Source organism: Acipenser ruthenus, chromosome 1 (assembly GCF_902713425.1).
Source record: "Acipenser ruthenus chromosome 1, fAciRut3.2 maternal haplotype, whole genome shotgun sequence".
NCBI lineage: Eukaryota > Metazoa > Chordata > Actinopteri > Acipenseriformes > Acipenseridae > Acipenser > Acipenser ruthenus.
The window spans coordinates 12,118,251-12,221,413 of NC_081189.1; the positions used below are offsets into that span (position 1 = coordinate 12,118,251).

The window sequence follows — 103,163 nt, forward strand, 5'->3', positions numbered from 1 at the left end:
AGTAAGTAGTTATAGGTAGGAAAAGTAGCTGAATGCAGCAATGTATGAAGAATTTCAGTGCAAATACAAGCTGATGCAAGTACTGGTACAAGTGGGTGCCATACAGTCGATGGTCGAGAGTGTTTACAGATGCTGTTTGAACAGGTGTGTCTTGATGAGGTGCCGGAAGGTGGTCAGGGAACGGGCAGTCCTGATATCGGTGGACGTTGCACCGGCGCTGTTCCGTGTCCGGTTCTTTTGTTTCAGTTTGTTTCTAAGCATCTTTCTGCTTGGATGCATTGTTTCCTGTTTCTGTGTGTAATACTCGCCTGGACCTGGTTGGAAATACTGCTTTTAATCAGGGATGTGTCGAGTTATTTTAATCATCTCTATGCAGTAGATGTCAGTGTTTTCCCACTGTCTATATTGCGGGTTCTATTCCCTGAACTGGCATCAGTGCCACTGGAACGAAGGGGGCTGTGTTTTGTTACCCAGAATGCAGCGAAGCCGTGTTGGAGCAGGCTGTGTTGTTGGGATGTTCAGGATTAAAGATGGCCACCGGCAGAAGGAACAGGGACAGTAGCTACTCCAGCATTTCAGCGTTATTCATCATTGATGGATAAAATGAAAACAGAAAGCCGTCATTAACAAACATACAAACAAACCTTCATTCTCCCTGACCCCGATCCCTGTGGATTAAAAAAAAAAAAACTAATCAAAACAAAACCACCGACTGCCTGGTGAGTTGACAATACGTAAATATTTTCATTGGAATCACGGTAGGAAAGGGGCACTGCCAGCATTCTTTCCCAAAATATGGGAGTTTGTTCCTCATTCCTGCACGAACGGTCTTGTTATTCTGGTTGTGTCAATCAGAGGTTAAAATCCCGTTTTACGAGGAAGTGCCAGTTTGACCATGTTCCTTGCTGCCAGGTCTGTTGTTGTGTTTCTGATTTATTTTGATTTTTTTTAACCGCTGTCTGGGGGGTTTACAGGCCGCTGTTGTCAGTTTAAGAGGGGTCAAACGTAGGTGCTGTTTGAAGGTATTGCAACGATACTTGTCATCGATCATGGCTAGTTCTTTCCCGACGTCGTTTTTTTATGCTCTACATTATTGTCTGCCTGACTGTACACGTACTGTACAGAGGCGCCGGAATTAGAAGTGTGAATATTCAGTCAGCTGCAACGGTCTTTATTTTATCAGGGTGGAAATTGTATGTGTATGAAACAGTATGTATCCAATGAACAATATTGATAAGTCGAATTGTGTTCTTAATGTTTGTGCCGTCGTCTGTTGATGCCGGGGTCTGATCGCCAAGGCGTTTTTGTCTGAGTGAGACAGGCTTTCCACTAGCACTGCACAATGTTAGTTACTAGATGAGTCATTTTGAGTTAATGCCTTCCCATTGTACATTGATGAATGCGTACTAGTAGTATTTTGCTGTTTAGAGCGTTTTCGCGACTGGTGGTATGAGCGATAACACTGATTTTGCAGAACTGCATTTTATAATCTAATGTAATATACATTTAAACAACCAGTAGAACATTGGCCGCTTTTGAAAGATTTATGTAACGCTAATCTGGTGCCTCGAGTTCAGGTATGTAACTGTACTGCAACGCGGATAAAGCAAGCCGGTTTAATACTGTATTGGGCTGTCTGCCCGTGCATGCGAATGTGTCAATTATTACAGGCGAATTGTTCGATCTGTGCATGCAAAATGTATTTTCGATAAAAGGCCTTTACTTGCAAGGCTATTATTATTATTATTATTATTATTATTATTATTATTATTATTATTATTATTAATGATATTATCATTATTATGTATTGTTATGATGCTGCATTATATAATTATTTAAATCAATATGCTGACTCTGACGCGATTGTTGCCCTTGTGGTTTCACTAGGTATACTATACTGCCTCGACTAACTCGACTGTATTTATTGATTTGACTTCTGAATTTCAGTCATCAGGCAAATTCTTAAACTACAGTACAAAATAATAATGAAAAAATACATCAAAAAAACAATTAAAATAATTTAGAATCCAGCTGCAGAGTTTGGGAAAACAAAAATGTAAAAGTTTTAAACAACCACAAACCTGCAGTTAGTAAACCAGCCCTTGATTGCCAGTATTTCTGACTTTCATTTCAAAACCATTCTGTTTCATCTGAACCGCCTGTAAACTACGGAAAGAATGCATGCCTGTTATTTTATTCAGGCTTGACACAATCAACAGTAGCAGCCCTCTTTGTAAAGTGTAATTGTTGACTAAAGGAATGTGTCTGCATTGTAATGCCTGTTAGAAAGAATGGTTAAGCATTTCTAAATGTTGCATTGCAAGCTGCTCACAGCCCACCCATTCGGATATAGTTGTAGCTAGAGATTTAAACAATCTTTTATTGTGGGATTCCACTGTACAGTAATCCGTCACGTATTCGCCCGTCACATAACTGTTTATCCACCATGATCATGATCTTCAGCAACATTATTATTATTGAACAGAGAAGATTAGTTCAGATATTGTAGATCCCACCAAAGTTTTCATACACTGTGTTGTATGTGATCCAATGCACTGCCATTGTTGGTAATGTCACAAGAGCTGTTCAGTGTGTTGATATGTAAATAAATCCTGTTCATCTGCGGGGTGTATCAACTTCAACCTCCGTCTCGATCTCCTGCCTGTCACTCAGCAGCGAATGCACGCACCCACACGACAGGCGACTACTCTGTCACAAACATTAATACCCGGTATCTTTCTAAAGGGATTTAGGGGAGGTCCCTGATAAAAATTGAATCTCAAAACAACTTATAATGGGAATCGATTCCATAATAAAGTAAGCCGCTGTGACAGTACACACTATGCTCTGTTTTGCACATACAGAAAGCAGCTCTTGCAGTACACACTATGCTGTGTTTTGCATATACAGTAAGCAGCTCTCACAGTACACACTATGCTGTGTTTTGCTCACAGTAAGCAGCTCTCACAGTACACACTATGCTCTGTTTTGAGCCCAAATAAAAGTGGATTCAGACTTTATTCCCAAACCACTACTGTCTGTGTGCCATGCAATGCTATAAACTGGAATTAAGGTAAAAATACATTCTTTTAAATAGAGCAGTCCCGTGTGTGCAGTGAGTATGAAGAAGATCTTGAATACTTTGAAATATTTGGCCTCTCATACATGGCCCCTGATCAGTGCTTGCTTTCATGTGTCACAGGCACCCCCATTACAGGCCCATAACTTCAAAAACACTTTGAGTTACATCCATGTATGACGTGGTGAGGTGTCAAGCCTCAACAAAGCAGATAATTGACTTAATAAAACCTGAAACTCGCAAAAATGAAGCCGACCAAAAAGCTATTTTGAAATGATCCTGTTGAAGAGTGTGCTGCTTGTGTGACCAGTTCTCCTGTCCATTAGTCATGTACATTAGTGCAGTCTGTATTTCCTACATTAAAGCCTGCTTCAGTAGAAATATAACAGCAGGTGCTATTCACAAAGTCATGAATAATTAAATTGTATTTTACTGTTTAAGGTTATTTTGCTAAACAGCTACCCACAGTATCTGAAGGAATGACTGATTCTTATACTGTAGTTAACTGTTAATGACATTTCTCATTTATTTAGTACTAATGCAGTACAGTGAGAAAAAACAACATTTTGTTCAACCTGGAAAAGCATTTGTGTTTTTTCTTTGCTTGAAACGGCGCACATCAGGAGTTTTCTGTTGCTGTCATTCAGGAAGTGGAATGAGGAAAGTTGAAGTTGAGAAATAAAGTGTGTGTTTGAGTTAGGATTGTGAAATACGAGTGTTTTAGAGATGTTTCAACCCAGACTGTTAAGTGATTGCACACATGCAGCAGTCTGGGCTCTTCTACAGTACAAACCTGTGCTGCTTGTTTGTGGAAGATCAGGTGTGACTGCTGTATTGCACCTAATACAGTAAGCACTGGGTCATTACTTACAGGAATGGACATAGGACCACAGTAATATTACATAGCAGTTTAATCTATTCCAGGTGTTAATACAAGCTTGATCACTCAGTGTATAACACATAGGACCACAGTAATATTACATAGCAGTTTCATTATTCCAGGTGTTAATACAAGCTTGATCACTCACAGTGTATAACACATAGGACCACAGTAATATTACATAGCAGTTTCATCTATTCCAGGTGTTAATACAAGCTTGATCACTCAGTGTATAACACATAGGACCACAGTAATATTACATAGCAGTTTCATTATTCCAGGTGTTAATACAAGCTTGATCACTCAGTGTATAACACATAGGACCACAGTAATATTACATAGCAGTTTCACCCATTCCAGGTTTTAATACAAGCTTGATCACTCGCAGTGTATAACACTAAAGTGTGTCTTACAGTACTTGTAGTAAACCCAAGATTGGATCAATGGAAGTCTTCTTTCCTTCCCTCTTTAGTGGAGGTAGCTCATGGGAGGAGGTGTTAATGGAAGTCTTCTTTCCATCCTTCTTTAGTGGAGGTAGCTCATGGGAGGGGGTGTTAATGGAAGACTTCTTTCCATCCCTCTGTAGTGGAGGTAGCTCATGGGAGGGGGTGTCAATGGAAGTCTTCTTTCCATCCCTCTTTAGTGGAGGTAGCTCATGAGAGGAGGTGTCAGTGGAAGTCTTCTTTCCATCCCTCTTTAGTGGAGGTAGCTCATGGGAGGAGGTGTCAATGGAAGTCTTCTTTCCATCCCTCTTTAGTGGAGGTAGCTCATGGGAGGAGGTGTCAGTGGAAGTCTTCTTTCCATCCCTCTTTAGTGGAGGTAGCTCATGGGAGGAGGTGTCAATGGAAGTCTTCTTTCCATCCCTCTTTAGTGGAGGTAGCTCATGGGAGGGGGTGTCAATGGAAGTCTTCTTTCCATCCCTCTTTAGTGGAGGTAGCTCATGGGAGGAGGTGTCAATGGAAGTCTTCTTTCCATCCCTCTTTAGTGGAGGTAGCTCATGGGAGGAGGTGTCAATGGAAGTCTTCTTTCCATCCCTCTTTAGTGGAGGTAGCTCATGGGAGGTGGTGTCAATGGAAGTCTTCTTTCCATCCCTCTTTAGTGGAGGTAGCTCATGAGAGGAGGTGTCAATGGAAGTCTTCTTTCCATCCCTCTTTAGTGGAGGTAGCTCATGAGAGGAGGTGTCAGTGGAAGTCTTCTTTCCATCCCTCTTTAGTGGAGGTAGCTCATGGGAGGAGGTGTCAATGGAAGTCTTCTTTCCATCCCTCTTTAGTGGAGGTAGCTCATGGGAGGGGGTGTCAGTGGAAGTCTTCTTTCCATCCCTCTTTAGTGGAGGTAGCTTATGGGAGGGGGTGTCAGTGGAAGTCTTCTTTCCATCCCTCTTTAGTGGAGGTAGCTCATGGGAGGGGGTGTCAATGGAAGTCTTCTTTCCATCCCTCTTTAGTGGAGGTAGCTCATGGGAGGAGGTGTCAGTGGAAGTCTTCTTTCCATCCCTCTTTAGTGGAGGTAGCTCATGGGAGGGGGTGTCAATGGAAGTCTTCTTTCCATCCCTCTTTAGTGGAGGTAGCTCATGGGAGGGGGTGGCTCGACCCTCTCAGAATATCGAGAATCCAGCCTCGTTGTCAGCTCACAGTCTCAATTAAAAACCATTCGTGCTTCTGATCTCCAGATTCATAACCTTTGATACATGACGACATTAAAAAGAAACTTGTTTTCTTAGACATTCTTACTAAAAATGTACTACGCGCACTGTGCACATTACCAATGTAAAGTATTTCCTTAAATAAACATTTCCAAAATGAATTCCAAATAATGACCTATGGAGCTTTTGTTCAAGCTGAAACTTTCTTCTTGTACTGTATGTTCCTAACATTAGGGGTGTGATGAGGTGACAGTAAGATGTGTGACAATGAAATGCAGGCTTCTTTGTGTCTAAACCACAGCTAGGCCGTCCCTTCCAGTATGCACTGCCGTGCAACATTAACATGGATGACATCTCTTAACAGTATTGATGTTAGGAATGGGTTTACTGTACCAGAACAAAAAACAAACATAACTGCTGAAGTTAGTGAAGATTGAACCACTGTCTACTGTGCATACAATACAACCACAGTGCAGACTGAACCCCTGTCTATACAATACAACCACAGTGCAGATTGAACCCGTCTGTACAATACAACCACAGTGCAGATTGAACCCCTGTCTATACAATACATCCACAGTGCAGATTGAACCCATCTATACAATACAACCACAGTGCAGATTGAACCCCTGTCTATAAAATACAACCACAGTGCAGATTGAACCCCTGTCTATAAAATACAACCACAGTGCAGATTGAACCCCTGTCTATACAATACAACCACAGTGCAGATTGAACCCCTGTCTATACAATACAACCATAGTGCAGATTGAACCACTGTCTAAAGAATACAACCACAGGGACTTCAAAAAGCAGAACTCCCTGCAGACTGGAATGTGTTTGGTCAGCCTTTAAAGTTGCTACTCTAGCTTATTATGAAAAGGAAATTCAAATTTTACCAGCATGCCCACAACAGTTACAACACTGAGAAGCAGCACTGCCTGTCTTTATATTGCATCAGGAACTGTTTGGATTCACTTTATTATCCCTTCTGGGGCTGATGTTCTTAGTGACTGGTTCTGTATATACAGTAGTGTGGTACGCTGTCCACACTGTAGTTTACATGGAGCATCCTGGAATCTGTATATAGTATAGTGTGGTACACTGTCAGTACTGGGTCAGTCCATGTCAAATCAATCACTTCAGGAAGGTTTCTGACCTGACCTCTTCCAATTTTGATGCTATTTGGTGCCACAGAGATATAAGATTTCTTCAAGTTTCACGTCTCCTAGGTCAAATGTTTTTTCTGTGAGAGGTCACCATATATTTGACTCAAAATGGCGCCCAGATCAGACCAATGATATGTGATGTCAAGTGTGACGCCCTACAGGTGTGTCAGGGCAGTACAGGGTTACAATGCAAAATCAATATTTAAATACAGTATAGTTTACAGTAGGGGTGCAACAGTTAGAATAGATAAATAGATAAATTTCCCTAGCTTCGATTACATATTGGTGAATCGATGCATCAAATTAGAACTCAGTTTGAAGCTTCCTGTTGCCGATTTGCATTAAAACCTTGAGTGTGTCACAGTGTGCTTCTTTTAGTGCTAGTACAGAAGATTAGCACGTTGCTAGGATACACACTTTAGGAATTCGCGTTGGACAAGCCAGATATGAAGTAGGCCTATTGTATTTATGTTTTCTTGATTTAAAAATTAAGACCATAGTTTGTTTTTTTTTTAAATCTATTAAATCTACCAATTTACATTCTTTTGTCAAAGCATGTTGTGTTTGGATTATATGGCAATGTTATATAAAAGAAGCTGAATTTAGTACGATAGTTAAATTAGTCAGGATTTGTGAGATTAATTCAAATGTTTTGCTTTGCCTTTGGACATAAATTGTTAACAGTAATGAACAACCATAGTTCAGATAGAAATTACTTCTGTTAAAATATAGTATTTTTTATTATTGTTACAATGTCAAAGGGACATCTGATGCGGACGCAAGCATATTCTTTTGAGTTGTTAAAGTTCTTTGTATTCTTTTTTTTATCAGAAGGGTTCTAATTTGAATATAAGTTGTGCCTTTTTGTTTAATTATTATGCACAATGGTGTTTTTAGTTATTTGATCTTCTGTTAAAAAAACCGAATGTTTGTCTTATTTTGAAAAAAACATCACTTCATCGATTATCATTGATAAATGTCTATACAATAATCGAGTAAGAAATGTATTTTTATTTATTTATTTATTTATTTATTTATTTATTTATTTATTACCAGATGCCCTTATCCAGGGCGACTTACAATTATATCACATTATGTTTTACATACAATTACCAATTTATACAATTCGGTTTTTACTGGAGCAATCTACGTAAAGTACCTTGCTCAAAGGTACAGCAACAGTGTCCCCCACCTGGGATTGAACCAATGACCCTCCCGGTCAAGAGTCCAGAGCCCTAACCACTACTCTACAAATTAGGGTGCCGATTGCACCACTAATTTACAGTAAGTGCAAATAATAATACCACTAAAACACAATATGTAGTAGGATGCAACAGTTTAGGATCACAACCAGTTATATCTCCAATGAAATGTTAGTAGTGTGTAGCTCAGGTGAATCCAGTGCAGAGCAGAGGGGCAGATCAAGAGATCTACAAGTGCAGTCTAAACAGGGGGGTCTTGAGGAGGCGGCTGATGGCAGGGAGTCCTGAAGTTCTCTGGTAGCTGGTTCCACCACAGAGGGGCTGGGGAAGACAAGGAGCGGCATGGGAGGATGGAGAGTTGGGGGAAGAAATGACCAGTCAGCCTGTAGAGGAGGAGGGGAGAGGGGGTGTAGGGAGACACGAGGGTTAGGGTGGAGCGGAGACGGTTGTAGGGAGACACGAGGGTTAGAGTTAGGGTGGAGCGGAGAGGGTGTAGGGAGACACGAGGGTTAGAGTGGAGCGGAGAGGGGGTGTAGGGAGACACGAGGGTTAGGGTTAGAGTTAGGGTGGAGCGGAGAGGGTGTAGGGAGACACGAGGGTTAGAGTGGAGCGGAGAGGGGGTGTAGGGAGACACGAGGGTTAGGGTTGGGTGGAGCGGATAGGGTGTAGGGAGACACAAGGGATAGGATGGAATGGAGTGGGGATGTAGGGAGACACGAGGGTTAGGGTGCAAGAAAAGAGTCCCTGCTCAAAAGACTCGACTCGAGTCCCAAGCCAAAAGTCTCCACTCGACTCGAGTCATAGTCTTTATGATAAAATGATCACTTTCGTTTTCAGTAACCGCAGCTCTTCTTCTGATGCGTACAAGCCCTGCCTCTTTGAGTGAGAGGAACACGTTACAACATAGAGACAGAGAGAAGAGCGTCAGCAGCATAGAGACAGAGAGAAGAGCATCAGCAGCATAGAGACAGAGAGAAGAGCGTCAGCAGAATAGAGACAGAGGGAAGAGCGTCAGCAGCATAGAGACTGAGGGAAGAGCGTCAGCAGCATAGAGACAGAGGGAAGAGCGTCAGCAGCATAGAGACTGAGGGAAGAGCGTCAGTAGAATAGAGACAGAGGGAAGAGCGTCAGCAGCATAGAGACTGAGAGAAGAGCGTCAGCAGCATAGAGACAGAGAAGAGCGTCAGCAGCATAGAGACAGAGAGAAGAGAGTCAGCAGCATGGAAGCATAGAGACAGAGAGAAGAGCGTCAGCAGCATAGAGACAGAGAGAAGAGCGTCAGCAGAATAGAGACAGAGGGAAGAGCGTCAGCAGCATAGAGACAGAGAAGAGCGTCAGCAGCATAGAGACAGAGAGAAGAGAGTCAGCAGCATGGAAGCATAGAGACAGAGAGAAGAGCGTCAGCAGCATAGAGACTGAGAGAAGAGCGTCAGCAGCATAGAGACAGAGGGAAGAGCGTCAGCAGCATAGAGACAGAGAAGAGCGTCAGCAGCATAGAGACAGAGAGAAGAGAGTCAGCAGCATGGAAGCATAGAGACAGAGAGAAGAGCGTCAGCAGCATAGAGACAGAGAGAAGAGCGTCAGCAGCATAGAGACAGAGAGAAGAGCGTCAGCAGCATAGAGACAGAGAGAAGAGCATCAGCAGAATAGAGACAGAGAGAAGAGCGTCAGCAGCATGGAGACAGAGGGAAGAGCGTCAGCAGCATAGAGACAGAGAAGAGCATCAGCAGCATAGAGACAGAGGGAAGAGCGTCAGCTGCATAGAGACAGAGGGAAGAGCGTCCGCAGCATAGAGACAGAGAGAAGAGCGTCAGCAGAATAGAGACAGAGAGAAGAGCGTCAGCAGCATGGAGACAGAGGGAAGAGCGTCAGCAGCATAGAGACAGAGAAGAGCATCAGCAGCATAGAGACAGAGGGAAGAGCGTCAGCTGCATAGAGACAGAGGGAAGAGCGTCAGCAGCATGGAGACAGAGGGAAGAGCGTCAGCAGCATGGAGACAGAGGGAAGAGCGTCAGCAGCATAAAGACAGAGGGAAGAGCGTCAGCAGCATAGAGACAGAGGGAAGAGCGTCAGCTGCATAGAGACAGAGGGAAGAGCGTCAGCAGAATAAAGACAGAGGGAAGAGCGTCAGCAGCATGGAGACAGAGGGAAGAGCGTCAGCAGCATAAAGACAGAGGGAAGAGCGTCAGCAGCATAGAGACAGAGGGAAGAACGTCAGCAGCATAAAGACAGAGAAGAGCGTCAGCAGAATAGAGACAGAGGGAAGAGCGTCAGCAGCATAGAGACAGAGGGAAGAGCGTCAGCAGCATAGCGACAGAGGGAAGAGCGTCAGCAGCATAAAGACAGAGAAGAGTGTCAGCAGAATAGAGACAGAGGGAAGAGCGTCAGCAGCATAGAGACAGAGGGAAGAACGTCAGCAGCATAAAGACAGAGAAGAGTGTCAGCAGAATAGAGACAGAGGGAAGAGCGTCAGCAGCATAGAGACAGAGAAGAGCGTCAGCAGCATAGAGACAGAGAAGAGAGTCAGCAGCATGGAAGCATAGAGACAGAGAGAAGAGCGTCAGCAGCATAGAGAGAGAGAAGAGCGTCAGCAGCATAGAGACAGAGGGAAGAGCGTCAGCAGCATAGAGACAGAGAAGAGCGTCAGCAGCATAGAGACAGAGAAGAGAGTCAGCAGCATGGAAGCATAGAGACAGAGAGAAGAGCGTCAGCAGCATAGAGACAGAGAGAAGAGCGTCAGCAGCATAGAGACAGAGAGAAGAGCGTCAGCAGCGTAGAGACAGGGAAGAACGTCAGCAGCATAGAGACAGAGAGAAGAGCGTCAGCAGCATAGTGACAGAGGGAAGAGCATCAGCAGCGTAGAGACAGGGAAGAGCGTCAGCAGCATGGAGACAGAGAGAAGAGCGTCAGCAGCATAGAGACAGAGAGAAGAGCATCAGCAGCATAGAGACAGGGAAGAGCGTCAGCAGCATAGAGACAGAGGGAAGAGCGTCAGCAGCATAGAGACAGAGGGAAGAGCGTCAGCAGCATAGAGACAGAGAAGAGCGTCAGCAGCATAGAGACAGAGGGACGAGCGTCAGCAGCATAGAGACAGAGGGAAGAGCGTCAGCAGCATAGAGACAGAGAGAAGAGCGTCAGCAGCATAGAGACAGAGGGAAGAAAGTCAGCAGCATAGAGACAGAGAAGAGCGTCAGCAGAATAGAGACAGAGGGAAGAGCGTCAGCAGCATAGAGACAGAGAGAAGAGCGTCAGCAGCATAGAGACAGAGAGAAGAGCGTCAGCAGCATAGAGACAGAGAGAAAAGCGTCAGCAGCATAGAGACAGAGAGAAGAGCGTCAGCAGAATAGAGACAGAGAGAAGAGCGTCAGCAGCATAGAGACAGAGAGAAAAGCGTCAGCAGCATAGAGACAGAGAGAAGAGCGTCAGCAGCATAGAGACAGAGAGAAGAGCGTCAGCAGCATAAAGACAGAGGGAAGAGCGTCAGCAGCATAGAGACAGAGAAGAGCGTCAGCAGCGTAGAGACAGAGGGAAGAGCGTCAGCAGCATAGAGACAGAGAAGAGCGTCAGCAGCATAGAGACAGAGAGAAAAGCGTCAGCAGCATAGAGACAGAGGGACGAGCGTCAGCAGCATAGAGACAGAGAAGAGCGTCAGCAGCATAGAGACAGAGAGAAAAGCGTCAGCAGCATAGAGACAGAGAAGAGCGTCAGCAGCATAGAGACAGAGAAGAGCGTCAGCAGCGTAGAGACAGAGGGAAGAGCGTCAGCAGCATAGAGAGTTCAGAAAAAACTATGGAGTAGACCGGGAGACAAATAAGCAGTCTGCATCCTGCCAGCACTGAGAAATGCCAAACTAAAATAAACTGTGTCTAAAATAACTTAAATCATTTGTGGTCTTTTTTATTATTTCTTACCAAGTATCAACAAGAAATTACTTATTTGGTGGGTCAATCAATAGATTTTTATTTACGTAAGCTTAACTTAAATGCGCCCCAGGTGTTTTGATTCTTATAAGCAGATGATTCTTAAAAGCAGACTGATATGATTACTGTGGTGCAGAATCAAACTTAGCATGAGAATAAGAGCTTGTTCCCTGGCTGCAGTGTAATGGGTTGACCACTAGAGGTCACGAGTTCCCGTATGTGTGCACGCCCATGAAAAATCCAAAGCTGCTTTCCTTAACGAATTATGGATAATAGTCACTTGGTTTAGTGCTTGTTAAAGTTAATGACACCTCGTAGAAATGGCTTAGCCGATAGCTTTGTGATGGGGGTATAGAGGAGTAAGGAAGCAGAAGTAACAAAAAGAAACCAAAACTTGAGTAAGAGATCTAGTGTTTGTTCCACACGAAGTACTGTTAGTTAGTGCTCCAGCTGAGAGCTAGGTTTGTTTTGTTTATTTTTTAGCGGTGGTTTCGCCACTGCAGTGTAAGAAAAATAAAACCAACACCGGTTTAAAACTGTAAATCAGCCTGATAATTTACACTGTCCTCGGCCACTCTGTCGCATTACAATTAGCAAAAGCGTGCCATCAGCAGTTTAAATACAGTATACAGATGTCAATGGTGCTCAATCACTGAGGACAATACATCAAAACAAGTCCTCGTGGGTAAGCAGCTTGTTATACGATCACGGTTAGGACTTATGTTTACTCAAGGCTGCAGAATCCTATTTTACTACAGTATACTTGAGAAGTGATCATCTCGTGTGGGTGCCTGCCGTGCACTGTTCAGTGTAATGGCCTTTGAAATAAAATGACATTACAGAACAGTATTTTACTGTAAGGACTACCACTGCAGTTAAACATCTGTGGCTTATTTATTTTCTGTTGCAATGCAAATCTCACAGTTTTTCATTAAACGGAGATGCAAAGCGCTGCAAACCCCTCCTCCTCACCGCGCCACGCTGTCTACATGCATATCACACAATATCACTGTCGTACGCAGTATGTATTCAATGAACGTGTATTCACTTTATTGAAACACATTTTCACTAACAGAGAACACAAAAAACATACCTGCACAATGCAGTGGCACAGTCACGTTTGATTACAAACAATGCAGTGTTTCCTGCATCATTGCACAATCCACGCTGCGTACATGCCTAATCACACGAGATGTGATCAAATTAAAATTCAAAAACAGCTTTTATTGGCTGTGCACGTCATTGCACTTGATCAAGTACTGTATTACTTGTAGTCAGTTTGCCCCGAAATGATTCTTTTAAGTGGATTGCTTGATTTTTACAAGTGGAGTATTTTACATTAGTTGGTATAGGAATGATTTTGTCCCAGTGGTTTTGATAACTATATGCAGTTGATTCTTATATCAGTGATTCTTATAAACAGACTGCACTGTACCTTCCCCCCCCTGGTGTGACTGCTCCCCACCCCCATGTTTGCAGTGCAGATGGTACCACCCTCCCCTGGTGTGACTGACCCCCATGTCTCCATTGCAGATGGTACCTCCCTCCCTTGGTGTGACTGACCCCCCCATGTCTGGAGTGCAGATGGTACCTCCCTCCCTTGGTGTGACTGACTTCCCCATGTCTGCAGTGCAGATGGTACCTCCCTCCCCTGGTGTGACTGACTTCCCCATGTCTGCAGTGCAGATGGTACCTCCCTCCCTTGGTGTGACTGACCCCCATGTCTACAGTGCAGATGGTACCTCCCTCCCTGGCGTGACTGAATCCCCCTGACTGGTGGTGGATGGCTCAGCTGTGCTAGTGCCTCCAGGCCAGTCTGTTAGGTGGTACAATAGCTTCTTTGGGGCCTCTGCCTGCTCTGCCCACAGGATGTCTGCTTAATCCCGGACTGGGGCTGGCTCAGCTGACAGGCCTCTGCACTGCACTGTGCAAGGCAGGGTGGGATCTGTTGTTAATAACACCAGACAAAGCTGGATGTTCCAGGAATCCAGCGCAATGCCTGCAGGGCATGGAGAGAACAGCAGGTATGCAATACTGTGCACGAGTCAGGGCGTTGTTATAATGACTATCGTAGGGTCCTGCTGTGAAGGGACGGGTATGGGAGGTTAAGTGTTGTCTTTACATTCTATCTGCTATCCAGGATGTGAATGAGCTGGAATATACTGGAATCCATTCTTCAATCCGCCTGGGAAATAGTATACAGAGCAGCATGCATGGGTCGAATAAATTAGCAAAAAGTTGGTAAATACTTGAAAATGGCTATTGTTGTCACATCAGTGATCAGCCTTTAGGATTGGATGATGGTGCTGTGATTGCACATATTATTAGACATTGTGTTTCTACTGGAGCTGAAGAAACATGCTTTACAAACCACATACTGTAGTGGCAACATCATGAAGAAATGTACTGTATACGTATGAAGATGTATTGTGACTTCAAAAGGCAAACCGCACTATTAAAAACTTTAAAAAGGGCTGCTTTCAAAGAGCAGCCACGGTAGCTACCTGGACATGGTCATAGTCAGTTGAAAGAGTCAGGTACTGTAGTAATGTCTTCAACTGTCACCTACTGTACTGTAAAGGATGAGCATTCTAATGAAGAATGAAGCTGAAGTGTCATGGAGTTCCATAGATAATGAGCTTCACTGTCAACATATTAACACAGTGGAACGAATTCAGTCATGTGTTTAATATAGGGAGTGATTGTACCTGATCACTTTAACACCATGCTGTATGCAACCTTCAGATTTGTTATTGTTCAAGATAACATCTTCCAATCAGATGTTTCTCCTCTAGTAATGGAGCCTGGCTCTTTAGCAGAGCACACAGTTAGTTGGATACCAGGGTTTGGTACTCTGTCATTACTCTCTATAAAATAACCATGCTTCTGCCCTACTGCAGCTTTCCAGGGGTTTGTTACAATTGCGCTTGCTCTTGGGCATCTTTACAAACAGTAATACTGAACTCCATGTTGCAGTTACGATTTCCTTTTTCACTGCCCAGTCAAGTGAAGTGGCAAGAATGAATTGAAGCTGTGCTCAGTGTTTCAGAGATGATGCTCTTTGTACTGATTCTGTTGTTACAAAGTTCCAAGGCTCAATGCACTTGAAATGATCTTGCTGCACACTTGCACGCTATAATGTCCTTACTTATTACTTCATAAAAAAGTAGCATATTACTCGTTATATTTCTTTCCCCTGTCTTGTCCTGCGAAACACTTGTTGACTATTGTTTACTATTTAACTGTATGTCTGGTAATTCATGTATTAAATGTGTCAAACAGGTTTTTAAAATGTCTGTAGCAAAACAAACAACTGTTAATAATGTACAGGATATACCAAATAGTCAACTGTAATCATTTCAATACATGCGACTGTGCGGAAGTCATAAGGAGTGAGTAAAAAAAAAAGAAACATAAAGGCTTTTTATAAGAGAATAGCGAGTGTTAGTTGGAAAAACTGACATAATGGAAATAGATAAATGGCTTCACATAATACACACATGTATTTTGTAGATGCTTATGCATCAGTTATACTATGTTTATACAATTATTTTTCGTACGCATGCAATTTGAGTCAAACTATTTTAAACTATTTGTTTATAATAGTCCTTGTTGTATCGCATCAAAAGTAGGTTACTGATGAACAAACTGTTACGTACCTGTCAGGACCTCTGTTGTGACTTTATTAAACTCTGTACTCAAGCCAGTTAATCCTGATTGTGCACACGCATGCAGTGAAAGCTGTATGTAGGGTTTCTGTGTATTCAAGGAAAATAACTTTCCGTCTTTAGGGACTTCCGTGAGCCGTGTAGAACAGAGAAAAGGTAAAGAGACAAGCGTGCATATTTTTTGCAGAAAGTAACTAATATTATTAATCCCATTAAAAATGGAATGTTATATTACCTTGTTATTGACGAAAGTAATGTTATAACAGTAACGCATTACCCCATGACTGCTAAGTGTGTGGAACTGCAGGATTGTTTAAGAGTAGGGTCTGCACATGTCATCTCAGTTCTTCTTTTCCATCCCCTCCTCTGTTTCTGTGTTTGCATCATTCGGAGGGTTCTGGGTTCTGTTGCTCCAATGCTGACTCCTATGATTTTTCTCTAAATCCACTGTTACTGAACAGTCTTTTGAGCTGCTTTGAGGTTGTCTGCAGAATCCCATCTTCCTCTTTCAGAATCCTGTGACAATGAGACCTTGCAGTGCTTGGAGCCCAGGTGAGCTTCCTTCCTCCCTTTCAAAGCCTTTTCACTTTGACAATGGAATAGCCTGGACTCGAACCGGCGACCTCCAGACTATAGGGCGCATCCTGCACTCCACGTGGAGCGCCTTTACTGGATGTGCCACTCGGGAGCCCCTAGTTATTAGCACTTTTAATAAACATACCAGACAACATTTAGCTGGTACAGTCCCATATAATCTGCAGTACAGAAGGTACAGTCTGCAGCATGTTTAGCTGGTACAGTCCCATAGAATCTGCAGTACAGAAGGTACAGTCTGCAACATGTTTAGCTGGTACAGTCCCAATGGAATCTGCAGTACAGAAGGTACAGTCTGCAGCATGTTTAGCTGGTACAGTCCCAATGGAATCTGCAGTACAGAAGGTACAGTCTGCAGCATGTTTAGCTGGTACAGTCCCATAGAATCTGCAGTACAGAAGGTACAGTCTGCAGCATGTTTAGCTGGTACAGTCCCATAGAATCTGCAGTACAGAAGGTACATGTTCCATCTGATTTCAGTGACTTTTGTCAGAAATTCTCGCAATGTACTCTTTTTATTTATGTATATGCTCTGACCATACTCTTAAACTAAGGGGAGGCGTTCAGGAGGGCATTAAGATGTTTCAAACTCCTGTAGTGGATTGTTCGTGCACTGGGCTTGCAACGTATCCAGATGACTTTTTAATAAAGAAATTCACACAGTCATTTAATTTGAAGTTTTAACGAATCGGAGCAGTAGTAGTGCTCTTTTCAGTTTATTAAATGCTTATGTTAAAAATTGGATTGATTGGTTGCGCAGACCACCATAAATCCCAAGTAAAAATCAGTCTGGGTGATCCAGAGCTTTACAGGTTTAACAGCATTAGTACTTCAGTACAGTAATACAGATATGGTCATATATTTAGCTCTTAGGCTATAAAATGCTAAAAACGCTCAGCGCTAAATTCTAGAACATTCAATATATATCACTCTCTTAAGACTGAAACATAATTTCTATACCTTATAACAATGCATCAATATAAAAGAGATATTAAATTCAAATATGTGCTTACCTTCCAGTATATGGAAGTGTAGTGTGGGATATATTGAAAAATAAGAACTTTCTTCAAAAGGCAGAGACTACGACCAAACAGCAATCCATTTTTCAGAGATCTTCAGAGCATGGATCACATCAGCTTGTAGTTAGCAAGTTGAGCGATACTTGACTGGGGTTTTACCTTGGTTTTTATAGGATTTTCCCTCCATTGAATACATCAGTCCCAAGTAAATCAAATCACTCGGCTTTGACATTTCTTATCTTTAAGTTAACGATACATTCTAGAAGGATCTGTTCAACTCTTTTTTCAAAACTGATTGAATGTAACTTCTTGCCAAAAAACATTGAAACATGATTTCATCGCTCTTTTTTTTTTCGAACTCCTTTTTCTAAAAAAATAGGTGAACTGGAGTCTTGCTACCAAATACAATACAAGTATATGTGTATATATGAGAGATTTATAGATTTTAAATATGTAACACCAGCTCTATTTGATTATATTAAGCTGGGTCAAAATATATATCCCTCCTAGCTGCATATTATGTTACCATTTCAGTGTGTTTTCAATAGGTCAGTTTAACTTCATATACAAATGTGTATTAACACAGTTTTTGACAAAGACTTTGAATAAGCATACAGCGGTCAGTTCAATTAGTTTCATTTAAATTTAAGCTATAATAAACATGTTAAGTACAACAGCCTTATTTAACTGTTCCATTCTCGGACTATGCCTGACCTCTCTCTCTGTTTCTAAAAGTTGCCTGCTCAAGCAGGATTCAAACACCCTGTTTTCTTGCCAAGACTATTGTTTTGATTAATATGAAACACCATTGTAAGCACTTCTCCAAATTCATCGCATGAAATCAGTTTTCTCCCAATGAAAGTCGCTACTTATTTGATAGGAACTGTGGCTGGACACAACTCCCCTTCGTGGAATGCTCCCTTCTACTACGAGGTTTTCTTATCATAGAAAGACCTTGGATTCAAAACTGTGGACTACAAGTAAATCTCACATTGACTGCCAAAAAGAACCTTCCATATCTAGCACTGCTCTGCTTGCAAGCAGATAAGGGCAAGGCTATTTTTCTGTAGATTTATTGTCTACTAAAATGATTGAATACGGTTTACACTTTGTCTAATATTCCAACCTAACAGTTCCTGTTTTTTATTGCAGTAAAACCTTTATATAAACTAAACATTTATATTCTTTAATTTAATGGATATTGGAGAAACTGAACTAATTCTTAAATTGATTAAATTAAATGCTCGCTCCTGCTTTTACAGTCTATTTGTATTACAGTAGAGCCTTAACAAGCAAAAACACTTTTAGATCAAAATACTTAAAACATATTCTTTCTCTTCAGAGAGTAACATGTATTTCTAATTCAGTTACTTCAGTATAACAGTTGCTAATATTATTTTACTGAATTTAAGTCTGACCCCTTTCTCTGTTCATACAAAATCCAGTCAAAGCAGGTTTTAAGAAAACCTAGCCTTTTGCCAATTTTTTGGTGTTCATTAATATGAGACATGAAGCAAAGAAAGTAAAGTATCGAAATAAGCTACTTTTTCTCATAAAACGAATGCGCTAACAAGGCCTTATGATATGAGCCTGCCGAGTTTGACTCCTTCCAGCAGGTGCTTTCATAGACTGCACACAACAACCATATACAGTATTATTATCATTATTGACAAAGAGTATATTATATTATTTCAATCAATACAGGTTAGTTTAAATCATCCAATAACTCAGCACGTTCCCAACAGGATTTGAACTCTGCGCCAGGCTCAGCTCGGACTGGTTCTGTGAACACCACGAAAGGCCTGTGCACATCTGCTAAAGATATTTTCTAAAACACATTACAGTCATTACAATATTTGTTGCAGTTTCACAAATGTTCAATTTGTTTCCCAAAGATCGGCCTGCTTCCAGTAGCTGTGACAGTCTTGGGTCAGTTTCTGCTCACAGGTGTGGGTGACAGTCTTTAAAAGCCTGATATCTGCAAAAACTTAAATCTTGATAGCTGGGCTCCCATCTCTGCATTCTCGTTCCCATCGTCAGTGGGCAAACACATTTTAACTGAATCTGAGACCATCAAAGAACCGCACACCCTTGCAACCGAGGCCTTCCATGCAAAAGGTTCTGATGACTTATAGCGCAAAAGGGACGTGCCAGAACCGTCTGTGACACTTTACATGTAAACAATTAGTAAGCAGCCCTGATTTCTATTCCTGTTGTTATAAGTCTACAGTAAGTGCTTTATTGATTTCACTATACTTTCCGTGCATTTCTTTGCTTTCTTTAATTATTTATATTATATGCTTTCAAGGGCAATTTTTGGTTTTGTTTTCCTTACTGTCTGTTATCTGACTACTAAGAAATTCCCAGGACACAAAAAACCCCAATAAGAAACGCAGTGCAGACTCTGCAGCTTGTTCATTTGAGGCACATTTTTATGTTGCTTTGGCAGTGATGACATTTGATGATTTTATTTTGAAAAATGTCCCTTTTGCAGTTCCAAAAAGCTGATCAATGCTCTGATCTGAAGTAAAGGAGAGAGTTTGTGTTGCAGTGTGAGCACCACAGTGTATCGAGCTCATGATTACCTGTACTGCTGCAGTAAAGCTGATCAATGCTCTGATCTGAAGTAAAGGAGAGAGTTTGTGTTGCAGTGTGAGCACCACAGTGTATCGAGCTCATGATTACCTGTACTGCTGCAGTAAAGCTGATCAATGCTCTGATCTGAAGTAAAGGAGAGAGTTTGTGTTGCAGTGTGAGCACCACAGTGTATCGAGCTCATGATTACCTGTACTGCTGCAGTAAAGCTGATCAATGCTCTGATTGTGGGAACAGAAAACAAGCCTGACATGGATACACTACCACTGTTACAAGAGAAATGATTTTCATACTGGTTAACACTCCTGAGTAAAAGCAGAGAAATATGATTGGTAGATAAAAAAGAACAGTCCGGTTTATGAATTATGTTTAAAATCTATTTCTTGGATAAAGTGTCTTGAAGGCCCCTCTCTTGGAAGGATAACTTTAGTGTCACCTGACTCTGCATGGAGCCGTCCTGAAAGTGTGCATGTAAAGTGTTCACGGTGTCACTTTATTCTGGTGTTATTATAAAGGATTGTTAGCTACTAAATAGTTTCTATTGTTTTTCATGTAAATATTTCCAGTGCTTGGGAATTTTCTTCCTTAGGGAGCTGCCCTCAGATACTGTAGCATTGCTAAGACATCATGTTGTTGTTTCTGCTGCACAGAGAGCTGTTCTGTACAGTACACTGTATACCCCTGTCCTATAAAGAGAGCATTGTCTTTTATTTTAACCCATTTCATTTCTAAGTGTTCAAATGATGGTTTCATGTTTTCTTTATCTGTGTCAGTTTAATCTTTTTGCCGTCAGTGAAGCTGTGGGGTTTTCACTGGCATTGTCTCTCTGACTTCGTTGCTTAGTATTTCCTAGAGCATCCCATTAGGAATGTTAGTTTTAAAGCAGTAAACCTGATGGGAGTGAACGATTTAAAGCACATTTTTGGGGCTTCTTGTTGATCTGAAAATACACACACAAATAAGTTTTCACTTAACAAACAAATATACTAGTAATCTCAGCTGTCAGTGTTTGTGGAATGACAGTATACCAAATCCAGTGAAATGTTCATATGAAATATGGCACTTCTATACAGTAGTGAAGCAGGGCATTCTGATTACTGTAGACACATAACTACACTGTCATCCAGGGCTTTGCTTTGTTCTGTATTAATATTATCTTATAACACCGAAATGAGGTAGTAAGACCCCATCGGACACCAAGTACTATTGATTCATTCATATACAGTACACTGAAGCGTGGGGTTGAAAGCTCAGGTGGGTTTCTGCATTAATACTGTGCTGTACCTGACAATCAAACACGGGAAGTGAACAGCACAACCATTGGGACTTCTTGCCATGCTACAAAGAGCTGTTTTTAAAAGGTGGGATCTGCTGCCATTTTCTTAAGATGCTGAATAGATTTAAGATTAGTTTATGTTGTTGTTATTGTAGTCAGCAAAGACAGTGGTTGTCCTATTTCAATCCACAACATAAACAAAGCAAGTTCATTGCCAGGTCGTTTTTCTTTTTTTTGCAGAAAGGAGGGTTGATGTCTCTTGAGCTGGTGTTTTTGCAGTTACAGTACAGATAAGGGCTTTGATAATGTTTTGAAAATGAACTAATGTGTGAACAAATATCCCTACATGAAAATTCCATGTTTGTCCCGACACTAGTTTACACTACGCCAAGGTACTAGAAATGAAACTTTTGGGGGAAAAAAATTGAAGCGCCTCATAAAACAGGACATTTCACATTCAATGTTTAGTGGAATGCTTTGCTGCTTAGGATTTCTATTTTCATTGAACATATGAATGCAGATGATTTGACGATACTACACTGTGCAGTTTTGCCTGAGCGCTGCTGTCCTGTTCCTCAGTGCTGGCTCGCTTCTCAAGATGAACATGGTGAAGAGGATCATGGGGCGGCCCCGGGTGGAGGAGTGCAGCCCGCAGGACAACGCGCTGGGCCTCATGCACCTGCGCCGCCTCTTCAGTGAGCTCTGCCACCCGCCGCGCCACATGAGCCAGAAAGAGCAGGAGGAGAAGCTGTACATGATGCTGCCTGTCTTCAACAGGGTGAGAGAGGCAGCCTGCTACCTGTCTTCTGTGCGCGTGCGTTTGTGTGCGTGCGTGCGTGTGTGTGCGCGCGCGTTTGTGTGTCTGCGCTTTACAGCACTGTTTAACAAGCACACTGTACTAACCAGCCTCTGAGGAGAGGGGACTTGAAAAGGACCACTAGAGGCGTGAGTTATGATAGAATAGAGATTTTCTATTTATTAACTCGCTACTAACTGCACAGAGACAAACAGTACTATTGCACACCCCTATGGGACATGTCTAATTGCCATTCTTTGCTAGCCATACCTGATAAATAGTGATGTACATTATTCACAAACAGCAATATTTATAGCGAATGATAGCAAACACACACAGGATATGACAGGTAAGAAAATGTGTAATGGAGATTGAAAGAAGCAGAAAAACTGTTTAATTGTCTCGACCAGAACAGTTGCAATTCTGACAGAATTAGAATTATTTTGTTAGCTACAATTACTTTGTTTTGCTGATGTGAAAAATTGAGCGACTGTTTAGCCATATCTACATGTATTTATAAATTATTTCCTTAAACGTTATTTTTTAAAATTGTATTCAAATAAAATGAATAATCTCAGAGCCCTTCACTGGAGACAGTGAATGAGATTGCATTCTGATGGATATAGTCTATAAATACAGACCCTGCAGTACTTCTGTTTCTAGATTTATTCATGATTCTGGTAAGACTGAACGCTGAAGGTAGGCCAAAAAAAGATCTGTGTTACAGAGTTAAACCCCATGGCTACATAAAAGATCTGTGTTACAGAGTTAAACCCCATGGCTACATGAAAGATCTGTGTTACAGAGTTAAACCCCGTGGCTACATGAAAGATCTGTGTTACAGAGTTAAACCCCATGGCTACATGAAAGATCTGTGTTACAGAGTTAAACCCCATGGCTACATGAAAGATCTGTGTTACAGAGTTAAACCCCGTGGCTACATGAAAGATCTGTGTTACAGAGTTAAACCCCGTGGCTACATGAAAGATCTGTGTTACAGAGTTAAACCCCATGGCTACATGAAAGATCTGTGTTACAGAGTTAAACCCCATGGCTACATGAAAGATCTGTGTTACAGAGTTAAACCCCATGGCTACATGAAAGATCTGTGTTACAGAGTTAAACCCCGTGGCTACATGAAAGATCTGTGTTACAGAGTTAAACCCTGTGGCTACATGAAAGATCTGTGTTACAGAGTTAAACCCCATGGCTACATGAAAGATCTGTGTTACAGAGTTAAACCCCATGGCTACATGAAAGATCTGTGTTACAGAGTTAAACCCCATGGCTACATGAAAGATCTGTGTTACAGTTAAACCCCATGGCTACATTGATGTCATCTGACCTAGGAGGCAGGGCACAGAAAGCGTTGGTTATTTCTACTACTCGTAGTGCCATGCCATGCGTGTCGTTGTCAAGACCACTGTCTCTCCTCAGGCTTCTATTCTTTACTTTGCTCGTTGTTCTACTGCAGCCCACTCTAACATGACGCACACACACGACACACAGAGATACAGATGCAGAGAGACGCACACACATACAACACAGACGCACACAGACCCACATACACACAAAGAGACGCACACACACGACACACACACACGGCACACACACACGACGCACACTCGCTCGTGTTCAGTTTAACTGTTTACATCAGAAAAGGAATCAAAGTTTAATATCCCACTATTGACAAATATTCTTTTTGGATTGCTTAATAGTGAATTCTTAATTTGTATTAACAGAAACAAAACCATTATTTGGTATTATGCATGTACAATAGTTATAGAAATCTTAATAAAGTACTGTAGTCAGTAATGGGTCCAAGTGAAATCTAATGGCATTTGCTTTGCAGGATCATTCTGATGGAAGAACTGAAACTGACTTGTTTTCTCTTTAATGAAGGTGTTTGGCAATGCGCCCTCAAGTACAATGACAGAGAAGTTCTCTGACATCCTCCAGTTTACAACACAAGTATCACGATTAATGGTCACCGAGATCAGAAGGCGGGCATCTAACAAATCAACAGGTACGAGCAGCTGAAACTATATGGGGCGCTGTAGCAATAAGTCCTTGAGGGCTTTGTCTAATGAAACCCGCCCTCGCTGGCTGCGCTGGGCTTGTCTCTGTCCCTCTGCAGAGGCTGCCAGTCGGGCCATCGTTCAGTTTCTGGAGGTGAATCACAGTGAGGAGGCGAGTCGAGGCTGGATGCTGCTCACCACCATCAACCTGCTGGCATCATCGGGACAGGTTTGTGTAGCTAAAAAACACCCGGACACTGGGGGACTGCACCATCCCAGTGCATTACAACATTACAAAATACACTGAACACAGGAGACTCCACCATCCCAGTGCATTACAACATTACAAAATACACTGAACACAGGAGACTCCAATTCAATCCCTGTCCATTACAAAATACACTGAACACAGGAGACTCCAATTCAATCCCTGTCCATTACAAAATACACTGAACACAGGAGACTGCACCATCCCAGTGCATTACAAAATACACTGAACACAGGAGACTGTAATTCCATTATTATTTATTTCTTAGCAGACGCCCTTATCCAGGGCGACTTATAATTGTTACAAGATATCACTTTATTTTTACATACAATTACATTATTTTTTACACATTATTTTTACATACAGTTACCCATTTATACATTTGGGTTTTTACTGAAGCAATAAAGTACCTTGCTCAAGGGTACAGCAGCAGTGCCCCAGCTGGGATTGAACCCACGACCCTCTGGTCAAGAGTCCAGAGCCCTAACCACTACTCCACACTGCTGCCCATCCCAGTCCATTACAAAACACACTGAACACAGGAGACTGCAATTCCATCCCGGTCCATTACAACATTACAAAATACACTGAACACTGGAGACTCAAATTCCACCCCACACACTGTCACTGAATAAAGGATGTATCTGTTCTACCCGAGCTACATATAACCAGATTGTTTTTATTTTATATATAGCTGTAGATTGACTATTTAATACCTAAAAAAAAAAAAAAAAAAACATGTTCAAATTCTGACTTCACAATGATGTGTTTATCTTGAGGGGCCTGCAGACAGGTCTGGAGCAGTAAAAAGATTACAGCTTTCCAAACTGACTTTGTAGGCTGAATTAAGCTGCAATATATTCAACTACATAACAGCATTTTATGTTTTCTGTGCCGTAGTAGTAGTGTGATGAGCCAGTGGCTTGGAGACCAGAATCCAGTTTACTAGTGATGGGACCTGCCTCTGTGCCTGTCCACCAACTCCACATGCACTGGAGACAGGCGTGACAGGCCTATTGTTCCCAGCATTCACAGCACAGATGTGCAGGTCTGGAGAACGCTCTGGAGGGGTCACATGGTCTATACACCAGGTCTCAGAGGGTTGTTCACAATGCTAGGATCTATTACACAACTTTGAAACATTCATTGTTTCATAATATGGAAGGGAAAATGTTGTTGTTTTTGTTGTTGTTTGTGTTTTTTTATTTGATTTTTTTATTCTTTTTTATTATTTTACATTACCTTCAATTAAAGGCTTTCATTGTTATTTTAAAGAAGTGCTGTTTCCGTTTTTTGGTAAGCGACCTGAACAGAAACCGATGAAGGGTGTGGTGCTGTGTTTCTTTCTCAGAAAGCGGTGGATTGCATGACCACAATGTCGGTGCCGTCCACACTGGTGAAGTGCTTGTACCTGTTCTTTGACCTCCCTCACGTGCCGGAGGTACCCGGAGCTGCCCAGACCGAGCTGCCCCTCGCGGAACGCAGGGCTCTGCTGCAGAAAGTCTTTGTGCAGGTCAGCGAGCCACAAGAGCAGTCTGCATGATGCATGATGTCAATGTATTACACACAAGAGCAGTCTGCATGATTGCAGTGTATTACACACAAGAGCAGTCTGCATGATGTCAGTGTATTACACATAAGATCAGTCTTCATGATGTCAATGTATTACACACAAGAGCAGTCTGCATGATTGCAGTGTATTACACACAAGAGCAGTCTGCATGATGTCAATGTATTACACACAAGCAGTCTGCATGATGTCAATGTATTACACACAAGAGCAGTCTGCATGGTGTGAATGTATTACACACAAGAGCAGTCTGAACTCAGTATTTCACAATTCAATAATTCACGGTTAGGGCATGTTGCCAGTAAATTGTACATTCGCTGATTCACTTTTTTAATATTTCACTGTTTTGTTTATTTGTAAGACAGTTGGTGAAAATAGAGGTAGCGCTGCACTGAAATATTGTGAATGAACAGCTGATAACCGAGTAGCCTCTCCACTAGCCTATCAACACCGACTTGTAAAGTATCCCCTTCAGCAATCTGCTGTTGTCGGCATGAATATCATTCTAATGAAAACACGTGTGTCTCCTATAGTATATGCATGTATTGGGAAATGGGACTTGACAGGTTATTTAAAACAATCGACCATGACATCTTCCTTGATTTAAAAGTGTCAGCTCTATTTTTGTACTATTATTTTTGTAAGAGAGACTTTCTATAAAGCCTATTTCAGGATTAAATCCCTTTTTAATAATTAAACTCTTCTTTTTTATTAGATATACATCCTTAGAGAAAGCTTTTGGAGACTCAGTGATATTGGTGTTTAGAGTAAGCCTTTTTATTTTTTTAACTTATTTTGGAGAAAATAAGTTAAATAGGGTTACAATTTTCTTTAATTCTTTATTAGCTTATAATGTTCTTGCCATAGATTCCTTTTCATGGTCTAAAATAAAAAAGTAGTCATTTTGCCCAGCCAGCACCAAGCCCTTTTACCCTAAGTTAGTTTGTTCTTCCTGTTTCAGATCCTGGTGAAGTTGTGCAGTTTCGTGTCCCCAGCAGAAGAGCTTGCACAGAAAGATGACCTGCAGCTGTTATTCAGTGCAATAACATCATGGTGTCCTCCCCACAATCTGCCTTGGAGGAAGAGCGCAGGGGAAGTGCTGATGACAATATCACGGCATGGCCTCAGTGTCAATGTAGTAAAGTACATTCACGGTGCGTGTGCTGCCCCTGGTTACTGTTAGTACTGAATCTGCATGGCCTCAGTGTCAATGTAGTCAAGTACATTCACGGTGCGTGTGCTGCCCCTGGTTACTTAGTACTGAATCTGCATGGCCTCAGTGTCAATGTAGTCAAGTACATTCACGGTGCGTGTGCTGCCCCTGGTTACTGTTAGTACTGAATCTGCATGGCCTCAGTGTCAGTGTAGTCAAGTACATTCACGGTGCGTGTGCTGCCCCTGGTTAGTGTTAGTACTGAAGCTGCGTTCTTGGAGTGGTCTTGTTTATTATTTAATAGTCTGCTTGTTTTGTGAATTAGTCAATCCTTAGAGGTCATAAGTTCAGCTGTGACAGATTTAAAGATCATAGTTTAACTGTCTGAAACACCTATGCGATCAAAGTCGTCTTTCCATCCCAATGTGTCTTTGTCTCTTTGCTTACAACGTTGCATACGTCTGTGCCAGAAGGAGAATGTTATTTCTCACTGTAATGCAGATAGATTCACAAATCAAAAGAGATATTGGCTGACATTTCTGCTTCCATATAGTGATTCTCTGAGCAGGTGAGAGAGGGTTATTCTCTAACATGCCACACGTCCCATAATGCCTTGCAGTTCTTCAGTAATTGCCCTACTGGGAATAGTACTGTACGCATGTTCCAGTTAAATGGAGACTGGTGCATTCAATTACTCCAACACATACAAAGATTCTCCCCAATCTGGCAGGTAGAAATGGAGCTCATGTTACTTCCTCTTTTTAATGACTTGCTGGAATATCAACCACTAATAATACTAGTTTTGACAGCCTTCAGCTCAGCTCAGACCTGCTGTTTGTGAAAGCTATGAGCAGACATTGCTTTGAGCAGCTCCTTACTGTGTCACCGCTGTGAACAGCTACTGTTTTTAATGGGTCTCATTCCACACTTTCAGGGTACAGACTGGCTGGATTAACTCAACAAGATTTACAACCCAGCACACCATTGATGTAGATTCTCAGCATAGAGCCAACACTGAGCAGCTTGTTGCAGTGGATGTGGATGTTTCCCACATTTTGAAAACCATCCATTTTTCTTCTGCTGAAGTTTACCTGCACCCAGCTATGTTTGCATCAATTCACTTTGATGTGACAGATTGATATGTGTCCGAGAGAAAAAGGGCTACGAGCGTGGTGCAAAGAAACCTGTACTAAACAAAACCCTTTCCGTTTATTCTAAAAGATTTTAAAATAGTATTTACTGTAAATATTGTTCAAATAAAGCTTTGTTTGTGTGCTTTTATGATACCAAACAATTACAGATTATTGTTAATACCGTAAAACTGTGCCAAAATAATTGACAGTTCCCTTGTTTTATTAAATATCCTACAGGGCTTCAAACAAATAAGGGACACTCTGAGAAGTGCTTATTGTGTATACAGAGACTGCCTGACACTGATTTCCAGTATGCTTATTGATGCCAGATCAATGTTGAAGTCAGTGGTGATAATACCCCATATTGACGTGTGGAGGGGAGACCCCTTTCCTAGCATAGACTGCACGGTCTGATACCTGTATATTACCGTCACCAGACACCTTACCTGACATCTGGTTGGCATTAAAATGACAAGGAGGTTTGGACAGCATTTCATTACAGGATTTTGGAATGTGTAACGCTTAATTTTTGCAGCAGTCTACATGAAATATGCATTTAAAAAGGGGCTTTCTTCAAGGTATGCTTTGATTTATTCATTTATTTATCTATGTATTTATTTTGCAGAGAAAGAATGTTTGGCCACATGCATTCAGAACATGCAGCAGTCAGAGGACCTTTCATCCCTGGAGATAGTGGAAATGTTTGCTGGGCTGTCCTGCTTTCTGAAAGACTCCAGTGATGTATCACAGACATTGCTGGATGATTTCAGGATGTGTCAGGGATACACTTTCCTTTGTGATCTAATGCTGAGGTAAAAAACTTAATGCAAAAGAGAGAAGAAAAAAAAGTTGGTCTGCGTTGGTTGCGGTTGGATTTGTGTGGGCGTGTGTTTACGCTACAACCTAACTCTCTTCCAATTTCTTATTCTTACTATGATTGGCTGCAAAGACACCGGGGCTAACTAGTGATTGGATAATGTTTTGTTGGGTGGGTTTTTATTGCGAAGTTTCCTAGTAATTGTAATATTACTAGTGTAATAGAAAATATCTCCGAGTCACGGAGTCCGAATGTTCGAGTCCGAGTCACAGGGTCGAGTCCGAGTCACGAAAAATGCGTCCTGAGTGCAAGTTCCAGACTTGTCCTACAAGTCTGCTCCCAACACAGACTCTGAATGTCCATTTCAGTCCAGAGATCATATTTAACAATCAGCTCTTAAATGAGTTCAACAGGCTGAGCTTCAATTAACCAATTTAGGAGTTGATTGGAACAAAGTCCTGGACTGTGCCGGGCCTTGAGGACCAGCTGGGAGCCGTGTTGCTGGGATCCACTGCTGTAAAGCTATGTGTATTGTGTGCTGATTCTCAATTATGTGAATAGGATACTGGACACACACACAACCAGGGCTCAAGAGCTCATTGTAGTAGAACATGGATAACATTAACATTATCATAGGAGACACTCCTTCCAATTGTTTGTCCTTCATGATTCCAGCCCCCAGGGAATCACGAATAAGGCATGTAAGCAGAAAATAGTTTTTCATAAGTAGAGGTTGATTTTTTTAATAACTTTATGGTACTTTGATTTTAGACAAGGATAGCGAATATCACAGCCTTCAAAGTAATTTTTATCCATTTCAAATGTAGACATGAATCACCAATAACAACGTGTTCCTTTTCTGTTTGTAGGCTGGAGCAAGCAAAAGAGGATGATTCCAAAGACGCTCTGAAAGACTTGGTTAATGTGGTCACTTCACTGACATTGTACGGGGTGACTGAGCTCAAACCTGCTGGCATCACCACGGGGGTACCGTTTCTCTTGCCAGGGTTTGCTGTGCCACAGCCAACAGGAAAAGGTTTCTTTTAGTCTCTTTTTTATATTTTAAAACTGAAACACCACATGTTTCAACTAGGCTATGAAATACTGTGTTATATAAAAATAAAATGAAAGGGGTTATTGCTTATTAAATAATTCCATAAATCTTACTTGTTATACACTGACATGCTCTATGTAAGTATCATATGTAAAGTTTTGAAGGAAGCTGATATTAATGAGGTGAAATGACGTAGGAAGTGCAAGTATACCTTGAAAATAGAGCATGCAAACTGAGGTCTTTCTTTAACGGAGTGATACCAGATGTCATGAAATCCTTGATTGCTATAACATACATATCTTCTTATTAAGCAGTATATAAGAGGGGGATGAGTCAAGGTTTATAAGAAGTCTAGTCTGTACTGTACTAAGTTCTATCTTGTTTGATTTAGGCCACACTGTGCGGAACATCCAAGCCTTCTCTGTGCTTCAGAACGCCTTTCTCAAAGCGAAAACCTGTCGCCTCACCAGAATCATCCTGGATGCAATTTCAAACATTTATATGGCAGACAATGCCAATTACTTCATCCTGGAGTCCCAGCACACTTTGTCGCAGTTTGCAGAAAAGATGTTGAAGATGTCGGAGGTGCAGACCAAATATTTTGAGCTGTTGGAGTTTGTGGTTTTCAGTTTGAACTACATCCCCTGTAAAGAGTTGTTCAGTGTGAGCATGCTGCTGAAGTCCAGCTCCTCTTACCAGTGCAGCATGGCAGCGACGCGGACCCTGCTGAAGTTCAGCCGCCACGACCCCCTCTTCAGAGACGTGTTCAGAGAGGTGGGGCTGATGGAGGTTCTGGTGAACCTGCTGCACAAGTACGCTGCGCTGCTGAAGGACCCCACACAGGGGTTGAACGAGCAAGGTGTGTGAGCTAGGAAAGAAAGCATGCTGCATGTACATGGGCTGAATGAGCTAGGAAAGAAAGCATGCTGCATGTACAAACAGGCTGAACGAACAAGGTGTGTGAGCTAGGAAAGAAAGCATGCTGCATGTACATGGGCTGAATGAGCTAGGAAAGAAAGCATGCTAAATGTACAAACAAGCTGAACGAACAAGGTGTGTGAGCTAGGAAAGAAAGCATGCTACATGTACAAACAGGCTGAACGAACAAGGTGTGTGAGCTAGGAATGAAAGCATGCTGCATGTACATGGGCTGAATGAGCTAGGAAAGAAAGCATGCTGCATGTACAAACAGGCTGAACGAACAAGGTGTGTGAGCTAGGAAAGAAAGCATGCTGCATGTACCCGGGCTGAACCAGCAAGGTGTTTGAGCTAGGAAAGAAAGCATGCTGCATGTACAAATGGGCTGAACGAACAAGGTGTGTGAGCTAGGAAAGAAAGCATGCTGCTTGTACACGGGCTGAACTAGCAAGGTGTTTGAGCTAGGAAAGAAACCATGCTGCATGTACAAACGGGCCGAATGAGCTAGGTGTGAGAGCTAGGAAAGAAAGCATGCTGCATGTACCCGGGCTGAACCAGCAAGGTGTTTGAGCTAGGAAAGAAAGTATGCTGCATGTACAAATGGGCTGAACGAACAAGGTGTGTGAGCTAGGAAAGAAAGCATGCTGCTTGTACACGGGCTGAACTAGCAAGGTGTTTGAGCTAGGAAAGAAACCATGCTGCATGTACAAACGAGCCAAATGAGCTAGGTGTGAGAGCTAGGAAAGAAAGCATGCTGCATGTTCAAACGGGCTGTTGTTTGAAATGTGGGAAGGCATGATGGATCCACTCACTCTGTACCCTCTTGTATTGCAGTAGATTCTAATAATAGCTTAATGGAGGACCAAAAGCAGTTGGCATGGCTGGTGATGGAGACCTTAACAGTGCTTCTGCAAGGGTCCAACACAAATGCAGGTAAACGAATGGGTTAACAGTGGGGTCTTGTAAACGAATGGGCTAACAGTGGGGTCTTGTAAACGAATGGGCTAACAGTAGAGTCCTGTAAACGAATGGGCTAACAGTGGGGTCTTGTAAACGAATGGGCTAACAGTGGGGTCTTGTAAACGAATGGGCTAACAGTGGAGTTTTGGTAAGAACATAAGAAAGGTTACAAACGAGAGGAGGCCATCTTGCTTGTTTGGTTGTTGGTAGTTATTGATCCCAGAATCTCATCAAGCAGCTTCTTCAAGGATCCCAGGGTGTCTGCTTCAACAACATTACTGGGGAGTTGGTTCCAGACTCCCACAATCCCCATACTGATTCTCATCTCGAGCTTCTCATTTGCATGTGTTTATAATTCAAGCCATTTAAACTTGATTTGTCCCACTTTTTAAAAACATGTATGACTATTCTGACAGGCTGTGACTGTAGAAGTTAACAAGCTGATGTATTTTTTGTGGATTGGTATTAATAGTGATGGATATCATTTATAGGAAGGAAGTCGAGTGTTATTAGAAGCTACTAGCAGGAACCACACAGTACTAACATCATTTACCCTTTAGTAACTATTAATGACATCGTACTTGTTTTTTTAAAAGGCCTCTTAAAACATTTTCTGTTCTATGAAAAGAGACTGCAAAGGGTCTTCCATAATCTGTCCTTAAAAAATCTAATCCTACTGCTTCTGACGTGCATTTCATACTGTACATGAGGACAGAGGTCTAATCCTACTGCTTCCTCTTCTACTTAATAACAGCAGACAATACTAATAAAAGAAAACAAGTTTCCATTGTAACAGATTGGATTATGAGTTTTTAAAGAACTGGCTCTGGAAAGACAGATGGCACCCTAGAGTGCACAGTGCTGTACACATCTAGTATATAGGGTTCAGTTGAACTGTACACGTCTAGTATATAGGGTTCAGTTGAAACTTTTCATTGAAACTTATATAGGAGTGACATTAATAGATTTATCCAAATATGTTTTTCTCAGACATATTGGGATTAACAAATACATTAAATCACAGGCTTTAACATAGGAAACAGCGTCACGTGTTGAAGTACATTGTGGAGCTGATGAAACAGGCTTTCACATAGGAAACAGCTTCACGTGTTGAAGTACATTGTGGAGCTGAGCAGACCACATTGTAATTCTACTGAGATGATTACTTGAAAACTTGATGGGGAACATTCTTATTGGCCAAAGAGCCTGCTGGAAAATGTTTTTTGAGTTCTCTATAAATTGGATTCCATACATGTCAGATGATTTTTGAAAGTCAGGATTACCACATGCTTTCATTTTCAATCCTGCCTGGGAGGGGGGTTTTAAACCACCCACCCACACATCACAGGAACAGAAAGCCCCGTAGACCTTGATAGAAAACAGCAGAAGTTCCCAGAAATCAGTCAAATAAGGGTAGAAACAAGAGCCTCTTGACAGTGTTCAGCACTCTATGTGTACTTCATGTAAATCCATGTCTGTGAATGAGAAGAGGCTTTTAACCCCTCTGTGAAACTGGTGACCCATATTAACGGCTGAAGAGGCAACAATATATTGAATTTTACACTAAAGTGGAGTTACTTAGTGAGCATGTACTGCATTCCTCCACAGCTTATCTCAATAATCTGAGCCTGGATCCAGTTTTAGCGAGTCCACAGACTTCCCTGCCCCTTTAAATCAGGCCTCCGATTAGGTCCCTCAGGTCTCTATCAATCAAGAACAGGGAGTATTATGGTAGTATTTTGGTTTACTAGAAACACCAGAAAAGCTTCACTGTGATAATTAAACAACATTGTCAATAAGTATGTCAGCCCTCATTAAAGTGCGAGATGAATTCTTGTTTGCTTGTTTTTCAGGTGTTTTCAGGGAGTTTGGCGGTGCCAGGTGTGTCCATAACATTGTGAAGTACCCCCAGTGCAGGGAGCATGCTCTGCTGATTATCCAGCAGCTGCTGCTGTCCCCCAGTGGAGATGATGACATGGGCACTCTGCTAGGGTTAATGCACTCAGCACCACCCACAGAACTGCAGCTCAAAACCCATATACTCAAGGTAGGTACACTGTGAGTCAGCACCACCCACAGAACTGCAGCTCAAAACCTATTCACCGTGAGGGTTCCTTCAACAGAGCTCCAGACAGTATGCTAGCTTGTTTAGTCACTGACTGAGCACCTAATCGTATCTGGTATTGTATTGAAGAAACTCATCCATATTACATGAGAAGTCCCCGCTGGCTCACCTAGTAAAAGCACTGGAGTCCAGGGGGTTCAGATCCTGGCAGGCAGATATGCTGATCTTGGCGGAGGGGCCCACATTGAACACTGCATTGGTCTTGTTGGTTCCTGACTCTTCCCATGGCCACACTGTGCTGCACGTAGGGGTCAGCAGTGACTAGTAAGTTCAGTGTTTTTATTGATTCATCTCATCCACCATGTTTGCCAAGATCCTGGAAATGTCAGAGCCGGAGTCAGGGGAGGTATATGATTGTGTGTTGCGTTTTCTGCAGACGATAGGTGCTCTTGGGATCATCAGCTTGACTACACTGGATTAATCTGTCATATATTGTATTACTGTCGCATCATATTCCAGCTGTGCTGTTGTTTATTTCATGCTGTGTATTGACTGCTTCCTCCCTCAACTCCTCCAAACAAGTGGCATTGTGGTTGGTATTGGCCTTCTCTTGTACACCCAAATAACCACTGGGCTTGTGCAAAGTATTACAGCGATGCCAGAATTCTTGCAAAGATGGCAGACAAGATGAACCAATCAGAACACTGACTCCCTTCTCACTCCCTGCTGTTTGTTTGAAGCAGGTTCCCTCTCCTCAGTAGCTATGATTTCATACATTTCCGCAGCACTAGAGCGTTCACTCTTTCAGAAATATTGGAAATGTTTTTGGTTGCTCTACATGTGTTGCACATTGCTTGAGATCTGCATTGTACTATCTGTGGCTATCAGTGCGCCAATGCTGAAACGACCCTGAGAGTTTCCATAAATTATTCATATTATGCTTCTATCTGGGAAGTGAAAAACTGAAATCGAATCTAAAAGAAGTTTTCCTGGACAGCAGTGTCCGAGTTTCATGGGTAGAGTGCAGTTATTATATTGTTACAATAAAAACAAGTTATTGTTTTTATTGTAACAAACAAGTCTGAAGTTATCTGCTTGATCGCATTGCTGTTGAGAGAGGAGATGGGCACCCCTGTCATCCACACAGCTGAGAGGCCAATGTGCAGCCAAGCAGAATAGAGATTGCACTGCTCCTTTCGACCTGCCTGGCTGTCTGTGTCTAGAGCACGTACTGTAACCTAGCTTTGCTTAATAAAAGAGATGCAAAGAAAGAAGATTGTTCTGTATTTAAACAGTTTTAAAAATAACATGAAGAAAGTTTATTATAAACGCTCAGAATAAAAAAGCACAAGTTATATCTGTATTGTCAATAGTACAATTCCTTGCAGTAGCAATACATCCATACAAATGAAATAGAGTTTTACAGCAGGGATATAGTGGAGAGGCCTGTCCTGTGTGTGTGTGTGTGTGTGTTAGCTAACTGTGTTACTCTTTGGTTAGAGTTCTACATGTGTCCAGAGAAGCTCTTATTCAGTTGTGATTGGTTAGAGTTCTACATGTGTCCAGAGAAGCTCTTATTCAATTGTGTTAAACCTACTGATGACATTCTTTATCACAAGTTAACGAGAGTGTCTGGAATCTGGAGATGCACTCTGTGTAGCAACCTGTATGGCACACTGACAGGCTAATAATTTAGATAGTTGAAAATGCAGCTAATCCTACTTCCACATTTGTCCCTTTCAAAGTGAATTGAACTTGCTAAACAAACATGATTAAATAGGAGGAAGGCAAGGTGTATTATAGCCAGGCTTGTATTTTGTATTATTGCAGCGGCAGGCGACTCCTATAATTGTAATTGAATATCTCATTGTAATAATAGTAATAATAACAGTAATGTATATTGTGTTACCCACAGGCCCTTCTCGCTGTCTTGAGAGAGAGTCACCGCACCAGGACAGTGTTCAGAAAGGTTGGAGGGTTTGTTTATGTCACCTCTCTGCTGGTTGCCATGGAGAGGTCCTTGTGTTCTCCCCCTAGGAACGGCTGGGAGACAGTCAACCAGAAGCAGTTGTTTGAGCTGCTGCACACCGTGTTCTGCACGCTGACTGCTGCCATGCGCTATGAGCCTGCCAACTCCCACTTCTTCAGCACAGAGATCCAGTACGAGAAGCTGGCAGACGCAGTGAGGCTGCTGGGCTGCTTCTCCGACTCTAAGAAAATCTCCCCGGCGACGGTCTTCCCATCAAACTCTCAACCCTTCCAGAGGCTGCTTGAAGAGGAGCTCCTCCCAGGGGACAGTGTGTCTCCCACTCTGAGGCACTGCAGCAAGCTCTTCATCTACCTGTACAAGATGGCCACGGATTCCTTTGACAGGTATGCACCTCGGTCTGGTATTGAAAAAGTGTTTTGGATGGGGTGAAGATAATATCAGAATACAGTGAAACTAAAATACGGTGCTTTTAAAAAGAATCTAGGTTTAAAGTTGGGCAGTTCGGAAGCTGTGAGTGGACGTATTGATCCGATTGCTGGTCTATAGTGTCACGTTGCCAGTTTAGCTCCTACCTGGCAGTAGAAAAAGATTGGCGATAGAATACATGCGCTTTCAACCTCAAGGCCTTGTTGTGCCTGCTCATTACAATTGTATTTCTCTTAGTAGGTGGAATATAATTGGACAGGATTTTTGGATTCCGTTCTAAAAGACACAAATGAAACACAAAGCGGGCAACTTACAAGCCCCAGTTTCAGCTAATTTGCATTTTAATTAAACATATGTGATTTCTGCAAACTGACTGATAAAGACTCAACACTTCCAGGTATTGGCTCAATATTCTGTGATTCTGTAAATCAGTTCGATCGGGGTGTCGCACTAGAATGAGTCTCTCCTGTTAGTTTTGATTGGGGTGTCGCACTAGAATGAGTCTCTCCTGTTAGTTTTGATTGGGGTGTCACACTAGAATGAGTCTCTCCTGTTAGTTTTGATTGGGGTGTCACACTAGAATGAGTCTCCTATGTGCTAGTTTTGATTGGGGTGTCACACTAGAATGAGTCTCCTGCTAGTTTTGATCGGGGTGTCACACTAGAATGAGTCTCTCCTGTTAGTTTTGATTGGGGTGTCACACTAGAATGAGTCTCTCCTGTTAGTTTTGATTGGGGTGTCACACTAGAATGAGTCTCTCCTGTTAGTTTTGATTGGGGTGTCACACTAGAATGAGTCTCTCCTGTTAGTTTTGATTGGGGTGTCACACTAGAATGAGTCTCCTATGTGCTAGTTTTGATTGGGGTGTCACACTAGAATGAGTCTCCTGCTAGTTTTGATTGGGGTGTCACACTAGAATGAGTCTCTCCTGTTAGTTTTGATTGGGGTGTCACACTAGAATGAGTCTCTCCTGCTAGTTTTGATTGGGGTGTCGCACTAGAATGAGTCTCTCCTGTTAGTTTTGATTGGGGTGTCACACTAGAATGAGTCTCTCCTGTTAGTTTTGATTGGGGTGTCACACTAGAATGAGTCTCCTATGTGCTAGTTTTGATTGGGGTGTCACACTAGAATGAGTCTCCTGCTAGTTTTGATCGGGGTGTCACACTAGAATGAGTCTCTCCTGCTAGTTTTGATTGGGGTGTCACACTAGAATGAGTTTCACATGCTAGTTTCTTTGCAAAGCTATCTTCTATCTCAGAGTTGATTTCATGTAGTGATGTCATATTTTCAGGGTTTTAATAAACCGTCATGCTAAATGTGTTGCTCACTATGGAATTGATCTCTGATCTAATATGGAGCCATATTGAGGTTTTGTGACTTGTGTCAAAGAGCCCTGATGTTCATACAGGGGATACTTTGTTTACAAACCATTTGATTTAACAGAGCCCCGATGTTCGTACAGGGGGTGCTTTGTTTACAACCCATTTGATTTAACAGAGCCCTGATGTTCGTACAGGGGGTGCTTTGTTTCTGTTCACAAAAGCTCCCATTTGTAGTTTTACATGTGAATTACGGTAAAATAACCTTGGCAAAATGGATGTCTAGTTGGGTTTACATTTTTGCACCAAATGATTCAGGCATACGGTATAAAATCACTTAAATCCTCTCATCACTAATATGAAGTGTGAAGTAATCAAGCCGCTGGTTGGGAAGGACTTTCTTTTTCTGACAGCCCTTCGCTCTACTTGGAGTCTGCACAGTCCAGTAGACTTGGCATTGCCTCCACTCTGTGTGTCTGTCATGTCTAATGCATGCACTGCTATGATGTTCTGACAGCCCTTCGCTCTACTTGGAGTCTGCACAGTCCAGTAGACATGGCATTGCCTCCACTCTGTGTGTCTGTCATGTCTAATGCATGCACTGCTATGATGTTCTGACAGCCCTTCACTCTGCTTGGAGTCTGCACAGTCCAGTAGACATGGCATTGCCTCCACTCTGTGTGTCTGTCATGTCTAATGCATGCACTGCTATGATGTTCTGACAGCCCTTCACTCTGCTTGGAGTCTGCACAGTCCAGTAGACATGGCATTGCCTCCACTCTGTGTGTCTGTCATGTCTAATGCATGCACTGCTATGACGTTCTGACAGCCATTCGCTCTGCTTGGAGTCTGCACAGTCCAGTAGACATGGCATTGCCTCCACTCTGTGTGTCTGTCATGTCTAATGCATGCACTGCTATGATGTTCTGACAGCCCTTCACTCTACTTGGAGTCTGCACTGTCCAGTAGGCATAAGAACATAAGAAAGTTTACAAACAAGAGGAGGCCATTCAGCCCATCTTGCTCGTTTGGTTGTTAGTAGCTTATTGATCCCAGAATCTCATCAAGCAGCTTCTTGAAGGATCCCAGGGTGTCAGCTTCAACAACATTATTGGGGAGTTGGTTTCAGACTCCCACAATTCTCTCTGTAAAAAAGTGCCTCCTATTTTCTGTTCTGAATGCCCCTTTATCTAATCTCCATTTGTGATCCCAGGTCCTTGTTTTTTTTTTCAGGTCGAAAAAGTCCCCTGGGTCGACATTGTCAATACGTTTTAGAATTTTGAATGCTTGAATCAGATTGCAGCGTAGTCTTCTTTGTTCAAGACTGAATAGATTCAATTATTTTAGCCTGTCTGCATACGACAACCCTTTTAAACCAGGGATAATTCTGGTTGCTCTTCTTTGCACTCTTTCTAGAGCAGCAATATCCTTTTTTGTAGTGAGGTGACCAGAACTGAACACAATATTCTAGGTGAGGTCTTACTAATGCATTGTAAAGTTTTAACATTACTTCCCTTGATTAAAATTCAACAGTTTTCACTATATATCCGAGCATTTTGTTGGCCTTTTTTATAGGTTCCCCACATTGTCTAGATGAAGACATTTTGAGTCAACATAAACTCCTAGATCTTTTTCATAGATTCCTTCTTCAATTTCAGTATCTCCCATATGGTATTTATAATGCACATTTTTATTGCCTGCGTACCGTACCTTACACTTTTCTCTATTCAATGTCATTCGCCCAGTTCTGAATGCTGTCTAGATCATTTTGAATGACCTTTGCTGCTGCAACAGTGTTTGCCTCTCCTTTTTGTGTCGTCTGCAAATTTAACAAGTTTGCTTACTATACCAGAATCTAAGTCATTAATGTCGATTACGAATAGCAGAGGACCTAATACTGATCCCTGTGGTACTCCACTGGTTACCTTGCTTCATTTTGAGGTTTCTCTTCTAATCAGTACTTTCTGTTTTCTACATGTTAACCACTCCCTGTGCATGCATTTCCTTGACTCCCCACTGCGTTCAATTTGAGAATTAATCTTTTATGCGGGACTTTGTCAAAAGCTTTCTGGAAATCTAAATAAACCATGTCATATGCTTTGCAATTATCCATTGTCAATGTTGCATCCTTAAAAAAATCAAGCAGGTTAGTTAGACACGAGATATCTTTCCTAAAACCATGCGGATTGTCTCCCAGGATACTGTTACCATATAGGTAATTTTCCATTTTGGATCTTATTATAGTTTTCATAAGTTTACATATAATAGAAGTCAGGCTTATTGGTCTATAGTTACCTGGTTTGGTTTTGTCTCTCTTTTTGTGGATCAGTATTACGTTTGTTTATTTTAAGCAGTCCTAGTTCCTTTAACACTTCTGCCTCTGTTATGCTAAAGTTATTTAAAACTGGATAGGAACAGGTCGACATGTGGGGCATGTTGTCCATATCCTCCTTTTGTAAAAACTTGTGAAAAGTAATCATTTAGTATATTATATTGTATTGTTATTTCTTTTCTCTTCTTCAATGTTTTTGCCATTTGTATCTCTGACATTTTACTTCCTCTTTGAATGTATATTGAATATATATTTTTTAATTGATCTGTTAAACCATTTTGGCCATTTTGTTTTAGATTTTGATTTGTCCACTTTTGGGATATAATTGTTTTGCGCCTCTAGTACTACATTTTTGAAAAACAACCATCCTTTTTCTGCAGATGTTTTCTCTGTTTTACTCCTGTTAGTCTCAGTTTCATTCCTTCATAGTTTGCCTTTTTAAAATTGTAAACCTTCGTTTTAGTCGTTCCTTTTTGCCTCCACTGTTTGTGTCTGTCATGTGTAATGCATGCACTGCTACGGTGTTCTGTCTCGTGTGTGTATTCTTGCTCTTCTCTGATACTAACGAGCTTCCTGCCTCTTGTTTTCTCTCCTAACCTCTCATGTTGATTGGCTGTGATCTGCTGTCTTGTGTATCTAGTCGTGCTGAGCAGGTGCCTCCTTGCCTGACACACGAGACCTCCCTCCCCTCCCCATGGGGGACCCCAGCTCTGCCCAGGAAAAGGTACTGCCCCGGGCTCACCGCTTTCTTTCTGTTCACGTTGAGCCCGTTTCTTTAAGCCTTTTTACTGTGTCATCTCTTTTTAATCCTTCTGCTTTCTTTACTTTGTGTTATAAAGTAAGACTGCTTTTGTATGAAATGTCTGTTTGAAATGGCTTTGCTGTGCTTTCCAGTGCTTGTCACGGCTTGCATTGCATTGCTGGATGTATTTTTGACACTCAGTGGTAGCCCTGCAATGGAAAAGACATTCCAGTAACAGCACTTGTTGCGCATCATTCTGGATTTTGCTTTAGGAGTTTGCATTGCAGGTGTCACCTTCTATTAGAAGAAAAACAGTCTAGAAAAGGAGTAATTCAGAACGATTATAAAGACATGTTGCTATCTGGTTTAAGTTTGTGAGTTCTTAGTAGTAACGTGGTTTGTTCAATTTAAGACATTAATGAAACTGAATGTATTTCAATGAAGTAAAATGCATTCATATATAGAACTCATGTAGAAACAGCATCCCATCGTTTTGACAGAATGAAATTCCCAAAGTGTTATTTGAAGTGTGGTGTGTGAAGTACAGCCCTGTTTATGCTCCAGTGTTCCTCTGTGCTCCTGCAGACACGGCTATCACTTAGTGTCGGCCCCAGGGCCCGTCCTTCCTCTGAAGCAAGTCACTGAGCTGAAGCTGCACTCTGGAGATGCACCCCTGCACTCCCCCGATGCCGTCGTCATCCACCCTGGAGCGGTGCTGGCCATGCTGGACCTCCTGCCCTCTGTCAGCTGTGACACCCAACCCGAGGTATGAGCCGAGTGCACAAACCCACCTGAGCTTACTGCTTTAGAATTAGAACACAACTGCTAAGAACCCTTTTCTGGAAAGGCTCCTGTCTTCTCAGTCACAGTGACTGGTCTGAATCCTGGTCTCTCTTGATCAGTAAACTTCATTTATCAACCCAGTATTATTGAGAGTTCTTGCTGGAAGTGGATGTGTTCATTATAAAGTGCATGCTGTCTCTATCTCTTGTATATTCTCAGATGTGTTCTTTATAAAGTGCATGATGTCTCTCTCTTGTATGTTTTCAGATGTGTTCTTTATAAAGTGCATGATGTCTCTCTCGTATGTTTTCAGATGTGTTCTTTATAAAGTGCATGATGTCTCTCTCGTATGTTTTCAGATGTGTTCTTTATAAAGTGCATGATGTCTCTCTCGTATGTTTTCAGATGTGTTCTTTATAAAGTGCATGATGTCTCTCTCGTATGTTTTCAGATGTGTTCTTTATAAAGTGCATGATGTCTCTCTCTTGTATGTTTTCAATGTGTTCTTTATAAAGTGCATGATGTCTCTCTCGTATGTTTTCAGATGTGTTCTTTATAAAGTGCGTGATGTCTCTCTCTTGTATATTCTCAGATGTGTTCTTTATAAAGTGCATGATGTCTCTCACCTTGTATGTTTTCAGATGTGTTCTTTATAAAGTGCATGATGTCTCTCTCGTATGTTTTCAGATGTGTTCTTTATAAAGTGCATGATGTCTCTCTCGTATGTTTTCAGATGTGTTCTTTATAAGTGCATGATGTCTCTCTCTTGTATATTCTCAGATGTGTTCATTGTAAAGTGCATGCTGTCTCTGTCTCTTGTATATTCTCAGATGTGTTCTTTATAAAGTGCATGATGTCTCTCTCTTGTATATTCTCAGATGTGTTCTTTATAAAGTGCATGATGTCTCTCTCTTGTATATTCTCAGATGTGTTCTTTATAAAGTGCATGATGCCTCTCTCTTGTATGTTTTCAGATGTGTTCTTTATAAAGTGCATGCTGTCTCTGTCTCTTGTATATTCTCAGATGTGTTCTTTATAAGTGCATGATGTCTCTCTCTTGTATATTCTCAGATGTGTTCATTGTAAAGTGCATGCTGTCTCTGTCTCTTGTATATTCTCAGATGTGTTCTTTATAAAGTGCATGATGTCTCTCTCTTGTATGTTTTCAGATGTGTTCTTTATAAAGTGCATGATGTCTCTCTCTTGTATATTCTCAGATGTGTTCATTGTAAAGTGCATGCTGTCTCTGTCTCTTGTATATTCTCAGCACGCCCTGGACCTCCAGCTGGCAGTGGCTAACATCTTGCAGCTGCTGGTTCACACAGAGAGGAATCAGCAGATGCTGTGTGAGGCAGCCCTTCACTCCAGACTGCTCCAGCGGTGCAGCGCTGCCCTGGCTGACGAGGACCACCCCCTCCACCCCCCGCTGCAGAGGATGTTCGAGAGGCTGGTCTCGCAGGCCTTACAGCCCATGGTCCTGAGGTACTCCTTATCTGCACAGCTTGTAGGTTACAGAGGCTCAGGAACGGCTGAGCCCTACTGAAAGTTAAACAACGTGCTGTGTTAAATATTCATTGATTGTGCGCTCTGTAGAAGCTGCCAGCTTGATCTCTTATAAAATGAGAAGTTCTTTGTAAGATACCACAACTGTTTTTTTGCATTATAGTACCTTTTTTATAAATAATAAAAAAGGCAATAGTGCTGTGAAGGCATCTCCAGAGTAACTTTCACATCATCAGCTTCTCAATGTCAGGCTGGCTTGGCTTGTTAACTGTAACCCGTGCTTAGAAAGAGAAGAAGCTGCACGATCTATTGATCTCTTCAATATGTAACGAACACTATTTGTATGAGATGTGAGTTTAGATGAGACGCTTGGTTTTAAAGAGTTCATTTCATTAATATCAGTGTATTGAGGGTCCTATAGGTGGTGGTTATAAAATCTGCTTTGATGTTTTTGGTGACCTTTATTACTGTTTTAAACAATACAAATGAAATCATCACTACAAATACTGTGGGATTGTCGTTCTGGTATCAATGACCTGTCTGTGTAACGAACAACCCATTTCCACAGAGTACAATGAATCTCAATTGCTTTGTGTTAACACAGTGAGTCTTTGTGTTGTGTTTTAACAAGGGAATTTCTCCGCCTGGGAAATCCGTTGAATTGTGGTGCCTGGGACAAGAAGCTATTGAAACAGTACCGAGTCCACAAGCCCAGTTCTGTATGGTATGAAGCTGAAATGAGAAGTAAGTTGTGTACTCTTGGACTGTTTTGTTATCATGTTGTCTTGTTACAAATCTAGCTCTTACTTCCACGTGAACAAAGTGCAGTGTTAGGCCTGATGTTTGGGTCCAGTGTCTGTTCTGAAGTGTATTTATTAATGACATCCAATTGTAGCTGTTCCTACTGGATACTTTTCTGGAATAGATAAAACTAATTAATCAAACACTGATGTCACATTCTCCGAAGAGCAACATGGAAATGTGTTGAACCCCCTATTAAAAAGATCAGTGGTTCATTTTAAATGTATAAAGATTAATGTCAGTATGGATTTCAATGAATTTCTCTTCCTCCAGACAGTATGACCTTGTCCATGGAGGGCCCGGACAGCGTGTTCGCTGTGAATGAAGATAATAACCACTATAGGATAAGCAGGAGTCTGGTGAGGTCAGCAGAAGGAAGCACAGTGCCTCTGACCAGAGTGAAGTGCCTGGTCTCCATGACAACCCCACATGATATCAGGCTTCACGGCTCAGCAGTCACCCCGGCCTTTGTGGAGTTTGACACGTCTCTGGAAGGGTTTGGGTGAGCTGCTGTTCTCTGCTTCTGCATGTACACGTGTGAGAAAAGGAGATGCATGTTGTAATACAAGAAGCTTCTGAATGCCGTGCAGAACATTCATGATAGAGGCACACATGCATAATATTCATAATAGAGGCACACATGCATAATATTCACAACATTCATGTGGTCCAAAAATAATAAACCTCTTATCGGAATTCCAAGATCCAATAGAAATGGAGCGTAGGTGGGGCTGGCAGAGTTCAAAGGTTATGTTGTCAAATGATTTCAATGCAATGAGGAAGGCGGCTTAGTCCCGGCAGTTAGGATTCTCCAGACTTGTAAAGAAGCTCACTGCCAGGTAAAGATATTCAGAGAAAATGATCACTCAGTATTGGAACAACAGAACCCAGAACCACTCTGAACCATTGAAAACAATGCAAGTTACAGTATTAGAACAGAACCACTCTGAACCATTGAAAACAATGCAAGTTACAGTACTGGAACAGAACCACTCTGAACCATTGAAAACAATGCAAGTTACAGTACTGGAACAGAACCACTCTGAACCATTGAAAACAATGCAAGTTACAGTACTGGAACAGAACCACTCTGAACCATTGAAAACAATGCAAGTTACAATACTGGAACAGAACCACTCTGAACCATTGAAAACAATGCAAGTTACATTTGTAGCTTTACTAAATTCCACCCACATCCCGCAAGGGGTATTTGAGACTTCATTTCTGCACACAGTAAATACTGTACCATTTACATTTTTCATATATTTATAAAATCCTCATTAGTCAATAAAGTATTGCCTCAAACTGCTTGCATATGAATACTGTGAGAGACCAGTAACATGATTGACAGAGGCATGTCTTTTACTAAGACAGCGAGCTCACATCATATGATGACATACTGTATCTCTGCAGCACAGGGCATGTATGGGGCACAGTGTGCATTTATACAGTGCATGTTTTGTGCTGGGTCTCAGGACCTGCCTTCCTGTTTGACAGCCAGTTTCAGTCGTTTATTCATGCGAGCGGAGGAGACTAAAGGAAGTATAGCTCACAGCTCCACTCTGAGAGTTAGGGCTCCACAAGGCATTAGCAGGTTATGAGACTGGAAATGAACGGGCGCTTCTTTTACTTCCTTTCGTACTGTTACAATATTAGAAAGCGCAAGTGTTGCTGTAAACTTGAGTTTGTTCCTTTTAAATGCTCAAACAGACACATAGACATGTGTTATCGTTTTTATTTTTTACAGGGCCTTTACAGTATTTTTAGTTTTTTGTAATCGATACAAATCAAATATTGCCAGTGTGAACGACTGCTATTGATCTTACAGAATTACTTGAAAGCATCACGTACAGTAGTCATTTGTGGTCCATTTGTTGAAGGAAGCGTCAGTTAAACATTTCTTTCTCAATGTTCTGAACAAGCCTCTATTTTGGGATGTCACTGTCTTTGTAAACACCCTGTGATTTGTCTAAAAGAAGGAACGATCAACACACCACCTCCCCTGTTGCCAGCTTGCAGCAGCTCATCCGGAGGACAGCACCCCCTATTGAATTTGGTTTTCTGTTACCGCATCATTGTGTTCTCTAGGGCTTATTCTGTGCCTCCATCAGAACTCAGCACTGCATGTGTGGATACACCACAAGTGACTGCATGCCAGCCCAATATTTAATTTCTTACTTGTGTAATACCCTGCTCTATGTGTTCACTGTTGCTCATCCTTCTTAGTTACTTGTTTAACAGGCCTATCTAGTAGTAGTAGTAGGAGTCGTACTAGTAGTCGTAGTATTAGTAGTTTTTATTGTCTTACTTCAGAAATTCATTTTGGTTAGAAAAAAGCCAATTTTTGCTGGAGTATAATGAGCTGATCAGACAATAATCCAGGATCATTGGGAACACACACAGTGAGCAGAGAACAATCAGAATCATTGGAAACACACACAGTGAGCAGAGAACAATCAGAATCATTGGAAACACACACAATGAGCAGAGAACAATCAGAATCATTGGAAACACACACAGTGAGCAGAGAACAATCAGAATCATTGGAAACACACACAGTGAGTAGAGAACAATCAGAATCATTGGAAACACACACAGTGAGTAGAGAACAATCAGAATCATTGGAAACACACACAGTGAGCAGAGAACAATCAGAATCATTGGAAACACACACAATGAGCAGAGAACAATCAGAATCATTGGAAACACACACAGTGAGCAGAGAACAATCAGAATCATTGGAAACACACACAGTGAGCAGAGAACATTCAGAATCATTGGGAACACACACAGTGAGCAGAGAACAATCAGAATCATTGGAAACACACACAGTGAGCAGAGAACAATCAGAATCATTGGGAACACACACAGTGAGCCAATAAACAAGCAAGAGGAGAAATGTGAAACTCTGCATGACGTTCAGTCTTTTACCTGCAGTTGTTCTGCTTGCCTCTGTATTTCAATTTCTCCTTTTCCCCTCAGCTGCCTCTTCATGCCAAGTTTGGCTCCACATAATGCTCCTTCGAATAATATCCCTGCATCTGGAGTCAGTGATGGGGCTGTTGTCAGTGGAATAGGAAATGGTATGTTTGATTATGCTCTTGATATTCCATGCATAATGATGCACTCATTGGGTAGAATGTGCTTGACGTTTTGAATGCTGATGGCTTTTTGTAATTATTGTTCATTTATTGTACCCTACTAATATTATCAAGTATAATACCGCTGGTGAAATAGATTTGCCAGATTTGCCACACAAATAACTGGTTTTAAATGTTGGTTCTATGGTACTTTTATCATGTTTCTTAAACTCAGTGTCTTCAGATCAGATTGTATTCATTCTAGACACTGTTAAATTGTCACTTCAAATATGTCACATTGTATTTGTCTGAGGTTAATGTTAAGACCGCTGCATGATGTCATCAATAGTTTATGAACTGACACCAGCCTGCATTCTTAGTAATGTGACATGAAAGAGTAAATGGAAGGTTTTCAGCTGACAAAATCCTCTTGAAATGTCTGTAAGTGGAGATTTATATATAGACTGCAGCTTGAGATTTTCTGGCCTACATTTAAAGGTCACATGGTTGAAAATGTACAATTTCATTTTTATGAATATAAAACCAGTAGGGGTGTACTTTTGAATGCATTACCAACAAAACTAAAACTAAAATAGTTTATTGATGTTCTATTTCCTATGTGAAGTTTAAATGAAGGATAACCCTGATTTAAGTGTGTCTTGTGCTACTGGGACATCCTGTCCTTAAATATTTTTTGAAACTTCCTGACTGCTCCAAACAGGGTAAAAAAATAAAAAAAAGAATATATGTTGATATAACATATTTTATTAAAGAAGCAAAAGAATGGTCCCCATGTCGTTGTTTCTTCTTTATTCCTCTGCATTTTGCTCTTCTTGTGTGTAGGTGAAAGGCTGTTCCCACCTCCGTCTGGCCTAACCTACACCTCGTGGTTTTGCATTGAGCGCTTCAGCACTCCTCCTAATCACCACCCTGTGCGGCTCCTCACTGTGGTGCGAAGGGCCTCCTCCTCAGAGCAGCACTACGTGTGCCTGGCCATCGTCCTCTCCGCAAAGGACAGGTCCCTCACCGTGTCCACCAAAGAGGAGCTGCTGCACAATTATGGCAAGTGCTGATGAATTGTAAAGGACTGGAAGGAACAGTATTTCTTTCTTCAATTAATATAAGCACATTAAGCAATTTATATGATTTGTTCTGGTTGTTTTTTCATTCCTCAAATGTTTCCTCAGATTTTCAGAATACTGTGTGACTGCTAGCTGGTTGATAATAGCTTTCAAGTTAGTTGCTACTGGATATTGTGCAATCATTGTGTTACTGTCACACTTGTACTTTGCTTGAACAAAAGTTATTGTATTTCTTGCTCTTATTGTATTACTTGTATTGTAACACTTGAAATGTTTTTGCTTACGATTGTAAGTCTCCCTGGATAAGGGCGTCTGCTAAGAAATAAATAATAATAATAATAATAATAATAATACTGTGTCCCCTAATTCTGTGATAGAGATGCTCGGGTAGCTCCTGTCCTAACACTCTGATAGAGGGGCTCGGGTATCTCCTGTCCTAACACACTGATAGAGGGGCTCGCGTATCTCCTGTCCCCTAACACACTGATAGAGATGCTCGGGTATGTCCTAACACTCTGATAGAGGGCTCAGGTTTGTCTGATATGTTCTTGTTTTGTTTTCTTCTCTTCATAGTTGATGACTTCAGCGAGGAATCCTCTTTCTACGAGATCCTCCCCTGCTGTGCTCGTTTCCGCTGTGGTGACCTCATTAGTGAGGCGCAGTGGCATCACCTAGTGTTGGTGATGAGTAAGGGCATGCTGAAGAACAGCACAGCCACACTCTACATCGATGGGCAGCTGATAAACACTGTCAAGGTATGTCTAAGGAAATGGGGTTAGGGGTTTTGAAGGGTTAATATTTATACTTTCTTTAACCCTTTCAGCACTGGGATCACATATACTGTCAATCCCTCCCCCACCCCCAAGAAATTAGCTAAATAGTGGCACTCGAATAAAAGCTGCCCCTTGCTGGCTTTAAAACCCCATTACAAAAGGGGTGTGCTAAAGCATTTCATATTTATGAGAATGGGTGTACATGAAGGCATTGATGAATTGGAGGAAGTACATCTGAAGAGTAGAGCAATCATTGCAGCTAAAGAGTGTCATCTTCTGTGCACAGGAAACATTTAAAACAAATGAGTTCCCAATTAAAACAAAACGACAGGTTATTGGATTGTATACGTTCCTCTTAGTTGTGACTTTTACATTCCTCTAGAGAAACGCGGATCCAGTCCTGATGAATTTTGAGACATTCTTTAGGTAGTTATTAGCAGTGTCTGAATCGTGTGCTCTTTGGATTATCTATTCATTCAGTCAGTCTGTTCCTGTCCCTCTGTCAGTGTGTCACACTTACATTTTCACATGTACAGGCGATAGATGCAGATCTGCATTAAAAGACAATTGTATTTACAGCCATGGCTGGGAAGTATGTTACTAACATGTGTTTTCAATGCATTCTCTGTGTGTGTGTCCAGCTCCACTATGTCCACAGCAGCCCTGGAGGCTCTGGCTCCACAAATCCCCCGGTGGTCAGCACGGTGTACTGCTATGTCGGCTCTCCCCCTGCCCAGCGCCAGCTCTCCACACTGGTGTGGCGCCTCGGACCCACACACTTCCTGGAGGACGTCCTGCCTGCTTCCAGCGTCTCCACCATTTATGAACTGGGACCAAACTACGCCGGGAGCTTCCAAGCAGTCTACCTCCCAGGTAACTTCAACTTCTCTTTCTTCATTTATTTTAACAAAAATTTTTGTAATGCAAGCCTGCATTAGCCTTGGGTTACACTCCTTCAATACTGCAGACCTCATATTTACTGCAGAGGAATTCTCTTCACATTTGTATAGGGGTTGGAATTCTATTTATTTAAATTACACTGAATACCAAAAACTGTTTGATTGTACAATTTGATAAGTATCTTGACAAACCTAACCTATGTAATTTTTAAAGTTAATCATACAAAGTATTTTCTCTAATGGGGAATTAGTTCATGAATACATTCCTTGTTTTGAAGGGAAAGATTGTTCCCCCATTTGTAATCATTTCATCATGATTGGTGGACTACCGCCATGGGCTGTAGAGGGCGCTGTAGCTCCATTACCTCCCTGTATGTTACAATCACACAATTTCTGTTATTTGTCTATGTAAAAACTCCTATTAGTTTCAGGGAGGTTTTATGGAAAGTAACAGACATGCTCACACTCTCAGAAGCAGAAGTGAAACAGTTCTTGCACTCATTGTTAAACAGAAAGATGAGGAAATACAATAATGAGCATTTAAAACCACCAAACACAGTCCATTGAAAACGGTAACATACACCACACCCAAGCTTCGCTGGTAAAGCCTTCAACAGCATGGCATGAATCTTCACTAACTGCCGCACTCAACAGCATGGCATGAATCTTCACTAACGGCCGCACTCAACAGCATGGCATGAATCTTCACTAACTGCAGCACTCAACAGCATGGCATGAATCTTCACTAACTGCAGCCCTCAACAGCATGGCATGAATCTTCACTAACTGCAGCCCTCAACAGCATGGCATGAATCTTCACTAACGGCCGCACTCAACAGCATGGCATGAATCTTCACTAACTGCAGCACTCAACAGCATGGCATGAATCTTCACTAACTGCAGCACTCAACAGCATGGCATGAATCTTCACTAACTGCAGCCCTCAACAGCATGGCATGAATCTTCACTAACTGCAGCCCTCAACAGCATGGCATGAATCTTCACTAACGGCCGCACTCAACAGCATGGCATGAATCTTCACTAACTGCAGCACTCAACAGCATGGCATGAATCTTCACTAACTGCAGCACTCAACAGCATGGCATGAATCTTCACTAACTGCCGCACTCAACAGCATGGCATGAATCTTCACTAACTGCCGCACTCAACAGCATGGCATGAATCTTCACTAACTGCCGCACTCAACAGCATGGCATGAATCTTCACTAACTGCCGCACTCAACAGCATGGCATGAATCTTCACTAACTGCAGCACTCAACAGCATGGCATGAATCTTCACTAACGGCCGCACTCAACAGCATGGCATGCGTCTTCACTATCTATCTATCTATCTATCTATCTATCTATCTAAAGGCTAGAAGAGATTTTTTTTTTTTATCTGACCCCATATGAGGTCGCCCTGCAAGAAAGGGTTAATTACTCAACATCCAATGAAGGTGTAACTTCACAGCATGGAGTAGAAATCCACATGTGGGGTATATGTGAAACATTGACAATTACACCCATCTTGTTTGCTGTGTGTTTTTTTTTTTACTAAAACTTTGTGAAAGTTTGATTTGCATAAATATTAAAAACTGTTCACAAAGAGTCAATATTGTTTTTAATCAACATGTAATTGCCAGTTGTCACTGATGAAACTATGTAGCAGTTATGATGGTAATGAGGCATGCTTACGTAAGCAGTAGATTGGAACCTTTCCAATTACTGTAGAACAGCACATGTGTAATAATGTGTTCATCCCCCAAAGTAAAGTGCACAGCCACTGCACTGATCCAATGTGGCATGAAGCATCACAGGTTGTGTGTTTGGGCAGAATGCAGCTCGATATGAAAGGGTTCTGCCCCTGTCAGCATGTCCACACACCATGGATTTCAACACCAGTGCTTCACACCTCTCACTGAGGAGCATGGCTGATACTACGAATAGCTAACTGAGTGCTGTATTGTATGAAAGGTGATTTTGAGTTGGAGAGGTGTCCTGGTGATTTGACATTTCATTTTGTTGTACAATTAAGTAATGGGTATTGCTGACTGTCCAGAATATTGCATGATCAATTCTAAATCTCACAATCAGGTAGCTGTCCTTTAAAAGCCAACAGGACTTTATTTTTAGAATCTTGAAACTTGCTATAAATGGCTGTAAAGCATCCAAGCTGGTGGTATTATTATTATTATTATTATTATTATTATTATTATTATTATTATTATTATTATTATTATTATTTGTAAGATCCTCTGCAGAGCTCATCACCTGTATATAATTGAGCTTTTCTCATGTTATAATTATTATTTATTATTATTAATAATAATAATAATAATAATAATTATTATTATTATAATTCATTTCTTAGCAGACGCCCTTATCCAGGGCGACTTACAATTGTTACAAGATATCACATTATACAGATATCACATTATTTTTACATACAATTACCCATTTATACAGTTGGGTTTTTACTGGAGCTTTTGTAGTACAATTAAGTAATGGTAAAGTACCTTGCTCAAGGGTACAACAGCAGTGTCCCCCACTGGGGATTGAACCCACAACCCTCCGGTCAAGAGTCCTGAGCCCTAACCACTACTCCACACTGCTGCCCGTAATAAGTGTAAGATCCTCTGCAGAGCTCATCATCTGTATATAATTGAGCTTGGCTCATGTTTATAATAAGTGTAAGATCCTCTGTAGAGCTCATCACCTGTATACAATTGAACTTGTATATTAATTGACAGTAATGCTTCACTAATTCCACAGCACTTTATTGTATTAATGCTGCATTGTTAGTGTGGAATGTGTGTGAGACCTTGTGACACGTTCCTCTTTGCAGGTAAAGACTCCAAGGCTGAAGCTGCTGCCCCCTGCCCTGTGGCCCTGGTGCCTGAGGAGAAGGTTTCCTTTGGGCTCTCTGCACTCTCTGTGTCTGCGCTCACTGTGGCCAAGATCAGGAAAGTGTACAACAAGCTGGACGGCAAAGCCATCGCTAAGCAGGTGAGCACTCGCTTGCACTGTAAGAGAGTTTTACAGGTAGTTTGTGAACTGGACCAACATAGTATTGTGAATGATTTTGAATCCACATCAATTCAATGTACTGTCTATGCCTGGATTAAACCTGCATCATTGGCGAGGATATAACAATTCCAGGCTTTTCATTCTGCTTACAAATTACCAGCATTGCTGTAATGCGTTTTACATACTGGTATCATTTGGACTGAGACTAGTTTTAATTAGGTGCTTTTAGTATATTTGTGTACATTTTAATATATTTTTAAGTAGACTGCAGTAACAATTCATAAAGCTATCATGTTGTTAAAAGCCTTGTTAATATAATTGAATGTTAAACCGATACAGCAGCAGCAGTTGTTGTTGTTGTTGTTGTTGATCTAATAATTTTCTGATTGACTTCCCCAGCTGACCGTTTCCTCCCATGAAAATGCTACCCCAGTCAAGCTGTTGCACAACTCTGCAGGGCATCTAAATGGACCAGCGCGCACTATTGGGGCTGCCGTCATTGGGTACCTAGGTATGTAGCTGGGCTGCACCGACAGTTCAATGCACAGCCTGTATTAATATAAGAGTGACACACTGGGCTGCACTGACAGCTCAATGCACAGCCTGTATTAATATAAGGGTGACACACTGGGCTGCACCGACAGTTCAATGCACAGCTTGTATTAATATAAGAGTGACACACTGAGCTGCACCGACAGCTCAATGCACAGCCTGTATTAATATAAGGGTGACACACTGGGCTGCACCGACAGTTCAATGCACAGCTTGTATTAATATAAGAGTGACACACTGGGCTGCACCGACAGTTCAATGCACAGCTTGTATTAATATAAGAGTGACATACTGGGCTGCACCGACAGCTCAATGCACAGCTTGTATTAATATAAGAGTGACACACTGGGCTGCACCGACAGTTCAATGCACAGCTTGTATTAATATAAGAGTGACACACTGGGCTGCACCGACAGTTCAATGCACAGCTTGTATTAATATAAGAGTGACACACTGGGCTGCACCGACAGCTCAATGCACAGCTTGTATTAATATAAGAGTGACACACTGGGCTGCACTGACAGCTCAATGCACAGCCTGTATTAATATAAGAGTGACACACTGGGCTGCACTGACAGCTCAATGCACAGCTTGTATTAATATAAGAGTGACACACTGGGCTGCACTGACAGCTCAATGCACAGCTTGTATTAATATAAGGGTGACACACTGGGCTGCACCGACAGTTCAATGCACAGCTTGTATTAATATAAGAGTGACACACTGGGCTGCACTGACAGCTCAATGCACAGCCTGTATTAATATAAGGGTGACACACTGGGCTGCACCGACAGCTCAATGCACAGCCTGTATTAATATAAGAGTGACACACTGGGCTGCACTGACAGCTCAATGCACAGCCTGTATTAATATAAGGGTGACACACTGGGCTGCACCGACAGCTCAATGCACAGCCTGTATTAATATAAGGGTGACACACTGGGCTGCACCGACAGCTCAATGCACAGCCTGTATTAATATAAGAGTGACACACTGGGCTGCACTGACAGCTCAATGCACAGCCTGTATTAATATAAGGGTGACACACTGGGCTGCACCGACAGCTCAATGCACAGCCTGTATTAATATAAGGGTGACACACTGAGCTGCACCGACAGCTCAATGCACAGCCTGTATTAATATAAGAGTGACACACTGAGCTGCACCGACAGCTCAATGCACAGCCTGTATTAATAGTATATATATATATATATATATATATATATATATATACAGTAAGCTGATGCAAAGAGTAGTAGCACAAAACATTTTTTATCTTATTAGGAGTGAGAGAATTTGTTCCTAAACCAGTTGCAACGAACCTGCAGTATATCGGGGGAGCTGCAGCCACCCTTGGCCTGGTTGCCATGGCATCGGATGTTGAGGGACTGTATGCTGCAGTAAAAGCTCTGGTGTGTGTGGTGAAGAGCAACTCTCTGGCCAGCAAGGAGATGGAAAGAATCAAAGGCTATCAGGTACCAGCATGCAGGACCCACATGGAAATATGTGCCACACGGCTTGCAGAGTATACAGATGGAAATGTATATTCAGTAGAAATCATATCTGTAAAAAACATATTTAAGATACAGCTGTGACATTAATGATCAGACAAGTATGGATATTCATCTTTGATCTTCCTAGAACATGGTAATCGTCATTACCAAAATCCCTGGCACAACATTGTCTCAGTTTCACTGTGACTTTGATACGTTTACCCCTTTAGCCCCAAACTGACATAGCAGATCAGGGTAGAATTTAACGTTGGAGTGTACATATGACTGGTGATAAAAGACATCTCCAGTCAGTGTTTAGATTACTTATTATTTATCATTTAGTCATTTAGCAGAGGCTTTTATCCAAAACAACTTACAGAGACCTGGGGGTGAACTGTGCATCACAGCTGCTGCTGCAGAGTCACTTACGCTAGAACCTCGGTTTTACGTCTCATCCGAAGAACGGAGCACAAGGAGGTTAATTGACTTGCTCAGGGTCACACACAGTGAGTTAGTGGCTGAGCTGGGATTGAATCGGGAACCTGTGTTTGATTTTACCAGGAATCTTCCCTGAGCCATCCTGTCCTTCTGCACACTGGGGGATGGACTAAGAGTGGGATTTGTACTGAATAGCTTTTGTTCCTGTTGTTGTTTTAGGTCCTCCTTTAAATGGTGTTTCTTTGTTTATTTGTACGTGCAATTCCAGTTACTTGCAATGCTGCTGAAGAAGAAACGCCCCCTTCTGAACAGCCATATTCTCCATCTCACCTTCTCCCTGGTGGGTACAGTGGACAGCGGCCATGAGACCTCCATCATTCCTAATTCCACTGCCTTCCAAGATCTGCTCTGTGATTTTGAGGTAAGTTCTGTATCCTTCAGTCTGCACAGACAGCGTTCTAACTGCCTCTTACCAGTACCATACAGAACTGCAGTATTTACTGAACCCCACTGCTTGAGATGCATTTAGGCCACAGTCGGGAAAGCCTCCTATTGAGCAGCACCACGTCCTGTAGCACCTGCCATTCCTCGATGTCCTGGCCAGGGCAACCTAGCAAGTGAGATCTGCAGGGATTACAATGCAGGATGCTGGGTCAGCAGAGTGAATCTCGCACTGTCAGTTTCTGTGTGATTTATGATCCAAATAAGCTTCCATTTCCATCTGTGGAAGACTGCGCCGTTGAACTCTTGACTTGTTCATGCTCTACTCAATCAGAGGCAGATGTTTAAAGTGTAGTCTTAGTCTGGGTAGCACGATTGCAGCTGAGAGGAATTATGTGAGCCCTTGCCCCACTCGAGATGAAATGTTTGTTCTTGCTGTACTATGCTGTAGAGTAACCCCCCTATTTGATTGTGAGTGTGATGACAGTGAGTGGGATGCACATCTCTCTGTGTAGTGATGGTGGCTCACTGTATTGCCTGTATAACGATTGCACTCTGCTGCTTGCAGGTCTGGCTTCATGCTCCATATGAACTGCACCTGTCCTTGTTTGAGCACTTCACTGAACTTCTTACAGAATCAAGGTCAGATTCCAGCCTTTATCATTCAGGTTATAGTATTTAAAAGGGCCAACATGTTTAATATATTGTTAAGAGCTATCAGTAAAGCATTGTCTGATATTGTGACACACAGCATGTTTTTGAAGAAAGGATGAATAAAGGACAATCGCATCTGAATTGTGTCTGTTCTGTAGCCTTACAGAGAGCAGATACGTTTGTGTCGTATGAATTCTATTAAGTATGTATACAAATGCCTTGACGTTTTTTAAAAGAAAATACTTTCTTGAGAGCATATTTACCAGGGTCAAAAGGAATGGAAGAAATTATCCAATTTGTTTTGTGTTTGTTGTGTTTGAGTGTGCCTGTGCTTTGAAAGCCTGTGTAATACATGTATTTTACCTTCACAGTGAGGCAGATAAAAATGCCAAGTTACTGAGAGAGTTCCAGCTGATCCCCAAGTTGCTGCTCACGCTAAGAGATACCTCCCTGTCCCAGCCCACCATTGCAGCCATCAGTAATGTGCTCAGTCTTCTGCTCCAGGGCTTCCCAAACAGCAATGATGTACTCAGGTACTCCCAATCACCTCCCATAACGAAAGTGCCACAGGGTACCTAATAACAGTGGTGAGCAACACTCTGTAATAACTCAGATGTTCTAGTACATGTGAATCGGATAACAGGTCAAGTATCCAGTGTTTCAGACACAGCGCAGTACTGTGTTCTAGTATATGTGAATCAGGCAAGGGCATGTGGTAATACATGCTGTACACCTGCTCTTTTCATCCTCTAATCCTAAGGCCTCCTTAGAGTGCACTTTATAGATCAGATATAAAGAATCCATTGGGATCTGCTAGAGATAGCACATGCTGATCCTCAATCATACATGATCCCACAGATTCAGGGGTATGATGAAGGCTTGGATAAACAGCCTCAGTAAGCCATGAGGTCAGTAAGAAACTACTTCGTGTCACAGTAGCCAAAGCCCTGCTTGATCTGTTTTCGTTCTCCATGTTGACAGACATGTTTCATGTCTTTTGTGATGCAGATTTATTTTTGGTGTATTTCCACAGCCTCCTGTGTTTTTGTTTCCCACCACATACCTGCACCAAACTCCTGGGGACTGAAATATCCATTATAGACTTTGACATGGGTTAGAAGTGAATCATTCATGTGATCTGTGAAAGCTTCTTTGCATCATGCTGTGGGTCGAAAGACCCATGGAACAGGTTGCACAATTACAACCATCGAATACAGAGCTTTTATCACAGTCCTTACCTTTAGAAATGCTTCAAAACAATGTGATCATTACTTGCAAATTGAATATGAACTATGTTGCTGCTTCTTTGTGAATCTACAGGTTTGGTCAGTTCATTTCCTCAACACTGCCCACCTTTGCAGTCTGTGAAAAGTTTGTGGTAATGGAGGTCAAAAACGATGAAATGGTAGATGGAGGTAAGCTCTTGAATTACTACAGAACTGCACAGAACTAATCTTAACATATAGATGGAGGTAAACTCTTCAGTATTACTGCAGAACTAATCTTAAAATATAGATGGAGGTAAACTCTTCAGTATTACTGCAGAACTGCACAGAACTAATCTTAACAGATAGATGGAGCTAAACTCTTGAGAATGACTTCAGAACTGGACTGAACAATCATAACACTAACGCTGCAGGCAGAACATGCTTTTCCTATATCACAGATTGTTATTCCTATATGACAGATTGCTCTACTTGCCATGTGAACTGTATTATCTCATTCATTAAAGTTTGTATTCAAATGATCTTCATAACTTATCTAGAAAGCCATCGAGAAGCTTTGGCTAGTGGCATGAGTTTACCGTTTGTATATTCTGAAGCTGTACCTTATTGTTGATGTGATTTCTAAAAGGAAGTTTTATCGCTAACATGAAATATGCTTTATTTCATGAATGTGCTTTTTCTCCTCAGGAAATGAAGATGATTTTGGGGGGCTTCTTTCTGCTAACCTCATCTTGTTAAGGAACTGTCTGCTGGACATCTTACTGAAACTGCTGTTCACCTCGAAGGAGAAGGTCACTGTTAATGCACAGTAAGTGAGACCCGAGGTCTTGGGCTTCACCCATCTTCACCCATCTGCATCCATCAGTATTAAAAATTGAAATCATTTCACACACGCTCACACACTGACACACGCTCACACACTGACACATACACACACGCACACACACGCTCACTCACACACACGCTCACACGCATGCACGCACACACACACACACACACAAAGGTTTTCATTAACAACGTGAATGCTGTGCAGTAGCACATTTTTGGTAGAACCTTAACGTTTTACTGATTTCTTACACTTTCTGACGTTACTGTTAAAATGCACGTGATCTCACTCTGCCTGCCTGAACATTAAGTCTGTTTTTGGTCCATGTTAAAGACTGTATTGTTATAAGATGTGGGACAGAAAAGGGTACCGTAAGCAATATATTCAATGTGAATTAGGTTAATACAAATACACTTGTGTGCACTTGACTTGCTGCCTGTAACCCTGCATACTCTAGTTCCTAGAGCTCCTTGTAACAGACCAGGAACACACATTGCTAGCCTGTCTGTCCTGTGCAGAGCCTGTGAGGACCTGGTGAAGATCCTGGGTTTCGATTGGCTCCTGATGTTCATGGAGGAGCATCTTCACTCCAGCACAGTCACCGCTGCCATGAGGATCCTCGCAGTCCTGCTCAGCAACCAGCCCAATCTCACCCGCTTCAAGGAGGGGCTCACAGGGGGAGGCTGGCTGGACCACACCGACTCTGTGCTTACCAACAAGATCGGCACTGTACTAGGTAGGGATGCACAAACACAATGCAAACTTACTGCTGTGGCTTATTTCTGTTACCCTCTTTAATTGAGTGGGTTGTAACTTAGCATGCAGTGGCGTCTGTAACGGAAGGCCACTTCGTTGCTTAAGAAATTAAGACTGAAAGGTTGATTGATTGATCTGCAGACAAATGTTGGAGGCATGTCTTATGTATCCACATGGCTAACTTACAGAGACCATACTCTTCGAAGCAAAGGGAGCAGTTTCTGCCCTTTTAAACTTCTGTGCCAACTGTGATGTGAGTTACTGTTCACTGAGGATTCAAGGTTTCTGTTATTGCTTTGCTGTACACTGATGAAGGTCTTGACTTCTTACCAGAGTATTTCATTGTACAGTGTATAAAGCAGAACAATACTGAGTTCATTGCTGTATTTTCATCTACCGTGTGTTGCGCTCCTGGTAAAGTGAATGCCTGTGGCGTTTTGCATGTCATTCTTTTTGGCTTGTTTTTCAAACCCAGGTTTCAATGTTGGTAGAAGTGCAGGTGGTAGATCCACAGTGCGGGAGATTAACCGCGATGCTTGTCACTTCCCGGGCTTCCCTGTTCTTCAGACCTTCTTACCCAAACATACCAACGTCCCCGAGCTGTACTTCCTGTTGATGGCACTGTTCCTGCAGCAGCCAGTCGCTGAGCTGCCTGGGAACCTGCAGGTAACTGTCAGGACAGTCCGGTTTATTTAACTCTGCTGCTTTGTTTCTTGTTGTGCATTGCATTGATACACATACACTACTATATTCTCATGATCAATAATCCCTTTCTTCATAAATGATCAATAATCCCTTGATTCATAAGAATGCTTGTTAAAGAATTCTAAATGCTAACAGCTGTCTTTTTTTGACATTTTTCCCCAATCTTAGGATTTCATTCTTGCATGAAGAGCTCAAGGGTTTTTCATAGTAAAGCTGAAATCCAAGGTCATTAATATGTTAAAATAAACCTTACTGCCAAAGATGATGCTATTATGGTAAACAATGGCAATATGCACATGAGTACTGTCTAAAAGAATTAAGATGATTTGATTTGGACAGAATTTCACAACTATTGGTGTCCTGAAGAATTCACATACATTATGCCAAAAATAAAATACAAAATGTAAATGATGAGTTTTAAATGATTTTATTACTAGAAATACTAAGAAAAATAACATAAAACAGAACTACTGGAATCAATACCTGCCTTATCTTTCATCTCTCTCTCCGTGCATCAATACGTGCCTTATCTTTCATCTGTCTCTCAATACCTGCCTTATCTTTCATCTCTCTCTGTGTGCATGCATGTCGATGGTGGTCCTGGATACAGTATGTGCTTTGGGGGTTAATAAAACTTGGTTTGAATCCATTTCTATTCTCTTTTGCTCAGTAAAAAATGATTTTGCTTTCATTGTTCCAAAGCTTTAATCCCAGAGAATCAGGCAGCATCTGTAAATAAGACCCTTAGTGCTGCCTCATTGCAGGGGATATCAGACACTCATATTGGGGCTGAATTATAAAGCATTTCAGCGCCAATAAATGTATTGCTGTCCTATGCATTTACTGACAAGCTAATGCTTCATAAATATGGCCAGTGCTAAGTTACACCAATCAGTTTTCATTAAGTAGCATTTTCTTTGTAGTTTGATCTAGACTCCATCTGGACATTTATTTTTGGAGTTCCTGCTTCCAGTGGACCTGCGGTGGGATCGATTCATAATGTTTGCACTGAGGCTGCCTTCTTACTGCTCGGGATGCTCAGAAGCATGCTCAATCTAGTAAGTGTGCTGCTTGCAGGGGTGTGCCGTGTACAGATGGGAAACACTCTTCTAGTTCAGGAGCATGCTCAGTCTAGTAAGTGTGCTTCTTGCAGGGGTGTGCAGTGTACAGATAGGAAACACTTAAATATATTTGTTAACAAAATATTTTTTTACTATCTGCATATGTATAAATCCACCTAAAACCAAGGCTTGTGATTACTAGACAAGCCCCTTTTTAACAGAGGGAATGTTTATTTAGCATCTCTATCCCTTAGAAGACAGCAGTTTAAATGTTCAGTGCTGGTGTCGCAGTTCTGTTTCCGATCCTGCTTGTGTGTGTTTTGCAGCCATGGCAGTCTGAGGAGGAGGGGTCCTGGCTGCGGGAGTACCCAGTCACTCTCATGCAGTTCTTCCGGTATCTCTATCACAATGTTCCAGATCTAGCTCCAATGTGGATCAGCCCCGAATTCCTCTGTTCGCTGGCAGCCACAGTCTTCCCTTTCAACATCCGGCCCTATTCAGAGATGGTACACAATTTAACTTGAAATGTCTTTAGAAATATTGGTGTATTGTTAAATATGTTATCTGCTCATTATCCAGCCTGTTGGTATTAACCCTCATCTATTAGCTGTCCTGTGTGGGGACTCGCTGTGATGAGGAGAAAAAAACATAATTGGACATTCCAAATTGGGGGAAAATAAATAAATATAAATAATAATTGGTCACACTAAATTATTACAAAAAATAAATACTGATAATACCTTCATTTTGAGAGCACAATAAAACCCCTGGTTGAACTCACAAAGCCAATCAGTTATGCTTCAAATATACATTGACTGGCCAATGAATGAGAGAATGGATTTAATAGGACCCTTGACTCCCAGCACATTGTTTGAGTGGAGACTGGTGTCTATATCCTTCATGACCTACTTGCAACCATAGTTGATCTTTCCATTGGCAGCTTTCTGCAAACGTTGCCATTCTAGGATGTCTTGATGGACACAATAGTGAGTGCAGCTGCTGCATTGAGGGGAAAGATGTGCTATCACTGTCATGCAGCTTCTGAAGGCACTGAAATCTCTAAAGATGTGCTCCCAGTATCATGCAGCTTCTGAAGGCACTGAAATCTCTAAAGATGTGCTCCCAGTATCATGCAGCTTCTGAAGGCAATGGAATCTCTAAAGATGTGCTCTCAGTATCATGCAGCTTCTGAAGGCACTGAAATCTCTAAAGATGTGCTCCCAGTATCATGCAGCTTCTGAAGGCACTGAAATCTTTAAAGATGTGCTCCCAGTATCATGCAGCTTCTGAAGGCACTGAAATCTCTAAAGATGTGCTCCCAGTATCATGCAGCTTCTGAAGGCACTGAAATCTCTAAAGATGTGCTCCCAGTATCATGCAGCTTCTGAAGGCACTGAAATCTCTAAAGATGTGCTCCCAGTATCATGCAGCTTCTGAAGGCACTGAAATCTCTAAAGATGTGCTCCCAGTATCATGCAGCTTCTGAAGGCACTGAAATCTTTAAAGATGTGCTCCCAGTATCATGCAGCTTCTGAAGGCACTGAAATCTCTAAAGATGTGCTCCCAGTATCATGCAGCTTCTGAAGGCACTGAAATCTCTAAAGATGTGCTCCCAGTATCATGCAGCTTCTGAAGGCACTGAAATCTCTAAAAATGTGCTCCCAGTATCATGCAGCTTCTGAAGGCACTGAAATCTCTAAAGATGTGCTCCCAGTATCATGCAGCTTCTGAAGGCACTGAAATCTCTAAAGATGTGCTCCCAGTATCATGCAGCTTCTGAAGGCACTGAAATCTCTAAAAATGTGCTCCCAGTATCATGCAGCTTCTAAAGGCAAACTCGCTGCTTACACATGAGGCTTTCTCAACTCCTGTATAAGTATGTCTAGTGGATTCAGTAATGTGACCACATGTATGATTTTCAGTTTGCACTTGCATGCTCTGCTCTTAGACAGACGGAGTTTCCTAAGGGTTACATCATTTATTGTTGTTGTTGTTTGTCTCTCCTCAGGTCAGTGATCTAGATGATGAAGTTGGCTCTCCTGCAGAAGAGTTTAAAACCTTCACTGCTGACACTGGCATGAACCGCAGCCAGTCTGAATACTGCAATGTGGGGTCAAAGACCTACCTGACCAACCACCCGGCCAAGAAGTACGTGTTTGACTTCATGAGGGTCCTCATCATGGACAACCTCTGCTTGACACCAGCCAGCAAGCAGACTCCCATCATTGACCTTCTGCTGGAGGTGAGGAGCTATATCAGCCTTCTATGGTTTTTTTTCTGGAATCAGAGCCTTTTAAGGTGTCCCGTTTTCTTCTGCAACTCATTGTGGGAATAAACTCCTTTGGAAATGACTGATGAGGTGTTTCAGAGGGCTAGTTGAACTTGAACAATTTATTTAAAAGAAAACAGAATGCTCTTTACTTGACATCTAGAAAGGAACGTGTGTACACTGGGATATGAAGTATACTGTGTGTCACACTTTTATGGGGACCCACTAGTCAAGTTGTTACGAACTCGCGAAGGACATTATTTAGCAAGTTTATCAGAATCCTGGGGTATATTTACAACAGTGGTGGGAATGCATGTTAGGGACACTTTTTATTGTTATTATTTTTGTATTGTTGTTTTTAATAAATGTGTTCTTTTTTGGAAGGCTTCACCAGAAAGGTCAACTAGAACCCAACAGAAAGAGTTTCAGACTTCCATTGTGGACAGTGTGATGGAGCACCTGCTCGCCGCTGAGGTCCTGCTGGGTAAGAATTCACTGATCTCTAGTGTAGTGCACTCAGGATATACTGAAATATATTAATAATTCACTGCGATCTCTGGTGTAGTGCACTCAGGATATACTGCAATATATTAAGAATTCACTGTGATCTCTGGTGTAGTGCACTCACAGGATATACTGCAATATATTAAGAATTCACTGTGCTCTCTGGTGTAGTGCACTCAGGATATACTGCAATATATTAAGAATTCACTGTGATCTCTGGTGTAGTGCACTCAGGATATACTGCAATATATTAAGAATTCACTGTGCTCTCTGGTGTAGTGCACTCAGGATATACTGCAATATATTAAGAATTCACTGTGATCTCTGGTGTAGTGCACTCACAGGATATACTGCAATATATTAAGAATTCACTGTGCTCTCTGGTGTAGTGCACTCAGGATATACTGCAATATATTAAGAATTCACTGTGATCTCTGGTGTAGTGCACTCAGGATATACTGCAATATATTAAGAATTCACTGTGCTCTCTGGTGTAGTGCACTGACAGGATATACTGCAATACATTAATAATTCACTGTGATCTCTGGAGTAGTGCACTCACAGGATGTACTGCAATATAGTAAGAATTCAGTGTGATCTCTGGTGTAGTGCACGGACAGGATATACTACAATATATTAATAATTCACTGTGATCTCTGGAGTAGTGCACTCACAGGATGTACTACAATGTGTTTGTGTTCTATTCTTGTTTAACCATAGCCAGGAAAGTAAACATTGACTCCAGCGGGGGGCTTAGGTCAGCCAGGGTGTCCTCGGCTCACTGCGCACCAGCGACCCCTGTAGTCTGGCCCGGCGCTTGCGGGCTTGCCTGTAAGTTGCCCGAGAGCTGCGTTGTCCTCCGACGCTGTAGCTCTTGGATGGCTGCATCGTGAGTCCGCAGTGTGAAAAAAAGCGGTCGGCTGATGGCACACGCTTCAGAGGACAGCGTGTGTTCGTCTTCGCCCTCCCGTGTCAGCGCAGGGGTGGTAGCGGTGAGCTGAGCCTAAAAATAATTGGCCATTTCCAAAATTGGGAGAAAATAATAAAAATAATTGGCAACAACTAAATTAAAAAAAAAAAAAGAAAAGAAAAAGGAAATTTGTATTTGGAGAAATTCCGAGACCTGATATTTGCCTCTTTTGCTGAAGGAAAAACATGTTTTTATCAGTGTTGTTTTTCTTCTATTGAACTGATAGCTGTGATAAATTAAAATACATTATATAGCTATCACACATATGCAACAGATAGCATTATTCTAAAATATGAATACTCCATTGTCTCTATTGTTTTCTTAAACTTTGCAGAATAAAATGTACTTCTTCTATAATACAGGTGTCACCAAATTAAAGAGAGATGTATCCTGCCTCTAGGAAGCTTAAAATGAAACGCGGATGTGATTTCTTTTTTTTGTAATTGTTGAAGAGAATAATTCCAGCGGTACCTGTATGAGTCGTTCTTGTTAGACTAACCTCTTCACACAGTGGGAGTGATGATTCAGACGAGGATAGTCGCCAGTTCGTTTTACAACAGTCGGTGGATAAACCCACCCCCAATTTCCTGATTGGTTGCAAATATGAATGTTGACTGTTCAGTAATTCTCCAGTTTTACATGGCGCTGTACAGCTGCTTGTTAATGCTGTTGGTCGTTCAACCTTTGCTTTAGTTACATCAAGTGTCATTGTACTGTAATAAGTTAGATATGGTAACACAGCAGCCTGCATGAAAATACAATATTCTGTGTGCTCGGGAAATAAAACGGGATGAGATAGCATCTCAAGAAAGGTTCTAGGGACACTGGGACCAGTCTTCCAAAAGTGGGACTTTAGTCATTAATAAAACCATGAATAATATCTGTGTGTGCTGATTGTACTGCAGTATCTGTGAAGTGTTCTAATTGATCTTTCCCATCCTCTTTCAGGGGAAGATGCCTCTCTGCCCATCACGAGTGGAGGAAGTTACCAGGTCCTGGTGAACAATGTGTTTTATTTCACTCAGCGAGTCGTGGACAAACTGTGGCAGGGCATGTTCAACAGGGAGTCCAAGGTGGTCGTAGACTTCATCATTCAGCTCATTGGACAGGTATGAAGTTTCTTGTAGTGGGTGTGAGGGAATGCATTCAGCTGATTGGACAGCTAGGAAGCTTCTTGCCGACAGCTGTATTTAAGGAATGCTTTTGCGTTCGTGGATGACCCGAATGCAGCCAGCAAAGCTTGTCCTGTTCCTTTGTAATTTATTTTCTTGCAGTAATAGAGTTAATTACTGTTAATAAAGTGCAGTGTCCTACAGTATGCATATTGTATTATATTTTCTTTTTAAGAGAGCATTTAATCTACATATCTGGGATCAATAATTTAAAGTTAATATCAGAAGATTCACAGATAATAGTCTTTACAAAGTTCTGCAGACACCTCTTTACACTCTCCCTGTGACACATTTAACAAAAGGCTCATTTCAGAAAATCTGGCACATCAACTACAAATCTGTCCATTTACAAACCAGACTTTGAGTTTGGAAGCTGGGTTCCCAGTGTCCAATCGTGCTTTGGGGGTGGGGCACATCTTTCAGTAACAGGTCTGACTGTGGAAAGTTATCAGCAACAGCAGTCCCCAGAAATAGTTGGAGAATTTGTGCTGTCCTTGGTTTCTGCATCAGTCCTTGGGCAAACCAAATATGTACCAGCCTTTGGCTAACATGTTGGATGGAGCTTAGACAACATGTATGATATAAAATCACTACAAGAAACAATAAAGAATTGGGACAAATCTCTTTAACAAATACAAATGTAACTTGTTCTTCTGAAATATATGCTTCAAAGGTTTTGAAGAGATTGAAAAAAGTCTTGGTTTTAAGAGTTGTTTAGTGACTTCAGGACAACTTTTTCTCTTCTAAAGTCTAAGAGAAGATCTCAAGGTCTGTCGCTGGACTCCATCTACCACGGCCTGAACAGGACCATCCTCTATCAACTTTCCAGACCCCACAAGACTGTCCCGCAGCAGGTGGCTCTCCTGGACTCGCTCCGGGTCCTCACCGTCAACAGGAACCTCCTTCTGGGCCCCGGGAACCACGATCAGGAGTTCCTGGGCTGCCTGGCGCACTGCTTCATCAGCCTCCATGCAGGGAGGTGAGGATCACTGGGCTGGCTCAGCTGTTTCAGGAGGGTCAGTCTTATACAGTGGAGGAATAGTTAGTTCCTGGGCTGCCTACGCACTGCTTCATCAGCCTCCATGCAGGGAGGTGAGGATCGTTGGGCTGGCTTAGCTTTTTTAGGAGGGTCAGTCTTATACAGTGGAGGAATAGTTATTAGGGAAACCTCATTGGAAATGATAAGAGATATTTTTTGAATATTTAGACACCAGCCATTGAACGGGTAATATAATGGCAGCACAAACAATAGTAGTTGGTGTGTCTGAAGTACACTAAAGGGAATACCAGTGTCAGTAGTTTCTATAACCTACACATGCAAATGTGTGTAGAATTCACTACAATCCCCACAAATGGGGCGGTGCACAATTGGCCAAGCGTCACCCGGGTGGGGAGGGCGTAGGTCGGCCAGGGTGTCTTCTGCTCACTGCGCACCAGCGACCCCTTTGCACTGGCCGGGCGCCTGCGGCCTGCCTGAGGTGGCTGCATGGTGGACTTGCAGAAAGAAGCGGTCGGCTGATGGTACACGCTTCGGAGGACAGCGTGTGTTTGTCTTTGTTGTTCCCGAGTCAGCGCAGGGGTGTTAGCGGTGAGCTGAGCCTAAAATAATTGGCTGTTTCAAATTGGGAGAAAAACGGGGTAAAAATCAATTGGCGACTACTACATTTATATAAAAAAAAAAAAAGAAAAAAGGATGTATTGTGTGGTGCTCCACGGAAATTGCCCAATGAAAAGTGTTCATATTTACTGAACTCGCTCCATGTTTACCTTTACCAGCAGTGTGGATGGATTTGGCTTGGAGGCAGAAGCTAGAATGACAACGTGGCACATCATGATGCCCTCTGACGTTGAACCAGATGTCCTTCACAGTCAAGATGTTAGTGAAGGTAAATATCTTCTCAGTTAAATAATGAATCCAAGTGTAACTTTAATATCTGCATTTGAAAGTACATTGAGTAGTGCAAGTTCATGTATGTTTGTAAAAATATATATTTAATGATAAAAAGAACTACAGTGAGGATTTCACTGTAGCCAGCCTGTATTTTTGTTTATTTAATAAAAGAGGATATCAATATTCTTTTTAAAATCTGACCCAGTCATCAGAAGTGAAGAGGTTTGTATTCTAGTCAGTTGATCGATATGTTCTTCTTATTGGTCATCTTATTCTGATGATCTCAGGAAATGTTGCTTTATGGATTTCAAAGATGTAGTGCTGTTTGTTTAAAGATCCTTCTGAAACGGCTGATGTTTTCTCTTTGCCCCGGTGTTTGTTTGTTCTTCACTAGGACGGCAGCTTCTGCTGAAAGCAGTGAACAGAGTGTGGACAGAGCTCATTCTCAGTAAGAAGCAGGCACTGGAGGATATATTCAAAGTGCCTCTGCCCACAAACGATCGCGGGCACATTGACATTGCCACAGCCCGAGTACACATTGAGGAGGCTGCTGTGAAGAACTGGCAGAACTACCTGGGTGAGGCAACATACCACACTGCCTCCTATAGGGCAACAGAGCTGCTTCAACAGCAGATACATTTACTGTGGCAGGCCTGACTGCTGCCTTTCATTATACATTACAAAATAATACATGTGTCCTTTATGGCCTGTCGGCAGTTGGAGTCGTACAATCCTTGAGAAAGTTTCCCGTAATTGCATTACACAATACAGACATTGGAATGAAGAATTGCTTCCATGATTAGAACTTGGAGCTCGACTCGGCTGTCATTTAGGCAGGTATCTAAACCAGTTTGATTCTGGCAAGGGGATTTGAACCCAACTTTTCAGTCTAACCTATTGTATTGGGATGCTAATGATGTTTCCTTGCTCTTGAAGTGCTTGAGCTATAGTCCCTGCTGAGGGTGCCATGTATTTGACTGTGCTCTTTACCTGCACAGCCCATGAGAAGAAGTGCATTAGCAGAGGCGAGGCTATCGCTCCAGTCGCACAGTCCAAGCTGTCCAGAGTCAGCAGTGGCTTCGGTCTTTCCAAGCTCACTGGATCGAGGCGCAACAGGAAGGAGAGTGCATTAAACAAGAATAACCTCTCTGCTCAGGTATGGGCTGCTGTGCATTATATATTGAACTCCCAACAGCCACACTGCCCCCTGTCTGGCTCTAGGTGCAGTACAGTATGTATACACCATACCACTATAAAACCATGTCGCTTACTCCAAGTATAAAGTGTATTGCGCATATCAGTAATAAAAAGCAGTTTAGTTATCGCCCAGTGGCAAATCATGCCCCTGACAACAGGTATGTAGTAAAGACGTTGGTACATAGGTATGTCACACAACTGAGATGCATCTATCTTGAGATCCACTTGTGATGAAACATTCTTCAGTTCTTAAGTATATGGGAGTGTAGGAATAATGTGGGACTTCATGTATGTATGTTATATTCTTACATTTATTTAAAGAAGCGCTTGGATAAGGGATATATGGAGGATCCTGTCCATTCATGCATAAGTAATTGTGTAACTGGAACAAACCTGCAGATCTGTAGTGAATCTCTTATGTCTAAAATCCCAATGATATTTGACCCCAGGAGACGTTTCAGTGGATGTTCACCCATATTGCTGTTGTGCGGGATTTGGTGGCCATGCAGTATAAAGAATATCAAGAGGTATGTTATGTAATCTACTGTATTACATCTATATCGGCTGCATCAATCCAGTCTACATCTTGAATACTTTCTTAGATTAACCTACACTGTATTACATCTATATCACCTGCATCAATCCAGTCTACAGCTTGAATACTTTCTTAGGCTAACCTACACTGTATGGCAACTGTATATTCCATGCTCCACTGGTTTGTAATGATTCAATATTGTTATTATAATAATACGTGTCCTGCTCTTGCCCCACTCAGCGACAGCAGAATGCTCTGAAGTACGTCTCTGAGGAGTGGGCTCAGATTGAGTATGAACTCCTAAGGGAGAGGGGCCTGTGGGGGCCACCCATCGGGTCCCACCTGGACAAGTTTCTGCTGGAGATGACTGAAGGGCCTTGCCGCATGAGGAAGAAGATGGTTCGCAATGACATGTTTTACGTCCACTACCCCTGCGTACCAGACAACGATCAGGAGACCAGCAATGTGGTAAGCATCAATAGGACTTATTATTATTCCAAACATGGCCCTTACTGTATTGTACTGTAGGGTTACTGTATTGTATGTCCAGTTACTATATTGAAAAGTCCATCCCTGGTGAAATGAGTCAACACTGCAGGGTTGTGCACATCAGATGTATCTCTGTATAAGGGTTCAAGACTCATCTTACTTCAGTCACTGAATAAACTTCTTTCACTCACGTATGCCACCTGTGTTTTCTAATAGCCTGTCCAGTTTGTCACAAGTGATCAGCCTGAAGTGCCTTTGTATGCCGATTGCACTGTGATTCATCAACAGGTAAAAGTGTTGCTTGACCAGACCAGAGGCAGTGATTTATCAAGCTGCATGATGGCTTTAAAACAATACATGGTGCGGCTGGTGATTGATTTTGGTGTGTGTCACACTTTAGAGTTTATATGAATCTAGAGGACCACGTCTCCAGTTGTGTTGTATGGGTTAGAGTTGTTAGAGTTTATATGAATCTAGAGGACCACTTCTCCAGTTGTGTTGTATGGGTTAGGGTTGTTAGCGTTTATATGAATCTAGAGGACCACTTCTCCAGTTTTGCTGTATGGGTTAGGGTTAGAGTTTATATGAATCTAGAGGGCCACGTCTCCAGTTGTGTTGTATGGGTTAGAGTTTATATGAATCTAGAGGACCACGTCTCCAGTTGTGTTGTATGGGTTAGGGTTGTTAGAGTTTATATGAATCTAGAGGACCACTTCTCCAGTTGTGTTGTATGGGTTAGGGTTTATATGAATCTAGAGGACCACGTCTCCAGTTGTGTTGTATGGGTTAGGGTTGTTAGAGTTTATATGAATCTAGAGGACCACTTCTCCAGTTGTGTTGTATGGGTTAGAGTTTATATGAATCTAGAGAACCACTTCTCCAGTTGTGTTGTATGGGTTAGGGTTGTTAGAGTTTATATGAATCTAGAGGACCACATCTCCAGTTTTGTTGTATGGGTTAGAGTTTATATGAATCTAGAGGACCACGTCTCCAGTTGTGTTGTATGGGTTAGAGTTTATATGAATCTAGAGGACCACATCTCCAGTTGTGTTGTATGGGTTAGGGTTGTTAGAGTTTATATGAATCTAGAGGACCACATCTCCAGTTTTGTTGTATGGGTTAGGGTTGTTAGAGTTTATATGAATCTAGAGGACCACTTCTCCAGTTGTGTTGTATGGGTTAGAGTTTATATGAATCTAGAGGACCACTTCACCAGTTTTGTTGTATGGGTTAGAGTTTATATGAATCTAGAGGACCACTTCTCCAGTTGTGTTGTATGGGTTAGGGTTGTTAGAGTTTATATGAATCTAGAGGACCACTTCTCCAGTTGTGTTGTATGGGTTAGAGTTTATATGAATCTAGAGGACCACTTCTCCAGTTTTGTTGTATGGGTTAGAGTTTATATGAATCTAGAGGACCACATCTCCATTTGTGTTGTATGGGTTAGGGTTGTTAGAGTTTATATGAATCTAGAGGACCACATCTCCAGTTTTGTTGTATGGGTTAGGGTTGTTAGAGTTTATATGAATCTAGAGGACCACGTCTCCAGTTTTGTTGTATGGGTTAGAGTTTATATGAATCTAGAGGACCACATCTCCAGTTGTGTTGTATGGGTTAGGGTTGTTAGAGTTTATATGAATCTAGAGGACCACTTCTCCAGTTTTGTTGTATGGGTTAGAGTTTATATGAATCTAGAGGACCACATCTCCAGTTGTGTTGTATGGGTTAGGGTTGTTAGAGTTTATATGAATCTAGAGGACCACATCTCCAGTTGTGTTGTATGGGTTAGGGTTGTTAGAGTTTATATGAATCTAGAGGACCACATCTCCAGTTGTGTTGTATGGGTTAGGGTTGTTAGAGTTTATATGAATCTAGAGGACCACATCTCCAGTTTTGTTGTATGGGTTAGAGTTTATATGAATCTAGAGGACCACGTCTCCAGTTGTGTTGTATGGGTTAGAGTTTATATGAATCTAGAGGACCACTTCTCCAGTTTTGTTGTATGGGTTAGAGTTTATATGAATCTAGAGGACCACATCTCCAGTTGTGTTGTATGGGCTAGGGTTGTTAGAGTTTATATGAATCTAGAGAACCACTTCTCCAGTTGTGTTGTATGGGTTAGAGTTGTTAGAGTTTATATGAATCTAGAGGACCACTTCTCCAGTTGTGTTGTATGGGTTAGGGTTGTTAGAGTTTATATGAATCTAGAGGACCACGTCTCCAGTTGTGTTGTATGGGTTAGGGTTGTTAGAGTTTATATGAATCTAGAGGACCACTTCTCCAGTTGTGTTGTATGGGTTAGAGTTGTTAGAGTTTATATGAATCTAGAGGACCACGTCTCCAGTTGTGTTGTATGGGTTAGGGTTGTTAGAGTTTATATGAATCTAGAGGACCACTTCTCCAGTTGTGTTGTATGGGTTAGGGTTTATATGAATCTAGAGGACCACGTCTCCAGTTGTGTTGTATGGGTTAGGGTTGTTAGAGTTTATATGAATCTAGAGGACCACTTCTCCAGTTTTGTTGTATGGGTTAGAGTTTATATGAATCTAGAGGACCACTTCTCCAGTTTTGTTGTATGGGTTAGAGTTTATATGAATCTAGAGGACCACTTCTCCAGTTGTGTTGTATGGGTTAGGGTTGTTAGAGTTTATATGAATCTAGAGGACCACGTCTCCAGTTGTGTTGTATGGGTTAGGGTTGTTAGAGTTTATATGAATCTAGAGGACCACATCTCCAGTTTTGTTGTATGGGTTAGGGTTGTTAGAGTTTATATGAATCTAGAGGACCACGTCTCCAGTTTTGTTGTATGGGTTAGAGTTTATATGAATCTAGAGGACCACATCTCCAGTTGTGTTGCATGGGTTAGGGTTGTTAGAGTTTATATGAATCTAGAGGACCACTTCTCCAGTTTTGTTGTATGGGTTAGAGTTTATATGAATCTAGAGGACCACATCTCCAGTTGTGTTGTATGGGTTAGGGTTGTTAGAGTTTATATGAATCTAGAGGACCACATCTCCAGTTGTGTTGTATGGGTTAGGGTTGTTAGAGTTTATATGAATCTAGAGGACCACATCTCCAGTTGTGTTGTATGGGTTAGGGTTGTTAGAGTTTATATGAATCTAGAGGACCACATCTCCAGTTTTGTTGTATGGGTTAGAGTTTATATGAATCTAGAGGACCACGTCTCCAGTTGTGTTGTATGGGTTAGAGTTTATATGAATCTAGAGGACCACTTCTCCAGTTTTGTTGTATGGGTTAGAGTTTATATGAATCTAGAGGACCACATCTCCAGTTGTGTTGTATGGGCTAGGGTTGTTAGAGTTTATATGAATCTAGAGAACCACTTCTCCAGTTGTGTTGTATGGGTTAGAGTTGTTAGAGTTTATATGAATCTAGAGGACCACTTCTCCAGTTGTGTTGTATGGGTTAGGGTTGTTAGAGTTTATATGAATCTAGAGGACCACGTCTCCAGTTGTGTTGTATGGGTTAGGGTTGTTAGAGTTTATATGAATCTAGAGGACCACTTCTCCAGTTGTGTTGTATGGGTTAGAGTTGTTAGAGTTTATATGAATCTAGAGGACCACGTCTCCAGTTGTGTTGTATGGGTTAGGGTTGTTAGAGTTTATATGAATCCAGAGGACCACTTCTCCAGTTGTGTTGTATGGGTTAGGGTTTATATGAATCTAGAGGACCACGTCTCCAGTTGTGTTGTATGGGTTAGGGTTGTTAGAGTTTATATGAATCTAGAGGACCACTTCTCCAGTTGTGTTGTATGGGTTAGGGTTTATATGAATCTAGAGGACCACGTCTCCAGTTTTGTTGTATGGGTTAGAGTTTATATGAATCTAGAGGACCACTTCTCCAGTTGTGTTGTATGGGTTAGGGTTGTTAGAGTTTATATGAATCTAGAGGACCACATCTCCAGTTTTGTTGTATGGGTTAGAGTTTATATGAATCTAGAGGACCACATCTCCAGTTGTGTTGCATGGGTTAGGGTTGTTAGAGTTTATATGAATCTAGAGGACCACTTCTCCAGTTTTGTTGTATGGGTTAGAGTTTATATGAATCTAGAGGACCACATCTCCAGTTGTGTTGTATGGGTTAGGGTTGTTAGAGTTTATATGAATCTAGAGGACCACATCTCCAGTTGTGTTGTATGGGTTAGGGTTGTTAGAGTTTATATGAATCTAGAGGACCACATCTCCAGTTTTGTTGTATGGGTTAGAGTTTATATGAATCTAGAGGACCACGTCTCCAGTTGTGTTGTATGGGTTAGAGTTTATATGAATCTAGAGGACCACTTCTCCAGTTTTGTTGTATGGGTTAGAGTTTATATGAATCTAGAGGACCACATCTCCAGTTGTGTTGTATGGGCTAGGGTTGTTAGAGTTTATATGAATCTAGAGAACCACTTCTCCAGTTGTGTTGTATGGGTTAGAGTTGTTAGAGTTTATATGAATCTAGAGGACCACTTCTCCAGTTGTGTTGTATGGGTTAGGGTTGTTAGAGTTTATATGAATCTAGAGGACCACGTCTCCAGTTGTGTTGTATGGGTTAGGGTTGTTAGAGTTTATATGAATCCAGAGGACCACTTCTCCAGTTGTGTTGTATGGGTTAGAGTTGTTAGAGTTTATATGAATCTAGAGGACCACTTCTCCAGTTGTGTTGTATGGGTTAGAGTTGTTAGAGTTTATATGAATCTAGAGGACCACGTCTCCAGTTGTGTTGTATGGGTTAGGGTTGTTAGAGTTTATATGAATCTAGAGGACCACGTCTCCAGTTGTGTTGTATGGGCTAGGGTTGTTAGAGTTTATATGAATCTAGAGAACCACTTCTCCAGTTGTGTTGTATGGGTTAGAGTTGTTAGAGTTTATATGAATCTAGAGGACCACTTCTCCAGTTGTGTTGTATGGGTTAGAGTTGTTAGAGTTTATATGAATCTAGAGGACCACGTCTCCAGTTGTGTTGTATGGGTTAGGGTTGTTAGAGTTTATATGAATCCAGAGGACCACTTCTCCAGTTGTGTTGTATGGGTTAGGGTTTATATGAATCTAGAGGACCACGTCTCCAGTTGTGTTGTATGGGTTAGGGTTGTTAGAGTTTATATGAATCTAGAGGACCACTTCTCCAGTTTTGTTGTATGGGTTAGAGTTTATATGAATCTAGAGGACCACTTCTCCAGTTGTGTTGTATGGGTTAGGGTTGTTAGAGTTTATATGAATCTAGAGGACCACATCTCCAGTTTTGTTGTATGGGTTAGAGTTTATATGAATCTAGAGGACCACGTCTCCAGTTGTGTTGTATGGGTTAGGGTTTATATGAATCTAGAGGACCACGTCTCCAGTTGTGTTGTATGGGTTAGGGTTGTTAGAGTTTATGTGAATCTAGAGGACCACGTCTCCAGTTGTGTTGTATGGGTTAGGGTTGTTAGAGTTTATATGAATCTAGAGGACCACTTCTTCAGTTGTGGTTGATGGGCATATAGTGGATGTAAGTCATGGTAATGAACTTTATCATGATGCTCACATCTTTGAATTTACATTTCAGCCGTGTTGGGGGATCCTGTCACTGATTTAACTTGTTTGTTCATTTATTTGCCTGCCTGGTCGGCGTTCATCATGTATTTCCTCACATGGAGGACAGTCTCTAGTGATTTGTATTTGAAATGACTGGTGCTGCTGCCCCCTGTCTAGGTCTCATAGTCAGGAAGACCAGCCCTTGGGTTCTTGGAGCGCTGCACTGCAGCGATGGGCAGCTCCTTTCTGTGCACTGCAATGGTGTGTTTCTCTCACTAGAAGTTACTTGTTATGTTGGCATGGATACCTGAGGGTAGAGGGTGGAGATGTGTAATGGGCATGGAGCAATAAACAAGATTTCATTAGCCAAGTCAAATAAACTGCCCTGTGGGAGATGTTCAATGAAGCAGCAAAATGACTGTTATAAGAAAGAGTTCTAATGCAAATATATATTATCAGCATAATTGCTTACTAATGACCTGTATGGATTGTGTGCCTCTCAGAAGTATTATCGGCTGTTTGTTGCAATTTGGAAATGCCTGTGTGTAGATAGCTTGCACTGTTTGGCTGTAGCTATAAAAGCTGTACAGTATGTTGTCAAACATTATAGGCTTAATTAACAAATGCCTGTGTGTAGATAGCTTGCACTGTTTGGCTGTAGCTATAAAAGCTGTACAGTATGTTGTCAAACATTATAGGCTTAATTAACAAATGAAAGCAGCTCTTCTGAAGAAAAGAAGCATGTGCTCATATTTATCCCTCAAGTGTGCAGAGAAAGGGGTAGAAAACAATAAGTGCAAACAATGAAAAGAAATCAAGGCCCCTGCTAATTCTGCTTATCTGTGACTAGAAGTAGATCTAACCAATAGAAACCATTGCTTTCCTCAGTAGAACCGGGAATACTGGTCATACAGAAGAGAGCAACTTTGATCAATTCTTACAAAATCCCTTGTGAAGGGGATATAGTGGAGGCGGACCTACGTCCGTACAGGCATTGAACGCATGTCACATGCCACACATTTTCCATCTTTCTGGAGAACTACTTATCCAACTTTCATGAAACTTGGTAGCAACATTATTTAACATAAGTTTCTGAGAATTTCAGGTTGTGAGTAAATCTGGGTTGTCTGTCTGTACATCGCCCACCTGCATGTCACTCTTAAATTTACACATATATCTGGGGAAGCACTTCATGATTAAACATGCCACACTGTTGACACACTTTCTCATCACACTAAAAGCTCTAATTTTCAATGTACAGCCATGGCAGGATGTAGGTTACTGACCTACTTCCTCAGTACAGTATCATGATACGTGTACATTTGTTTTTTTAATGTATTGGTGTTTTAATATGCTAATAATGCACTGTGCAGGGCAAGTCTAGACCAGGTTCTTGCTACTTTGTTTCAGTGGCAGAGCAAAAAGATGCAAAAAACATGTCATCTTCTCATCATGTATCTCCAGAAACCGACCCGCTACCGAAGAGCGGTAAGTTATGACAGTAAAGAGTACTTCATGCGGCTGCTGTCTGGAAACCCTGGCATGTATCAGCACTCCATGGAGCAGACTGCAGTGAGGGAAACCACTCAGCATGAGCACGAGCATGGGGAGGATACCATCGCCAAGGTCAAAGGTAACTGCTGACAGTACAGCTTGTCTAGTCAAAAAGCAGGCGAGTTCCTAACCTGCAGGAGTCTTTATCATCTTCAGAACAGCTTGTCTAGTCAAAGAGCAGGCAGGTTCGTAACCTGCAGGAGTCTTTATCATCTTCAGAACAGCTTGTCTAGTCAAAGAGCAGGCAGGTTCGTAACCTGCAGGAGTCTTTATCATCTTCAGAACAGCTTGTCTAGTCAAAGAGCAGGCAGGTTTCTAACCTGCAGGAGTCTTTGTCTTCAGAACAGCTTGTCTAGTCAAAGAGCAGGTGGGTTCCTAACCTGCAGGAGTCTTTATCATCTTCAGAACAATGGAAAGCAGTGAGACCATAAAAGCATCTCCTTGAAAAAAAGATCACTGAAGATAGACTGCTGTAGTTTTTGTGTTTGATGTGCTTTCCCTCTGTCTCAGGGCTTGTGGTTTGTGGTTCTGTGTTTGTGATGTGCTGCCTCTCTGTCTCAGGGCTTGTGGATTGTGGTTCTGTGTCTGTGATGTGTTGTCCCTCTGTCTCAGGGCTTGCGGATTGTGGTTATGTGTCTGTGATGTGTTGTCTCTCTGTCTCAGGGCTTGTGGATTGTTGTTCTGTGTTTGTGGTGTGCTTTCCCTCTGTCTCAGGGCTTGTGGATTGTGATTCTGTGTTTGATGTGCTTTCCCTCTGTCTCAGGGCTTGTGGTTTGTGGTTATGTGTTGTGATGTGTTGTCTCTCTGTCTCAGGGCTTGTGGATTGTGGTTCTGTGTTTGTGGTGTGCTTTCCCTTTGTCTCAGGGCTGGTGGATTGTGGTTCTGTGTTTGTGGTGTGCTTTCCCTTTGTCTCAGGGCTTGTGGATTGTGGTTCTGTGTTTGTGATGTGCTTTCCCTTTGTCTCAGGGCTTGTGGATTGTGTTTCTGTGTTTGATGTGCTTTCCCTCTGTCTCAGGGCTTGTGAAGCCCCCTCTGAGGCGTTCCCGCTCCACGGCCGAGGGGCCGGACGAGGACAGCCAGGACCAGATGCAGGATCAGCTCCTGGAGGCTGGTGCGATGGACGAGGAGGAGAAGACCAACAACAGCACCCTGCTGCGGCTGCTGGAGGAGGGGGAGAAGGTAATGCACAGCACCAGGGACTCAAACATGTTGGTGTGGTGCAAGGAACAGAACCTGTTTTGAAGTCTAGAATTCCACAGCATGTATCTGAAGCAGCATCAGATCCTTCTCACTGTCATTCATGCTCTCTCTGTATCAGATCCTTCTCACTGTCATTCATGCTCTCTGGATCAGATCCTTCTCACTGTCATTCATGCTCTCTGGATCAGATCCTTCTCACTGTCATTCATGCTCTCTGGATCAGATCCTTCTCACTGTCATTCATGCTCTCTGGATCAGATCCTTCTCACTGTCATTCATGCTCTCTCTGGATCAGATCCTTCTCACTGTCATTCATGCTCTCTGTATCAGATCCTTCTCACTGTCATTCATGCTCTCTCTGTATCAGATCCTTCTCATTGTCATTCATGCTCTCTGGATCAGATCCTTCTCACTGTCATTCATGCTCTCTGGATCAGATCCTTCTCACTGCCATTCATGCTCTCTGTATCAGATCCTTCTCACTGTCATTCATGCTCTCTGGATCAGATCCTTCTCACTGTCATTCATGCTCTCTGGATCAGATCCTTCTCACTGTCATTCATGCTCTCTAGATCAGATCCTTCTCATTGTCATTCATGCTCTCTGTATCAGATCCTTCTCACTGTCATTCATGCTCTCTGTATCAGATCCTTCTCACTGTCATTCATGCTCTCTGTATCAGATCCTTCTCACTGTCATTCATGCACTCTGTATCAGATCCTTCTCACTGTCATTCATGCGCTCTGTATCAGATCCTTCTCACTGTCATTCATTCTCTCTATTTTCCCCAATGGAACCAAACCCCTTTTTTTGTTTGTTTATATAGGCAATGCCAAGTCAGTGTGCTTTCTTATCCTGTGCAATGAAATGTACATAACACCCAACTAAAAAATGTCTGAAATACAGGCTTGTTGTATCCCAGAAATAGACAGTGAGAGAACATTTTCTTGGGAGTCAATACTGTATCACTTTATACACTTGTGTGTTGACCTTGTGGAATAAAATGTCATGAGTTCACATCCCAGTGAAACGGCCTTTGTGTGTGTGTGTGTGTGTGTGTGTGCGTGCGTGCGTGCGTGTGTTTTACAGAGCAATTTGAAATATGCCCGGCAGACAGGAAGAACCATGCATTAAAATTAGAGAACAAAGACGCTAGGAGAGAACCGAAAACCACGGCTTAATGTCATGTATGTGGAATTGTAATATATGTATATTTTTTAAAAAGCAAATCTTTGTGCATTTAGATTCAGCATATGTACAGATGTGCGCGAGTTCAAGGGCTTGACACCAGCGAGGGCCTTCTGTTATTTGGAAAAGAGCATTTCTATGTGATTGATGGCTTCACAATGACAGTCACCAGAGAGATCAGGGACATTGAGACGCTGCCCCCAGAGTAAGTGCATTTTCACTTTCACAGCTTCATACTGAAATGGCTTCAAACAGATTAGTGTCAAACAATCCTTCTGTCAGCTGTACTGCTCCACCGGTGAAACGGAGGAAATGTTGAAGTTGATGTCTTTTATTGAAGAAACATACACAATATACAAGATCAATACACTTCTGCGTATGGGCAGTGTTTGTAGAAATGGACTGAAAATAAAGGCTGCATATATTATAACCATAAAATTATTTCCTGTTGAACAAAAACCTTCCTATTGAATCTAGCTATTTTACATTTAATGCAATACAGAGTTTCTCAATATTTTTTATACATTGCATTATCTTGCTCAGTATTTAAAATGTTGTCAATAAGGCATCAGTTACAAAGTTGCCCTAGATCTCGTTGCGTCATAGTAACTAGAATAACCACTGTGCTGTGTGCTTTTGTCCTTGTTTTTATAAGCATGCATGAAGCTATTATTCCCAGAGGGGCCAGGCAAGGTCAAAGCCAGCTCAAGAGAACCTGCAGTAGTTTTGCTTATGAAGACATCAAAGAAGTGCACAAGCGAAGGTACCTCCTGCAGGTAAGATGAGTGCACAAGTGAAGGAACCTTCTGCAGGTAAGATGAGTGCACCAGCGAAGGTACCTTCTGCAGGTAAGATGAGTGCACCAGCGAAGGTACCTCCTGCAGGTAAGATGAGTGCACAAGCGAAGGTACCTCCTGCAGGTAAGATGAGTGCACCAGCGAAGGTACCTCCTGCAGGTAAGATGAGTGATGCAGTGGAAGGGAACTCCTTGTATCACGTTTCTAGCTCCTGCTTCTGCAATCTGTGTTGATGATCATGCTCCCCTCATACCAGTATATCTATTGTGTTGCATTTAGAGGAAGAGCAGACGTCATGCTGTATATAGTTGAACTGTTAGTTTGGCTTTGTGTTGCATTGTCCATCATGTACTATACTGTTGATACTGAGATTCATTTATTTTCTTTTTTTCAGCCCATTGCAGTCGAAGTATTTTCAGGTGATGGTCGAAATTACCTCTTGGCATTCCAGAAAGGGATTAGAAATAAAGTGTACCAGAGGTAACTGTTCATGTTATGTTTCTGATATGACTTTTTTTCTTTTTTTTCACCCAGCTCTTTGAATAATTCCTGTTTTGTTTCTTTTCTTCCAGGTTTCTGGCTGTTGTACCTTCACTGGCTGACAGTTCAGAGTCGGTTTCTGGTCAGCGCCCGAACACCAGTGTGGAGCAAGGGTACGTATTCCTAGTATGAAAGAGTAACACTGGGAAGCCTTTATGTAATCACTTCCGTTTCTTGCAGACCTTTTTTTCTTTCTTAAAGCTACTGTCATGATCTAGACATCACTGGCAGTCATCCTGTAGTTCAAGGCTGTCGTATTTCCCCCCCCCCCCCCCTTCCCTTCTCTTTCATTACATTTCTCATAAACCCACTGAGTTCAGAAGTATGAACACAGCTGCTGTTCCCATAAGTCCAGTAGTCTAATTCACTCACACAGCCACTGTTCCCATGAGTCCAGTAGTCTAATTCACTCACACAGCTGCTGATTTGTTTTAACGAGTGTAATTAAATATTTTTAAAAGATATTTCAGTGTATCTTCATGCAGACTATCTGAATAGATGCAGACTATCTGAATAGATGAAGACTATCTGAATAGATGCAGACTATCTGAATACATGCTGACCTGCAGACTATCTGAATACATGCAGACCAGATACAGATAGTTACCTGAACCCTGACACTGAAGCGACTCTTATTGCCGTGATGATCCCTGTTTAATAGACAGTTACCTGAACCCTGACACTGAAGCGACTCTTATTGCAGTGATGATCCCTGAACCCTGACACTGAAGCGACTCTTATTGCAGTGATGATCCCTGTTTAATAGATAGTTACCTGAACCCTGACACTGAAGCGACTCTTATTGCAGTGTTGATCTCTGTTTAATAGATAGTTACCTGAACCCTGACACTGAAGCGACTCTTATTGCCGTGATGATCCCTGTTTAATAGACAGTTACCTGAACCCTGACACTGAAGCGACTCTTATTGCAGTGATGATCCCTGTTTAATAGATAGTTACCTGAACCCTGACACTGAAGCGACTCTTATTGCAGTGTTGATCTCTGTTTAATAGATAGTTACCTGAACCCTGACACTGAAGCGACTCTTATTGCCGTGATGATCCCTGTTTAATAGACAGTTACCTGAACCCTGACACTGAAGCGACTCTTATTGCAGTGATGATCCCTGAACCCTGACACTGAAGCGACTCTTATTGCAGTGATGATCCCTGTTTAATAGATAGTTACCTGAACCCTGACACTGAAGCGACTCTTATTGCAGTGATGATCCCTGAACCCTGACACTGAAGCGACTCTTATTGCAGTGATGATCCCTGTTTAATAGATAGTTACCTGAACCCTGACACTGAAGCGACTCTTATTGCAGTGATGATCCCTGAACCCTGACACTGAAGCGACTCTTATTGCAGTGATGATCCCTGTTTAATAGATAGTTACCTGAACCCTGACACTGAAGCGACTCTTATTGCAGTGATAATCCCTGTTTAATAGACAGTTACCTGAACCCTGACACTGAAGCGACTCTTATTGCAGTGATGATCCCTGAACCCTGACATTGAAGCGACTCTTATTGCAGTGATGATCCCTGTTTAATAGACAGTTACCTGAACCCTGACACTGAAGCGACTCTTATTGCAGTGATGATCCCTGTTTAATAGATAGTTACCTGAACCCTGACACTGAAGCGACTCTTATTGCAGTGATAATCCCTGTTTAATAGACAGTTACCTGAACCCTGACACTGAAGCGACTCTTATTGCAGTGATGATCACTGTTTAATAGATAGTTACCTGAACCCTGACACTGAAGCGACTCTTATTGCCGTGATGATCCCTGTTTAATAGACAGTTACCTGAACCCTGACACTGAAGCGACTCTTATTGCAGTGATGATCCCTGTTTAATAGATAGTTACCTGAACCCTGACGCTGAAGTGACTCTTATTGCCAGTAGGGAAATAGCGGTCAGAGCTTACTCGAATGCAGTTTTCTGGATTATGAAGCATTCATAAAGTGCATATTCCTGTCAAGTAAAATGTGAATCATTTCAAAGTATATACTTTGTTATCCTTAGCTCTGGTCTGCTGAGTACATTGGTTGGAGAGAGGTCTGTGACACAGAGATGGGAGGTAAGTTCATGGTTTTACTTCAAGCTCTTGAGATTTTATGTATTTTTTTTATATCACAAATGATGCAGGGACAGACTGGATGAATTCATATCACCAGCACTAGGAGTGACCTTTTCCTTTGTCTCCTACAGAGAGGAGAGATCAGCAATTTCCAGTACCTGATGCATCTGAATACATTGGCTGGCAGGTCCTACAATGACCTCATGCAGTACCCAGTCTTCCCATGGATCCTTGCCGACTATGATTCAGAGGTAATAAAAGAAACAGCTGCATTATTCATTGGGAGATTCAGGACGAGACATTTAAGGGACCATCTGAGTTTAAGCAATGTGTAGTTCTGAGGGATGGGTTGTTGAAAACACAGAAGGTGAATTGTATATTAATGTTGACTCCAGTTTCACCCTTCTTTCTACTGAATTCTGATTGTATATTAATGTTGACTCCAGTTTCACCCTTCTTTCTTCTGAATTCTGATTGTATATTAATGCTGACTCTAGTTTCACCGTTCTTTCTATTGAATTCTGAACCTTGATTGTAGTGGAATGTGATCTTTAGGCCTAGCTGAGCTTTAGAAAATGCCCCTGCTGAAGATGAAGAGTGAAGTTTATGCACGCTAGCTTTAGGCACTGTTTTTAATCCTGCTGTATTTTGCAGCACTGTGTAAAGAACTCTTTTCAAAACATCTTCTAGGAACTTGATCTCACCAGTCCCAATACTTTCCGAAACCTGGCTAAGCCAATGGGAGCACAGACTGATGACAGGCTGGCCCAGTATAAGAAGAGATTCAAGGACTGGGAGGACCCTACTGGTACTGATTGTATTTCATAACCCTTTCCTACATTGCAATGATGTTGAAGTGTTCATTCAAATGAATGTCCAATAAAGCTCACAGATAAAGGGATTCCGAGCATTCCAGTGGTTCTGGCAGCAGATTACATTGTAAGACATATTCTTTATAATGAAAAACAAGGCATTCATTTAATTAGTCTAACTAACTCAAAAATGCACATTTGGAATGGCACTGTGAATATGAATAATATTCCTAAAGCCTGCTATATTTTGTTGTAATAAAATGTAATAAGTATCACAGGATCTAATTTGATTTGTAGAGAACACAAACAATACATTAAAGTCAGAAGAATGCAGTCTTTTAATGTGATGCATTGTGTTTCCATGCTTTTAAGTAGTTGAGGCTGCTTTATTGATGTACTTTACTCATGTAATTCCCAGGTGAAACTCCAGCCTATCATTATGGGACACACTACTCCTCTGCCATGATTGTGGCTTCCTATCTGCTTAGAATGGAGCCTTTCACCCAGATCTTCTTAAGACTGCAGGTCATTGTCTGGAATTGTTGGATCTGTTTTTAATGTCATTGCTAATCTGTGTTTGGGATGAAACGTGAGTGTTGGTAGATATGAGTGTTTATTTCTTAATGATCATTACATTGAAGTCGTGTGCTTTTGTTTTTACTTGTATAGTTAATGAAGGTATTCTACTGTACTGCTCAGTGCTAAAATGCACTTGATTAATGTGGTTATAAAAGCAGGTACAGAGAGTGGAGTTCTTTCTGTTTGAATAAGGAAGCTTTTCTAATTGCCTTCCTGTCGTCTATAAAATGCCCATTTCCCATGACTGGTGTGCAGGAGGGAGGATGTGAAGTTTCTTGTGCTTCACATGCCTGCAGCTCTGCTTTAATACATGCTGTGGATCTAGAATGTTTACCAGACAATGGTGGGTTTTTTATTTATTTTTTTTTAAAGAAGTTCAGTTTCTTAACTTCTCATCACAACTTGGTCAACATTGAATTAAACCCCAGTATCAATTAATTTCTTAGAGGAGTTTTTGGAGCATAATGCTCACCGTTCTTGCAGGTTTTAGGATATGTTTTGGTGTGACACGGTGTCTTGTGTTCGATGTGTGCTGGGGTCATGGTATTCTAAATATACCACTGCTCAAGAGGGGCAGGCTGCTCAAGAGGGGCAGGCTGCTCAAGAGGGGCAGGCTGCTCAAGAGGGGCAGGCTGCTCAAGAGGGGCAGGCTGTACAAGAGGGGCAGGCTGTTCAAGATGGGCAGGTTCAAGAGGGTCAGGCTTTTCAAGAGGGGCAGGTACCCTTGAGTAATTGGTTAGGTAACCTTGCTGTTGACTACGTGTAAAGAATCAAGTCCAAATATTGTGAAAAACAAGTGATTTTTACTACACTATGTATAGTGAAATAACATCAAACAAAAATATCCATTTCTAGTTTGAAAATAACACATAAATACAAAAAGAACCCAAACTCAACAGCCTTGTTGTTGCAGGGTGGGCACTTTGACCTTGCTGACAGAATGTTTCACAGTGTGCGAGAGGCCTGGTATTCTGCAGCAAAACACAACATGGCCGACGTCAAGGAACTCCTCCCTGAATTCTTCTATCTTCCCGAGTTTCTCCTGAACTCCAACAACTTTGATCTAGGTGAGAGCAAAGCTCTACGAGGGTTATGAACAGCTCTTTCTTGTAAAAGAGGTAGCAACATCAACAAGGTACTAAAAAAAACACTGTTCAAAAGTAGGAATTGGACTCTGTGGTGACTGAGGTTCTCTATATCTGTGTTTAATTGTAATAGGTGCTAAACAGAATGGCACCAAGCTGGGGGATGTGATACTGCCCCCATGGGCTAAAGGGGACCCAAGAGAGTTCATCCGCGTTCATCGAGAGGTAATGAAGGGCTGCTCCCAGCACAATTCCTGGGCCGCTGTTTGGGTTAAGACGGTTTTTCAAATACAAATACATTATCAATTTTATTATCTTTAATTGACTGATTTTGAAGCTCCCTGAACAAGTATGGTAAGTGGTTCCGAAGTGTGGCAGTGTATTCGCCTCCTGCAGTATGGGGGGAAACATCAGAAAGGATGAGGGCTCTGCAGCTATGGTTTAGGAGTGGGATTGTAGGCAGCACCTGTCACATGTTAGTACTGGAAAGTGCTTTTTCCTATAGAAATAGTGTCATGTGAAGATGTAACTCACATGTGATGGACACTGTATGGAGTTTGTGTGCAGATGTGTAATGTGTGCTTTCCAATTCCAGGCACTGGAGTGTGACTATGTCAGCGCACACCTACATGAATGGATAGACCTGATCTTCGGTTACAAACAGCAGGGCCCTCCGGCAGTGGAGTCTGTGAATGTCTTTCATCACCTCTTTTACGAGGGCCAGGTGGACATCTACAACATCAATGATCCGCTCAAGGAGACGGCTACCATAGGATTCATTAACAACTTTGGGCAGATACCCAAACAGGTAGCCTTTTTGAGAGCTGCTTGCACCTTTTCTTAATTTCAACACTGAAATTTGTCCCTATCCAGTGCTGTTGATACAGGGCAGTGCCTGGCTCCAGTGCTCTCAATACAGGTTAGTGCCTGGCTCCGGTGCTATTGATACAGGACAGTGCCTGGCTCGATTGCATCTGTGGAGAGCATGTCAGCCTGCTGGTATGTGCTGGTATGTGCTGATATCTGTTTGTCTTGTAGTTTTCTAGAGGGAGAGATTAAAGCTTGTTTCATTTGGTTCCAGTTGTTTAAGAAGCCTCACCCACCCAAGCGAGTTCGGAGCAGGTCCAATGGAGATGTCCCAGGGATGCCAGCCTCTGGGGGCTCTGCTGGGGACAAGATCTTCTTCCATCACTTAGACAACCTGAGGCCTTCACTGGCCCCTGTGAAAGGTGAGGCACCCCTGAAGATATATTATGTATATTTTTCAAGCCACTGTTTGTGTTCAGATGATGTTATCCAAAGCTTTCAACAAAGAATGAGTTATTATTATTATTATTATTATTATTATTATTATTATTACTATTATATCTTGAAGTGTCCAAGAGGTTTTCCCAAAATGAAAGTTGGTATCTGTAGCGTGTTCTTAGTCAGTTCCATAATAAAGTACTTCAGCATACATTTAGTTTAATTTAACATGTAAACTGGTACACTGCCTCAGATAAAGCATTCACTCTAAAGATTGAAAGCCACCACTGGTCAGGTTTGGAAGTGTGTGTCCCGTCTCTTTCTGAAGCGTTTTCGGGTCTCTTGTTCTTGTTCCTAGAACTCAAGGAGCCAGTGGGACAGATCGTGTGCACAGACAAAGGCATCCTGGCTGTGGAACAGAACAAGCTTCTCACTCCCCCAGCCTGGAACAAGACCTTCGCCTGGGGCTACGCTGACCTCAGCTGCAGGCTGGCACATTACGAGTCTGACAAGGTTGGGAGGAGTCAGTCCAGCGCCGTTCTGTTGCCTGTTAAACTGGCTTGGAATAGCTGCTCCACTGCTTTTTAAAGCTGGGTTTGCTGTGGGCTGTGTGGGCATGTGTAGAATTCCTAAGCCTCTGAAGAGGGCCTGTAGACATTGGATTCTTAGCAAGCAGATTGTCACTCAGCTCTCTTTGTTGTGCTTCTGTGTTGAGTGGCTTATACTTGTTTAATAACGTTCCCTTTAATAAAATACTTTCCTTTATTGCCAGAAAACAAGTAAGAGCTGTTTCGAGACGAGAGAACGATGGTGATGCATTGAGCTTGTGTTGCTGTCTCCTTATTGATTTGCTAACAATAGTTGCTGGAATTTAGTGTGAAGATATTTGTAGGATGGTGGGCATTAAATAAAACTTTTTCACATGAAATATTTATCTGCTGTTCTTTAATATACAGCATTTCAAATCTCCTGTGTAGGCATGCTTTTATCTAATTCTATATCCAGGAAGCATTTCTCCTGTGATGCTGAGCTGCAAGAGTTGTATATACTGCCCTCTGCTGGACACCCCTGCCACACAGGTGGAATAGCAGTTAATACAGTCAGCACTCGGATATCCATTACCCAGATACACGTCAGTCATGTTTTACCATCCTTGTATTAAGAATAAAATCCCCAATTTTTATATATATATATATATACAAATTAATGCACTGACCTGTCACACGTGATTTCCTACTCTGTCACTAGTTTTCTGATACGAAGCCCTTCAGTGTTACAATTGACTTGTTTAACAGTCGCAGCCCGCGTTATTCTTCTTTTTTTATGGCATGGAAAATCAGTCTGTCTTTATTGTGCACTGCAGTTACACAGCGCTTCCTCCAAAAACAAAGCAAAGATTTAGTTGTTTTTGTGCATTTTCCTTTGCAAGTGAACTGTGACATTAGGGCCTTATCGAGCACTGTATTCTGCAATTTTGAATACTGACTTTGGATAAGGTTTTAATTCTGGAAACCTGGTGGTTTTCGTTTTTTTTGTTTTTTATCTTTTGCTAAATTGCATTACCTTTCATGTTGTACGCAGTTGTGTGCATGGGTAACATTTTGATTTAATTTTGCTGTTGGGTCGTTAACGGGGAACGTTACATACCGCTACAATACATACCGGATTTAAAAGTATGTACTGTATTGCAGTCCACGTGTTGTCTCTTTTGGCAAGTGATATTTTCAGAATCATATCGTTCTGAATTAAAATACTTCTGTTGAAAATATAGCACTGTACCAACAAAACCAACTACAGTACATCTAAATGGAAGCATGCTTATTTTAAAACAGTTCTTTCAGCTATGTATTTTTGACATTCCATCTTTTTTGTGTTCCCTGAAAGAACTGACAAGTTTTTGTCTTTTACTGCTGTGTTATTCCCAAGTCGTGTGCAAACAAATTTCAATGCAAGAATCAACTTCTTGTTCAGTTCCTCAAACCCAAGTCATATTTTTTTCGTACGAAATGTGTGTGTGTGTGCAGGGCAGGGGGTTGTTTGGGTGGGAGGGGCAGATTACAACGTGCTCACCTACATGCAGGTCAAATCAGATGAAATAATCAGATATCCGTCACACTCATTTAACCGTCTCAAGGTTGGATATGTGAATGCTGACTGTAGTGCACAGAATTATCAGGAATTTGATCTTTCTTGATACATTCATCTCCCTTTATGCAGGCCGATTTACAATTCAGATAAATCACTGAATCACTGAATGACAAAGTAATGTAGTCAATACAGTGCAAGTGCCTGATGAAGTTCTAATGAATCTGTTTCCTCTTGCAGGCTGTTACTGTGTACGAGTGCCTGTCTGAATGGGGTCAGATCCTCTGCGCTATTTGTCCGAACCCAAAGCTGGTCATTACTGGAGGGACAAGCACTGCAATCTGTGTGTGGGAGATGGGAACTTCAAAAGAGAGGGCAAAAACACTCACACTGAAACAGGTGAACTGGCTCAACATTGACTGTCTTCTCTCATTAAATTGGAGCTGTGAGCACTGGTGTGTGAACAAGAGGAAATCTGTATTTACTGCAAAATCTCCTCTGCCAGTGTTCTTGAGCGTTCTAGTCTGAATGTGTCACACTGTATATGCTCAAGTGTCCAGTCTCTGTATCTCAGTTTGCAAGATCAACTTCAGCGTTCCTGCAGTGGGCTGTACTTTACCCCTGAATTTCCAGTAATTCTACCCGCTGAACAGGTACGAATGTTACAGGTGCGAATCGTACAGCCCAGGGCTGAAAAGAAATTGGATATTGTGCAGAGTATTTGTGAGATTTTTCCATCAAATTGGAAACAGATCTGAAATATCTTGTTTTTGTGACTGTAAGAACCTACATTGATTTATAGAGAATTATTTGGTAGTTGGAAGCATAATGCTGTGTCTCAGTGTGTACCCTGGGTTAATGCTGTATCTCAGTGTGTACCCTGGGTTAATGCTGTATCTCAGTGTGTACCCTGGGTTAATGCTGTATCTCAGTGTGTACCCTGGTTAATGCTGTATCTCAGTGTGTACCCTGGGTTAATGCTGTATCTCAGTGTGTACCCTGGGTTAATGCTGTATCTCAGTGTGTACCCTGGTTAATGCTGTATCTCAGTGTGTACCCTGGGTTCATGCTGTCTCAGTGTGTACCCTGGGTTCATGCTGTCTCAGTGTGTACCCTGGGTTACTGCTGTCTCAGTGTGTACCCTGGGTTAATGCTGTATCTCAGTGTGTACCCTGGTTAATGCTGTATCTCAGTGTGTACCCTGGGTTCATGCTGTCTCAGTGTGTACCCTGCATTAGTGCTGTCTCAGTGTGTACCCTGGTTAATGCTGTCTCAGTGTGTACCCTGGGTTAATGCTGTATCTCAGTGTGTACCCTGGGTTCATGCTGTCTCAGTGTGTACCCTGGGTTCATGCTGTCTCAGTGTGTACCCTGGGTTCATGCTGTCTCAGTGTGTACCCTGGGTTCATGCTGTCTCAGTGTGTACCCTGGGTTCATGCTGTCTCAGTGTGTACCCTGGGTTCGTGCTGTCTCAGTGTGTACCCTGCGTTAGTGCTGTCTCAGTGTGTACCCTGGGTTCATGCTGTCTCAGTGTGTAACCTGGGTTCATGCTGTGAGTATGTACCCTGGGTTCATGCTGTCTCAGTGTGTACCCTGGGTTCATGCTGTCTCAGTGTGTACCCTGGGTTCATGCTGTCTCAGTGTGTACCCTGGGTTCATGCTGTCTCAGTGTGTACCCTGGGTTCATGCTGTCTCAGTGTGTACCCTGGGTTCATGCTGTCTCAGTGTGTACCCTGGGTTCATGCTGTCTCAGTGTGTACCCTGGGTTCATGCTGTCTCAGTGTGTACCCTGGGTTCATGCTGTCTCAGTGTGTACCCTGCATTAGTGCTGTCTCAGTGTGTACCCGGGTTAATGCTGTCTCAGTGTGTACCCGGGTTAATGCTGTCTCAGTGTGTACCCTGGGTTAATGCTGTATCTCAGTGTGTACCCTGGGTTCATGCTGTATCTCAGTGTGTACCCTGGGTTCACGCTGTCTCAGTGTGTACCCTGGGTTCATGCTGTCTCAGTGTGTACCCTGGGTTCATGCTGTCTCAGTGTGTACCCTGGGTTCATGCTGTCTCAGTGTGTACCCTGGGTTCATGCTGTGAGTATGTACCCTGGGTTCATGCTGTCTCAGTGTGTACCCTGGGTTCATGCTGTCTCAGTGTGTACCCTGGGTTCATGCTGTCTCAGTGTGTACCCTGGGTTCATGCTGTCTCAGTGTGTACCCTGGGTTCATGCTGTCTCAGTGTGTACCCTGGGTTCATGCTGTCTCAGTGTGTACCCTGGGTTCATGCTGTCTCAGTGTGTACCCTGGGTTCATGCTGTCTCAGTGTGTACCCTGGGTTCATGCTGTCTCAGTGTGTACCCTGGGTTCATGCTGTCTCAGTGTGTACCCTGGGTTCATGCTGTCTCAGTGTGTACCCTGGGTTCATGCTGTCTCAGTGTGTACCCTGGGTTCATGCTGTCTCAGTGTGTACCCTGGGTTCATGCTGTGAGTATGTACCCTGGGTTCATGCTGTCTCAGTGTGTACCCTGGGTTCATGCTGTCTCAGTGTGTTAATGCTGTGAGTGTACCCTGGGTTAATGGTGTAATGTTTTTCATCAGGCACTGTTGGGCCACACAGATGCTGTGACATGTCTTACAGCCTCCTCAGCCTATCACATCATTGTTAGTGGATCTCGGGACCGGACCTGTATCATCTGGGACCTGAATAAGCTGTTGTTCGTCACCCAGTTGCGAGGCCACAGGGCGCCGGTCTCAGCGCTCTGCATCAATGAGCTGACGGTATGTGCTCCACTCTAGTGGCTTCTCATGTATGGAATGCAGCCAGAGTTTATAGTTATTGGACTGTGGGGGAATGAGATGACTGCTGTATCGTTTACCCTCTACCGAGAGAATCAATAAGCCAGGGCAATGCAGTGTTTATAGTTTCCTTCTGAAATAATGAAAAGCAAGCCTGTTGTATGCACAGCAGAATGAAAATTACAAAGAAACCAAATGTTTCATAGAAGTAGAAGATGTCTTTTGCACATTGAATACAAACTGGTGTTATCACTGTTGGTACATCTTGGAAAATAAGGAACCTGCACCAGTACCTGCTTCTTTGTGGCCCATATTCACAAAGCAGTTTGAAATTCAAGCAACTGTTCTACGTCTGTTATTGCCTTCTTTAACAAGAGTTTGAAATAATTTCCCAAATGTGTAAAACTTTGTATTCTTTGAAAAAGCATTATTTAAATAAATAAGGAGTTAAAGCCTGGTGCCTCGGGCCCCGACACTGAAAGCTGTTTATGGAGGTGTTTGGTGTGTGTTGTTCTCTAGGGTGCTTGGTGTGTTTATGGAGGTGTTTGGTGTGTGTTGTTCTCCAGGGCGATATTGTGTTTATGGAGGTGTTTGGTGTGTGTTGTTCTCCAGGGTGATGTTGTGTTTATGGAGGTTTTTGGTGTGTGTTCTCCAGGGTGATATTGTGTTTATGGAGGTGTTTGGTGTGTGATCTCCAGGCTGATAGTGTGTTTATGGAGGTGTTTGGATTGTGTTCTCCAGGGTGATGTTGTGTTTATGGAGGTGTTTGGTGTGTGTTCTCCAGGGTGATATTGTGTTTATGGAGGTGTTTGGTTTGTGTTCTCCAGGGTGATGTTGTGTTTATGGAGGTGTTTGGTTTGTGTTCTCCAGGGTGATGTTGTGTTTATGGAGGTGTTTGGTGTGTGTTCGCGAGGGTGATATTGTGTTCATGGAGGTGTTTGGTTTGTGTTCTCCAGGGTGGTATTGTGTTTATGGAGGTGTTTGGTGTGTGTTGTTCTCCAGGGTGATATTGTGTTTATGGAGGTGTTTGGTGTGTGTTCTCCAGGGTGATGTTGTGTTTATGGAGGTGTTTGGTTTGTGTTCTCTAGGGTGATGTTGTGTTTATGGAGGTGTTTGGTGTGTGTTGTTCTCCAGGGTGATATTGTGTTTATGGAGGTGTTTGGTGTGTGTTCTCCAGGGTGATGTTGTGTTTATGGAGGTGTTTGGTGTGTGTTCTCCAGGGTGATGTTGTGTTTATGGAGGTGTTTGGTTTGTGTTCTCCAGGATGATGTTGTGTTTATGGAGGTGTTTGGTGTGTGTTGTTCTCCAGGGTGATAGTGTGTTTATGGAGGTGTTTGGTTTGTGTTCTCCAGGGTGGTATTGTGTTTATGGAGGTGTTTGGTGTGTGTTGTTCTCCAGGGTGATAGTGTGTTTATGGAGGTGTTTGGTGTGTGTTCTCCAGGGTGATAGTGTGTTTATGGAGGTGTTTGGTGTGTGTTGTTCTCCAGGGTGATATTGTGTTTATGGAGGTCTTTAGTGTGTGTTCGCGAGGGTGATATTGTGTTCATGGAGGTGTTTGGTTTGTGTTCTCCAGGGTGATATTGTGTTTATGGAGGTGTTTGGTGTGTGTTGTTCTCCAGGGTGATGTTGTGTTTATGGAGGTGTTTGGTTTGTGTTCTTCAGGGTGATATTGTGTTCATGGAGGTGTTTGGTGTGTGTTGTTCTCCAGGGTGATGTTGTGTTTATGGAGGTGTTTGGTTTGTGTTCTCCAGGGTGGTATTGTGTTTATGGAGGTGTTTGGTGTGTGTTGTTCTCCAGGGTGATATTGTGTTTATGGAGGTGTTTGGTGTGTGTTCTCCAGGGTGATGTTGTATTTATGGAGGTGTTTGGTTTGTGTTCTCCAGGATGATGTTGTGTTTATGGAGGTGTTTGGTGTGTGTTGTTCTCCAGGGTGATAGTGTGTTTATGGAGGTGTTTGGTGTGTGTTCTCCAGGGTGATGTTGTGTTTATGGAGGTGTTTGGTTTGTGTTCTCCAGGGTGATGTTGTGTTTATGGAGGTGTTTGGTGTGTGTTGTTCTCCAGGGTGATGTTGTGTTTATGGAGGTGTTTTGGTTTGTGTTCTTCAGGGTGATATTGTGTTCATGGAGGTGTTTGGTTTGTGTTCTCCAGGGTGATACTGTGTTTATGGAGGTGTTTGGTGTGCGTTGTTCTCCAGGGTGATGTTGTGTTTATGGAGGTGTTTGGTTTGTGTTCTCCAGGTTGATGTTGTGTTTATGGAGGTGTTTGGTGTGTGTTCGCGAGGGTGATATTGTGTTTATGGAGGTGTTTGGTGTGTGTTCGCGAGGGTGATATTGTGTTTATGGAGGTGCTTGGCTTGTGTTTTTCTCCAGGGTGATATTGTCTCTTGTGCTGGCACCTACATCCATGTGTGGAGCATCAATGGAAGTCCCATTGTGAGCGTTAACACCTTCACAGGAAGAAGCCAGCAGATCCTGTGCTGCTGTGTATCCGAGATGAATGAATGGGACACCCAGAATGTGATATTAACAGGACATTCTGACGGAGTGGTCCGGGTAAGTGCTGCTTCGGATTCTCTTTGTGTTTCATTAGCAACACATCACCTCACAGCACGGCTTCTGAGAGCAGGTCTGTACAGACGCTCACATCAGTCTGTGGGATCTGTTTTGCTTGTTTAGTAGCATTCATTCATTACATGAAAAATAACCCCCCTATTTACAATTGTGAATTTTATCCTATTAGGCTTTTCAATAACTCTCCTCTGTGAGGGCTCTGCTAATTCTGATTAACATCGTTATCTAATTCATTGTGTTCTTTGTGGTGTGGACAGCATTAGTGATGTTCTATTGGGAGGTAGCCCTGAGGAAGGCAGCATGAGAGGCATATTTATTTCGCACTGAGCCCTGATGCACAGTGAAGCTTCTATAATGGGAGCCCCTGTTCTGCAATGCTAATCTGTTGGTTTTTTCTCCAGTTCTGGAGGATGGAGTTTTTGCAGGTTCCAGAGACCCCTGCTCCAGGGCCAGTGGAGGTTCCAGATATACCTGACTGCTGTGCAGATGACAAGATAGGTAACAGCTCACTGCTGCAGGATTATGTACAATTCAGCATCTATTCCCCATATTACTCGCATACAGTATGATAATGTAAACAGTATAATGTAATAATGTATTATTCTTTCCAGTATGTCATGGTGATTATTAAAGCGATACAGAACACAATGCCTTTAGTATGATAAACTAAAAGTTTGTTCCTTTCTTGTGCGTCTGTATTATCTTCTGTAGTTCTGTTTTAACTTGAGACTGTGATGGTGGAGATTGTGTATGTTGCAGTTCTGTCAGTGCAGCATGTTCCACACATGCACGATATTTTACTAGATCTGCTTTCACAAGGTGTTCAGACTCTGAGCAGGTTGAAGAATTCCGTATTTCCCAAAACTATTGTAACAGAGCCAAGACAGCACAAGAAAGTGAAGCATTCATCATAAACAAGCCCTCACTTTAACAGCATTCTGGGGTTCTACTAAACAAGCCATTCATTTAACAGTCTTCTGGGGTTCTGTCTTGTGCAGAGGGAAGGGAAGCGCAGGATGAGGAGAGCAGCGACTCTGATGCTGACGACCAGAGCATTAGTCAGGAGGCCAAACCCCAACCTTGCCAGAGCCAGCCTGGCAGTGTCGTCCAGAGGCCCAAAGGAGCAGGGGGCAAGGCAGCCCCCTCCTGGTCTGCAGACAACGACTCAGACAACTCTCACCGCTGGTCAGACCACCTCAGCTTGGATGAGAAAGATGGCTTTGTCTTTGTGAATTACTCTGAGGGTCAAACCAGGATCCCAGTGCAGGCCCTCCCAGTACAACCCCAGCCCCAGCCCCAGCCCCCTCCCCAGCCCCAGCCCCAGCCCCCTCCCCAGCCCCAGCCCCCTCCCCCTCAACCTCTACAGCACAGGCCTGGACCTTACAACACACTGAGACCAGGTAAATACAGCCTTGCTTACTCCAGCTTCATTGTGTATTTAGTCCCTTTAGTACAGTGTTATAAAGCATGACCGCCTGAAATACTTGCAACCCTCTCTTACAACAGCACTGTAAGCAGTGTCAGTGAAGGGAAAGTTAAAAAAGATAGATTTTCAAGCAGACTGGCTGAAGATTTACCCATGGCTGGAGTTTAATAAAGATAGTGGTCAAATTAGTAGTTTGGTCTGCAGTGTAGTTTTGCTAACCACTGTTACAAGACCAGCACAAACAACGTGGCTTTGAAAAAAAAAAAAATTGAAATAGAAACTTCAGGCAATGGTGAGTGCTCTGCATCACAATGATGATCAAACAGCTGAATGTACATAATGTTAAATGTTTACATTTGAGAGACTGTGGAAGGGTGTGGGTACTCACTGACACGGGAGACAGAAGGTTTAATTGAAACACCTCTCTGGTGCCCAGTTGTATTATTATTTTCTTTTGTTTCTTTTATTATCCACCAGATGGCGCTGGTTCTGCTATACCCAATACCAATGATGGTAAAGGGCTCTCACTTGTTTTATACAGCACGCGCAGGTGCTCAGAAATAATAATGAAAACAAACGGCAAAATAAAACACAGTAATAAACGTTATACTTTGCACGTCAGACAAGTACTTTTTTTCTTCTTCTGTAACAACATTCTGTTGCTAGAAAAACTCCCGCAGATTTCTAGGGATTCACGCATGCTCCTGGAAACTCTAAACTGCAGAAGTCTCGCAAATACAAATGAAAATAAAAAAAATAAAAATGTGTAACTCTAAACTTCAAAGCAAAAATATTTACATATATATATAGAGTACACAAATACACATATCCTTTTAATTCACAAACCCTCAGTCACACACAGTAACACACATATTTAAACTAATGCAACAATACTATTACATTGCCTTTGTCTATAGTAAAGTTTGACCACCAGAATATTTACATAATAAAAATTACAAAAACCTTTAAACTATTTTAGATGCAACACTTTATTAATTTTTTATTAATTATTAATTTTATTAATTTTTTTAAAAAGCTACTTAATCGGGTGGTTGGCAGTGGGATTGTAAAGCTATAGATTGACTTCATTATTTTTAATACAACTTTGAAAATACTCCACAGCAGGGCACTCTTAATAAACTGCTACCTTCCCCGAATGCTGACTCAACTCCACTGACCATCCTCAATCTCACACAATCATGCTGCTGTGAGACCGACGGGGCAACACCACTGAAACGCCCACAAAACAAAATGATTTCTCTTTATCCAATGGCCATATAGGAAACTAAAACTTATTAAACAAGCGTCATCGTCGTTCTTCTGGGTAATGTAGTTTAGAAATCAATCCTTTAACCCATTCTACCCGTTTAGCATAACATGACTTTCGGCTTGTGTATCAGGACAAATATCCACCGAAAGTATACCGTATTATACCTTTATACACAGCTGAGTATCTGAAGATTATTAAGAGAGTAGTGTTTTCACTCTATGATGAAATATACCCTAGTTTGAATGTAAAGAATATGTTTAAAAATGCACTCAAATTAATTTTTAGTTGAATTATTATTTTTGTTTTGCCATGTGTCATGCACAAAAATTAGATGGGCTCAGTTTTAGCCAGTATGTTTGGACTGAACTATGTTTTCTTTATTTGATTTCATGAAGCAAAAATTATTATTAAGCACTAAAGCCCTGGACACACTGCCCGATGTGATCAATAGTGACGTGAGTGTGTTATGCTTTGCGATGGGATTTTACAGGATCGGCCGATCGATTTCGCAGAGTTTAAACATGTTTAATATTTTGCGATGTGATTCCCTCGCATCAGCTAGTGTGTTATACCCATTCGCAAGTCTCAAAGACAACAACCAACGAGTTCACTGTGTTCAGTCATGTGACTGGAGACAGACATGCCTGTATTCTCTCTATTAAAAATAGATGTGCGTGCGCGCAGACACACACACACGCTATTCCATTGGTTTGTATATAATGTGTGTGCCGATCAGGGGCGTAGCCACAGCCCACCCAGTTCGCACACAGGCCCACCCAAATCTGCGCCGATGTGAATGTCAAGTTTAAGAACATTTATAACAAAATAAAAATAAATGTAAACTGTGCGCCCCAAAGGCAGGTGTTCAAGTTTAGGCCAAATAGGCTATTTTTTTTAAATGCTGCAGGCTTTAGCCAATCAAAGCAAAGTACTCATTGTGATGCAATATTTGGGTGGGATCTTGCTCTCACACAACGAATCATGTGCAAGCCGCGTTTGATTGACAGCTTGCAAGGCAGTTGTCATGGATCTGTTTAGTCCCAGACGTTTCCATATTACAACATAATACAAACTGTATTACATAATGTTTCCTCTGCAGGGTACAGATGGGAGCGCCAGCTGGTCTTCAGAAGCAAGCTGACGATGCACACTGCGTTCGATCGCAAAGACAATGCCCATCCAGCCGAGATCACATCTCTTGGAATCTCCAAGTATGTCTTTTTTTTAATTTAACAAGAACTGTCCTTCCCAAGGTTATATACAACTACAGATTGTTTTATTTAGTAGCCAGTAGCATGAAAGAAGCCCTATGAAATGTCCATTGTTGTAGAAGCCCTGTGTCTGTGTTTGAGATGAAATGTCCATTGTTGTAGAAGCCCTGTGTCTTGTTTGAGATGCACTGTCCATTGTTGAGGAAGCCCTGTCTGATATGGTGTTTGTGACTCACAGGGATCACAGCAAGGTCCTGGTGGGGGACGGCCGGGGCAGGGTGTTCTGCTGGTCAGTGAGTGACCAGCCTGGCCGCTCTGCTGCAGACCACTGGGTGAAGGACGAGGGAGGAGACAGCTGCTCCGGCTGCACACTGCGCTTCTCCCTCACTGAGAGGCGCCATCACTGCAGGAACTGTGGGCAGCTCTTCTGTCAGAAGTAAGGGTGCTTTCTGAGGGTGGCTGAAGGAGATATTAATAATAGCGATTTTAGATGGTGGTACATTTTGATGCAAACATAAGGACTATTGATTGAAAGGCTTTGTGAGTACAAGGAAGCATGGAAATGTGCTTTCTCACTGGTGCAGCATGTACTTCTGTAGAAACAAAGCCCAGCATGGAAGCAGTAGCATGTGCTGCATTTGCAGACAGGTGCCTGTAAAGCTTTATGGGAAACCTTAGAGAGAGTTCAAAATGAAAGCAATTGAATAGAAGCACATGGAAAATAAGAGTTGTGCAGGAGAAAATGTGTGTGGAGGACAATTCTATTTAACCTTGAATAAGAGATGTTGACAAAGACTGCTAACAGGTTTGTCTATTTTTAAACATGTTTACTTCTGTTGAGTGTCTTTCAGATAGGTAGTGAACAGGGAACAGTTTCACAAAATAACTCCTGCACTTAACAATCCGCAAGCTAGCTGTATAATATTTTTGTAGCAATGAGGTCAGCTCTTCTAAATGAGTAAAAGCTAAAGGGTTTCTTTTCTCTGAATTCCTCTTCTACCCCTTTCACACTGGCATGCTCTACCCGGGCTGGTCCCAGGGTCATGTGGTCGGCTACGTGATTTCACACTGCTTTTTGAAGAAGCAGGGTTGACCTGGGTGACAGAAGCAAATACACAATGAGCGTAGCAATGCCCCGGAAGCAGCTTGTTACAGAAACGTCCATCCAAGCTTCTCTGGATTGAATCATCGGCCCAAATGTTGATTAGAGCAAATGTAACTGTGCCTCAATCTGGCTCATCGTGTGTCTCAAGCAACAGAAATATGGCTTAACAGAATAAACAGAAATGTTCCTTGTGGATATGAAACCTTTACGGAGGCGAGGCTGTTTGTTACTTTGTCAGCTTCTGAAAGTCCATCATGCATTCTACCCGAGTCAAAGCGTGTCGGCCCACATCCTGAGGTAGGTTGTTGCGGACCCAGGTAAACCAGTGGTTTCACACTATGTGGGATTGTGACTCAGGTAGCCAGAACCCGGGTTGGGATCCCAGTAGGAGCGCCAGTGTGAAAGGGGCTTTGGAATGAAGTGGCTTGTGAAATACAAAAGCCTCTCTTTGTTGTGTGCTGTGCTAACTGAGCTGCTCCACGTCCTCTCGTTCCAGGTGCAGTAGATTCCAATCTGAGATCAAGCGTCTAAAAATCTCCTCCCCAGTCAGAGTGTGTCAGAACTGTTACTACAACCTACAGCACGAGCGGGGGCCAGACGAGGGCTCCAGGATCTAGAGCTGAGAGAGAGAGGAGGGCTCCAGGATCTAGAGCTGAGAGAGAGAGGAGGGCTCCAGGATCTAGAGCTGAGAGAGTGAGGAGGGCTCCAGGAACTAGAGCTGAGAGAGAGAGGAGGGCTCCAGGAACTAGAGCAGAGAGAGAGGAGGGCTCCAGGAACTAGAGCAGAGAGAGCAGGGCTCCAGGAACTAGAGCTGAGAGAAAGGAGGGCTCCAGGAACTAGAGCTGAGAGAGGAGGGCTCCAGAAACTAGAGCTCAGAGAGAGAGGAGGGCTTCAGGAACTAGAGCTCAGAGAGAGAGGAGGGCTTCAGGAACTAGAGCTCAGAGATAGCAGGGCTCCAGGAACTAGAGCTCAGAGAGAGGTGGACCCCAGGAACTAGAGCTAAGAGAGAGCAGGGCTCCAGGAACTAGAGCTAAGAGAGAGCAGGGCTCCAGGAACTAGAGCTCAGAGAGAGGAGGGCTCCAAGAACTAGAGCTCAGGGAGGAGGGCTCCAGGAACTAGAGCTCAGAGAGCAGGGCTCCAGGAACTAGAGCTCAGAGAGAGGAGGGCTCCAGGAACTAGAGCTCAGAGAGAGGAGGGCTCCAGGAACTAGAGCTCAGAGAGCAGGGCTCCAGGAACTAGAGCTCAGAGAGAGGAGAGCTCCAGGAACTAGAGCTGAGAGAGGAGGGCTCCAGGAGCTAGAGCTCAGAGAGAGGAGAGCTCCAGGAACTAGAGCCAACCCCACCCCTCAAGGCACCTGAATGAGAGGGAGGAGGAGAGTGAGATTCTGGACATTCACATACATTTCTTTGTACTGTGTATAAAGCACTGATTTAGAAAAGGGATCACTGATTGTATTAAAATGTGTTAAATGTCTGTATGTGGCAGGTTTGGGTCCAGTAGGATTGGATGGTTTTAAACAATAACGCACTCGTTTCTTCTTCCCCTTATTGTCTTTGCTTTTTTTGTCTTGACATCAGTTCTACCTGAAAATCTTCAAAGAACACTGGCTTTTTAGATTTTAGATATACACTATATTTGGGCCTCCTTGAAAAATAAAATTAATTTGTTTATATTGTAAATAAACACAATGGCCTTTTTAACTTGACAAATTTATTAAAAATGTTGCCTGTTACTAAGAATTCTGTCAAAACGCTATTTGCTTTAAAAAAAAAAAAAAAAAAAGGAAAAAAATATGAAAAAAGAACATGTCAGCTGATGCCGCTATATAGAAAATGTGGGCAGAAAAAAACACAACAATGAATGTTTACATGTTAATTCCATTCTGAGCGTATTTTATGTGGATTAAATGTCATGAATTGTTACCTGTTGTTTACTACATTGATTTTGTTAAACTATTGCCCACAGTATCCTGGAGTCTGTTTCCAATGATGACTGTTCAGTGTGTAGACAGTAGTTTAGAACCAATAGACTTTCAATTATATAAACCACTAAGTAATAGCATTCAGAATTAAAAAACATCAGTACATACACAGGATGATAATGTTGTTTTCAGGATAGTTTTGATCCAGTTTCTTTGTTTATTTTAAACAATGTTACATTACGTGAGCTTTCGCAAACATATCATTCCAACTTATCCTGCTTGTTACTTAGCCTTAAGATGCTTTGCATATTGCAGCAGTTCAAGCAAAGACATCTCTCAAGAAATGGTAGCATTGAGACTTGCAAGAAGGTACAAAGCCTTCCACAGGAACTCAGCGTTCCCTGATAGCATTGAGACTCACTGACTTCCATAGGAACACAGCGTTCCCTGATAGCATTGAGACTCACTGACTTCCATAGGAACACAGCGTTCCCTGATAGCATTGAGACTCACTGACTTCCATAGGAACACAGCGTTCCCTGATAGCATTGAGACTCACTGACTTCCATAGGAACACAGCGTTCCCTGATAGCATTGAGACTCACTGACTTCCATAGGAACACAGCGTTCCCTGATAGCATTGAGACTCACTGACTTCCATAGGAACACAGCGTTCCCTGATAGCATTGAGACTCACTGACTTCCATAGGAACACAGCGTTCCCTGATAGCATTGAGACTCACTGACTTCCATAGGAACACAGCGTTCCCTGATAGCATTGAGACTCACTGACTTCCATAGGAACACAGCGTTCCACCTCTTTAACTGACATGCAGGCTATTGTGTGCACTGATGTCTCCTCTCTGCCTGTTTGAAGGGTAGCTTGTTTATTGTAAGTTCTAGGAATGCATTCTGTTTGCTAGCAATGGAACTGGCGTGTAGATAACTTGGTGGTGTTGGTGACTACACTAGAATGTAAGACCTTTGATGTGATGTCCGTCTGTAAATACGCTGTGGCTCTCTTCCCATTACTGGTCTCCTCATCAAATCCATTGTCTTCACTTGTTAAATATCAAGTCTGTTTAGAGCTGTTCATTTTTTTTTAATTGGTTCCAAACGTGTGAGGATAGCCAGGACCCTTTATCCGTTTACTGTGGCGTCTTTTGTTCATCAATAGTTTGATGATGTTCTTGCACTATTATATCACTATCCCTCTAAGCTAGAAGGTTGCTTTCTTTTAGGTACTCTGGGTAACAATAGTTCTATGTAATGCTGCTTTAACAGGAAGAAAGCAGCCTTGATTAGGTAACTTTCTATGTCATACATATATAAAACATACTCATAACCATTTTATTACATACACAAAGCACATTCATAACCATTTTATTACATATAACATGTAACGAGTAGAGTTGTTTTCTGTGTCCAGTTACACTGTTAGCTGTTAATACAGAATGATCTCCCCTTATGCCATGTAGTGTGTCCTCGTTCTTATTATTTATTCAGTACTGTATGTATTTATATGTCGTGTGCAATCATAATGCCAGGCTGTTGTGGATGATAGGACCCGCTGCTGTTTCACAGCTCTCAGAAACTACACGGCAAAACAGTTTTGAACAAGTTGTTTTGCACCTTCTTGTTATGTATAAATTGCTTGGAACCTTAATTTTATCAGATACATTTATTCATGCTCTTATAACGTTAAATGACATGTTTCTTCACAGTAAATTAACTGTATAAAGTATTTATGCAATTATACTGGTTTTTAAGTATTTGTTAATGTCAGCAAGTTTTGTTACTTGTTGCATGCTTATTAACACTGCTGACTTTTTGTGTCAGTGCTATGTATATTTTTTTTTTGTTTGTTTGTTTGTTTTGATTCATAAGGCATTAATTAATTACTTGTAGCCCTAAAATATCATTATATGTACAGTAATGAAATAAATACTGGAAAACTGAAGAGTGAAATTTTGTACTATATATGGGGAAAAAATGTTTCCTTTTTTTGGTGGTCTTGTGCTAGACTGATGCGTTACTACAGTATCTAGCTTGCAATCTGTGATGGCTGAATGTGTCATTGTAGATTGATCTTCAGTACAATAGCAAAAAAGTAGAATAACCTATAAAAAACAGTACAGTATGTAACTAGAATGCAATAGTCTTGGTACTAAACTTTTTTTAAATTATTATTTCAATTAAAAACCTGCTGTTTACCACCAAGAGTCTTGTTGTTTGTGTTGTTTTGTTACATTGTGCATGTTTAACAATGGCGTGTAGAAGCAGCACTTGGTTGTTGACGTTCAGACTGAAATGATTGTGTGTCATATTTTGCAAACTCTGACAGTGCCATTTTAACTGCAGCAGGAAATGCCAAATCCTGGTGACTGAGTAGAGCTAGGCTGGTCGAAGAGTGTTTACCAGCTATTGAGATGGGGGTCTGTGGAAAGGTACTGGT

At 42.1% G+C, this 103,163-nt stretch overlaps 1 protein-coding gene across 4 annotated transcripts; it reads left to right on the forward strand.

Moving 5' to 3' along the window:
• The first annotated feature begins 212 nt into the window (after nucleotides 1–212).
• On the forward strand, nucleotides 213–102,930 carry LOC117404098 (WD repeat and FYVE domain-containing protein 3). 4 transcript variants are annotated; one of them, XM_059001712.1, is made up of 65 exons: nucleotides 213–719; nucleotides 21,621–21,819; nucleotides 23,740–23,863; nucleotides 23,975–24,084; nucleotides 25,475–25,636; nucleotides 26,655–26,847; nucleotides 28,605–28,791; nucleotides 29,666–29,832; nucleotides 30,242–30,709; nucleotides 31,603–31,701; nucleotides 33,582–33,775; nucleotides 35,709–36,166; nucleotides 40,501–40,584; nucleotides 41,188–41,368; nucleotides 42,653–42,867; nucleotides 43,520–43,632; nucleotides 43,963–44,191; nucleotides 46,672–46,772; nucleotides 47,613–47,831; nucleotides 48,425–48,606; nucleotides 49,266–49,497; nucleotides 52,370–52,530; nucleotides 52,951–53,062; nucleotides 54,388–54,578; nucleotides 55,303–55,455; nucleotides 56,044–56,117; nucleotides 56,501–56,662; nucleotides 57,450–57,544; nucleotides 58,043–58,163; nucleotides 58,700–58,917; nucleotides 59,413–59,603; nucleotides 60,566–60,700; nucleotides 61,030–61,209; nucleotides 62,712–62,945; nucleotides 63,357–63,456; nucleotides 65,395–65,555; nucleotides 66,368–66,597; nucleotides 67,395–67,504; nucleotides 67,904–68,086; nucleotides 68,508–68,665; nucleotides 69,156–69,233; nucleotides 69,482–69,709; nucleotides 76,711–76,879; nucleotides 77,816–77,979; nucleotides 79,245–79,393; nucleotides 79,844–79,964; nucleotides 80,380–80,465; nucleotides 80,558–80,638; nucleotides 82,560–82,614; nucleotides 82,746–82,865; nucleotides 83,305–83,422; nucleotides 83,845–83,951; nucleotides 84,919–85,072; nucleotides 85,224–85,315; nucleotides 85,686–85,898; nucleotides 86,172–86,319; nucleotides 86,694–86,848; nucleotides 88,661–88,819; nucleotides 91,008–91,187; nucleotides 93,575–93,757; nucleotides 94,177–94,273; nucleotides 94,774–95,175; nucleotides 97,571–97,682; nucleotides 97,921–98,118; nucleotides 99,284–102,930. In XM_059001712.1, the coding sequence occupies exons 2-65, from the start codon at nucleotides 21,640–21,642 to the stop codon at nucleotides 99,402–99,404; spliced, it is 10,557 nt and encodes a 3,518-aa protein (XP_058857695.1). In that variant the 5' UTR covers nucleotides 213–719; nucleotides 21,621–21,639; the 3' UTR covers nucleotides 99,405–102,930. The 4 variants fall into 4 exon arrangements, with proteins under 4 accessions (XP_058857695.1, XP_058857572.1, XP_058857642.1 ...); XM_059001589.1 differs by lacking the exon at nucleotides 213–719 and adding an exon at nucleotides 13,468–13,913; XM_059001659.1 differs by lacking the exon at nucleotides 213–719 and adding an exon at nucleotides 13,468–13,913 and having other exon boundaries at nucleotides 31,606–31,701.
• The last annotated feature ends 233 nt before the right edge of the window (nucleotides 102,931–103,163 follow it).

Excerpts from the sequence above, each read along its gene's own strand:
- LOC117404098 (XM_059001589.1), top strand. The coding sequence starts at position 13,864 with ATGTTCCAGGAATCCAGCGCAATGCCTGCAGGGCATGGAGAGAACAGC. Across the intron at positions 13,914-21,620 it reads GGGCATGGAGAGAACAGCAG|TGCTGGCTCGCTTCTCAAGA; the intron begins GTATGCAATACT and ends CCTGTTCCTCAG. Across the intron at positions 24,085-25,474 it reads TGCTGGCATCATCGGGACAG|AAAGCGGTGGATTGCATGAC; the intron begins GTTTGTGTAGCT and ends TTTCTTTCTCAG.